The 144,179-nt window shown below is 40.9% G+C and overlaps 1 protein-coding gene and 1 pseudogene across 5 annotated transcripts; one reads left to right on the forward strand and one right to left on the reverse strand.

Moving 5' to 3' along the window:
- The first annotated feature begins 27,583 nt into the window (after positions 1-27,583).
- Positions 27,584-91,150, forward strand: LOC126355812 (cyclin-L1). 5 transcript variants are annotated; one of them, XM_050006249.1, is made up of 10 exons: positions 27,584-27,942; positions 30,511-30,695; positions 76,378-76,498; positions 76,596-76,660; positions 76,766-76,970; positions 80,749-80,924; positions 81,079-81,183; positions 82,563-82,664; positions 86,143-86,280; positions 90,874-91,150. In XM_050006249.1, exons 1-10 carry the CDS (start codon positions 27,724-27,726, stop codon positions 91,013-91,015), a joined length of 1,458 nt encoding a protein of 485 aa, XP_049862206.1. In that variant the 5' UTR covers positions 27,584-27,723; the 3' UTR covers positions 91,016-91,150. The 5 variants fall into 5 exon arrangements, with proteins under 5 accessions (XP_049862206.1, XP_049862208.1, XP_049862207.1 ...); XM_050006250.1 differs by having other exon boundaries at positions 27,597-27,942; positions 82,569-82,664; XM_050006251.1 differs by lacking the exon at positions 86,143-86,280 and having other exon boundaries at positions 27,596-27,942.
- A 32,540-nt stretch (positions 91,151-123,690) lies between these two features.
- LOC126357175 (U6 spliceosomal RNA) lies at positions 123,691-123,784 on the reverse strand (annotated as a pseudogene).
- Between the last annotated feature and the right edge of the window lie 20,395 nt (positions 123,785-144,179).

A 144,179-nucleotide genomic window follows, 5' to 3' on the forward strand; every position in this document is an offset into this window, starting at 1 on the left:
CTTCTTGCACTCTTCCACTGTCTTTGATTTTTAATGTAAACGTAAACTCAGGATGACTTGGCTGTCCCGAACATAAGGGAATTCTAGCAATTACTCCAAGCTCATGCAGTTCTCAAGTGAAAGCCCGCTAGTAGCTTCAACATTTAGCGCCTCAGCAATGCGTCATTTACCTTTCGATGTGTACGTCGGCGGTAGCCGACTGCTGCGTGCGACATGTCTTGTAGCTGTCAACCTAATAACATTATGCTGGCCTCTGACTGCATTTAACCAGGCCAAAACTTCCCTAAATTTCCATGAAGCGGATGACTGCATGTGTCCCTAGGCTAAGACAAAATGGCTCTATACACTCGCCCAGGCTGAGCAACATACATAATATTGCCCTCAAAGTTCTTGCAAGAAAGTTAGCTAGAACGACTCGTCTCGTTTTCTCCACTTTGGAGGTCTACGAGGGATTCAGCACAAGTATGACTGAAACAGAGCCCAGTGAACCAAAAATGTCCACAGAAAAATCTCTCTCTGCATCACCACAGGGTCTTAAGCGCCACGTGCAATACTCGAGGCCTTTCAAGAGAAGTGAGCTTCAATTATCCAACTGCAATTGCCTCTCTTGTCATGAACGTCCTCCGCCGTACGACAGCATTGCCTCGCACCAACACTGGAATCGGCCAATGGGAGTGCTCGGTACATTCCGTCCTTGCTTGTTCGAGTCAATCAAAGCTTTCCTAGCAAACTTCTGTGTCGCAATAACGTCGCCTTCTCCCTCCTTCCTCTGGATCAATCAGCGTCCATGTTTTTATTATTGCGTTTAAGTTCAACGCTCGGTGTCTTTATATGTGAAGCCCGCGCGCTGTTCACGACAGGGATATACGATCCGAGTGTTTACTAAAACTGTGACAAAGAGGGTTTTTTCCACCTGCCTTAGAAATGTGCAGAGGCGAGGGCCCCGAGCACATCTACATCTACATGGATACTCTGCAAAATCACATTTAAGTGCCTGACAGAGGGTTCTCCGAACCACGTTCACAATTCCCTATCTTCCAGTCTCGTATAGCGCGCGGAAGGAACGAACACCTATATCTTTCCGTACTAGCTCTGATTTCCCTATTTTATCGTGGTGATCGTTTCTCCCTATGTAGGTCGGTGTAAACAAAATATTTTCGCATTCGTGGGACAAAGTTGGTGAATGGAATTTCGTGAGAAGATTCCGTCGCAACGAAAAAAAGTCTTTGTTTTAATGATGTCCACCCCAAAACCTGTATCATTTCAGTGACACTCTCTCCTATATTTCGCGATAATGCAAAACCTGCAGCCCTACTTTGAACTTTTTCGATATACTCCGTCACTCCTATCTGGTAAGGATCCCACAGCGTGCAGCACTATTCTAAAAGAGAGCGGACAAGCGGAGTGTAGGCAGTCTCCTTAGTAGGTCTGTTACATTTTCTAAGTATCCTGCCAATAAAACGCAGTAGGCTATTTAGGTTTTTATATTGGTAACGCCACGTAACGCTCTGTATGAAAATCATTGACTGTGCTGTGTGCAGTCTGAGGCTAGATTGCACTGTTGTCTGCCCTTGTAGTGTTGGGCAGTTGGCGTAGCGTTGCGCAGTTGGAGGTGAGCCGCCAGCAGTGGTGAATGTGGGGACAGAAATGGCGGAGTTTTGAAATTTGTAAGACTGGATGCCATGCACTGCTATATATATTATGACTTTTGAACACTATTAAGGTAAATACATTGTTTGTTCTCTATCAAAATCTTTCATTTGCTAACTATGCCTGTCAGTAGTTAGTGCCTTCAGTAGTTTGAATATTTTATTTAGCTGGCAGTAGTGGCGCTCGCTGTATTGCAGTAGTTCGAGTAACGAAGATTTTTGTGAGGTAAGTGATTTGTGAAAGGTGTAGGTTAATGTTAGACAGGGCCATTCTTTTGTAAGGATTATTAAAAGTCAGATTGCGTTGCGCTAAAAATATTGTGTGTCAGTTTAGTGTTGATCAGAATAAGTAAAGAGATTAATGTCTGAGTACGTTCAGTTTTGCTCAGCTGTTTGAAAATCAAATAATGTAAGAGATTTATCAGCAACAATTCACAAATTTTTCCAAGGGGACGTTTCAGTTATCCTTCCCCACAACATTTTCTATGTGTTCCTTCCAATTTAAATTGTTCGTAATTGTAATTTCTAGGTATTTAGTTGAATTTATGGCCTTTAGATTTGACTGATTTATCGTGTAACCAAAGTTTAACGGATTCCTTTTACCACTCTTGTGGATGGCCTTACACTTTCCGTTATTTAAAGTCAACTGTCAATTTTCGCACCATTCCGACAACTTTTCTAAATCGCTTTGCAATTTGTTTTGATCTTGTGATGACTTTATTAGTCGATAAACGACAACGTCATGTGCAAGCAACCTAAGACGGCTGCTAAGATTGTCTCCCAAATCGTTTATATAGATAAGTAATAGCAAAGGGCCTATTACACTACCTTGAGCAACGCCAGAAATCACTTCTGTTTTACTCGATGACTTTCTGTCAATTACTACGAACTGTGACCTCTCTGACAGGAAATCACAAATCCAGTGACGATATTCCATAAGCACGCAATTTCAGAATCCGCTTGTGTGGTACACTGTCAAAAGCCTCCCGGAAATCCAGAAATATGAAATCGATCTGAAATCCCTTGTCAATAGCACTCAACATTTAATGCCAATAAAGAGCTAATTGTGTTTCACAAGAACGATGTTTTCTAAACCCATGTTGACTGTGTGTCAATAGATCGTTTTCTTCGAGGTAATTCATGATGTTCGAACACAATATATGTTCCAAAATACTGTTGCATATCGACGTTAGTGATATGGGCCTGTAATTAAGTGGATTACTCCAACTTTTCTTGAATATTGGTGTGACCTGTGTAGCTTTCCAGTCTTTGGGTAAAGATCTTTCGTCGAGCGAACGGTTGTATATGATTGTTAAGTATGGAGCTAATGTATCAACATGCTCTGGAAGGAACCTAACCTGAATACAGTCTGTACCAGAAGACTTGCTTTTATTAAGTGATTTAAGTTTCTTCACTACTCCGAGGATATTTACTTCTACGTTATTCAGGTTGGCAACTGTTCTCGATTCGAATTTTGTAATATTTACATCGTCTTCTTTTGTGAAGGCATTTCGGAAGACTGTGTTTAGTAACTCTGCTTTGGCAGCACTGTCTTCGATAGTATCTCCATTCCTATCGCGCAGAGAAAGCATTGGTTGTTTCTTGCCGGTAACATACTTCACATACGACCAGATTCTCTTTGGATTTTCTGTCAGGATTCGAGACAAAGTTTCGTTGTGGAAACTGTTATAAGCATCTCTCATTGAAGTCCATGCTAAATTTCGAGCTTTTGTAAAAGATCGTCAATCTTGGGGATTTTGCGTCTGTTTAAATTTGGCATGTTTGTTTCGTTGTTTCTGCAACTGTGTTCTGACCCGTTTTGTACCAATGAGGACCAGCTCCGTCGTTTGTTACTTTATTTGGTATACATCTCTCAATTGCTGCCGATACTATTTCTTTGAATTAAGCCACACCTGGTCTACACTCATATTATTAATTTGGAAGGAGTGGAGATTGTCTCTCAGGAAGTCGTCTTAAATTGGCTCACCGCTGTAAGGGTCGGTTTGTTGTGCCTTGCCAATGCTTCCTAAAGTGGATTTTCGTGTCGCGCTTTTGCGTGCTAACCTGAGCGACTGGCCCCTTTAACTTCAGATCCACGTCGCTATAAAAATATATGCATTTTTCTTCATGCAATTGGAAAGGGACTATTAATAGTGAGTACACTAAAGACGCTTATGTGCCCATTGCTCATTGCACTCCTCATAAAGCAAATTACATCCAAAGTATGGCATCTGCCGTAGCAATCGAATCGGTTTTCGTGGAGAATCACATGTGAGGTGGTAAAATATCTGCCACGTTACAGTGTGTAATCGGCGGACACAGTTCAAGGCACTGTCCGCAGCTCGTGGTCGTGCGGCAGCGTTGTCGCTTCCCACGCCCGGGTTCGATTCCCGGCGGGGTCAGGGATTTTCTCTGCCTCGTGATGGTTGGGTGTTGTGTGATGTCCTTAGGTTAGTTAGGTTTAAGTAGTTCTAAGTTCTCGGGGACTGATGAGCATAGATGTTAAGTCGCATAGTGCTCAGAGCCATTTGAACCATTTAGTTCAAGGCACTAGTTGAAAGTTACCTATGTAACAGCTTCCAGAGTGAAACACCCCCAATTAAAATTCCTGTATTAGGTTATTTACCGAAGCCGCCAAATAGTTAATTATTATGATTATATGACCGTGTGCTTAATGGATGAAGGCTATGGGTTTTTCTGCTGTGGTTTCGGGGATATTTCAACCGAGTGCGGCTGTTTTACAACTGAATTGTGGAATGACTGAAAGTTTGTCAATTATTAAGGACCATAAAGGTTGCGATGTACAAACTGATACATATTTCCTACTAACACACAAATTCTGAGGTAGTTTCCACCTTCGCCTTACACATCTAATTACGATTATATCCTTATTAGTTGCTGATTTAAGGTATTTCGTCACACGCAATGATGATGGATAACATCCACAACAATCCTCACTGCAATCCACGGTTGTTGCTGGCCGACGCGGTTGACGCGAAACACGAAATTCGGCAATTGTCACTTTTGGTGTTATATCACTCGCGAATCGGTATCATTGAGGGTCAACCCCACGACGTGCTCACTCGTCATACTGCGGTGAATTTTACTCGACCACCGTTCTTGCCCGTCTTTTCCGCACTACTTTTCACTCGACTCTCTCCAGTACTACTCGCACTCAACACTCGTCTCACTGCCTCCTGCAGCTCTCGACAATCGACCCCGTCTGCTAGCGACCTGGGCGTCGGATACTAGCATCTATGTTCGTGGGATCACGGATCCCTTACAAGAGGCAATGAAACTTTCATTTTCAGTATTTCAAATAATTACTGGCCAAACTTAAAAATTTTAACTGCCGTCGAAATCTACTCATTAAGAGACATAATCTTACGTTAAGTGTTTAACATAGTAAGATAAATATTACCGTTTTAAACTACATATTTGTCTTAAGGTGGTGTAACTCACCACATGCGAATATCCAGACTTCAGACTGAGGGCACTTAGCACTTCCAGCAAACTTTTCACATAATTTCAAATCGTTACGAAACTTTTTATTGCTGTCAGGCCTGCAAAGTGATGAAAGGATAAAGTTTATCGATTACTGCTGCATCAGGTACTACGTTTTAATTTATTACGTCTTTGCCGCTGTCTCTATTCGAAACTCTTTTGCACACAGTATCCACACATACCATTGAATGTACCTGAATGTATACAGGGTCAACGTTAATAAAACAGACAAACTGCAGGGACGGATTCCCGATTGGAAATGTAGCGAAAAAGGTGCTATGAACATGTGTCCGGAAACGCATCGTTATCACAGTAGATGGTGCTGTCGAATGACAGTTCCTCTGAGGACATGGCGCATGTTCCCTGTATCTTGCAGGCTTTGTGATCGATGTAGCATACTGTAAGAAGCAGACTGGTCCAATGTTCGTGCCAGGATAAAGCTGAGATGATGTTTGTGTACGGCGAAGCATATGGAAACGCTGGCGAGGCAGCACGTCTATAGCACGACCGTAGCAGCAGCGCGGTTCGAAACTGAATCGCCTAGAACCGCTCGGTCACAACGACGTGCCGTAGACAGTTATCAATCAGCCATCATTTGTGTTGTAGCGCCTAGCAATAGCATTGGGCGGCTGCATAAACAGACAGCTTCCAAGTCCAGCGCAAGGATGGACGGCTGTACGGCGATGGCCAAACGCCAAATAAAAAAATATAAAGGAATGTCGAGCGTCCAGCGCTCACTCGGGCTCAGCGTAAACAGCCACGTAAACAGCCAGGCCTGCAAGCTAACGCCGTGAAGTCTTCTGCAGTTCTCAGCGCATAAGCCGCACTTATACCCATCACGAAGCGCGACTCGTTTTTCATACGGCGAGAGCGGATATGTTCAAGCGGTATGCCTACAGAAGAAGAAGACTCTCTCTCCTAGTAAGCGCCTACAGAAATCATATTTTGCTGCATATGTTGTGTACTGTGAACCAAACAGACCTTCTAGTTTGGATGAGAAGTGTGGTAGTTCGCAATTAAAGAAATCAGTAGCCTCTTCTTGGGTGCAGTGCCACTCTAGGAAACTATTAGATACGGATCCTCAGTTTCGTCGCTCAGTCTTAACACTTGTGATCTTGGTAAGCCCAAGCTGCAGAAACTACACAGTACGTTTGCAGCAAATAACGGACAAGACATTCAAGTACTCGGCTCTTGCAGCCTTCCTCCCGTATACCAGAATTTGCGAACGACTGTGATATTTCAGATTTTGCGATCACGGAACAGAGTAAACGTATTTGGCCTTCATTTGTTTTGATTCGTTTGGGTTCCGTGTAGTAGACTGTGTTGTCAGTTATTCCCTTTGCTTCGAAGGATAGTGTTGCTCAGTGACGTGCTGAATTCAAATACTTGTTTGTTATTGCCTTGGGCAAAGCTTCTAATTTTGTTGCGTATGTGACTACGAAAGACAACGCACTGTCTCGCTTCTTCACGGCCTTCACCGTACCCCGCACAGTGCTAGGGACAGCTGACATGTTACATCCGCTTCATTCTGAATGCAGCTCAGATTGCTGTACCGTTGTCCCGCCTTCGGCGCAAGAATGTACCTTTTGTGTGGTCCCCAAAATGTAACATTGCTTTTCGACAACTCAAAGACACTTTACTCAGTGATCGTTGTTTACTTCATTCTGATCCTTCCAAACCTGTAGTCTTAGTAGTGGAGCCGGCCGCTGATGGTCTCGCGGTTCTAGGTGCTCAGTCCGGAACCGCGAGACTGCTGCGGTCGCAGGTTCGAATCCTGCCTCGGGCATGGTTGTGTGTGATGTCCTTAGGTTAGTTAGATTTTATTAGTTCTAAGTTCTAGGCGACTGATGACCTCAGAAGTTAAGTCGCATAGTGCTCAGAGCCATTTGAACCATCTTAGTAGTGGGTGCCGTTCAATATGACACTGGTGCTGTACTCTCACATAGTATTCGTTCTGCTGACAGATCAGTAGCCTTCGCATCCAAATTGCTTAACAAAGCTCAGACCAATTATTCACAAATAGAGGAGGAGGCTCTTGCCATCATCTATTGAGTGATTAAATTTTATCATAATTCACCGACCACAAGGCTTTGCAGTCACTTGTCAACCTAGGCAAGACCATTCCACATCGCACAGAGCAGAAATTACAAAGTTGGGCTCTCATCTTATTGTGCGACAAATATGAGATTGAGAGGTTCCATGGCCTCTTTTGCATGTCTCCTCTCATTTGCATCAATTTTATTGATGTTCTATGTCAATGCACGGCAATAACAGACCGAATAAGGTTATTTTAATGAGAGTATTTGTACTGAGAGCCCAAAAACTACTTTTCACTTGATTCCCATGCATGTTGGTTTAGTTCCTTGGGTGACTTTTGCGAGGCAAGCATCGGAGGACGCGGCACACGGCGTTTACGGTTGGGGCTGCTCTTCCCTGAATTTCTGAGGGGTTCGTACAGTAGGCTTAGGCGCCTGGCGGAGCGACCGACGGCGGTCGAGTTTCGCCTGTTGTGTGATGGGCGAAACGACCTGCGAGACGTCTGAGTGTCGCCACAGTTTCTGTGTTTACCGTTCCGGCGCGTCCGGAACGAAGATTCCTGGCACCGACTGACTGCATTGTCCTCTCGATTCTGAGAATACTTGTGGACTGTGCCCTGCTGTGTGCGACCGTCTGGCGCCGGTTGGCCGGTGGTCTAGGCAGGTTGTTTTCAATGCCGGTCAAACGGCAAGTTCAGTGCCCTCAGCTGAATAGCAGAGGCATGATTGCTCAAACTGAGGCTAGTTGACGCCGTAAAGCCCTGCTCGAAATTGGAGGGAATGGTCTCTATTGGCGCGAATGATGTTCTGAGACAGTGTGGCGGAATTTTGGAATCACAACTGGATGCTGATTCGCAGTTTTTCGAGGAGAGTAGGTCCAAAATGGTTCAAATGGCTGTGAGCACTATGGGACTTAACATCTGAGGTCATCAGTCCCCTAGAACTTAGAACTACTTAAGCCTAACTAACCTAAGGACATCACACACATTCATGCCCGAGGCAGGATTCGAACCTGCGACCGTAGCGGTCATCCGCTCGGCCACCCCGGCCGGCCGAGGAGAGTAGCGAGTAGAGCAATGTTGACTTCGCTCTTGCGTTGCGCGGGCAGAGTGATTCGGGATCTGTTCTTCCTCGGAGTCGGACGGTCTTGCGATTTGGTCGCTAGTTTTCGGAAGAACTGGGAATTCTCGGACAGCCTTCATGGCCAAGGGTTGACTCAGAGCTGCTGCACGGCAGAAGTCGGCGCCTACTTCATCAGGACGCTGCCTACCGACGACGTGCTGCAGATTTCTGTACTTGTACAGTATTTTGCGGCTCTGGCATTTTAGCACCTTATCAATTTTATACTGAATCCCTCAGTGGCACGCGCGCTCGCTTTGCTACAAGACCACCTTGCTTGTTTCTCCATGTGATCCCATTTGACCTCTCACTACTAATTGTGATACTGCTATATAGTCAGATGATTAACATATGATTCATTAGGACCTCCAGCCATTATCGTAGATATATTGCATCACAGAGACTAGGAGCCCCTTGTTCTCAAGCCAACTCTTATTCTCATAATATTTCAGTATACCCTGTCCTTTAACCCACTGTTTGTGTCGATAATCATGTACATTTATGTTGTGATGTACAATAAATCTCCTTGTAATATTTAATCCGCATATCATTTCGTAGCTATATGCAGAATCCCATTAATGTTGTTTATTATGATGAAGTTCCCTTTTTTGACCAGATTATGATTTTTATTAAATAATTGTGAGTGTGCGCTCCTTATTTTACCAACCAGCAGGGTCCACCATCATTTTCTTCCGTTACCGTTGCGTACATAATCAATTAGGTGGTATGTAAGGAGGAGGTCGAGTGCATGTCCAGTTGTCATGCAAAATTTGTCTGAATTAGAGAGGTACAAACTCTTCTCCAACCCGGCAACTCGCAGATAATGCACAGACGCACATCCAAGCATGTCAATGAAGACATGCTTTCGCGTTTTCCCTTGAGATCAGATGTGGATTGTGATACATCAGAAGCATTTGTTACTACATTGATGCACAGAATTCAGACACACTGGACCAATTTCAGTTAGATCACTGGAAGATCGCCCTGTCCACGGCAGCGAATCTCGACACAATGATTCTGTTGCACTACATCTGCACTGGCTGGCTTTGCACTGTGAAAGAAATTGTTGTCCCAGTCGTCCGTCGATACTTAGGTCGTTGACATGAGTTGTCTGAGCTACAAGGTGTCCTATTACAAAGCACTGACTCTGAACAATCATGTGCGGTGATTCCAAAGGTTCTCCTCAGACATGTTCTTAATTTGCTTCATCAGGGTCACTAGGGTATGTTTCGCACCAAACAATTAGCTCATTGACATTGCACATGGTTTGGCAGGGAATCGCAAACAGAGAAGATTACAGCTCAGTTACCAGATTATCTACCAGCCCAGGTGATGCAGCCTGCATCCCTTCTGGCTACCTGGGCTCTGGCATCGCGAGCACCTGGCCCTGAACCGATGGGACTAGACCCTACATCTCATCCGTTGCCAAGCGGGCAGCAGTCCACTGGTGTTGGTCCCCCTCAATCCACGGCTGGTCAGGGGCCACCGCACCAAGACAACATTGTAGTTCGACCACCAGAAGGCCCCGCACCTTCACTGGATGCAGGGGCGCGTCTCCATCTCATTTCTCGGCTGGCGTCCCAGGATGGTCTCGAGGCGGATGCTAGGGCACGGACAGAAGCTCAGCACCAGCCACAGCTTCAGCTCCTGACTCCTCATCGCTTTCTGCATCTAACACTCCTCCCCTGTCCTTGCAGCAATCGTCACTACGCAAAGGTCGTGAGCTGGCACCTCGAAGATTCCTGCCATCAGTGAAGAAATTCCAGGTCTCCGGACAAAGAAGACTGCCGAGGCAGTGTTATAAGCGGTGGTCACCTGGGCACCAGTCTTCACTTCAAGACTGGTGCTGGTCGAGATTACTTCTAGTTGCTAGTTGGTGCCAAAACTTAGACCGAGATGCTGATAGTTAACACTACCAGCAAAATTCAGTGTACTTCTACGCACAGCGTTCGATTTACTCGGGACAGTCACAATGGAAACATTCCATTCACGCTCAGTAGTAACATCACATGACGGCCAGATGACTGGGCTGCGCAAGAAGATTCTCGGACTTTTTTCCACGTCACAACTTTACCTGGGGAGCTCGTCCCCCATCGCTCTCCAAACTCATGTGCCATCACATCTGCGGCGTAGCTGCTGTGGAGCATTTATTCAACTGGGACCTCACTCAAAGCACTGATGTGGCTCGTGATAATCCAGTGCATCCTGCAGAACTACGGCATTTTTGACGACAGCTCCAAGCTTGCTGCTCTCTTGAGTCATATACAGGGACTGCGTTGACATCATCAGTGATATCACACACACACCCCAGCTAATGACAAATCTTACTTGACAAAGGCAGCGTTGCTCCACTGGCTAGCCGTGAGACGTAGGCAACAACTAAGTCAAGTTATTTGCAATGGACGATTGGACACTAAGACGCTCTTCCAGCTTTGGAAGCACCTCCACACATTAACTGACTCGACACAGAAACCGTGCTGTGGGTTCTGTGGCTCATCAAGCTGCTGCTACAAATACAAACGGCCAAGATTTCACACAAGACCGAAACCATGCAATTGAATTACACTACTGGCCATTAAAATTTTACACCACGAAGATAACGTGCTAAAGACGCGAAATTTAACCGGCAGTAAGAAGTTGCTGTGGTATGCAAATGATTAGCTTTTCAGAGCAATCACATAAGGTTGCCGCCGGTGGCGACACCTACAACGTGCTGACATGAGGAAAGTTTCCAACCGATTTCTCATACAGCAGTTGACCGGCGTTGCCTGGTGAAACGTTGTTGTGATGCCTCATGTAAGGAGGACAAATGCGTACCATCACGTTTCCGACTTTGTTATAGATCGGATTGTAGCCTATCGCGATGGCGGTTTATCGTATCGCGACATTGCTACTCGCGTTGGTCGAGATCCAATGACTGTCAGCAGAATATGGAATCAGTGGGTTCAGGAGGGTAACACGGAACGTCGTGCTGGGTCCCAACGGCCTCGTATCACTAGCAGTCGAGATGACAGGAATCTTATCCCAATGGCTGTAACGGATCGTGCAGCCACGGCTCGATCCCTGAGTCAACAGATGGGGACGTTAGCAAGACAACAACCATCTGCACCAACAGTTCAACGACGTTTGCAGCAGCGTGGACTATCAGCTTGGAGACCATGGTTGCGGTTACCCATGACGCTGCATCACAGACAGTAGCGCCTGCGATGGTGTACTCAACGACGAACCTGGGTGCACGAATGGCAAAACGTAATTTTTTCGAATGAATCCAGGTTATGTTTACAGCATCATGATGGTCGCATCCGTGTTTGGCGACATCGCGGTGAACGCACATTGGTAGCGTGTATTCGTCATCGCCGTACTGGCGTATAACGCAGCGTGATGGTATGGGGGTGCCATTGGTTACACGTCTCGGTCACCTCTTGTTCGGATTGACGGCACTTTGAACAGTGGACGCTACATTTCAGATATGTTACGACCCGTGGTTCTAGCGTTCATTCGATCCCTGCGAAACCCTACATTTCAGCAGGATAGTGCCCGACCGCAGGTCCTGTACGGGCCTTTCTGGATACAGAAAGTGTTCGACTGCTGCCCTGGCCAGTACATTCTCCAGATCTCTCAGCAATTGAAAACCTCTGGTCAATGGCGGCCGAGCAACTGGCTCGTCACAATACGCCAGTCACTACTCTTGATGTTGAGGCTGCATGGGCAGCTGCACTGTACACGTCATCCAAGCTCTGTTCAACTCAATGCCCAGGCGTATCAAGGCCGTTATTACGGGCAGAGGTGGTTGTTCTGGGTACTGATTTCTCGGGATCTATGGTCCGATATTGCGTGAAAATGTAATCACATGTCAGTTTTAGTATAATATATTTGTCCAATGAATACCCATTAATCATCTGCATTTCTTCTTGGTGTAGCAATTTTAATGGCCAGTAGTTTAATTTTGGTCGACAAGCTTTTGGCTGTGTTACATCACCGACAGTACATGGATTTCCCAGACAGGAATGACAGCCAGCAGTACAGCTGAGAATCATGCCACGTCATGGGGCTGCGGGCAGCCTAACCGACCTGACTGTTCACGGACGCTACCGAGGATGATGCAGCTAGCAACCGCCGTGAGAACGGTGACCTACAACCAGTCAAAACAAATATTCCTCTGGCCTTCGACAACATTCTACGCCTAGTAAGCCGGTCTGACCCTGCCAGTGTTGGTTACATGCACATTCCAGTGACAAATCACGCAACTCCTTGCCACCATGCAATCATTCAAAGTTGAAACACTATCTGCAATAGGCGCCCTGGATCGTAGCACTGGTCCAAGTCACTTATAATCGCTGTACGTGGCCCAAACTAATTTCGCCCCAATTCCAGGCGAGAGCTTCTATGTACTGGATCGCTCGACCAGCCAATTCCTTTTCATCGACACTGATTCATAAGTGAGGAGAACCCATCATGAGGACCCTCCAACAGAGTGGAGTATCCGACTTACTGCTGCTAATTATTCCCTATTACGATTAACGGAACACTCGAACGGTCGACCTGGGAATTCGTTACACGTTTCCATGGCAATTTTTGGTCGCAGACATCACAGAACCTGTCCTGCCGGTAGACTTTCTTCGCCACTTCCATCTCTCTCCGGCTCTGATACATCAGATCCTCACACACCACAAGGTGCCCCACCCGTCGACAGATACCAACCAGCAGGCATCAAACTCTTACACTGCTCACAGTAGCCACCTGCAGCTGCTCCATGACTGCCCTGCAATGGAATCAGAGCCATGACAGATCACGCAGCGCTATGAAAAATTCAGAAAAGTGGTAATCAGTCTACACAAAGAGAAACACGAACATTAGCAAGTGCTTCAGTGTTCAGTGTTTTAGATGGTAGAAAAGCTTACTTCCAGATTTATATGGACAAGGAAGACATACCGAAGGCAGCGCTCATAACCCCATTTGGGCTTATGAATATCTGTTCATGCCCTACAGCCTGAAAAATTTGGGCAAACTTGGCATCTTTTCGTAGAAAATATACTCTTCGAGTTCTCCATCTGCTTTGCATTTCTTGACAATATTTTAGTCTTTTCCAATTCCCTGATGAACATGAGGAACATCTCACGATCATTTTCGCAGCATTAAAAACACTTCGGTGTTGTTATAGTGACGGCGAACTGCGAAAATCCAGAGTGACATTTTTTGGCCATTCTAATAGTAATGACGGTGTCCGACCAATTAGACGACGCACGAAACTCATCAGCCAGCTGCCACAGCCCCAGAACTACCACGAACAACTCCGATTCCCCGCCACGGTGGAAATGTGCGGCACTTACCCCTTGCGGTTGCCATTAGGCTCCATTGACGAATGCACTGTGCACTGCATATGGCAAAAGGAATCTTATATGGATGCTGAAAATGCAACAAATGTTTAATCAGTTTAAAGACAGCCTACCCCATGCTACGACGTTGGCAGACCAGCTGCAACAGTTCCCCTATCAATCATATCAGACACGAGCGATACGGCAATCAGAGCAGTGCTTCAGCAGAGTATACCAGTAGCAGGCATGCAGCAGCCGCTGCAAATCCGTTATACAGAAATTATTTGGGCCTCAGTGCTAGTGGTCAGCATACAATAGGGAATGTTGACAGTACATGCAACGGTGCGTCATTTCAAAGATAACTTATAGGGCAGAGAACTTACCGTTTATAGTGATCACCTGTCACTAGCGGATTCTACTTCTCGTTCGCCTTTGCTTGGACCGGGAGGCACTCGTGCGTTCGGTCGCCGTTTTTGTGTAGATTCTTCGCCGCTGAGTCATGACGCAGCGTTGCCCAGGGTGCACCATCGGGGAGGTGATCTACACTTCGCTGAAGGAAGAGATCTCCACCTTCTGTACGATCCAAAAGACCGAGCGACCTTTTCATCAGCAGCATGGGGATCACAAACAACACCTGACCTGACATTCGTTACAACGGGAGCAACAGGAGACGTGCTCCAAGCGCAAAGAAGGGTATTACCAAAGTTCCCTAAAAGCCAACACCGACCTGTGATCGTCGAAGTGGGACTGTCAATTCCTGTCATACAAAGCCCTCCAATCCCAAGATGGAATCTAAAACATGTTGACTGGGAGACATTTCGGACGCTTACAGAGAGAACAGTGAACCGTATTCCACCTATACCAGAGAACCATGAGCGGTTCACTACTCTGATATATAAATCTGCACTGAAAAGCATCCCACGCGGTGCGAGGAAAGAATACACTCCGTGCTGGACGCGAGAGTGTGAATCATTATTGGAAGAATACCAGGAGACAGAAAACTATGAGGTCGCGGAACAACTAGTTCAAACAATGAACGAAGAACGCAGGTGTAGATGGATGGAAACGATGGAGAGCATAGATTTCACCCATTCTAGCCGCAAGAGCTGGAGTCTGCTAAGAAGATTAGGAGGAGCTACAACCCTACACAGACCACAGAAGAGAATGACACCCACCCAGATAGCGCTGCACATAAAACAAACCTCGAAAATCCATCTAAGAACATCTGGAAAGAAGGACTTCGATCATATGATAAAAGAGGTAATGAAGAACAAACAAGAGAACACAGATCTGATAAAAGATGTAGAGTTTCAAGAGATCAATAACGCACTGAAAGGAGTGAAAGCTGGCAAAGCAGCAGGAGTAGATGGAATCCTACAAGAATTCCTTAAAAATCTAGGACCAGCAGGAAGAAACTGGCTAGCAAAACTCTTCTCTCAGTGCATCAAGCAGAACAAACTACCTTCTATATGGAAAGAAGCCAAGGTAGTTGCTGTTCTGAAACCAGGGAAGACTGGAGAAAACCCCAAACATTTTAGACCAATTTCTCTTTTATGCACTGTATATAAATTATTTGAGAGAATTCTGATGACCAGACTCTCCCCATATATAGAACCCTCCCTGCCAAAGGAGCAAGCAGGTTTTAGGTCTAAAAGAAATTGTTGTGATCAAGTCCTTGCCCTCACAACCTTTATCGAAAAGGGTTATCAGGATAAGAAGAAAACTGGCGTTGTCCTTTTGGATCTAACCTCAGCATACGATACAGTGTGGAGGGATGGCCTACTTTATAAACTGATGGAAAAAACTCAGAGCAGCCAGACCTATAATCTTATGAAGAACATTCTAACTGGAAGAAAAATTAGAGGTACTCTTAATGGCAGAACCAGCAGATGCGTAGCGCTCAACAACGGACTCCCACAGGGCTCGGTACTGGCCCCCTTATTGTTTAACTTGTACACTGCGGATATCCCAGAAACAGCGTCCCGTAAGTTTATATACGCGGACGATATGGCAATAGCTTATCAAAGCAAATATTTGGAAACAATAGAGCGGAAATTGAACGAAGACCTAAACCTGCTGCACCTATACTACACCAAATGGCATCTCCAACCAAATCCAGACAAGACAGTAAGTGTAAACATGCATCTCAATAACAGAGCAGCCAAGAGAAAGCTGAACATCTGCATGAATAACCAGACCATTAGACATGAAGACAATCCTCGGTACCTTGGAGTGAAGCTCGACCGATCCCTAACGTACAGAGCCCATCTAGAGGACACAAAACAAAAACTGAAAACTAGAAATGCCATTCTAGCTAAACTCACCGGAACCACTTGGGGATGTGATGCAAATACCTTGAGAACTTCTGCCTTGGCACTGGTATACAGCGTGGCCGAGTATTGTGCACTGTATGGGCCAGAAGTGTGCATGTATCAAAAATCGATATCCAGCTTAGAGAAACAATGAGAATAATATCAGGAGCACTTAAACCTACCCCTATAGATTGGCTACCCGTACTGTCCAACATAGCACCACCTGAAATCAGAAGAAATCAGCTGCTGTCAAGAGAATATAGCAAAATACTGGTAAATCCAAACCTACCCATACATCAGGACCTGACACCAAAAAACCACCTGAGATCGAGGTCACCTCTATGGCAAATAGGTGAAGAGGTGTTTCCCTTCGACCCAGAAAATGAATGGAAAAGTTTATGGAGTAGAAGCGCAGTAAAGAACAAAAAACTAGTTACTGACCCAAGCATACAAATAGAGGGCTTTAAGCTTCCCAGAAGAGTGTGGACTACGCTGAACCGTGTGAGGACGGGTGTCGGAAGATGCAGGGAGATGATGACAACATGGGGCCTCGCGAACGACCCTCAGTGCGAATGTGGACTCAATCAATCAATGGCCCACTTGATCGAGTGTACTGTGCATGGTTTTAATGGTGAACTGGAGGATATACATAATCTCACGGACAATGCCATTGAATGGGTAAAAAATATAAGTCATATAGTATAAAATTTTGTATTTTGTATTATGTAATTAGGTAAAGCTGAATGTCTCATTTTTAATGTTGTAATGTTCAAATTTAATATTTCGCCTTGTAAATGCCGATCGAGTAAATAAATAAAATACTAGCGGATTCCATTCGTAATGCATCGAAAGACTGCTGCCCACAGTGTTTTCCACACTTGCATTGTATGGCACAATTTACGACCGACGTCTAGAACCTCCATGGGACAGACATCATTGTTACAGACTATCTCTCCCAGATAAACGTTCTCTCTGTGGATATCGAATACAATGAGCTAGCCAAAGCACAACAGTAGACGAACAAATACGCAATTTCGTAGATAAAACCATGACTGTGTCGAAAATAGTACGCCGCAATGTGACTGGCTCCTCTTTGCAAGTTTTGTGCGCCGAGTCACAAAACCGCATGAGATCCCCCCCCCACTCAACATGTGGAAGGCTGTTTTTGACTGACTACACGGTCTGTCACACCCAGGAGTGTATCGCACAACTGAACTAATAATTGAATAAAAGTCTCTCGGTGTACATGCTGCGTCAATTCAGGATGAAACTTCAAGCTTTTGACCACTACCTCCATGGTCGTCGTCAGGGCTAAAACTGATTGTCGTGAACTGCTTTTTTTTTTCTTTATTGTGATTTCATTCCCCTGCCCCAGATGGGCAGGGGAGGGCTGTCAGCGGCACAATCCGCCGCTCTTCAGCCGAGTGACACTACAACTAAAACAAGAATAAAATGATACATACATAAGGAGATAAGAAAGGGAACATAAAACAGAGTTAGGGGAGAAAATGGAGGTAAAATATACACTGACATGGAGACGTTCATGGGCGACAGTTAAAAAAAGTCACCAGAAAGTTAAAAAACACAATTGGCGATTCTTAAAACACAGAGAAGACACTGAATGCGCAGGCACAGGTTAAAAGTCGGCCACAGTAGTAAAAACACTCTGGTACAACACACTTAAAACCCACTTGGAGCACACACGACAAACAATAAAACTGCCAGGTGGGACCTGCTGAGGGAAAAGGTCAGAGAGTATGGAAAAGGAGGGGAGAGCAAGGGGCAGCTGGGATAGTGAACTGGCGAGGCTCCCACTTTTATACGCAAAGGACGGCTTCTGATTGGCTGGAATATGTGATAGCAACAGTGATGTGGCACGTAGTGATGTGGTGCCCTCTGCTTCCATAGATGTAGTTTCTATCCCGTGTTGCTTGCAGCGCCATCCCTTGAATTAGGAGGTAAAGTGCGGGAAGTTTTCCTCTGAGATTTTTCTTTATCCAGTGCACTCTTCTAGGTGTTGCTAAGTGCATAACCGTTGTCTCTGTTACAGTTATTATCGCTAAGTCTAATTTCCACTGCTTCCTGGATCACAGAGTCCCAGTAATTCGATATGTGGGCTGTTTCTCTCGTTTCTTCAAATAAAATCTTGTGCTTGTTAAGCAGGCTATGCTGAGCCAGCGCTGATTTTTCAAATACCTGTATTTCAGGTGGCGCTGGTGTTCGATGCAGCGGTCGGCAACGGTTCTCACAGACTGGCCCACGTAATTCTTGCCGCATTCGCAAGGAATGTTATAAATTCCCGGCACTCGTTAGCCGAGACTATCTTTGACTGGTCTCAACATTTCCTTAATTTTCCTAGGTGGTCGGAAAACTGGTTTTATTCCTTGCCTCTTTAGGACTCTGCCTAACCTGCTTGTTGTAGCACCGCAAAATCGAAGCCGTGCTATGTGTTGGTCCTCTTCTTGTTTATGGACAGCATTGTGTCTTACTTTCTTGGACAATACTGATTTAATTTCACCGGCAGAATAACCATTCCTCTTGAAAACACTCATCAAATGGTTAATCTCGGGGCCGAGGTGGTCCTTGTCGGAAATAGTCCTGGCTCTGTGTACTAAAGTATTTAGCATAGCTCTCTTCTGAGACTGATGATGGAAGCTATGGCTATGCAGATATAAGTCTGTATGGGTTGGCTTCCTTGTGCACAGAATGGCCCAGTGGTCCATCCGGCTTTCGCCCCACCAACACATCTAAAAAAGATAACTTCCCTTCTTTCTCTACCTCCAATGTAAATTTTATGTTTCGATGTACACCATTTATATGTTCGACGAACTGTTGCAGCGTGTCATTGCCATGTGGCCAGATTAAAAAGGTGTCGTCGACGTATCTATAGAAGCATGATGGGCAGAGGTGAGCACTGCTCAATGCTCGTTCTTCAAAATCCTCCATGAAAAAATTCGCTATTGCTGGTGATAGTGGCGAACCCATGACTGTTCCACCCGTCATTTCATAATAATTTCCACTGTATAAAAAGTAAGTGGTCGTCAAGGTGTGCCGGAACAACTTCAAAATTTCTGAGGAAAAATGAGCAGCCAACAGTTGTAATGTGCCATCCACAGGAACTTTGGTGAACGCAGAAACCACGTCGAGGCTGACCATGATATCATTTGGGTCTATCTTCATCTGTTTTATGATATCAACAAACATCTTAGAATTCTTAATATGATGTGGGCAGTGACCAACTATAGGCTCCAACAGTTTAGTTAAGTGTTTTGCAAGCCTGTACATAGGAGAGTCAATAGCGCTAACAATCGGTTTCAACGGGACGTTCTCCTTATGAACCTTTGGCAAACCGTACAATCTTGGTGGCCTGGGTGTTCTTGGCCGTAAGTTCTTCACCAGTTCGTCGGAGAGGCCAGAGTTTTTTAGTAGCTCCCTTGTCTTCCTGCTGAGTGCCAATGTGGGATCCCGTCTGAGAATCAGATATGTGCTATCTTCCAGTAACAATCCAACTTTCTTGTGGTAATCTGTAGCATTGAGGATTACCGTGGCGTTCCCCTTGTCAGCAGGTAAAACAACTAGATCTTCATACTTCTGCAACAATTTCAGTCCTTGTCTTTCCTCTCTGCTGATGTTTGACTTAGGCGGCGTGGATGTCGCTAAAATCCGGCTAGAAGCAAACCTCACGTCATGCGCTGCTTCTTGAGGAATATGACGAACTGCTTGTTCCACTCCACTAATAATAAACTAATAATTGACCGTTTCGTATAGCCAAAAGTCAAACGAGACTGAAAAAATTGGGCCCAAACTTGTACAGCTTGCCACTGCTATAAGATAGGGTGGTTAGTTTGTGATACCTAAGGGCCGCTTTGAACATGTTCACCGTGACCTAGTAGCACCCCTCCCAGGATATGGAGGCTTCTGATACATCCTCTATGCACCTGACACAGTCACCCACTGGGTCAAAGTCGTACCTGCGTCTGACATCACGGCAGAAACTACGGCAAGAGCATTTGTACAGTTACGAGTCTCACGTTTCGGGTGCGCTGCCTCCATCACGACCGACCAAGGTCGTCAATTCGAGTAAGCATTATTTACCGACCTCTGTAATCTTTGCGGTGTCCAGCGCTTCTGCATCACAGCGTATCACTTTCAAAGCAGTGGGTTAATAGAGCGCTGGCACAACACAATAAAAACAGCACTCATGTGTCACAGTGGCGAGTGGAAGAATTCTTGCTGTGCGTACTTTTAGGCGTTCGTTCTGTGTATAAGAAAGACCACCAGGCCTCATTATTGGAAATCCTCTACGGTGAGCCACTCACCTGGCCAACTGTCTTACGACACAACAGCTGACAGATGAGAAACTACTTACCCTAGTCCACAGAGTTAAACAGCACGTCTCAGAATGCCACCTCTGCAGGCACACGGCTCACCTACATTTTTTGTACATTCATCTCTAAAAGACTGTGACTCCGCCATGTTGTTTGATTGATACGATTTGATCTGCTTTGCAGGCACCATATCAGGCACCCACAGAGCCATAAAACGCAGAGACAGCATCTTCAACATTTTCTTCCATGGGAAACTGACCACTATTACAGTGAACCGTCTTAAACTTTCATGGGTACTGAGGGATACCAGCAGCACAACCAACGAAGGTACAGCACACACACATGGCAGTTCTCATGGGTCTCGAGACCAAGGCCGCACATCTGACACATAGAAAGAAAGCAACACTTTCGAACCGAAACCCAATGTGCAGCAGTTTCAACCAGAAGACTTTACAATGAAACTGGTCGACAACTTCGTCGTCGTCGAAGGATGCCACAGGGAATGGCAGGTCGATGACAGCTTCCTCTCCAGACAATTCACTCACAATTACAACTTCCCCATAACGCGAACTGACAATGATCATCTCATGATTGTCAGATGATGGAATCCTTACACTCACTGTTACTAAGAAGCAGCATCCACTCACGTGCACAGATGTGGAGGTTGGAAGACCCGTGACTATGACTCCCCCACCCCTTTTGCCTAACCCCACCCTCGCCCTATCTTCCTCCAAGGAAGACTCATGCAACGGCCGAGCCCAGCGATTTCCTTCCCACCTTGTACAATAGCATGTGTATTGAAAGAGGGATGAGGATAACTATGTTACACTCTCTTTCACCCTCTCGCCAAGAAACGGTGCAGCCGTGCCCTGTGTAGCAGCCAACTACAGTACAGGTGGTTAAGCACAGCTGTACAAAGGTTGCAAGATCAATAGCACCTCTGACGACCTCCCCACCTCCCCCTCCCCTCATGACCAAAGTACTCCGCACTCTGCGTCTACTCCACCATCAATAACCACAGCAAGGGAGAAGGAGACTCCCTGGTCAGCGGTGAGAGCGCCTCTGAGAAAAATATTTTTTGTTGAGTCAGTTCGCTCTGAACTATAGTTGTACGGGCAGGGGCTTTTGTTGGTATCACAAGGCATGCAGGGGCTTTTGTTGGTATTGCGAGGCCAGTAATGATGTGTGTATATCTACATTAGCTGTCTTAGTTATTTCGCTTCGAATGTTCCTACCCAGATCCACCACACAAGTCCATTGATCTGGAGTTTGCTGCTGTTTATTTTTAACAAAGTAGAAAACTCAGTGCTTTTTAGTAATTTTATGAGTTTCACAATTTTTAGGGGCTTTATTTTTGAAATGAAACACTCACTTTGCTGTGTCTTGAATGTACTGTAGAAGTGGTGTTTCGTCTGTGCAATCTGTAGCTGGAGTCTGCTCAAATAAATAATATTTATCATGTCTTTCTTGCGAAACCCAGTGTTCATGAAAAGCATTGGTTTGTTTTCCATTACAAACAAAACTATTTTTAAGCGGAATTTTGCGACTCCAGTTCCAAGTATTAGTCTAGTGTGATATTCGTTTAATCGATATGTGTTTACAGGGACAGTAAAACACGAATAATAACCAGTACATCAGCAACGATGGCACCATCCTGGCCCGTGCTGACCGCCGTGCAGCAGTGCTGCCCATTCGCTGCTGGTGTACGGGATATTTTTCGTGTTTTGGTATCTTTTATTTCTACTCCGTGGATTTTAACACCTACTCCGAATTTTTCTTTTGTTTCCTTTACTGCTTGCTCAATATACAGATTGAATAACATCGGGGAGAGGCTACAACCCTGTCTTACTCCCTTCCCGACCACTGCTTCCCTTTCATGTCCCTCAACTCCTATAACTGCCATCTGGTTTCTGTACAAATTGTAAATAGCCTTTCGCTCCCTGTATTTTACCCCTGCCACCTTTAGAATTTGAAAGAGAGTATTCCAGTCAACATTGTCAATAGCTTTCTCTAAGTCTACAAATTCTAGAAACGTAGGTTTGCCTTTCCTTAATCTTTCTTCTAAGATAAGTCTTAGGGTCAGTAGAGCCTCACGTGTTCCAGTGTTTCTACGGAATCCAAACTGATCTTCCCTGAGGCCAGCTTCTACTAGTTTTTCCATTTGTCTGTAAAGAATTCGTGTTAGTATTTTGCAGCTGTGGCTTATTAAACTGATTGTTTGGTAATTTTCACATCAGTCAACACCTGCTTTCTTTGGGATTGGAATTATTATATTCTTCTTTAAGTCTGAGGGTATTTCGCCTGTTTCAAACATCTTGCTCACCAGATAGTAGAGTTTTGTCGGGACTGGCTCTCCCAAGGCCGTCAGTAGTTCCAATGGAATGTTGTCTACTCCGGGGGCCTTGTTTCAACTCAGGTCTTTCAGTGCTCTGTCAAACTCTCCATGCAATATCATATCTCCCATTTCATCTTCATCTACATCCTCTTCCATTTCCATAATATTGTCCTGAAGTGCATCGCCCTTGTATAGGCCCTCTATATACTCCGTCCACCTTTCTGCTTTCCCTTCTTTGCTTAGAACTGGGTTTCCATCTGAGCTCTTGATATTCATACTAGTGGTCCTCTTATCTCCAAAGGTGTCTCTAATTTTCCTGTAGGCAGTATCTATCGTACCCCTAGTGAGATAAGCCTCTACATCCTTACATTTGTCATCTAGCCATCCCTGCTTAGCCATTTTGTACTTCCTGTCGATCTCATTTTTGAGACGTTTGTATTCCTTTTTGCCTGCTTCATTTACCGCATTTTTATATTTTCTCCTTTCATCAATTAAATTCAATATTTCTTCTGTTGCCCAAGGATTTCTAGCAGCCCTCGTCTTTTTACCTACTTGATCCTCTGCTGCCTGTGAATACTTCATCCCTCAAAGCTACCCATTCTTCTTCTACTGTATTTCTTTCCCCCATTCCTGTCAGTTGTTCCCTTATGCTCTCCCTGAAACTCTGTACAACCTCTGGTTCTCTAAGTTTATCCTGGTCCCATCTCCTTAATTTCCCACATTTTTGCAGTTTCTTCAGTTTTAATCTACAGGTCATAACCAATAGATTGTGGTCAGAGTCCAAATCTGCCCCTGGAAAAGTCTTACAATTTAAAACCTGTTTCCTAAATCTCTGTCTTACCATTATATAGTCTATCTGATACCTTTTAGTATCTCCAGGGTTCTTCCATGTATACAACCTTCTTTCATGATTCTTAAACCAAGTGTTAGCTATGATTCTCCAGGGTTCTTCCATGTATACAACCTTCTTTCATGATTCTTAAACCAAGTGTTAGCTATGATTAAGTTGTTCTCTGTGCAAAATTCTACCAGGCGGCATCTTCTCATCTCTTAGCCCCAATTCATATACACCTACTATGTTTCTTTCTCTCCCTTTTCCTACACTCGAATTCCAGTCACCCATGACTATTAACTTTTCGTCTCCCTTCACTATCTGAATAATTTCTTTTATTTCATCATACATTTCTTCAATTTCTTCGTCATCTGCAGAGCTAGTTGGCATATAAACTTGTACTACTGTAGTAGGTGTAGGCTTCGTATCTATCTTGGCCACAATAATGCTTACCCGCATTCCTATTTTCCTATTCATTATTAAACTGACTCCTGCATTACCCCTATTTGATTTTGTGTCTATAACCTTGTAGTCACCTGGCCAGAAGTTTTGTACCTCCTGCCACCGAACTTCACTTATTCCCACTATATCTAACTTTAACCTATCCATTTTCCCTTTTTAAATTTTCTAACCTACCTGCCCGATTAAGGGATCTGATATTCCACGTTCCGATCCGTAGAACGCCAGTTTTCTTTCTCCTGATAACGACATCCTCAGAGTAGTCCCCGCCCGGAGATCCAAATGGGGGACTATTTTACCTCCGGAATATTTTACCCAAGAGGACGCCATCAACATTTAATCATACAGTAAAGCTGCATGCACTCGGGAAAAATTACGGCCGTAGTTTCCCCTTGCTTTCAGCCGTTCGCAGTACCAGCACAACAAAGCCGTTTTGGTTATTGTTACAAGGCCAGATCACTCAATCATCCAGATTTGCCCTTGCAACTACTGAAAAGGCTGCTGCCCCTTTTCAGGAACCACACGTTTGTCTGGCCTCTCAACAGATACTCCTCTGTTGTGGTTGCACCTATGGTACGGCTATCTGTATTGCTGAGGCACTCAAGCCTCCCCAGCAACGGCAAGGTCCATGGTTCATGGGGGGGGGGGGTGTACGTGTACGAGGTACGAGGTTGCCAGAGACAATTTTCAGTGCACAAATGTGACAGTATTTAGGCCGACTACTGCCTAGGCCCCTACATGTTACATCCTCAAATCAAGGGGCCAATATACAGATTTTATGTGCAAGAGGACCTGTAGATGTTACTGGAATTGTATCCCCATGTATTACAGAGGATGTGGTTCCAGCAGCCCGACCAATTTTACAGACCCAGTGTGTGCATCATTAACCATACTTACGGCAGATGGGGTGTCGACTGGAGAGGACCTGTAGCTTGGCCTCCAAGGTCCCCGGACCTCGCCGTTTTATACATCTTTCTCTGGAGATAGCCCAGCACGCAAACCAAAGTATTTTCTACTCCAGTGGCCTCGGAGGAGGAATTATTTGCAAGATTTTTGTCGCAGACACACATGTGTAACACACGCACCTCATGGCCTTGGGGTGAAGTTAAATGTACACATTTTGAACATTCGCTGTAGCATTGATAACGACATTAAAGGAATGAAACACGTTTAAAATTGTTTCATTCTCAATAACAGCCACTGATTCACCAGGAACCTGCACAGTGATTCAGTACTTGACATCTGGTTGTGTAACAAAGTATGTTTGTTTTTTCTCCATTATCATATCCGTCAGTCTGGACATTGAATTTTTATATACCCTACATGCATATATGACCCTTTTTTTTAGCAACAGCAAAGATTCTGGTTTCGGGAGGGTAGGCTGAGTTCACGTAACTTTTTTTCGCCATTCTGTCTACAGGTTCTCTGCCGTAAACGAAGGTGTTTTCGTTAATCTGTTACAAAACCAACTACGAGGGTCGGTCAAAAAGTAATGCCTCCCATTTTTTTTCTACTTAAAAAATTAAGTTAAGTGAAAAATTTGAATTTGGCGCCATTCCTCAAACCTTCTTCTGCAATCCACTGCAGTAGTAACTTTCTGTGTCAACAGGTGGCAGCACAGCAGAAGTTTGTAAGATGGCCGACATCGATGTTCGTTTGAGACAGCGTTGTATGATTGAATTCTTGAATGCAGAAGGTGAAACGCCCATATGCATTCATGAAAGACTGAAGAAGGTGTATGGTGTTGTGACAGTGGATGTCAGCACTGTTAGACGATGGGTTCGTCGTTGTAAGGAAGCTGAAGGGCAAACACCGTTGACTGACGAAAAACGGAGCGGCAGGCCGGTGAGTGCAGTGACTCCACACAACATTCAGCAAGTTGATGACATCATTCGTGGTGACCGTCGGGTGACTGCAGATGAAGTGTGTCGCATTATTTCTCTTAGTAAAGGCAGTGTGATCACGATTATTAAACAATTGGGGTACTCAAAAGTTTGTGCACGGTGGGTTCCAAGAATGTTAACCGATCAGAATAAAGAGGCAAGGGAAACAATAGCCTCCCAACACTTGCAGCGCTTCCGTTTGGAGGGAGATGAGTTTCTGAAAAAAATTGTGACCGGGTACGAAACATGGGTGCATTTTTTTGAACCCGAATCAAAGAGGCAGTCAATGGAGTGGCGTCACACAAGCTCGCCGAGGAAGAAAAAATTCAAAACTGTGCGATCGGCAGGGAAAGTTATGGCAACAGTTTTCTGGGATACAGAGGGTGTGATTCTGGTTGATTTTTTGGAGCAGGGATGCACAATAAATTCTGTTCAATACGTCACAACCCTCAAAAAACTTAAAGCACGTCTTCAGCGAGTTCGCCCAACAAAATCAATGGCAGATGTTCTTCTTTTGCATGACAATGCAAGACCACACACCAGTCGTCACACCTCTGACGAGATTGTCAAAATTGGATGGGAAGTTTTGCCTCATCCCCCATACAGCCCTGACCTGGCACCATCAGACTTCCATCTGTTCGGGCCACTAAAAGAAGCTCGTCGTGGGATTCATTTTGAAGATGAGGAGGCCGTCAAAACATCCGTGCGTCAATGGCTTAGGAAGCAGAGCTGTGATTTTTACCGTGCTGGGATACATGCCCTTGTTCAAAGAATGACCAAAACTGTAGAGATGGGCGGAGATTACATTGAAAAATGACAAAATGATCGTCAATGTTGTGGTTTTCAACCTATGTAATTGCATTTAAATTTCCTGACAATTAAACGTAGAAAAAAAAATAGGAGGCATTACTTTTTGACTGACCCTCGTACAATAGCGAGAAAAGTTTCGAGACTGTTAAGACTGAAAGCAACGATCCAAGAAATCTTTTTTTTTTTTAAAAAAAAAAAGAAAATAATTAACAAGCGTAGTTCTGCTAGGGAGGGGTTGGCACTGCAGCCCCATAGCACACACCACCCGTGGATTTTCTTCTGACCTACGGTGAAACAAAGTGTTAACTGAATCCTGACTGTCACTTTTTACTCTCTCATTACCAGAGACCTGTGATATCCCTGCTTGTTGTGATTTTTTGTTCCTATTTGTGTCGTGTCATTTTTTTATGTTCCACGTGAATTCTTATTTTATTGCTGTTGCCTGCTAATTTTTTGTGCATTATATCTCCGATCAGGCGAGTACACAGAAATCATACACAGTTCTCGTAAGAAAATCTGGAAGTTACCGCCAGACTGGTAGTCCTGTTTAATAGCAGTTTGCTTACGAACTTACGAAGTATGAATGCAAACTATGGAACAAAAAGACCTTGATGTGAAAATGTGTCGTTATTTTGCAACTGAAGTAACAGTGCGATCTCTTACCTACGACCAACAACTAGAGATGAGATGAAACGCAGACGTCGGCCAGAAAAACGAATAATTATTAAGTCCACTGAAGATGAATGTAAAATACGAAACACGTCTCGAGCAAATTAAAGAGATTGTAGCGAGGGAAACGGTGGATGCATTTGTAAAACCAATATTTTTGTACTTACTGTGGATGAAGGCAATGCAGCCGAACCTGCTTTGAGAAGTTCATCAACATCCAAAGAAAATTAATAAGGCAATACACGCTTGAAATCAAAAATAACGTAATTCAATACTACTTTCGTCCTTTCTGGGTGTTTGATGCTGTTAACATTTATCTCTGACGACACTTTAGTTCGGTTGGTAGACCTGTTGTCGATAGAGGTCACGCGAATGAGTGGAAGTGGATCTGAAATGTGCAATGGTCGGACATTTTGTTTTATTACGAAGGTTGTAATTTATTTGTGATACTTTGTTTTAAAGTACAAAAACAATGGGTACACCAAAACAGGATAGTGCTACCGTTTCGAATTCAGTGAAAAAACCGTACGGTAAAATAGTTTTAACTCTGAAGAACTGTTTATTACCCGACGAGAAACTCGTGCCAACCCCCTCTCAGTTGGATGGACTTGATGCTGAAACAGAAACTGATTTGAGGATATTAGGCTGTGAATTAATACAGACAGCGGGGATTTTGCTCAAACTACCTCAAGTGAGTATTGTTTTTACTACATTATAACATTATTTCTTCTTAATGTATCATAGTTTTGGTTCATCCTTGCAACGACCTTGTTTTGCGAATGGCTTGGACGTAAATCTTCATACGAATGTGTTGTACATTTCTTCTTATAGTGTTGTAAATCTTGTAAGCTATGTGAAAAGGGTAGATGTTGGCTGACCAGCACAATTTGAAATTATCGCTCTTGTGGTGAGACGACGGCTCTGTGCATTTAAAATAATAGGAAACCTGTTGGTTTCGATAATAAACGTTGCAATTTTCCTGTTTTTTGTTGTATGCCAAATGTTTAATGTTGCCCAAAATGTGAATTCCGTAAAGGTAAAAAAATCTGAACGACGTCTGTAATAGAACTTGTCAGCGCCAATTTGTACTTTTACGTAGTCCATTTTATCGACAGCGTTATTGTAACGTCTTACGAAGTATTAAATTTTTCATAGCAGTGTGATAAGTAGACTAGGCCTTAATGTTATTTCACCGTTGCACGAATTTATTGCTCCACGCAGTACTTGCCTAAAATTGTAATGGTGACGCAAATGTGTTTACGAAATGTTCCATTTGAGTTAATAAAAATTCATGAAACTTTCGGACTATTACAATGAACATGTATCTGTGAAAACGGAGATAACACAGTGGTAAAGAACACTTTGAATTATTTTTTATGATCAGTATTGGCAGTAGATAGTAGTTATTATGAAGCAACTACAATGGTGCACACAGCATTCACTTTACTGACTTTTTTGCAATGCTAAAAAAAAACATAGGCTGTGTTCCGTTTCTGTTGGATAGCCAACAGGAGTGAAAGTGGTCCACCCCCTAATTATTCTCTGTGGTGACATGACTGATCTGAAGGTAGGCCTAGCCAAAGTTTGTTAGCTTAGAAGGAGATAATTCGGTAAAAGTTACATATAGGGCACACTTAGCGTTTGGCACAGTTTGTATGTCATAGTCATCAAAATACTTGTCAGGTACTTGTGCACTGTGCAATACAATGTTTCTGAGTGTGCTTTGTAATTTTAGCTTTTATAATGAAAGCTGTATTAAATCTGGTGCGACTGAAAACATCTGGCTACACACAGTTCAAGCATTATTTTGGATCCACATTTGTTGTCTTTGCCAACTCTTAACAAAATTGTTGGTAGTAATTTGATACATTGCTCTAGCTGCCCAATGTCTTCATATGTGTAGTGACTGAAAAATTTGCATCTTATAGAATTCATCCCTGCAGTGTAATTTTGTCACATATTACATAATAAATAAAGTGCAGCCATAGGAAAATTAAGTGGGATGCTACTAATTACTACCAGGATTTTTTTCCAGTTTGCTTTATTTTTTGCTCTTCCTGTGGTGGTTGTGATGTAATAGAAGAGTGAAAGGCTTGTCAATTTGTGTGTTGAGGATAAAGTTATCTCCAGTTTGTAAGAATTTAATAACTAGGGCTTACTTAATGCAATATCAGATCAGTGAGAAAACATAGCCTAAACTTCTGGAGATTGTGTAGCGCTTGTTTGTTTGTCCACAGAATATTTAGTACAGTAGTATTGGTTATGCGAGAAACATGCATAAATAATTTGTATGCATAAAACATTAACATAATAGGATATCATAAGAGGAGGATAAGGCAGAGAATCAGCCATGGCCTAATCAAAGGAGCCATCCCAGCATTCACCGAAGTGTGGCTTGAAAATCTGTTTCTGTTCCTTTAAAGAAATGTCTGACCTTTACAATCCTTTAAAAGCAGTTTGTGAGAAATTACTTCCTCATTTTAACAGATTTCCCTTTGTCAGTTACTTCCGAGCAAGTTTTCATTCACCTTTTAAAAAATGCAGAAATTTAGAAGCCGTTGCAAAGCAAATAGCTTTCTGTTTTCTGTGAAGTATTACATTCAATTGTGAACAAGTTGGTAAATACTTTTATTTTATTTATTTATTTCCTTTAATATTAAGCCCTGCGTCTTGTTAGTGGTCAACAGTGTCTTAATACTGGTGCATAACTAATGGAAAAGAATTATGGAAGATTGTTTTTGGACAAATATACATTGTAATCACTGGAAATACAAATAATGTTTTTATGAGTGTAATTGTAAATTCCACTGAACTGCGCTAGTGTGTTTGTTTTCTTGATTTGTCAAGAGTGTTTCTTTAAAAATGCTTGGGAATGAATTATTGGTAACTTTAATACTGTAAGAAATTTAAACCATTTACCACAGAAGTTATTTGTTAATGTTTTTGCATGCATGACAGTAATCGTAAAGTTTTCCACCAAGCAAGCAGATGAAGCCGTTTTTTTCCATTACTAAGTCTGTTGTTCTTTTACACCTGCTATTTGGGTGGCTACTCTACTTAGTATTTGAAAGCAAGTTGATATTATTATTTTTGTCAGCCTCAGTCTTTAATACTTTTCTTCTGTTTTATTTGTTTCTCTTCCCTGTGTTATACAGCAAACAGTTGGTGTTTAAAGCTTTTTTTCTGTAACCAGAGCAAAGGTTTCAATTGTGCTGTTCAACTGTTCACAGAAAATGATCACTTTGTACTTGCTTTCTAGGTAGCAATGGCTACAGGACAAGTTCTGTTTCAACGATTTTATTATTCAACTTCTTTTGTACGCCATGCAATGGAAACTACTGCTATGGGCTGCATTTGCCTAGCATCCAAAATAGAGGAAGCTCCAAGGAGAATACGTGATGTGATTAATGTATTCCATCACATCAAACAAGTAAAGGGGCAGAAGTAAGTATTTTTCACTCTTTTGGTAATATATTAAAGCATATTTTCAACATTGTGCAATGTGTGCTTTTAGTTTCTGCCCTTGATTGGGGCAAATATTTTTAAAAGGGTTGGTGTGACTGGATGTAAAATGGTGCTTTATATTCCCAGGACCCCAAGCACCTGTGGAATTTTAACGAGATTGCATTGAAACAAAAGGCCAAACACTTTAGAGTGAGTAATTGCTTCTACACTTGCATCATTAATTATTTTGTTACATGTGCACTTAAATGCACATGTTAGTGATGCAGTTAGTTGAAAATAACTATTATGACAGATCATTATTAATAAAAACAAAGTGGAGCCCTGAGAACAAATGAGATTGATTTTTATCTCATTAATTGGCACAGATTGTGTATTATAACTTTCAATTTTCTTATTTTCTTCAGAAGAGGATGTACAGATCATAATAAAGTAATTCTTTGATCGGGTAAGTACTGTTTCCTTTTCGTACATAAGTGAGTGAAGTGTACACTTCGGAAAGTGTTGTCCGTTTAGTGTAGTTACAAAGTTCAAATATTAGCAGTTTGCAGTTTGATTAGTAGAGTGGTACTAGTGAAAAAGCTATAGCAAAACATGTTTAGGCCAAGTGATTCTGGCAAATGTTATTCTTTTCTTTTGGATGATATTTATGGTTACCCATTTTCTTGATGCCAAAAATGGTCAGGATGTTTATTTTTAATTAATCTGACTTTTGAGTTGTCATATCCTTGTTGATAACAAGGATAATTTGAGTTGGGTTCATTTAACACAAAAATGAAATGATTTCATCATTTAAAAAATGAAATTGTGCTGCTAGTCATAATTTTGTATGAAACTTCCTGGCAGATTAAAACTGTGTGCCCGATCGAGACTCGAACTCGGGACCTTTGCCTTTCGCGGCGCAGAGTGAAAATCTCATTCTGGATAATTCTGTATCTTTAATCTTTTCAGCCTGCCTTTTAATAACTTGAAAAATTCGGGTTTTAAGATGATTTAATGAAAACTCTCACAGTTCAAATGGGATAGTGCTTTTTTCTGTTAGAGGATGTCATCTATTCACAATGATAGCTGGCTTTGTTCTGTTACAGAATACCTTCTAATTTTGTATGTTTCCAAATCATTGCAGATCAGTGTCAATAATTCCTAACAATAGCCCTTGAACCATATTTTGCCCATAATTAGTAATCATTTATCTTCAGTGAATGGGGCTGTTCTGTCAGTGTCACAATACTTTTCAGGAAGTGGTCCTTTGGTTTAGAATGGTCTTGGCAACATAAAGATAAGTAGATGTTTTGTAGCTGAATGAAACTAGTTATTATGGTAATACTGTGACATTAAACTGTAGTCAAGTACAGTGTCTCACGAAAGACACGTGGGAGGGGTCTACAGGTCACACAGATTGGTCGCCGCCCACCACTGCACTCGGCTTTTGGACACCAATCTGCAGGTGGTCGGCAGCACACGTGGTTTCTCCGAGTTAAGTGTAAATCTTGTTGCCATTTTACCAACTTAAGCTTACCTTTATTTACAGTATGTGCCCAAAATGATATCTCTCTGTGGTAAGAGCAGCCTGACATCTCCTGAACACATTAGCAAACACTTTACAAATTACAACTGCTGAAATCTGGGATGTAACTAGCCAAACACTGCCTTCCAACTCTTCAAGTGTGGGAGGGTTGCTTGCATACATCTCGTGTTTCAACATTCCCGTAGATCTGGAGAATGAGGCGGCCAGTCAACTATCCTAACATCCAAAACATTTTGTATTGCTGTCACAGACGATGTGTGGTCTTGTATTTCCTGCATGAAATAAACCATACAACTTTTCGTTAGGTGTTAGTGCTCAGTAAAAAGGCTGCAGTGTATTGTTCACACACCTGTGAGAGTGTATTGTTTTGTGGAAAAAGATTGGTCCAATAATTCACCTTGCACTAATTGCACACCACACTCCTGTTTTTATGTTATGCAGAAGTTGTTGATATTATTCGTGGGTATTTTAGGAGCTCCAATGTTAATTGTTCTGAGAATTTACATACCCTGACAAATGGAGCCATCCTTCATCTGGAAAAAAAGGCATCTTAGGGTCAACTTCCCCATTGTGCACAGACTGTAACAGCCAGTTCCAGTAACGACATCGAGCAACAGTATCTCAGTTTCTCAGTTGATGCACTGCTGTATATTGTATGGTTTCAATTTCAGTTTGTGCACAGCTCTGTGAGCAGATGCTCATGGCTAGAAATTGGCTTATATGCATTTGCATATTTGATTCCTTTTCACTGGTTATTGCATATTTTAACTAAAAATAAGTGACAATGCATGTTTTCGCTCTATGTGTACAATATTTAAAAAAAATTGATGGGCGGTCTCTAGCTGGATCTAGTTTTGATGTCTCACAGATTGACCGCTACCTAGAACTGCGTGCAGTCACTAACCGGGAGGCAACTGCCTAGTGAAATCATTAAAGAAGAGGAACAGGCAGACAGAGTGCCACTGTGTGCAGCGCACCCCCAGTTAATCCCCTTCGCTGTCACACCGTACGTGTCAGCAACAATTAAATCAAACTATGCAGGCTTCTAGTCACTTGTCCATTGTTTCACTTAGCTTTTTATTTACTTGTACACAGTTGAATGTGTTTATGATGTAGTGTGTAACGTGTTGGCCACCCGAAAAAGGAAACATCATTTCGTGGATAGCTGATCGCCCTGGAACATTAACATGACGGAATTGTTTCATATTGTCAAGTTTGCAAGAGAAAGGATCGCACAAAAAAAAAGTTTCGAATATATCAACACATCAAGACAAGTCTTCATATCGAAGGAATGCAGAAGAAACGACCATGACGACGACTTCTGACAACAGCAAGTTGCAGTAGCAGGGATTTGTCCAAAGTTAACAAAAATAGTCGGTCTAACATGGACCTGTGTGAAGACTTCATTGCATGCAAAATTCCTTCTTACAAACCCTATCCTCAGAGGCTTTCTGCGCAAATATTGCTTAAATCAAAATATACCACATAAGTCAACATTGCATAAAAATAATGTACGACAATTTACATAAATGTTCTGGAGGAAATATGCTGTGAACTCAAGGACAGCATTATCTGGATTTCAGATGACGAAACTACTAGACACTTGTGGTTGTTACATTGCAAATTTAATTGTTGGTGCGTTAAAAAAAAAGAGCCTCCTCCTTCCTATTTACCGGCCTGCGGAGAACTTGGAAAAAGTTAATCGTTCTATGATCGCCAGATTTGTGGATGGAGGTATCAGAAAAAGATTTCCAGAATCTTCTGAAGAGGAAAGGGTGTTTGTGTTCATTTTAGATGCTGCTCCCTGTATGATCAAAGCAGGAAAAGCCCTCCAAGTATTTTATAGCAGTTTGATTCATGTGACATGCTTTGTTCATGGTGTACATTGTCATACTGAAGTAGTACATTCCACTTTTGTGAATGTGAATAAACTGATTTAATCCACAAAGAAAGTGTCTCTAAAGGCTCCTGCTCGTACCAAGACCTACAAAGACAAACTACCAAATGTGCCTTTACCTCCAGAACCAGTGGTAACTCATTGGGGTACACGGGTAAAAGCTGTGTTATTTTACAATGAACATTTCAAGGCCATTAGAGGGTAGTAAATGACTTCGATAGTGCAGAGGCTTTGGTATTTTGCCAGTGCAAGGAAGTTTTTAATGATTCCAGTATTAAAAAAGACATTTCTGTGATTGGTACTCATTTTTCCCACATCTGCAAGTATTATAAAGCTTGAAACTAAAGGTTTGGCATTAAGGGAATCTATTCAGTTAATGAATAAAATTATTCTAATTAACTCCTCATTACTGGAGGTATTCTTAAGAAAACTAAAAAAAAAGTTTGAAAACATTTTAAGCAATAAACCACATTTTGAACCCTTGTGCCATATTGATAGTTTTGTTAATGGGATGGGTAAACTTTTACCAGAAACAATAAGTGCCAACATAGCACCCAAATTCAAATATTGCCCAGTTACCTCATTTGATGTAGAATGGTCCTTTTGTGCTTATAGAAATGTTTAGAGTGATCGAAGACACGGTCTTACTACCGTACATTTGGGAAAATACTCGGTTGTTTATGTTTACAGTAGTAGGAAAACATAAAATAATCCGTAAATGATGTTTTGGTCCAGTAGTATTAATTAATATTAGATAATACTGTAAAAAAAATTCATGATTATATGTTGTTTTTGAGCGTGCCCCTCTGGATGCGACATATCTTGAAATTGGTACTGTGCGAATTGCGACTCACTCGCATCACATCTGATTATTACGAACAACAATAGCAAAGAAGGAACAATTCTTGAAACACGGTATGTTTCTCCATTTTGCAAACTTTTAGAAAATAATCCCAGAAAGGCCCCCTACGTAACCTCTGCCAGGAAGTATTCAGAAAATATCAGTTTTCTAAATGTACTGATTTTATGCGTGGCCGGCGCCCTTCCTCATAATTGATATGAACAGGTTGGACTTAGAGACATAATGTACCTAGTAACTACCATGTTTTTCGTATTATTTGATCTTGCCTATTTTGACACTTTTCTTGCATTTTTAAGAATTTTTGATGCATATTTAAAGGTTTTTATGATTCATATAATTCGGTCTCTACTCATAACATCAGACTGCAGTGCCAAGTGGCACAGAGATTTTCTCAAACTTCTTTCCAATGCCTGCCCTATCTCATATAATTTATTTTCAGGTGAAACACTAGGTTCTCGATGCCTTTGGTTGTGTAACACAGATCCAGTCTCTTGAAATTTCTTAACTAATCTGCGTACCGCCAAATCATTGGGAAAATGCACACTGGGAAATACTCGTATGAATTCAAGCTGACATTCCACATGATTCTGTTTTTGCATAGTTCAGCACACGAAACACTTGTTGATCCTTGGTGTGTACCACACCAAATTCAAACTTGACACGAAACTCTAAACATCCGAACATTTTTCACACAGTAAAGAAGACATGCACGCCGTGTTTCTGTCTTGAGGACGAGGCCCAGGGACAGCCCCAGACTCGGTGCAGTTGCAATAATGATGCCTAGCAACAATATTTGAAGCAATTTAACTTGGCAAAAGGCAACTTAAAAGAAAAACCGGTACACTCAGTGTATGGGGGTGTGCGTTGAGTATTGGCATCTGAGAGAACCAGCAGAAACAGCAGCAGCACCCGGCAAATGCACTGCGTGCCCCGTGGATCCCTCCCGGGCATGTTTTAATGAGACACCATCTATAGCGTATTAAGATCTTTCATGTAGTGTGAACAGGGGCAACAAGTATATGAGAACGTGGGACAACAGTAATGTTAAAAGGATAGGCTACTGCTCAGCATATAGAGAAACCATTAATTTGAAGACAAGCGCAAAGAAAAGGGCTGCTAAAAGTATAAAATTTTGAGCCAATAGTACTCTCGAATTTAAACACGCACACAAAATTCACACAGCTCACACACATGGCCACCATATCTGGGCTCTTGGGTGGGGGTGTTTTGTGCATTTTGCTGACAATTTATTAACCCTAAGTTGGCCTATCCTTAATTATCCATTATTCTTCCACAACAGACTAGATACTGTTACCAGTTTGATAGTTGTGGAAATAGTTTTTCCCTTTTTTGTGTTTGGATAGTTGGGAAGTTTGTGAGAAATTTTTATGCTAGAGTGCAAATTAAGAAACCCTGGGAAGTAGAAGTTCAGCTCTTTTTGCATCTATTTTTTTGTCCTTTTTCTGATTTGGAAAATACGATTTCCCCCTTCCAGTAAAACTCTCTTTTGGGATTATTGTTTTGCACCTATAAGGTTGAACCATTTTGACATCATAGTATCATGTTTAGAAACTGTTAGTTTAGCAAAACAGATTTCCTGGCACTATTTAAAATTATTTATATTGGCGTGTTTAAAAAATTAGGATTTTTTAATCATGATGTGGATGATTGTGTAAAAGCTAGCAGGGGACTGTTCATGAATATTCTGTAGATATATCTTGGTGGTGTATGATGTGAGTTGATCATGGGATCTTGATTGTGGGGAAAGTTAACAAGAAGCATTGATATTAGGGGCACTGCTTTCATATGTTTCGCAAAATTAGGTGTGATGGGAATGCATGTGTAGTGTGTGTCAACATGTGGTTGCAAGTATGCAGTGTGAGAAAACCAGATGGGTGACATTTTAGAGCAGTGAGTTGAAGCATTTGTGCCATTTATTTACACAATTACTGAATGAAAGCACAGTGTATTTGGTATAACAGCAGTTGTAATCCAATAAGTTCATAATGTATTGGCTATAGCAATAAAAATAAGTTCATGGTACAGTACATGATTTACTGCTGAAACTTCTCAGTAACTGTAGCCAGCCTATTCACTTTCTTCAACAATGTGCAGTTAAACTATATCCTTCCATTGTAATGCAGATCTCTAGCTACATTGCAGAATAGTGTGCCACGACAACATGCACTCCAAAAAGAGAGAACAGTTGGAAAGCTGTGGAAATTTAAGGCAGTCATTTAGGACTAAACATAACCTGTGATGAATATCATTCTGTTGCTGCTTTTCTTATCTGTTATTAGTTTTCTAAACTTATCATGTGGGCCTATAGTAATTTTCAGCTATCATAATTTTAGAAATTTATATCTTCATTTTGATCACGCAACTTTTCTTACTTGCGGCAAGTAAAACTGTCAACCTGACAGTGATCTTGGGCTTTGTTACATATCAGTCAGTCACCATAACTTGAATTTTGTGCTCAGATTTATTGCCTTAGGTAGCCCACATCTGAAGTATCATTTCACAACCTAGAAATGGCATACAAAGCATCACATTTAAATCATGACTGACTTTAGTTGCAGAAATCTTGCATTATAATTAGATTTTCTATTGGTTTGAAAGTATTAATATAGCATTGGCTTCATGTTCCAGTAGTTGAATTGGTAATACTAATTTTGTTGCCAAACTGGCCAGTATCAGTAATGTTCGAACAAAGTCAATATTTGCCATGAGGCATTGGTAAAAGATACTTGTCGATTGTTCCCTTCCACAGTTTTCCTTCCACAGACTTGTGACAATTTCCATCTAATAAGAAAACTTCGAGGAATTGGTTATAACAAATAATTATCGAGGAATTGGTTATAACAAATAATTAGTTTTAAACTTTCTAGAAAAAGTAAAAGAGGCTTAGCACTTCACTAAATTAGCTGTTAAGACTTTTTTTTTTGAGGGGTACCAATCTGGCTAAAGAAAGCACTCTGCATTTTAAATCTAGTTCTTGGGGTGCTAATTCCTGGAATTACCACTTCCCTATGCAAAGTAAACTAATAACAGTTACGAACTGTGAACTCCTAGAAGGATGCAGCAACTTTCACACGAATCATGTAAAGAGAAAAGCCAGTTGAGCCAGATTATCGTTATGCAAGTATTTATTGTGCATGTTACTTCGTATATTTAAGGTATTTAAAATACAGCTTTTATCATTTAATACAGAGGTGAGTCTCATCCAAGTTGTGGGCGAACTGAACAGCTTTGATGGTAGTGTATTGTACCATTAATAAGAAATAATTGTCGTATCTTTTGAAAATAAAGATGCTGGAAAATTTCCTCGTTCTTCATTATGTGCTTTCAATAACTCAATGCTCCAACTATTCGGTAAATCATTACCTTTACTCCTTAAAATATTTTACTTTTCAACAGGACTCTACATACCCCTACGGGTATGAGTTATTGAAAGCACATAATGAAGAATGAGGAAATTTTCCAGCAATTCCCTGGACGGACACACACACACACACACACACACACACACACAATTCATTTTGTTTATGTGCCTTTTGATGGCTCAACACCTATACTATTTGATGAGTTATTGCCTATACTAATTCAATTACACATATAATAAATGTGACATCTCAGGTTTTCTTGGTGTTATTGATTCATGGTGTACCGCCTTGGTTTCTGCTGAGTTGTTTCCAGGAAACATCAATTCGGCAGAACACCTGGACGCACACCCTGATTGAATAAATGTTCATTCATTGTTATGTGTCTTCCTTCCACTTGGCAGTTTTTCACACTACTATTAGTTTTTTGTTGTTGTTATTAGAAGTGAATTGGTCTTTTGTTTTGTGTGTGTGGGGGGGGGGTATGTCATTTGTAAAGTGTCTTGGATCTCTTCGCTACTTTTAAAATTGTTTACTGCCTAGTTATGCCATGCACACATTGCACAATGTTAGGCATAATCGCTAATATTTATCTTATTTTTCAGTGATTTATTTTTGTATTTTAACTGTAACTGGTTAAAAGAATGATACAGTATAAATAATAATCTTCTGTTGCCTGTGAGCATATCACTACTGTTTTTAGCTTTGATATGGACCGTCGTGGGTGAAATACAAATAGTGGAAGGAACAGAGGAGCCACACACTGTATAATTGAGGCATTGAGTGGTTGATAGACATACAAGCAAGACTGAAAATGTTGCTGAGCTTTCAAACAATGTCAGCAGTGCCATTACAGTTTAGTCATCTGTAACAGTGCAGAATGTTGTTGTGTATGTGTACTCTCTTTAGTTAATATTGAAGGACATTCCCTGAAAACTCAGCAAAGTTTTTGTCTTGTTTCTGTGCCTGTCGACTACTCAGCACAACTATATGGTGGGTGGTAATATTTACTCTTTCCCTTTAGGCATTTAATAAATGCTCCAACAGATTAACCTTCTGTTATTGGCATTTTGATGTTGATGTGTCATTTGTTTACTTACTTTTTGTGGTCAAGTGTATGGTATTTGATGTCACCATACTTGCAAACTGGAGACCATAAGAGTGCAGTACTTTATTTCTATTTACTTCACAATGAAAAAAAGAAATAAGGACATTAAAGTACATTAAATAACTATTCAAAATGTATATGGTTTTTTGGCATGTTACATACGGTGCAATGTGTTTTAATGTACAAAAGAAGTATCTGTTTCACAGATTTGAGAATGGTGTGTTTGTCAGTATATTCACAAATATATACTCACATTCAAAGTACACAGGACCATTTATCAGTTAGTTTCGTGTTAAACAGTCCCAATTGCAGTGTGTAATTAATACTTCAGGACTATGTAGGTAGTTGTTTGACTTAAAACCAAGCTGACTGCAAGACAGATTGTGGATACCAAATTTTTACATTTGGGAGCTAGAGTACAGAAGAAATACTTGAAAGGCTATGGAAATAAAATGAAGAGTCAGTAACAAGCAAAGTCAAGATGGATGGAAGACATGAGAAAATCAGCGTTCTGCTTCATTCCTCTTATTCTCGTAGCTGTGAATCAATTTTGCCTAGCTGTGTGAATTTGAAGTTTGGTATCTACTTTCTGTTATTGGCAGCTATGTTACATTTGCTGTATCCATTATGGTCTCCATGTTTAAATCACAATAGTTTGTTAGGTCATGGATATTATTCTTATTTCAAACATTCTTTTACTTGTGGGTAAGAGAGTAATTTTGTTAGATCAATGAAACCAACTGTAACCACATTACTAGTTAAGAACACAAAAGAATCTAAGCTGTGTATTTTTAGCTGTTGTTTCAGTGTGGTAGCTGATGTTTCATAATGTGGTTGATCAGTATGAATCCAAAGAATGCTGATAGTTGTTGTTTTCAGGACATAATCATTTCTTAGTTCACACAGTTTTTTACAGAACTTCTAAACTAGTTCAGATAAATAATTTTAACATGACATTGAATAATAGCTTTAGATCCATTTGACATTGCTGAACGCGAAGAAATAAACATAACCTTTACCTTCTGGTTTGTTATGAGATAACAAAATTAATGACAGCGCCACCAGTGGACCAACTGACATTTGCTGTAATAGACATTTTGTATTTGACTTAGATAATTTAATGTAATATGTATCCGTATTAGAACATAATGTATTAGATGAACACACATTGACATTGTAAAATCTCCTTGCTACGAAATGCTGAAATATTGCAGAGATATGAAGTTAATTTTTTCTTCTGTGATGTAGTATATCTGATAACGCAGAATTATTTCCTTTCATTTTTCCATCTGCCTCCTATTTCTCATATTACTAATTTACTGTTGGTGAAATTATCCATGCATGACTTATCCCAAGAAAGGAAAAACAAATTGGTACAAACTGTTGTCTTCTTTATAAAGATGTATAGTCCAGTGACTGTACTTACACAGTGAATTTTCAAGTAGTTGTATTCAGAAAGAATATACACAAACATTGTTGAAATCTCTCATGATGATGTCAATCTTTGGATGTTAAAGTGAAACTGTCATGTCTATACAAAGACACCACTTCTTCTTTTGACTTCATCCCAGACCCTGGTTATTGATGGATTTAACATTGTCAGAGTTGGGGAGAGTGCCTGAATGCCCTTCCTATCACCACTCCTTTATCTGCGTGACTGAATATCTATCCCAACTGTCTGCATGTTATATTGTGTGAGAACATTAAATGTTTGCAAATTGTGTAAGTGAAGCAGATTTTGAATACCAGTTCAGTATTCACCTATTCAGCTGTGAGAAAAAAAACTTTAAAACCACATCCAGACTGACGGGCACTGTGGTCCTAATCATTAGTCCTTCTGGCAATTTGAACCCGGTTTCAGTGCACCTGTTCAAACCTCGGAAGCGGTGTGATAATGCATGGCTATCTACACAGGTGTCTGCACAAACATCAGTTTCCTGAAGTTTGTTGGAATTTCATCTGGAATTTGTGCCTATTTTTATGTAATAAATAGTTGAAGAGTTTAACTCTACATTTAAAGTGTGCAGTGTCTTTAATTGGTTTATGGTCATTTGAATATTGATGATGACGACCTCTGTGAGGAGCTACGGGAGCTGATAAATTACGGAAAATACTGTTAGAAGATGATAGAGGGATTTTAATTCAGAGTGACAGAATGGTAAAAGTAATGAAGAATGATTATTCAGTGAAACACTTCAGTTCTTGTATCAGAAATTTCATTTGTTATTCTAATTTGCTGGGGAAATGCAGTGGTTGTTTTTAACATATTCTTCCAGAAATAAAAATGGATTTGAAGGGACAAAATGAAACTAAAAATTTTATAGTCTATATCTTAACAGATAATAAAGAAATTGTACTGGATGTGATGGTCTTAAACCACATACAAACTTTTAAACTTAAAATGCAGAGTAAAACAATTACCAAGCTAGAAAGAAATTCCTTGTAAAATTTTTACAACCCCCCCCCCCCCCCCCCACTGCCCCTTGCTCCCTCCCTCCCCTTTATCCCATTGGCAGTCTCTTGATGCCTCAGGATGTGCTCTATCAGCTGGTCCCTTCTTTTACTCAAGTTCTGCTATACATTTTTCTTCCAGATAAATTCAGTACCTTCTCAGCTGTCTGATCTACCCATCCAGTTTTTTGACTTCATAGTATAATACTACATTTCAAAAGCTTCTGTTCTCTACTTGTCAGAATAGCGTGTAAGTGTTCCACATGCGTACAAGGCTATGCCACAAAAAGGCTTTCTAACACCTAAATTTCATGTTCTCAAAATTCACCTTTTACAGAAACAGTGTTCTTACTTTCGCAGTTTTTCTTCTGTACTGAGTATAATCACTTCTTTTGCTGCCCAAGTAGCAAAATCCATTCTAATTGAATTTCCTCAGAATCACCTATTTTAATTTGAATTTTTCTATTACCTTTGTTCTACTGTTGAAGAAGATCATCTTGTATCATCCTTTCAAGCTATTATTCATTCCATCCAACTGCTCTTCCAAGTCCTTTGCTGTTTCACACACAACTGCAATAGGGGTACTCACACACTCCTCCTAACTGATTGATTTGGGGTGACCCATGCAGACCTGTGCACAAGTGCGTCTGTGTGAACGTAGTTTCATTAAAGAGGCAAGTGTGCAGTTAAGCTGCTGGTCAGATGAACACTATACCTCCTACATGCTCACCAGCATGTTCAGACCTATGTGCCTGGTGTGTGGTGTTCTCACACAGATTGTGTGCTCCGTCAAGGATTCTTCTGTCGGTTGCCTACAGTACAGTACAAGATAGGATTGTTGTGCATTCTTTCACAGATTTTTGCCAGAAACTAAGCACATGACACTTGTCATGGTGAATTCCCATTTTTTGGATCAACAACTTTTTGGCAGGCTCTATAAAATGCACAAAGAGCATCAGTGCTTGTGGAAAGTGAGATCCAAATATTGTATAAATAAAAATTGAAAGACTGAAGATTATGATAGATTGTGTTGTACAAACCAGGACTCTGTCGAGGGAGGTGGTTGAGGGAGGGGGGAGAGTACAAAGCTTACAGCGCTTATTTAGAAAGGAATTGAAGGAAGTTTGTGACAGTAAGCTTAGCGGCAGACTTCCTGATTCCATTTATGTACGAACTTCGTGGTACTACGACTTTCTTTTATTTACTGTAGATCAAAAGCTGCCAAGGTTTGCTAAAAGCTTCAACTACAGAGAATAATTTGTGTGACAAAAATACGTGTTAAAGTCGGGTTACTATCAGCCCTGTCCCATGCTTCAATACTCTTTTTCTCCTTTATCTCCTTCATCTGCAAGGTTTCTCACTTGTGTTCCAGATTAAGACAATACTTCCCTTAACACATTTTACATCCAATATGGTAATTGTGACAGTAGGATAGTAACAGTGGCAGTTCATTTATCTCATTCTTGACCAGTGATGTCACTAAATAATGTACATGGCTGTCCATTTGAGTTTTCTCCAAGTTATTTTCAGGAGTTTTATAAATAAGATTTTCCTCTGCAGAAATGCTCTTCCTCATCACAGTATGTTCCAGTTGATTTTGTCCTCAACGATGTATCAAGTTTTCCACTGTCCATTCTTTAACCATTTTGGTCGTCATCTCGCATCACAGTAATCAAAGAAGTATGATTGTGATGGTATTTTATTCTTCACAATTTAGAGACGAAGCCTGAGTATAGGTCAGACTGCGATTTTCTCGACGTGAAATATTTCGAAAGAAACATTAGCGAACAGTGAATGAGTGGGTCAGTATAATTGCTTTGATGTAATTTCATGACTGTACTTAATAGGTTTCATAGTTTTGTGTAAGTCTACTACAAATAAGTCACGTTTGTTGCGAGAGCAAAGAATTTTGGAAGTTCAAGAGAGCAGTTGCTCAATAATTTTTCTTTGGGAGAATAATTGTACTTTGTTGTTATTTTAAAATTTGTAATCTGTCAAAGGACTGAATCTATCAAATTAATGAAAAATAAATTTTCAAAGCTTAGTCCTTTTTTAGTATGTATTACTCGTGAAGACATATGAATTACATATCAGCCAGTAACGCCTCAAGTAGTGGCATAAAAAATTGTTACCTAGGCCCATCATTCTTGTAAGTGGCTGGACTCCAAAGTGTTCAATCAAAACCATGTTTTCTTTGATTTGTGTTCATGTTGATAGCTGCTGCACCTAGTGATGTATTAGTAATGATGATGTCTGATCTGCTTTCTCATGTAATACAGCTGCAAGTAATGTGCTTGCCGCACACAAGCCACGTGAGATATTAAAACTGAAGAAACTCCATACCTCACATTTGCACACATATCTGCGAGTAGATTTTACAATTTACATGCAGATGCATGTGTGTGGCACTTCTGAACACAGACTTGCACATGGGTAAGAACGTATGTCTAAATGTCACTACATGGACCTGGGCACCATGGTTCTATGCGGATGAAGATGTGCCCCACTCAGTTGCATGTTTAAAACTGTACGTATGAGGGCTGCTAACGTCATCAGAATACCTTGAGAGTTTTAATTTGTTCCCTCTGAACTTTATTTCCCTATCTAACTTTTCTCTTGGTTTCCTCTGTAGCTTGCTCGATGTGAAGATTGAATAACAATGGGAATAAGCTACAACTGTCTCATTCCCTTCTCAGATACTGTTTCTCTTTTGTATCCTTTGACTCTTAACTGCAGTCTTTGATTTCTGTGTTTTATTCCTCCTACCTCCAGAATTTCAAAGAGTGCATTCCTGTTAACATTGCTTTTCTTCAGCCCATTATCATGTTGTTGTGGTCTTCAGTCCTGAGACTGGTTTGATGCAGCTCTCCATGGTACTCTATCCTGTGCAACCCGCTTCATCTCCCAGTACCTACTGCAGCCTACATCCTTGTGAATCTGCTTAGTGTATTCATCTCTTGGTCTCCCTCTACGATTTTTACCCTCCACGCTGTCCTCCAATACTAAATTTGCGATCCCTTGATACCTCAGAACATATCCTACCAACTGATCCCTTCTTCTAGTCAAGTTGTGCCACAAACTCCTCTTCTCCCCAATCCTATTCAATACTTCCTCATTAGTTGTGTGATCTACCCATCTAATCTTCGCATTCTTCTGTAGCACCACAATTCGAAAGCTTCTATTCTCTTCGTCCATGTTTCACTTCCATACATGGTTACACTCCATACAAACACTTTCAGAAATGGCTTCGTGACACTTAAATCAATTCTCTTCTTCAGAAACACTTTCCTTGCCATTGCCAGTCCACATTTTATATCCTCTCTACTTCGACCATCATCAGTTATTTTGCTCCCCAAATAGCAAAACTCCTTTACTAGTTTAAGTGTCTCATTTCCTAATCTAATTCCCTCAGCATCACCTGATTTAATTCGACTACATTCCATTATCCTTGTTTTGATATTGTTGATGTTCATCTTATACCCTCTTTTCAAGACACTGTCCAATCTGTTCAACTGCTCTTCCAAGTCCTTTGCTATCTCTGACAGAATTACAATGTCATTGGCGAACGTCAAAGTTTTTATTTCTTCTCCATGGATTTTAATACCTACTCCGAACTTTTCTTTTCTTTCATTTCCTTTACTGCTTGCTCAATATACAGATTGAATAGCATCGGGGAGAGGCTACAACCCTGTCTCACTCTGTTCCCAACCACTGCTTCCCTTTCATGTCCCTCGACTCTTATAACTGCCATCTGGTTTCTGTACAAATTGTAAATAGCCTTTCGCTCCCTGTATTTTACCCCTGCTACCGTCAGAATTTGAAAGAGAGTATTCCAATCAACATTGTCAAAAGCTTTCTCTAAGTCTACAAATGCTAGAAATGTAGATTTGCCTTTCCTTAATCTTTCTTCTAAGATAAGTCGGAGGGTCAGTATTTCCTCACGTGTTCCAGTGTTTCTACGGAATCCAAACTGATCTTCCCCGAGGTCGGCTTCTATCAGTTTTTGCATTCGTCTGTAAACGATTTGCATTAGTATTTTGCAGCTGTGACTCATTAAACTGATAGTTTAGTAATTTTCACATCTGTCAACACCTGCTTTCTTTGGGATTGGAATTATTGTATTCTTCTTGAAGTCTTAGGGTATTTCGCCTGTCTCATACATCTTGCTCACCAGATGGTAGAGTTTTACTGGCTCTCCCAAGGCCGTCAGTAGGTCTAATGGAATGTGGTCTACTCCTGGAGCCTTGTTTCAACTTTGGTCCCATTTCATCTTCATCTACATCCTCTTCCATTTCTATAACATTGCCCTCAAGAACATCGCCCCTGTATAGACCCTCTATATACTCCTTCTACCTTTCTGCTTTCCCTTATTTCCTTAGAACTTGGTTTTCATCTGAGTTCTTGATATTCATGCAAGTGGTTCTCTTTTCTCCAATGGCCTCTTTAATTTTCCTGTAGGCAGTATCTATCATACCCCTAGTGAGATAAGCCTCTGCATCCTTACACTTGTCCTCTTGCCATCCCTGCTTAGCCATTTTCCACTTCCTGTCAGTTTCATTTTTGAGACGTTTGTATTCCTTTTTGTCTGCTTCACTTGCTGCATTTTTGTATTTTCGCCTTTCATCAATTAAATTCAGGATCTCTTCTGTTACCCAAGGATTTCTACTAGCCCTCGTATTTTTACCTACTTGAACCTCTGCTGCCTTCACTATTTCATTCCTCAAAGCTTCCCGTTTTGTACTACTATATTTCTTTCCCCCGTTCCTGTCAACTTTCATAGATAAGTCATATGATCAGTATTGTCTCATGTTTTTCTCCATTTCTGTAGAACTATAATTGATTTAGGTTTTTCTAGTCTCCTGTAACACATTCATGCCAGTATTAACCATGACTGAATAACCCAATGGTTCAGTAATTTTCACACCTGTCAGCACCTGCCTCTTTGGAATTATTATTACATTTATGAGAGGTTATTTTGCCTGTCTCATGTATCATGGATGTCAGGTGAAGTGGTATGTTCTGTCAAGGATCTCAGAAGTTCTCAGGGAATGTCATCTAACCCACGTGTCTTGTTTTGACTTTGTCACGTTCTTTTTGCAGTATCACATCTCCCATCTCATCTTCATGTGCTTCTCCTTCTCTTTTTAGAATCTTCCATTTTCTCTATAATATTGCCGTGAAGTTCCATTTCCCTCTTATAGCCCTTCTTCATATTCCCTCTTCTTTTCTGCCTGCATTTTTAGCGTAATATGGGATTACCATTTAAGCTCTTAATATTCAAGCAGCTTCTTCTTTTCCCTCAAAAGGTTTCTCTAATTTTCCTATTGGCTGCATCTGTCTTCACCTTAGCCATGCATGTTTCCACAGTCCAGCATTTCTGCTTTCCATTTTGCATGTGTCAGTCTCATTCTTTATATGACACTATTTGCCTTTGCCCGATTAATTTGCTGAGATTTTACATTTTCTTTTGCAAATAAAATTTGGTATACACTCGAAGAAAAAATATGCTCCGTGAAGGAATTACCCAGTTGGGACAGAAATGGTTAACATGATGTACATGTACAGACAAACAAATGATTATAATTGGATGATTTAATCAAGAGAGAGAGCTTCACAAATTGAGTGTGTCAGTAATGTGTTGGACCACCTCTTGCCCTCATGCAAAGCATTTATTTGGCTTTGCAATGATTGATAAAGGTAGGGTTTGTCAAGTGCAAAGACAAGCAGCAGCAGAAACTCCTGTCATTTGCAGGCGGGCATTATGTCTCTGAAATGTAAAGCCAGGATGGCTTGCTATGAAGGGCTACAAAATGGGGTGTAGAATATCCTCAACCTTTCACTGTGCCATAAGGATGCCATGAATGAAGACAACCAAAGAGATCCTTCTGTGAAAATAAATGTCATTCCAGACCATTACTTCTGGTTATCTGGCTGTATGGTGTGTGATAATTGGATAAGTGTCCTGTAGCTGTTTAGGGCATCTCCACACATATTCACTAGTCATCGGGACTCAGTTCATAGCAGTACCTTATAACTGAAGACATTTCATATCCTCCCAATGATATTCCAGACCTAAGATGTGTCTGGAGACACCCAGGACAGCGATGGAATACCAACCACTCATACGGCCCAACAACCCGGAGTGACAGTCTGGGGTGCCATTTCATTTCATCTATGGCACTGTTGACAGCATAGTCACAATAATCTATGCTTTATTTTGTTGTGTTTCTGGACAAACAATCCTGATCTTACATGCTGTGAGAAATCCCTGCCTGCACATTGCAAGAGTTTCAACTGCTTGTCTTCATGCCTGCCAAACCCTACATTGGTCAGCAAGGTTGCTGGATCTCTCCCAGTTAAGAATGTTTAGAGCACTATGTGCAGGGCCCTGCAGTCAGCTTGGGATTTTGACAATCTAAAGCATCAGTTGAACAAAATCTGGCATGATATGCCTGTGGAGGACACTCAACAACTCCACATTAGTCATTGCCAAACTGAATAGCTGCTTGCATAAGGGGCAAAGGTGGTCCATCACATTATTGACCTGCTCAATTTGTGAAGCACTTTCTCTTGAATAAATCATCCAATTTTACTGAAACTGTGATCATTTGTATCTCTTTTGCAAACAACAAAATATATTGCATACATGAAGAAACCAGAGGGAGGAAATTCTGTAAGAGAGCAAGGCAGTAGTTAAAGAGAAGGGGAGAGTTTCAAGCAACCATTAATAGGAACATGATAGGTACGCCGAATTGAAGAAAACTGTTTGATGATAGGAGAATTTGATCAGAGAAACAGTTAGAAACAATTTAAGTATGACTAAAATGAAACTTGTGGATTAATGGAGACCTCTCCCCGAAAAGCAGGAATGTTGAGCTGTCAATAGGCACACAAAAAAGAAAGAAAACCTGCTATCTTTGGGAGTTATCCTTTGCTAAGCTAAAAACACACACACAGACCTAAGCCACTATGTGATTCAGCTGGACTTTTGCTCTAGCTTGTCAAAAGTTATATCCCAGTCCTTTCCTTTAATCTTTGCTACAGATTTAAACATCCAGTTATAGTGGACCCTGTATTGGCTATGAACAAAGGAACAGCTTGGTGTTCATACATACATATCACTTAATATAGGGCGATGTGTTGAACATTGATCTTAGCTTTCAGTATAAAAGTTACTTGTGGAGATCACAAATTTATACACTGGTATGGCCAGTTTTTATTATCCTGCTCATATCATTGTATGCATTTGTGATGTAGACAAATAAAACTTTTTGTATTTTGTGACTGCAATACTATGAAATGTATAGATTGATACTCAAGATATAGAAACATATAGTTTCAGACGCACAACAAAAAGACAGTAATACATTTGCACTTTTAGCCAAAAGACCTATGTCTAGAGTAGAAAAAATACACATTCATGCAAGCACAAGTCAGATATACATTACCACTGTCTCTTTCCACTGAGGTCAGACTGCAAGCAACTGCGCCTGATGGGATAAGCAATCAGTGCGTGGTGGGGAAAGGAGGAAACTGGGTTGGGGAGGGGGAGGGTTTAGTGTTGCCTGTGGGAGCATGGAGGTACTTGATGGGGTGGGGCTGCTAGATGCAATTGGGAGGTTTGAGATTTGGGGGGGGGGGGGTGCGGGAAAGGAGAGTAGTAGAGGAGGGGGAAAGGCTAGTGGTTGCATTCGTGTGGGAACAGGGAAGGGGATATTGTGGATGAAGGACGGGGAATAACAAAGGTTGAGGCCAGGGGTTCACGGGAACACAAGATATACTGCAAGGAGTGTTCCCACCTGTGCAATTCAGAAAAATATGGTATTTGTATGAGAGATCCAGGTGGCTCAGGCTGTGACACAGTCTCTGAAGTGAAGCACATTGTGTCGGGCAGCATGTTCAGCAACTGGATGGTCCAGCTGCCTCTTAACGACTGTTTGTCAGTGGCCAAAAGCAGCACAGTGGTTGCGCTTAGTTTGTAAGTAAAGTGACTGTAGCTCTGCCTTTGGTAGGATAGGTGATCCTTGTGACCGAACTTGGGCAGGTAATGGTGGAAGGATGTTCGGGACTGGTCTTGAACCATGGTGTATATCAGGGATATGAGTTACAAGGCAAGGGGGTTGGGAGCAGGGATGGAGTAGCGATGGACAAGGATATTGTATATGTTCAGTGGGTGGCAGAATACCACTGTGGGAAGGGTAGTGAGTAGGATGTCCCTCATTGAACAGGGCATTTGCTCCAGTCCTGAGTGGTACTGAGTAATGATGGGAGTGCTCCTTTGTGGATGGATGGTGGGAGATGGTAGGTGACTTTAGAGACAAGGCATGAGAGATATGTTTCTGTACAACGTTGGTAGGGTAACTTCGGTCTGTGAAGGCCTCAGTGAGACACTGTATATTTAGAGATGGACAGATGTGGTGGGCATGTGAGTGGCTAGGCAATGTGAAGGGGACTACTTAGTTTGGAAGAGGTGACAGCTATTACAGTGGAGGAATCGCTGGCGTTTGGTAGGTTTGTTATTGCTGGAGGTACTGATACAGCAGATGTCTTTAAAGTGGAGATCAGCATCAAGGAAGGTGGCATGTTGGGTTGAGAAGGGCCAAGTTAAGCAAATAGAGTGGTTGGGTTGATGGACTTTGGAAGCATGTAGAAAGTAGGAGTGCAGGGAGCATTTGGGGAGGGAGTGAAAGAGAGGGGAGAGGTTCTGGGATGGGGCTGAGTATTTGAGGAGAGATGGGAAATCGTTTGATTTCTGGAATGGAGTCACTGTGGCATGGTTTGGAGGTCAGTGAATCTGACAGCTGGCGAAATCCTTCCGCCAGGTAATTGCAGCTGTTCTAAATCAAAGTGGCGGAACCTTTGTTGGTAGGTAGTACTATAAGGTCAGGATCAGTTTTTAGGGGATGGGTTGCAGTTCTTCCTGTGAATTTTAAGGTTTTCTTCCATGTAGAGGGATTTTGTGAATGATTTTGAGGCAAGGTTTGCAGTTAATAAATTCTGTAACATTAACAGGAGATGATTTGGAGACAGTGGGTTTGCATCAGGGTTGGATGGAGGAGTGAACAGTCAAGTAGGGTTCAACATTGCTTTGGGTTGTCGGTGGCAAAAGTGTCTTCACTGTAGGGGCAGGAGAAGGGTTCCTTAAAGGAATCCAACATAATTGAATTTGAGAGAGGGACAAAAGGTACAAAGCTTTTGGAAAGGACTGATAATTTCTGTGGGACTTCACACTAGGAAGTCCCTTCCATACCACCTAGCCATTTGCACCCATCGCATCTGTAGTGGTGAGCTGTGTGTGTCCAGATATATCAAGGGTTTCATTTAGGCCCTTACAGACCAAACTTATGCTCTCAGTCTTGTACAGAAACAGATCTCAAATGCCATATTACTCCAGTCACCTACCATCTCCCACATTCCAACCATGTGGCCACAAAGAAGCATTCACTTTGTGACTTAGTGCCACACAGGATTGGAGCAACTGAATCAGCGCCATGGTTTTGATTACCTCTCATCATCCCCTGAAATGTCGAATGCCCTACCACTATCATCCCCACAGTGGTATTCTGCCGCCCTCCAAACCTGTGCCACCCCTGCTCCCAAGCCCTCGCTTCATGCTCCGTATCCCTGTAATAGACTTGAATGAAAGGCCCGTTCCATACATCCACCTTATAAAGATGACTTACATGTGTTTGGAGGGGGGGGGGGGGAGAGAGAGAGAGAGAGAGAGAGAGAGAGAGAGAGAGAGAGGGGGGGGGGGGGTGGAGGTTTATTTTTGATTGAGATTTTTACTTTGTCGTAACTGGTACCTTAATTTTGGTTGCTGTCTCCTTGAATGATCAGCTTCTGCACCAGTAGTTGACGTATTGCAATTTGGAGGAAGTTATTGTTCTTTAAGGTTTAAAACACGACTCTGTTAGTTACTTGGTCATATTGCAGATAGCTTTGAGCCCAAGTTTTCGTACCTTTTCATGCCTAAGGGACTACTCTTGTAAGTAAGAAAGATCAAACAGCAATCTGCTTTTCGTGAAAAAAGGAGATTGCTTGACACACAAATTCCTTCAAACTATGCTTCCTGCTACAGCAAAATTGGTCAGTGGAGTTCAGCACCACACTATTGTACAAGAACATAATCCAGTTACTGTAATTAAGAAATTATGAGAGGTTGTTACTTATTGAATGAAAACTACAGGGAATGCATTTCTTTTCGTGTATTTTAGTGAACTTTGTACCCTTATAATTCTGTCGATTGATAGACGGCAATGACAATGAAGTTCACCTGCTTTTCCAGAAACAAGATATTTCTATTCTTCGCTACCAGAAAATTTGTATACATAAATGTTTGGCAACTCTTACGCATACCTCACTCGGTTTTATCACTAAAATATCAATTTTCATTAAATGTAACAATACGTTCTGAGCAACGGCCTAGCAACATGTCCTTTTTCCACAAGATACAGATTAACAGTCTTTTTTTAATAAAATCAATTGTCTTTTTAGAGTCCATACTCAAAGATTCTCTAATACTATCATTGAGGGGATTGTGCGCTAAAGAGTTCCTTGCTGTCCAGCTGCGCTTCACTTCAAGTACTTTTTGAATCACATTTACATTAATGGTATTTACATACATTACTGAGCTTCTCAGAATAAAATCAGGCACAAATTAGTTAAAAACAGTGAGGCACACACAGCATTACAACCTGCCACCATCTATTCCAGTTCGGTCAGTCATCACCAATCTCATCAAAGGCAGAGATATCTGTGAAAGCAGTTGCGTGATAAACTAAGCTGTAACCACTGTGCTGCTCTCAGTGTCGGTATAACAAGCAACAAGCTGTCTGTAAACATGAATGGCCACCAACAAACGGTGGTTAAGAGACAGGTGGCCCATCCAGTTGCTGAACATGATGCTCAACACAGTGTGCTTCGCTTCAGTGACTATTACAGCCTGAGTCATGTGGATCCTTCATATAAATGCCAGCTTTTCTGAATTGCACAGGTGGAAACTCTCCCTGCAATATATCCTGCAGTCTCTAACCCCCCCCCCCCCCCCCCCCCTCCCCCTGGCCTGAACCTTCGCTTGTCCCTGTTCTTTACCCGCCAGTCCCCTTCCTTGCTCCCCGTCGTGCAATACACAGCCTTTTATTCCCATCCCCCGACATGTCCCTTCATGCTCCCAGAAGCAGCACTACTACCTCCCCTATTGCTACCCCCGCTATTCCTGCCCCTTCCCCACCACAGCCTCCTCTTTGTCCCCACCACCCACAGATTGCATCTCACATCAGGTGCATTGGCAAGAAACAGTGGATTTGTGTGTGTGTGTGTGTGTGTGTGTGTGTGTGTGTGTGTGTGTGTGTGTGTGTTTTTTACTTTAGAAGAAGGCATTTTCGCTGAAAGCTCAAATGTATGGTAGTCTTTTTGTTATGCCAGTCTGCAATTTAATATGTCGTCCTTATTGTAGGAGGAGCAATCTGTCCTTTTCATAATGTTGCCATCATTCCATTGTGGTTCTCCATTTCCCGATTTTGTACTTTATCATTAACATATCATTGCCTGAGGTGTAAAAAGAGGTAATAAACAGAAAAAACCCTTATGAACAACTGAAAACTGGATTAGTCACCTGACATTTAACCGCTGACCCACTCTTATGTTAGGGCACATTAATTACATATTCCTTAAAGTGTGCACTAAAATAAACAATAAAAGTTGGATGTGGCTACACACTCCTCAAAGTGCACATCAGTGGAGCCTGTTGCACACACTTAGAGCAAGGTATAGAGGTGTTGAGCACTTAAAGGAAATCAGTTATTTTTGCTTTCTCTGTGGCTGCTGCGTTACATGCCATAGCAGTGAAAACATTTTAAGAAGAAAACAGTTGTTATGGCTGAAAATATAGATGAACAGGCAGGGAAGAGGGGAAACATGACATTTCTTTGAAAATAATTTCTCTTAGGGGACGAATACTCAGTTTGAAATTGTCAGTGAGCAAGGATAATTATCAATTACTATTGGGCGTTGTACAACAGAAATTAACATAAGACCCTGTGATGAGAAAAGCAGTTGCTTTTTCTTAGAAGTTACTGGCTAGTCAAAGATTCCGTGGAACTGGTGAATGCGAGTTCACCAAAACGTGCTTTTAGTACATAAACATCGTCAGTGCCAGTAACACTTCTCTTCGAGGTGTCAGTGATTTCTCTTTTTTGACAATACTGTGAGTTCACAGGTTTTTCTTTTTTTAATTTCATCCCTTGTTATGTTTCCTACATTATTGTAATTTGAAGTATACTTTTTTTAAATGCTGTCTCACACATTTTCTTGTTATAATCTTTACTTCTGCTGTCAAGACAGGGTTTCTGTTCATATTGTTCAGTTAAGACGTGCTCATGTTCTTTGCACCAAGTGGCTTCAAATGTGATACAAGCTACACAGGAGGCCAGCGAGTATTATGTGAACTCTGAGCACATCTCATAACACTGCTTTATTAGGTTGCTAAAATCGACTGATAATTTGTTGTGAAAATTTTATTTGCTTTTGCATTTCAAGCTGTGATTGTCAGGAAATATAATTTTTAACAGGAAGTTAAGTGTTGATTTAGCAACTTAATAGTGTAGTGATGTAAAATATGCTCAGATTTTGCAATAAGTCATATTCCGCCTTCTCAAAATGACTTTGTCAATGTGCTGCAGGAGCTGTGAAGTGAGCAGCTGCAGCTACCATCACCACATGAAAGCAGCTTCTGTTGGCAACATTTGTATGTCATTGCTGGCACTTTGTCACAGATGTAGACTTTGCTTTGGTTGGGTGCATTGTGCAACAGCTGGGTGAGGTAGCTAATTTTTACAGTAGACACAACTCTGCAGACTCTTGTATGTGCGAAAAGGAATGTGTAAATGGACACTTGGACACCACATTTCATCAAATGTGATAACAGGGTAAATAACTGAGAGAAAATTTTAAAAATATTCTGAGATATTTGTAAGTTGTTTTATAGTTCAAGGTAAACCTGAAGCACAGATTGTTAATAAGGGAATAATACCAGATGAGATGTACAGAACAATTTAAGAGATTAAAACAAGGAAGGCAATGAAAGATGATAATGCAATAGAAATGATTAAAGTTGACATCCATGAAAAACAAAAGGAACTTTCAAAATTGTTTACAGAATGACTGTGGAAGAAAATAGTACCCCATAACTTCTACACGTCTGTGTGATAAGAGCAAAATGAGATTATAATTATCGACATATCAGCGTTCTCTGTGTTACAGGTTATTTACTAAAACGGGCCCAAATGGCTAGAGAAACATATGTTAATAAGGTAAAGGGAGAAACTGGCATTAGAATGGCTATAGTAAAATGAACCACATGCTTATTGTGAATGAAATTATAAAGTTGAGGAAGAAGTATGAATTACCATTTTGTATGAGATTCGTAGAGGATGAGAGAGCGTTTTACTCAGTTTTAAGAATAGTTGCACTTGCAGCTCTTGAAAAAGAAGGCATCATTTCAGCTTATGTTAATAATCTGAATGTTAGAACTTCAGCTCTCATTAGACTTCATCAGAATAGTGATAAACTGAGGGTGGGGCCAAGCAAGGATTCCACATCACCAAATTTGCAACTTTTCTGGAGTAAGTCTTTAGATTCCTAAACTGAGCAAAATGAGAAGTAAATGCAAATGGGATATACGTGTATCATGTACATTAACTTCTGGCTTTGAAAGTGGACCTGATAATTAGTTATAATAAAACAAAAGTAACATTTGACAGCTCAGAAACAAAATTGTAAAAATTAACAATTTAGTTAGAGAACCAGTTGAAGATTCTTTTCTTATTTAGCAGTGGCTAGATGTACAGCAAAATAAATAGTTAAAACAAGATGATGACTTGGAGTGCTGTTGCCAAACAAATTAGTTTTTTCTCCTGACAAGAAAAGACAGAGACAATGACATGACTGAGAGGCCTTTTGAAAATGTGAAGAAGCAACACGTGTGTGTATAGATAGCTAAGGACTGTAATACGTGGGACGGGTTTGGAGAAGATCTTTATGCAGGAATTCATATCAAATGGCAGATGTTGGGATATATTGAAGGTTATGTGAAGAAGTCATGATGCTGAGGGTGTATGCAAAGATATAAAACAGTCGATGTGCTACAAGGAAAGAAAATTTTTGCTAACTGAAATACAGATTCAGGTCAGACTAATAAAACATGGAGACTTTAATGTGATTTACAAAGAAGCCAGGTTGAAATTGACCCCATAGAAATGTGTCAACTTTGGTAACATTGTAGCAGAATGTGGAAATCTTCATATAAAAATATTCTTATTGATTACATAAACTTATATTCAGTTATGGGCAGTTCGAATATAAGGGGATAAATAGCAACATCTATGTTGCTATGTTGTTTCTCACTTATTGTTCATCTTCTGCAGGCACATTTAGCTTTATATTACATCTTTTTCCTGTAATTTTTGGCAGTGCCCTCATGAGGAAATGTCTTTATAGCTCTCAGCAGTCTCACTGTTACTGTTTGAAATATTTTTACTTTAAAATATGAAGTTACTGCTCTTTTGTCTTCTAATAGTTGGCTCAAATGTGTAATGTGCTTTGGAAGTTGTCTCATCTTGCCAGCCCAGTACATTTCAACAGTGCAGAAACGTAATTAAAATTGCCTTTAATGATTTGCTCTTCAGACATAAAGTATTCAGATTATAAGATATTGTAATATAAACTGCACTAAATTTGTCTCTTTCATAGTAATGTACAAATGTGGTGCAATTTTCTGTTGCCAAGTGCTACAAGTTGTAAAACAGTGAAATTTGCATAGTTTGTGTCCACTTTCCTCCCCTTCGTTAATTTACACTGTTTAGTTAAGAGATGATCTGAAGGGTTTGAAACTCCCTCATGCACATTGCAAGCATTTAGTTGTAAACCTTGGGGGTGTAATTGTCATTGTAGTGTCGGTTGTCTCTTCAGTACACCATCCATGAAAGAATGTAGCTGCACATGACACCAGTGTTCAGTGGATTTCCACACACAGCACAGTTACATGTGAACAGATGTGAAATCAGTGGATATGTAATCCTCTGCATCACTTTCAAAATTACAATATTTCTGTAAAATTTAATTCCAGAGTAATTCCTTAACTGCCTTTTTTCATAAGAAATATCTCTGCATATTTCGCCATTTGGTTGCATTGTAAACATACTTCAGTGCATCATAACATCTTATTTTGTTGTTACAGAATTGTGTTTGCACACTCATAATGCCATTATTTTGTTAATGTTAGTGTAGACTTACCTCAGTCAACACTTAATGAATTATTATAATAGTTGTAGTATTTAATCAATATTTGTTTAAATCTCTAATTAGTTTAGTGATCATTCATATAGCAGATGACCCCAAATAATATGGCAATAACATTTTCCAGTCTTTTTTTACTGTGTATTAATGTATCATATGTTTTCTGTAAAGAAATACTTTAAATTCTAGCAGTTAGGTGTCTTAAAAGTATAAGAGCCTTCATATTTCATGTTTGGATATTGGTATTTTCATAAAAAATGTAAAACAAAGGCAATGAGAGGAGAGAAAAGTGTTGTGGGGTGATTTGATTTAAAGCTTTCATCCATGATATTATTGTCAGACAAATTTCATTCCTTTGTTATGGCACTGTGGTACATAAAATGATTTCAAGAGTAATTGTGTTCAAAGTGAGGTACAATGAAATGATTGTAAGGTTATTGTTAATTTTTTTAGGATTGGAAAATACCAATATCTTAAAAGTAATGTAATTTCTATGTGAAGTATGAATTGCCTTGGGTTCTTTCTTCACAATCAGTTATTTCCCCTTTCATCATACCAGAAACAGTGGTGCCAATCACATACTGTAGGTTTAATAATTTGTGATGCATTAAGTATTGCTTGTAATTAATAGCAGAATTTTCACTGAATCTACGTAGTGAAAGATATTGTCCCACATTATTTCCTTCCTGCTACTAGATCAAATTACTGATTTTACTATCATCAATTTTATTCGGACAAATTTTCCCTCATTTTTTTTATTTTTATTTGGAAGGAAGAAATCTTATACCAGTAGACCTCTTGTATTTGAGTGGTTGGCACAACTGGTTATGTAGATGGGAAGGGAGGGGGGACCACTAAAAGCCGCAAGAACCATACCTTTGCTCAGAGTGTTTTTGTACTTCGTTTCCACAGATGTTGGTCTGCTGGTGAGTTGGCGCGCCCACCCCAGGTAGCGGGGGTGTTTGGCTAGGGCCACGCCTGCTGGCTCTTCAGTTCTGCACCCCCAGTGGTCCACAACGAGAGAATCAAGCGCTCTGCTAATCTTAATCTCTCGATCTTTCTCTCTCAATCTACATCTAATATTGTTTTGTTGATTTACAAAAAATAAACACTACAAATTCTAAATCTCCAGGCAACTTGATAGATGGAGTTGGGCAATCAGGTTTGTAATGGTGTGTGTATTTATTGTTAATGTTTCCAGTGGCTATCTCATCTGCTAAGATAATTTTATGTGTGTACGTTTTGGAGATGGGTAAGAGGAATAACGTAAAATGTTGTGGGCGGTAGTAAAATATTTGACTGTACTCTCTGAATTAATTTATTCCTCTCACTACACATTTCAGAACATGTCTTAAGTCTTCATGTATCTGTTCACAAGACTAAGACAACATAACTATATGGTTCTCAATAAAGAATCATTTAGGATATAAAAGAACCACTAGCATGTAATTGAAATTTTTAGGTTACAAGCTTGAATGTACTGCCAAGGTATGTTTCTACTGGCAGTATTTTTGAACTTGCCATAAGTAGATCATTTAAGTCAATAACAATAACAAAACGTCTTTCAAACAAAATAGAAATTGCAATCGCAATCTTAGAAATATGAATCTTCAACATTCCATATGGACTGCTGTAGATTTGTGTGTCTAAGGTTTTGATTTCTATTTTATTAGCTTCTGTATGGTTAACTTTTAAATTGCTGTTTCTTAAAAAGTTTTGTGATTATCATTGTCTTGAATTATGTATCTGTTTTGCAGGCTCAAAGTACACACTTCAGCATTGCATTCTTGCAACCATAGGTGACCTTTTTAAATCCGAATTGATTCTTGATTGGCAAATAGTTATGTGGTCTTCATTTTTGTGAATAGACACCTGAAGTTGTATTACGAAACATGTAGTGGAAGGACTAAATCAATTCAGTGCAAAGATTGAACATTTTGGTGCTCGTTACCCAGGTTACTGTAGCTATTACCATTCCATCTACGGAGATGGACAAGTGTGTGATTAAAATGTGTTGACTACTCATACCAAACAAGAATAATTACATGTGCAAATAATAGCATTTTAATTGAAGTTTGCTATAGAAACATGTGAATAGCACCTATTGCCTTGTGTGACTAGCAGTATCTGGAGGAGGACTGTATAAATGATTTCTTCAGTTGAACACAGGTGTATAGTCAAAATCATCCATAAACTGAGGATTGAGAGGTTAAGAAAATCAAATGATGAAAGCTTGGCTTGTGAAAGTCATTAATATGATAGTGGCCACCTACAGTAAATACTGTGCAAATATCAAAACATAACTGACTACTAATCCATGTAATGAGTGATGTTGTAACACTCAGTGTTTTAAATGGATAGGTTTAGTTGTGTCATCTTCAGAAATTCCAAAGAAAAGTATTCTTTAAAGTTAAGATATGGCTAACACAAAATTTACTTGCTTGCAGTGTCACTGGACTTTTATCTGTTCTCTATTTACTTCAAACAATTGAAGTTCCAGGTGTGCATATCAAGAACTTAGGAAATGGCAGGTTGCTACTTACTGTAAAGAAGACACGTCAAGTTCCAGACAGGCACAATTAAGACACGAACATACAGCTTTCGGTCACAGTCATAAGTTACACACACACACACACACACACACACACACACACACACACACAAGCAAGCAAACATTATGCACACACGACTGCCAATTCCACCATCTCGGGCTGGAATGCAGTGTCGTGTGGGGTGCAAGCAGCAATCTGGAGGGGGCAGGGAAGGGATGGTGTACGGGTGGGGAGAGAGACGAATGCAGTCTGGTGGAGTGTGCAGGGACTAGAATGTCAACAGGTGAAGAGTTGGGAGGCAGGGAGGTAACGAGAAAAGAAGGCGAGCAGGGAAAGACAGGCAGATGCATTGGCATAGGGCTGCAAATAAACAGGGTGGGAGATGAGATTGGGGGTAGAGGGGTTGGGAACTGTTGGGTGGTGAGTTTGGGGACAGTATGTTACCATAGATTGAGACTGGGATAATTACAGGACTGGAGAATGTGTTGTACCCATCTGCACAGTTAAGAAAAGGTGTTATTGGAGGGAAGAATCCAGATGGTTCAGGTGGTGAAGCAGCCATTAAATCAAATGTGTTGTGTTCAACTACATGTTGTACTACTTTGCTCTTAGCCACAGTTTGGTGGTGGTCGTTCATTCTAGTGGACAGTTGATTGGTAATCATACCAATATAAAAAGATGGCTGCTTTCACAGGTGGCCCATCCCCTGATGGGGTAGGATAAACCTGTGACAGGACTTGAATAGGAAGTGCTGATTGGGTGGATTGGGCAGGTTTTGCACCTGGATCTTCCTAAAGGATTTGATCTTCATGGCAAGAGGTTGGCATTGGGAGTGGCATAGGGATGGGCTGGGATGATGTGGATGTCCCCTTCCCTCCTAAAGTGCTGTTCCGCTGCCCACCCAATCTCCAAGACATCATAGTCCATCCCTATGCCACTCCCAATCCTTGACACAAGGATCATGTTCTTGTGGAAGACCCAGGTGCAAAACCTTCCCAATCCAGCCACCCTGCACTTCCTGTTCCAGTCCTGTCACAGGTTTATCCTACTCTATTGGGGGCCAGGTCATTTGTGAAAGCAGCCATGTCATTTACCAGCCATGCTGCAATCATTGCATAGCTTTTTATATTGGTAATGGCTACCAATCAGTTATCCACCAGGATGAACAGCTACTGCCAAACTGTGGCCAAGAGTAAAGTAGACCACCTTGTGGCACAGCATGCAGCTGAAAACAACATAATTGATTTCAGTGGCTGCTTCACTACCTAAGCCATCTGAATCCTTCCCTCCACCAACAGATTTTCTGAACTGCACAGATGGGAGTTAACTTTACAACACATTCTCCACTCCTGTAATTATCCTGGCCTCAAACTACGGAAGATGATGCCCCCACACCCTCCATCCAACAGCCTCCAATTCCTCTATCCCCATTCTCGTCACCCACCCAGTTTATTTGCAGCTGTCTGCCAATGAATCCACCTGTCTTTCCTTGCTCCTCTCTTTTTGTGCTCCTTTTTTCTCCACGTCCTTGCCTCTCAACCCCGTGACTGTCTCTGTTGACATCCTAATCCCTGCACACTCCACCAGACAGCATTCGTCTCTCTCCCCACCATCCCCTTTCCATGCCCTCCAGATTGTTCCTTCCATCCCTCGTGGTGTTGCATTCTGACCCGAGATGCTGGAGTTGGTGGTTGTGTGCACATGCGGTGTGAATGGTCTGTGTCTTTTTTTTTTTAATTGATGAAGGCTGTTACTGAAAGCTATATGTAAGTGTCTCTTAATTGTGCCTGTCTGCAACTTAACATGTCTTCTTAATGGTAAGTAGTATTCTAGTTACTTTTTGAATAAGTGAAAGGTTGAAAATTTTCTTTCTGATTTCTGATAACCAAAATATTTGTCTCCTTTAGTGCAAAAATAATAATAACTGTGGAGTGCATTTGATTTGAGAACTAATTCAGTCACAGTTGCACATTTCTGTTATGTAATAAGAGAGATTTTCTAAGATTTGCAGTTTCAGAAATTGCAATGACACTTTTTTTTTTTTTTTTAGATTTGAAAGAATATCTGTTACAGCACATTTTTCTCTCCAGATGAGTAATTTTGATTCCAAAGTCCGGTTGTTCCCTAGTGAAATAATTCAATGGTTATGTTATCCAGATAGGAGTTTTCACTGTTCTCCTTAAATCACTCTAGAATGTCAAGACACAGAATATTTTCTTCTGTATCCTTGTCCAGTGGATGAACTTATGCTTCATCCCTTGACAACCTGTTATTCTTTGGAAACCCTAATCATCTTGCTTCCATGTCCTGCTCTACAGCAATGATGAGCTGTTTTATCACTTTATATTCTTTACTTGTTCCTCACTTCGAGAAGTGATGCTGTATCTTTTTATTCTTTCAGTAAAGTACTTGCTGAATTTTTCGTATCACAGAACAAAAAGAAGTAACTGAAAGAAGATTAACATAACATGGTTGGCAAAATATTAAATACAGAAGCTAGGTTTACGTGACACTGGGCCTAAGCAATATATGAAATTCAGAGTAATAATAATGAGAGTTCTGGAAGAGTATAAATAGTTTAAGAGTAAAGGAGGCCACTCACCGAATGGCAGTAGCATTTGGTTTCCGAGAGAAGATCTAATGGAGAATTTATCTTCAGTAACTATGTATATCTTTGAACAAGGGAAGGAATACTTGTTCTTATTGAATTATTTATTATCTTCCCATTCCACCTGCTCATCACAGTGGTTTTAAGCATACATTTGGCTCTCTCTTATCTTAATGTTCTTAGTGCTTCTTCCAGTCAGTATTGTCACTTTATGACTCGACATTTTATTCTGGTAATTGTGAGATGTAATAAAGGAAAATATTGTCATAGTGTGTTCTCAGCAGATGTAAATATCACACACACACACACACACACACACACACACACACACACACACACACACACACAATTTGCAGAAGCGTCATTGTTGTATGATAGCAGGGAAGTTAAGAATTACGTTAATGTTATGTCAAAAGTGCACATTATCATCAGTTCATGAAGTTATATTGAATATTACTATGCTCTGTATTACCCAGGTCGCTATGAAATGACATTTGATGTTTTGCCCACTACACCTGTGGTTTTGTATTTGGTTTGTGTTATAGTTAGAAACTGCCATAACATTTGGAATATTTCTATTAAAAGTGCATATCTTGAGTGAGGTTATGGTAAAATCTTGTACATTACTTTGATGGCCCTCCTCCTCTTTCCTAGTACATGGAGGAAAATCAAATACTAGAATTAAAATAGGAAGTTAGGAGCTGTAGTGTGTTTTATTCATTTTGCTTCCTGGCAATTTCTTGAGAGCAACATGGCTTTATCTAGGAACTTTGTGATCTTTAATGTGTGTGGGTGATCAATAGATATTCAACAAGAATGTTTTGTTCTCTTATTTTGATAACCCATTATAGAAAATGGGCATTCCAATTTTGACATTTGTTTGTGTGCACATGATGTTAAATCATCAGTAGCTGTGCACATGATGTTAAATCATCAGTAGCATAACAAAAATAATTATAATATAGATGTTAATGCTTGCTACTCTGTCAGTGAGAAGTTGCCTGGTGATTAGGTTTGTAGTGATGCTTCATTATGCTTGATCCAATGTAAGAAAAGGATCTCAATTTAATAATCTGAATCATTCAAGAATGGTTAGTTCATCTCTGCTGCTTTTATGTGATATTTAGTCTGTAATATTGTAAGGAAAAAAGGTGGCAGAGAATTTCAGCATGAAGCTTAATCATTAAATTTATGATGTTGAAATAAGTTTATGTAGTTGTGCCAACAGGTTGAATGTAAGTAAGTCTGCTGCAAGATAATGATCTTCATAAAGTTAATGCATGATAATGTTTATTGAATGCACATAATGCACTGTACATACCAAGTACAGCTCACAGTGTGATCAATAATAAAATTTTGTGATCTCATGTTAATGATTTTGAAAACTTAATATGAACTTCATTTACGATGCATGTATAATTTAATGTTAATTGTTCTTTTTCTGTATAGTCACTAGTGTGTGTCTATAAAGGAGCGAGAACGAAATAGGTGCATACGCACTTCGATGCTTTTAAATCACACTCGATTCTTTAAAAGCTAATATTTGACAGTTTTGATATGAAAACTGATTTTCTGGTGTTATTTAATGAATACTTACAGCAATGAAAACAATCAATTATTGACCAATTTAACTGAATAGATAAAAAATCTACTCACCAAGTGGCGGCAGAACACACACGAAAGATGGTTGTAATTGACAGAAGGGGAAGGAAGAGGGGTGAAGGAAAAGGACTGGAGACGTGTAGGAAAAGGGTAGATTTTGGGAAAATCACCCAGAACTTAGAGTTGGGGAGACTTGCCGTATGGGATGAGAAGGAAAGACTGATTGTTGGGGACCGCTTCGGACGAGGTTTTAAAACCTGAGAACTCCCTTGACCTTCTGCTCTGGACGACTTTTCTGAAATGTACCCCTTTTCCTAGACCTCTCCAGTCCCTTTGCTTCACCTCTCGTCCTTCCCCTTCAACCCTTCTGCCTGAAGAAGCTTGCCAATTACAGTCATCTTTTATGTGTGTGTTCTGCTGCTGCTTGGTGGGTAGATTTTTTATCTATCCATTTAATTAATGAATACTTGAGGACTGTTGTAATCCCACTATATCTTTTCTTCTTCATTTTGTTTCATCCATCTCTTTTACAAACATTTTAGTTTCATTAGAGATCCATTTGAAATAAACATTTTTCATAGCCGTAAGTTTCACTATATTTTTAATTTTTCAGTCATTTAATTATGATTTGGTTACTGTAGCTCTTTTGAAACATAGTTCTTCCCTGCTTTCCTCTTTTATGCGTTCTGGTTCGACATTCTTTTATTTCTTATTCATTGTATTGCAGATCAGTGTTTGATCTTTCCAAATTACTGTTCATACTCTGCACATTGTATTAATGCTCATCTAATACCTTCTAATAATTTTCTTTGTGCATTATCCAGTTTACTGTATAATATAACTCTCTCTGTGTGGATTATTAACAATGCCTCAGATGTTTTCATTACACTTTCATTCTGTGGCATAATATTTGAGTTGCTGCTTCAGGCAAAAGCATATCATTATCTTCAGATATTATTTAGTGTATTCACAAAATACACAGAATTTTTAAAAAAGTTAGGTTGTCGATTTCAGATGAAGTTGTTTGACAGTTTGCAAAATGGGAATCCTACAGTTCTCACAAAAGTTGGGCAAAAATTTTAAGAACAATATTAAGTCTTGTTTTTTAGTACTTCTCTACACCAACCTTCCACCTTACAACAACAAAGCTTCTAATTTAGTGAATTTATTACAACCAGCTAATTTTTTTAGAGTAAAATGAACCACTGTGGCAGATGAGTAGAGCACTCTTACAATTCCACCAACCACTTTCCCAGGTTATTTAGTGTATTGTCTGTTCACGATTATTTTCCATAGTACATTCAGATTTTCATAGAGGGAGGGGGGGGGGGGGGAGGGAATTGGTGGAGCTGCAGAAGACTGAGAATAAGTATTCCATGGCATTAATAGAAAGTTTGGAAAAGTAGACTTCAAACTGCTCAGACATCTTATTTTTATATTGTTACTAGAACAGGAATATGATGATACTAGGAAACATTATTATTAGGAATGAAGTATCTGGTCAGCTTCTATAATGTTTGACATGCAGTTATTAAACATCATAGCCAGCTGAATTCATTTTAAAAGCTTTATAAATATGAGAGGAAACATGAAATCACTGAACATGTATTTAATGTAATCTTAACAATTATGGCACACGCGTGGTGTATGCTCATTGTTCATACGAGTAAAGCTTCATACACCTCTCACAAGTTTGTGGTTTCTGAGAGCTCACATTTCTTTTGTATTTGAACAAATTTCAAATATAGTTAATTGGGTACCATGAAATAATTTCCCAGAAATCAAAAAATCAGTGAATTAGTTTTAATGCATCTATAGAAGAGAACACACTGTAATAGAGTATGTGAAATAGACAAATTTGCAATGGGGAGGCAGATTGTATGGTGTAGGGGAAAAAAATGTTATTGCATCTTGTTTATAACCCCTTGAAAATACTCTTCACAGAGCTGATGCCAGTTTAGTTTTTAAATTGGAGCGTCAAAAGTGTGGCACATTTCTGCATTTTTTGTTGCCAATTGTGGTTAGTATTTAGTGTGGTCTCATGTAACTGCTTGATTGTGTTCAATAGCTTGCTTAAATTTTGCGTGAAAGTGCCAAGAACATAAGTGTCTCAGGTGATTGGAGTATCTACTGTTCACACTGCTTGCCATGTAGGAAAATCTAATTATTCACTGAAGTAGTCCAGCTTCACATTGTCTAATTTTGACCTTCTGAATCAGTGCATTGTCTTTCCCATTGAAACTGCCAATCTTTTATTTGATTTATTTTCGTCTTAACCTATGCAACAAATACTTTTCAGTTGATGTACTACACTTGCAGGCCTAACTACTTCTATTGTAGACTGAGCCATCGATCGACCCATACCAGTTTTGGATGGATATCATGAAGTATCTATGGCCAGATGACATGTCTGGCATAGATTATTTACACAAACCTTCCTTGTAAATCAGTCGGTGTTTTAACCAAAACTGTAACAAAATTCTTATAGTGGGTCCCAAGATTAGCCTTAAGATACAGATAGTAAACTGTGTAAGTAGACTTAAAATTAATAATAGGTATAGGAGTTACATTTTCACACTGACCAGATGTAACCTTATTTATGTAAAGCATTTTGGTACATAGTGCATAGAATTTCACCTAATAATTAGGACTGACAACAAGAAACATTGGAAACAAAGGGCAGTGTATCAATTTTTTCCTGTCTCAAGCGTCACATTCACCTTATGTGAACATGATTAGGATATTTTGTATTCATTGAATTAATTTTTCCGGAGGTACGGGGAGAGGGGGGGGGGGTTGTCTTTGACATAGTTGTCATACTTTTGGTATTGCTTTTTTATTTTGGCATCATAAAACCAATCTTTCATTTTGTTATCAATTGCAACAATGGTTACAGTACACATGTGAAAAGAAATTAATGTAACCGCTTCATTCGCAGATATAACAATGGATACTCTGGGTTGGAATGTCAACAATATAAGGAAAAGAATAGACTGCTATTCAGTGTAGAGATGACCCATCAAGTTGCAGACAGGCACAATGAAAAGAATGTTACACTTTGTAGCTTTTTGTCAAAGCCTTCTTCAGCAAAGGAAAACCACAAATAGATTAACTCAAGCAATCGCACCTCATGCACAAATGACAACTGTCACCAGTGGCTCTGATCGGAATGTGACTGTTTCATTTCAAATGCTTTACCATGACTGTTATTGACATGAAATGAAACAATAAGTTTACTTTTACCAGTCATTGTTTAATTATCTCCATGACACGTTTCAAAGGTTTAAACCTTCATCATCAGGCGGATTTACATTTGTTAGTATGACATTTGTGTGTGTGTGTGTGTGTGTGTGTGTGTGTGTGTGTGTGTGTGTCGTGTTATGATTTTTTGGTGAAACTTGTGGCACTGTTTAGTGGAGAAATAAAACACCATTTCAGAGCATAGTTTTGGGTTTCTTTTTACAAAAAAATTAAACATTTAATTTTTTGTCAAGAGAAACCTAAAACCATACTTTGAAATAGTGTTTCGTTTCTCTGCTAGACAGTGCCACAAGTTCCTCCAAAAAATCGTAACACAACACACACACAAATGTCATACTAACAAATGTAAATCCACCTGATGACAGAGGTTTAAACCTTTGAAACGTGTCGTGGAGATAAACAAACAGTGACTGGTAACAGTAAACTTGTTGTTTCATTTAATGCCTGTTTCACGTCAAGTAGTAGTGAGTGCTAGTGCGTTGTCCATTTTGAGGTCTCCTGCAGAGAGTTGTTCAGATTTCAAGATGTCAGGTGCATAAAATATTATTCTAAGATGACACCACTCTCTGATTAGAAAAAGGTCCTGTTTGTTTGTTTGTTTGTTTGTTTGTGTGTGTGTGTGTGTGTGTGTGTGTGTGTGCGCGTGTGCGCGTGCGTGCGCGCGTGTGCGCGTGCGTGCGCGCGTGTGCGCGTGCGTGCGCGCGTGTGCGCGTGCGTGCGCGCGTGTGCGCGTGCGTGCGCGCGTGTGCGCGTGCGTGCGCGTGCGTGCGCGCGTGTGCGTGCGCGCGTGTGCGCGTGTGCGTGCGCGCGTGTGCGCGTGCGTGCGCGCGTGTGCGCGTGCGCGTGCGTGCGCGCGTGTGCGCGTGTGCGTGTGCGCGTGCGTGCGCGCGTGTGCGCGTGTGCGCGTGTGCGCACGTGTGCGCGTGCGTGCGCACGTGTGCGCGTGCGTGCGCACGTGTGTGTGCGCGCGCGTGGAACGCACTGCATGCGTGCATTACATTGGAAATGTAATGCTGGAATGGTTGATATGTATACACTACATTTTATAAAATTTAGTCAGTTGTGTAATTTTTCTAAATCAAACATGGCGGAAGATACGAGAGCAAGTCGGTAAGTAAAGGCAATTTTTTTCCTACCTCATAAGTGGACATGACTGATTCAACAATAGCATGCCTTATCTTAATCACACTTTTTTTTTTTAATAGCTGTGTTGCTTCAGTGAGTAGCTCTATTCATGGTGATTTCAGAACAATTTTTTAATAGTTCCCCATGATGGAAGTGATTAAATTTATTTATGGGGAAGGAACTACAGCTTAGAAACATATTCACATATGCGACTGCAGTATGGTGATAGCTGTTTTAGTGAATGAAAAATTTATGGGTAGCTGAAATGCTTTAATTATGGACATATGTGTGTATTGCAATGAAAAGTGTTCAAGCTGGTTAGCATTTTGAAAACATAGGACCAGTGAAGCAACTGAGTGAAAGCTACAACTGTCCATTAATTTCTAAACAGTCACAGAGTTGTGCTTGTTGGGAACCATGTCAACTGACACTCACACAGGAACATACGGAAATATTGAAATTATCAAAGACGGAAGAGGAGACTTCCTCAGTCACATAGTAACTGTTGGTGAGATGTGGCTCCATCGCTATAAACCACAGAGTAAGATTTCATCTTCACCTACAGAAAAAAATTATGAAAAGCCATGTTTCTGTAAGATTGTTGATAATGACAGCATTTTGTTATGTAAATGGCCCATTGCTGAGTACTTACTCTGCTAGGGGCAAACAGTGAAAATTGACAGCTACAGTGAGATGTAAAACCCACAACTGGAACAAAGACTTTCAAAAGTTGTAATTTTGATTCTGCTTCAGCTTGAGAAATAATAAAGTGCATATAAAATTATGATTTTACGCTGCTGAAACAAGACCTTACACTACTGACCTAGCTGTAATCGATTTTCACCTTTTTGGTCCAGCGTGAGATCACCTGTGTGAATCCATATGTTTGTCAGATGACGTGGTTGTGGAAGCAGTACATAAGTGGTTGTGCACAGTGCCACAAAGCTGCTTCTAGGCTATAATTAGTGTCTTTCAAGGGATGGGCAAAATACATAGTGGTTGGGGAGATTGTGTTGAGAAGTTCTGTTGGTTGCAATTTCTTTTTCCAATAAAAAATTTCTTTTCAAAAAATTGTCTTTACTTTTTGACTTAATCTTTACTTTAATAAATTTCATGCATTTGAACGCGCTCTCCCTTTATGAAACTTCTGATGATTGATACCAGTTGATGATTGTGGAAGAACAGAGAGGAAAACATGCTTCAAGAAGGAGAAGGAATTTCAAAGTCAGTCGCAAATGTGCTTTCTATTGCAGATGTAGATTTCAGCTATTGAGTAACAATCTTCAGTGCATGAAGACCAACTCATACAGACTCGTCAAGCTTGTGACAGCACGTTACTATAAGACTCCAAAAGGTACATAGACAGATTGAATTACAGTCTGTCTTTGTACCTGTTATTAGTAACGTGTTATCACAATCTTGACAAGTGCACGTGACTCGATTTTAACATACTGAAGCTAGCTACTCAGTTGCTGAAATGAAGGTCTGCAATAAAATACAGATCAGATTTGCAGCTGATTGCTGAATTCCTTTTTTATTATTATTATTATTATTATTATTATTATTATTATTATTATTATTATAATAAATATACCACAGTTGCTGTGCACAACTGTTCTGATGTAATCAAACTTGGTGAAAAAGTACTTCATTGTAACTCGTATAACAAAAGTGGTTTTTCATAATGCAGCTGACAAGTAGTTAAATATGAACTGATTTTATAAATATTATATCGTTGTTAAATATACTTTTTAGATTCTCCTGTTGAGCCTCCTTTACCGCAATCATTGTTTTATGATCTCCTACTACTTATCACGGATGTATTGTAGATACAAATGGTTTGATATGTGGTAAAGTTTATAGGCACTTAACGACTTACTTCAACCAGCAGTAGTGAATCCTGTATGTTGTAAGAAGTATTGCCATCCCAAACAGTATTAACCAAAAAGCCGTATTCCAGTCTTATCACTACCTCCACATTTTCACCTGTTTGTGCCAGTGCTTGTAACTATCTGTTGTCACAGAAACATTTGTATTTATTTAAACTATGAGTAGTTCTCATTTAACCAATCACATTTGATTCATCTGTACTGTTGTGGGGTGTTAATTTCGAAATTTAGGTTTTCAGATTAAGTTTGATTCGACATTTGCTTTAAACCCTTTTGTAAATTATATTTAAAACTGTACACATTGAAGACTGATCTTTAAGGGAAGTTTCTGACTCTTTAATTGTCCTATCTCAGTAACATTTTGATTTCTACATTATTTCTGTTGTGTTGACGTAGCCGGCAGGAGTGGCCGTGCGGTTCTAGGCGCTACAGTCTGGAACCGAGAGACCGCTACGGTCGGAGGTTCGAACCCTGCCTCGGGCATGGGTGTGTGTGATGTCCGTAGGTTAGTTAGGTTTAATTAGTTTTTAGTTCTAAGCGACTGATGGCCTCAGAAATTAAGTCGCATAGTGCTCAGAGCCATTTTTTAGCCTCAATTACTCATTAGTAAGATAATAGCATGCATACTCACGAGACTAAACCATGGAATATTTGTATCTGTTGGGTTGAACTTCACATTTCCTCAACTTACTGAAGAAGGCAGCTATTTTACAGAAGAATTTACTGGAAATTATTGTCTGTAACATGTCTTTTTGGTTGCTGTACTGCCCCTCTGCAATGGGATGCTTCAAAGCAAATTAAATCATGTTATTCTGAAGTAGATGTGAAAAATTCCTTGCCCTCAAGCTAGGTGATCGGTACTTAGACTTTTTGTGCTTACTACATTGCTAGAATTTTTTTGTTTGATATCCAGGTGAACCCGATTTCAGTGTGATACTACTGTGATGACTGGAATGACAAATTCCTCACATTTCAGAAATATGATATGTGAACTTCTGAAAAAGGTTGTATTGAAAGTTGTAAAATCAACATGATAATTATAATCCATTTGCTTTCCATTGAATGTGCCTTACAATTTAGGAACTTCTATGTTGCAGTTTGTCACATTCAGGTTTCTTGCTTCAGTGTAATAGATCAGATAAAGAATAATGTATAGGATATAAGGGGAACCTGTTACTGTCTTTCTGTTATGTATCTGATAAATAGTAATGTGAAGTGGAAAAAGGGAACCTGTCACGTTTGCGACTTCACACTAGTCATATGCACAGGTGTATGATTTCCAGGTATTTTGTGTGTAATATAAAGTGGACCCTAAAAAGTTTAATAAAAAGTAAAGGAATTTGAAACTAATTTGCTTATGGAGATTGTAACATTGCAAAAAGGGATTCAGCTTATTAGCAGAGGCTGGCGAGACATTTCCTTTAGTTACTTGATGCCATTTGTTATGGTATTCAAATCAGTTTGCATATCCATTTCATTACCGTTGCTATAAAGTACCTTGAGACCTAACAGCTGTAGTTACCAGAGAGTGACCACTTATCTGTGTCACCCTGGTAATTGTTAAACATGTGAATTTTGTGATGAATCACCTTCCTGCATTAAGATGCACGATTATGTTGCATGAATATGCCACACTGTTACTCAATGTACTGCTTCATCCTGCCATTGTTTATATTTGATAACTAACCTTTTTGAACATCTCTTAAAAGTGCAAAATTTGACTTTTCTCCCATATTGCAGAGAATGCTATTCTATTTTTGGCAAAAATTATGTACTGAAAAATGCTTTTGAATATTGGAGTACAGCATCTCCTTGCCTTTTCCTATTCCACTGCCCTTGTTACTTACACTCAGAATCTTACCGTGAGTGTTGTTTACAGTCTATTGCAGCAGCTACAATGAATTGTCAGATATTCCTGTAAAAGCATGGCCATTTGCACAATAGCATGTTCCAAACACCTCAGATGAACTTAAATCCATGGAATGCAGCATTCTCATGAAACATCAGCATATCAGCTATTTTTTATAAGTTACATACTTTTGTTCTTCTGCCGTATTCCACATCCTCTAGAATCACTATACTGGTGTCTATGGTACCAACTGTGTATCTAATTGTATCTGGGTCCCCTTCAACTCTCATAATTTCCACGAGTACTTTACACACATATAATCATAGGTATATATAACTTTTTAAGGTGATTGAGATACATTGTTACTTAAGAAATATTTCTATAAACCCGTTATTTTGTCAAAGTGTTGGCATGAGGTTTCACTAAGTTGTTATAGAAATGTTAATGAAAATCCCAATACTAACGCAAGAACTAAGTGATCAGTACACATTCTTTTATTAAACAGTGTACATTTGCTTTCAGTGTATCACGCAAAGAGCAGCACATAAACTGTTGTGACATGCTACTTACATGTTTCAGTGACAATTACCAGTGTTCAGAACAGAAGAAATGGGGTAGTACATATTGGTGTATATACAGTGTGTGCATAAAGTCCGGGAACAATTATTTATTGATTTTTTTATTTTATTTTATTTATTTATTTATTTTTTTTTTTTTTTACGAAATTCAATATGTGGTCATGCGTGACCTGGCAGATGTCAATATGGTAATCAAATTCTTGCCATACCCGTACTAGATGCATTGTCGACTGTGGCAGTAGCTTTCCGTATTCTCTCCTAGAGCTCCGCTACATCACATGGTAGAGGCGGTACATACATCTTTAATGTGTCCCTACAGAAAAAAGTCACACGGGATGAGATCTGGTGATCGGGGAGGCCATTTCACATGAAACAGCTTGCTCTGCACCTGAACTCGCCATGTTTGTGACTAGCGCTGACTATCGGCAAATTTCCATACTACACTGTGGCATTATACGGGGGGGGGGGGGGGGGAATAAAAAAAAACACAAAAAAAACCTTTAAGATTTCTTGTCAAAATGACATATATATGATATCTGTACAGTGTTTGGTTCTTGTGCAATAAATAATTAGAAGTGTTCCCAGACTTTATGTACACCCTGTATATGCAGACTGAAGTGACGAATGAAAATTTATACTATGCCTGGGATTCAAACATGGGTCACCTGCTCGCTGGGCAGATACACTCTAACCACTTTTCTACCCTGGCCGAGTAGCTTTGCACGATTGCACAGGATTGCACAGACTAGCCCAGACTTGATCTTAATTCCCATTTATGCCTCGGCCAGCTTCGTATTCCCGCGAAACTCGAACAGCATTGCAGAGGCTCTCCAGCTATATTGGAAAAGCACATCAGCATTGAACAAAACAGAGGATCCTGCCTGAAATCCAGTTCTAGGTACTTTGATCAAATAAAACAATATGGTTCCTGAGGCTTTACCATGTGTTAAACATTTATGATATATATGCAGACCAAAGTGACGTCCCTTCAGTCTGCATATGTACATCACAGGTATTTGACACTTGGTACTGTCTGTGGAACCATGTGGTTTTATTTGAGTATGTACTGACTCCATACAGGAATTTTTAATTATTGCTGGTATTGGTTAGGTGGTAAAACACTGGACTTTTGTTGGGAGAACCACAATAAACTATTGTTCAGCCATCAGGATCTAGGTTTCCCATGACTTTGACAAATCGTCTTAGCCAGTTATCAGGATTTCTTTGTAAAGTACACAAGTGATTCACTAAGTAAATATGAGCTTGTGCTCCCTCTCTGTGAGCTCCATTTCTTTTTGATCACGGCAGCCAACCTGTTAAACAAAAACACTATTGAATTACCAGTAACAAAATTTGTCAAATGTTCATGAATATAGAAATATATGAAATAATTGTATGATAAGCATTCTAAGGGGAAAAAAAAACCATAACCTTGGTTCAATTAGAAGAGGGATAAGTATTGTGAGAAACAATGTTAATTCACGAAAATCTTAATCTTCTCCCACTCAGAGTCATGTAAAGGTTTTGCTGTTACTGCAGCAGTTCAATGATCTTATCTCATTGGGAGTTTTTAAAAGGAAAAAAAAGTACCACTGTGTACCCAGAAAAGAATGTAGGTGAATCAGTCTAATGTTACAGGAAGATGTTCAAACAGTAAGGATGTAGTCTGTTTTGCTTTTAGTATCATTACAAAGTACATATTTTCATCATAATCATATAATGCATGTTGTGCACTAACTTTTGTTTCATTTCAACATAGCGTCACATAAGTGGACTACTAGAGAGATTGCAAGTGGGCCAGATCAAATTCATCATCGTCTTAGTTATTATACGGTTAAGATAAAGTGGCATTATGATACTCTTAACTGTGTACTCATTGACTGTTCAAACACTTTGCTGCCATTATTGTTCAAAAATGTCACAGAAACTGATTACGGTGTGTGATGTAATGAAAATAATGAATTTTTAGTCGATCCCTTCGTCATTTTATGGAAATTGTGGCTCTTTGAAACAAAATAACTGATCTGTTGGTAAGTATACATTATAGGTCAAACCATGTTTGTGGAAGACATAATGTGCAAATGTAAGCCACAGAAATGAAATGTTTGTATGTTTTCTTCCCCCCACCCCACCCCACCCTTTTCCCCCTCAAACTTGCTCTTCCTCCTTTTGCCGTCTTTTTCTCTACATTTTTTATCACATTTGAAAACATATTTAACTATAAGAAGTGTTATAAGTTGTTAACTTTTTGTGTGTTTACATATTTCTATTAGCTTTATATCTCACATTGTCTTGCAGTGGATTTCTATTTAAACCTGTTGGCTTGGTTATTGTTTCCCCAGAACAATAATGGGTTTGAATGTCACATTCTGCAAATTAGTTGCTATGTGCAATGAAAAGGGCACTAAAAGTCTACAAAAGAAGGCCACAGTGTACATCAGAATGTATGTATTTGTTACTTAAGACCAATGTAAGGAAAGATCTACATGAAAATGTATTGCCCTGTTTAACAATTTCTCTGTTGTTGAGATTCCTTCTGAGAATTTTGCTAATTATTTTTTAAAAAAAAATACTTTGAGTCTACATGTAAGTTTGTGTTAATTACTTCAAATTGCAAAATGTAGTTTTAGCAGTAATTCCATTTACGGGGAAATTATTTTGGTAAGTATTGAGGGCTAACCTTTTATCCACAGCTAGTTTCCAATAGATTCCACAGAGTACAGTGAATATTCTGAATGAACATGAAAGTTCCTTTTTGGAAAATGGAAATCAGTTTGTGTATAGTGCAAAACCAGGTAACAAAGGTGCGGTGCGTGTGATGGTTTGTGTGAAAGGTATGTAGAACTAGGTATGTTGTGAAACTTAAACATAAGCTGTTGACATTTAAGAGAAACATTGACTTGTGAAGTTTTGACTGTTTCCCAGTCAGAAACTGATGCATCGCTGTGAAGTTTTGACTTTCTCAATCAGAAGCGGATTTATGGGAGTGAATTTTCAACTTTTCCCACATCAGATGCTGATTTATTGATGGATGTGATGCAGTACTTCACTGGCATACTTTTGGAGGTGCTTCAAGAAAAGTTGTCTGTGTGTTCAACAATGAAGAAAGAAGAAATTCAGTGGAAGTGTGCAGCAGTTATAACAAAACTTAAGACTTGGTAAGGTGTTGGCTGAGAGGAATACTATTGTCAGTAAAGTACTGTTTGTGTACAGAAGGAAACATGCTAGGGGACTTGCTCTGGATTTTCAAAGAGAATTGTGCAAAGCACCTTGTGGATGGAAACTGTTCTGTTTATTAATTTTTAGTTCTGACGCTGTTTTGTAAGTTAATTACTGTCCTTGGTGTCGCTGTCACACTAAAGTTAATGGTATAAAGCCTATTGTTTCAAGCAAAAGAAAAGATTTTGTTGGGTTATAGGTTATGTGTAAGTATTTAAGATTTGGCATTTACACATCATTAAAGTCCTATGCCAGTTAATGATGATTAATCACTGTTCTGTTTACAGCACATTTGAAGCATTTCATCAAACTACACAATGTGTGTGTTACAACCTACTACAGACCAGAAGAAGTGTTCATGTTATTTTGGAGAAAATAATTTTTTGTTCAACTATTGCTGTCATGCTATAGTTTGGAATATTTATTGCTTAGAGTTTGGTTGCTTTTGTATGTTACAGGACTATCCAGCCAATGATACTGGACCAGAATTATATAGCTCTCAAAACTCAGGTCATTAAGGCAGAAAGGAGAGTGTTAAAAGAGCTTGGTTTCTGTGTTCATGTAAAACATCCTCACAAGGTTAGAAAGTGCTAGTAAAAGTTTAAAATTTTCAATATTATTATTGGTATATTTCATCATTAAATGTATAAATAATGAAATATTTTTCTGCTTTCAGTTAATAGTAATGTACCTGCAAGTTCTGTGCTTCGAGAAACACCAAACTCTCATGCAGTTGGCATGGTAAGAATATCTTGTCACACATTTTCATAGAGTTATATTAATCTATTATTAAATTTGTTACTGTTACAGAATACTAAAAAGGATCACACCATTGTTTCTTTGCAGGAATTACATGAACGATTCTTTGCGGACTGATGTCTTTGTACGGTATCAGCCAGAGACAGTTGCTTGTGCTTGCATTTACCTAACATCCCGTCGACTAGGTATTCCACTTCCAAAATCCCCAGCCTGGTACAGCCTGTTCCGTGTTGAAGAAAAAGACATTCAAGATGTGTGTATGCGCATTTTACGCCTCTATGCCCGCAAGAAGGTATAAACAAAACGAAAATAGATGACCAGTAGTATAAATTGATATCGATTTACCTCTGCTTTTTATTAAACTTTGCTTCAGTTACATTTACGCAGTTTTATGTGGTGATATATGGTGTTATACCCAGCTCAGAATTACAAAGTGATTGGTAGCGGGTAGCGTACAGGACAGCTACCAATTAACAAGCAATCAGAGAACAATCATGGTCACACCTCCTATTATGCTCATTGTTTTAATATTGCTCTGCTAATCAGGTACCAGTTGCCATAGTTTGTTGCAGACACCGCTTATGAGCGGTAATATAACAGTGGTGTTGCTTTTTCTATGTATGATGAGTATTCTACTCAACAGACTGCCCTAAACTAGTTGTGCAAGTGTACAGAGGAGTGTTAGGACTTTTTCCACCTTCTAAGTAAGCCCAATACTATATGTTGATAGACATTGTGTTTCCAGTATGGAAATGCCCGCCTGTTGGTGGCACAGTTACATTGTTTACACAGACAGATATTAACCAACATCGCCCCCTCCAGTGCTCTACTATCAATCACTTTGTTATTTTGATTGAAGTATAGTTCTTGCAACTTCCTAAAAATTTTATTTATTCTTTGTACTTGATTTTTGTCACTAAGATGGCCATTTTGTGTCTACATGTTTGATTCTGTGCCACCTATTTGACAGTCAGACTTCCTCTATTTAATTGTACAATTTTTAGGTGTCTTGGGAGGTCTTTTATCATGTGAATTAGTTTTTGCCTGTTTATTACATTGAGTTTCCATATCCCACTGGGGCGTAGTGTGAGAAAAGCTTTTTTCCCCAAGAACACAGTCACAAACATGCAAGGTGTGTGAGAAAATGAGAGAAATTTTTTTACCAAACAACAATATTGTTGCTTTCAAAGTAGTTTCCTTCTGCAGCTATACACTGGCAGAGTAGTTGTTGCCAGTCTCGGTAGCAGCACTGAAAGGCTTCAAACGAGAGGGCACATAAAATGTCAGTCACATCCTTTCAAATGTTCTCCAGAATCCCAAGACATCCTTTTGAGACATTTTTCAGTTTTGGGAAAAGAAAAAAGTCACAAGGACTCAGATCAGGTAAATGGGGGGAAGAGGTTGTGGAACAACAGGAATGCCTTTTGAGGTCAAAAATTGATGGAAGTGGGAACAACTTCTTTATGCTTGGTACATCTACTACCAAAAAACCCAAATCTGTATTGTTTTGACTAGCTCATTCGGGCTTTTTATTTCAGTGTACCACTCCTCACTTTATTGCTTTGTCTCAGGATCGTAACCAAAAATCGAGGATTCTTTGTCTGTGATTATATGACCTTGCCACTAGAGGTCATTGGAAATCCTTTCAATATAAGTGCACTTGCTACTTGGAATGTACTGCTCAGTTGTGAGGTTTTATGGCACAATTTTTTTACAAAACTTTGACAAAAGTTTAATGTATGCTGAAAATCTTCCTAACATCAGTTGTATCTCAAAAGAGAAAGCCTAATGCATTCAACATCTTAGTTGGTTTTTGAAGTTGAAGGTCCCCCTCAGTGAGGTTCATTTTTAAACATGTTCTCAGCCTTCCAGAAATGATTTGTGCCAGTGAAAAACTTGTCTCTTGATACAGAATATTTCCCGTAGACCTGTTTCAGTTTTTCAAAAGGACACACTCAAGTACGTTCCAAGCTCAACACAAATCTTGATTACATAACATTGCTCTAAATTCTGCTATTCCATTTTTGTAACACAAAAAGCACAACTTCACTGATTGCACACTCAGGAATCACATGATGGCTGTATGGAGCTGAAAAGCAGACTATCTGGAAGGGATGAACACACCAATCTACACAAGTAGAACAACACAGTGTTGCCAGATTGCTCAGTGTTGTTTGTCTCATTACTTTTTTTGCACACCTCATACATTAATTATAAATCCTTGGATAAAGTGACAGCATTGTAGTGTGCAAGTCCCTTTGAAGTGTCATAGTCTGGGGCTTTCAATGGTCTGCTGCTCCTATTTCTTATTAGCTCGCAGAGAACAGATAATTCAACATGCAGTTAAAGTATTCAACAAAGACAAGTGTTGCTCCAGCAGTTGTGGGAACAAAACTTGATCGTATGTCAAGGTGCAGCCATATGCAGGTCAGGTACAAGTTTATGCATGCTGTAATTAAGTAGTTAATCATCGAAACAACAAAAGAAAATATCTTCACTGAAAGTGGTGATGACTTGATGTTATCAATGAGATTATTAACAAGCATAAGAAAACAATGTGACTACTGTCTATAAAATACAAAACAGTGGATATGACTCAAAAGTACTGTCAGTGATAGATGGAACTCTGTGTAAATGGGCTTCTGCAAAGTTTGTGTTCTAAGGTTGTCAGTTTTTTCTGAGTACCAGTGCATTCAAATGTGGAATCTGGCCATATCTCTGTACATTGTAGGCTATATGCTGTAATCAGTACAATTGAGAGTGCCCCTTTTGTCTGTAAGGCGATACAACGAGGACACTGAGATGTTGAATTCACTATATGGAAAGAAGGGCAGCATGAATGGTTGCAGGTTTATTTGACTTGGGGGGAGAGCATCACGGTGATACTGAAAAACTGAACTGGCAAATGCTTAAAGGTAGACAAAAACTTCCTAAAGACAACTTTTAGTTATGAATCTCGGGATATACTACAGTTACTATGTATTGCCCCTATAGGGATTGCAAAGTCAAGTTTAGACCTATCACAGTGCACATAGGAGCAATTAAGCAATTATTATTCCCACATTCCACATATAAAAAGGAAAAAGGTGTTCTAATTATGGGTACAATAGAAAATACCCTCTGTCGTGCACTGTGGAGTGTGGTTAGCAGAGCATGACTGTAGATGCAGGCATTACTTATGACAAATGGTGGGGTTATTTTTTAACCCCAGCTACTTTCATGCCTCATTCTTCTTCATTTGATATAGTTAATCTCAGGGAAGGATCATACTGAGATTGCTTATCTGCAGAAGCGCCTCATATTATAAGTGACTGTATCTTATATATTCGTGATGCAACTCCATTGTTTTGTTGTTCCACCCAGTAGAGAGTGCACAAGAACAATGTTGACATAGTCCTGTTGTCACGAAATGTGGCAGCCAGAAGTTTAGCTTGAGATTTTCATGATACCATATGGAAGTTAATGTTAAAAAGTTGAAGTAGTAGTTAACGGTTTACTGTACCCTCAGTTTCTGTAGGTGCTTGTGTTCACTGCTGTAGTAAACAAGAGCCTTCATGGCAACAGTTATCGTTGATGGTTGGCGTTGTTCTAGAGGACATAGCACTTGTGTTGTAAAAAGAAACACAACTTGAGATAAATATTGTCTTGTGTGATTGTTTATTCAGACTAATGCCCATGCAGCCTGTTCATTTAATGCAGTGAGTAGTGACTGCTAATGAAATGCAGTAACATGAATTATTAGTTTTAGACCAAAATACTGTTTTGAACTTTCTACATGTAATCAGCTAAGTGTTCTCAGCAGAAGAGGAGAATCAAATGTCAACAGCTCTACAGGTTAAAAATAGTAGCTTGATAATTCACAGGGGAGGCTAAGGGATAAGAACAGGCAATTGTAACATAACTGGATGACATTGATCACAGAAATTATGTTATGAAATTCGTTTGTGTGCTTATATTGTGTATAATGTTTTACTGTGTTAATATTTGAGAAATATTTTATCCATGTATTTTCAAAAGTCATCTGATAAATTACAAAATTGTTGATTATAATTGAAGATACTTAATTGCAGCCAAATTCTGAAGAGTTGGAGAGGCGTGTGGAGGAGCTTAGGAAACAGTACCAAGAAGCGCGATTAAAAGCTCGAGGTACAAATAGTACAGGTACTGGAGGTGGTGCAGGGAGCAATAGCCCTGGCTCACCTTCACGAGCTCGACATACTTCTCCACGATGGGGTGGCTTTATCAGGTATATTTTGATTGAAATACTTTATTTCTATACATCTGTCAGCTGAATCACTGACAACAATTTCAAACACATGTAAAATATAATGTTATTTGTGTGACACAAGTACAGCTGTACATTTTTGTGGCTCTTTCCATTTTATTTCATTTATTTACAGCCGAAATAATCACAACTCTGAAAAACACAGGAGTCGAAGTAGAACAAGATCTCCAAGCCATAGCCCACCACCTTCAAAGCACAGCAAAAAGTCCAAAAAAACAAGGTGAGTCAAAATTGAACATCATCTAAATTTAGATGATGTTTACCTCGTATGAACAGTATCCATCTATTATAAGTTCTCTGACTATGGCATTAATATAGGGTTACTTGCTCTGACTTTATTTACAGAAAATAGGCTCTGTTATAATATGTTGGTTAGCATATGTTTTCAATTAGTTTCTCTGAAAAGCCTTGTTTTACAATGAGCTTGAGCGAGTGAAATCTTAAGGTGTTTTTTTTTTTTTAAATACTAAAATTGAATGTTGCACGGTCCAGGTGTGTGTTTGGTTTTGGGGATACATTACAAACCTGGAAAATTTGGAGGTTGTTCAAACATTGAGCCAGGCTTTTTAGTGAGAAACAGGACGACATGGCTACTGAATTTGCTATAGTGTTGTTGTATTGCAAAATAAAAAAATTAAAAAAATATGAAAAGCTGATGAGGTCAAGGGAAACTAATTGGTTTGAAATAAGGAAGTGTTTCAGTACTGCAAATTTATTATTCTGACTGGATGTACAAATTCTGTTTGAATGATGCCTCTACTGTTAGCTGACAATGAGGCAATGTGTGTTTCTTGTAGTTTTGAGACCATGAGAGCTGCAGTATGCGTCCTGGCATTGTCGTGAAGGAAGATGGTCTCTTGAATCACACTTTTGTGATGATTATTTTCCAGCTCCATTAAATTAATCTGGCCTGTTAGGCCTATGCAATTTCTGATACTCTCACCTGTCGATCATGTTAAAGAATGTCTCTAACTGCACAAATGTTTTCATTTGTAGTGCTGGTTTAAGGATTATGATCATGTTCCTGATTTTCCATTTGTTGTTGCCCTTCCTTGAAGTATTTGTTTCAGAGGCGCGCGCGCGAGACTTTGACAGTGTGTGGTCCCCAAACTGTGTAGTTAATCTCTGAAAAATTTCCATCTCTCGAACTTTTGCAAGAGTAATAAATTTCATAATTATGTGTTGCACAGTGGAGGGGTGCAACTTTTGCTCAGACAGAATGAGTGCTAGTGACGAATTGTTTGGGAATGTAGAAGGCTGGTTCTCCCCACTCCTAAGGACTTCACCCTAGCACAATAGAAGCGTAGGCTCAGCTCTAACAACTTCGGGAACAAAGTTCCTGTTTATATTTGATTTACCCTCGTACTCGCATCTTTGATGCTAGTAGTCTGAGTTGTTGGCTGACCATTAAGTTTCCGTCATTTTCTCTCTTTTGGCCCTAAAAACAAATATTATGTCTGATAACTTGTGTGTGTGTGTGTGGGGGGGGGGGGGGGGGGGGTGAGAGAGAGAGAGAGAGAGAGAGAGAGAGAGAGAGAGAGAGAGAGTGCTAAATAAATGTTATATTGCTTGAACTGCAGGGTTTTGTGTTTATTCCAGCCGCAGTAATCACAGTTCAGACAAACACAGGAGCAGAAGCCGTACGAGATCTCCCAGTCATTCACCACCACCAGTGAAACATAAAAAGTCAAAAGCCAGCAGGTAGGGGACACATTAAGTACATAATCAGAATTTAAGTGTTTTAATGTTAAGTACCTTACATTGGAATGTGTAAAAAAAGTTTACTTGCGTAGTGGCGGCAGAACAGACATCAAGGTTTAGAAATTTGCAAGGTTTCAGAGCCAGTGGCTCCTCCTGACAGAAGGGTCGAGTTGCCCTTCTGCCAGAGAAGGAAGCCACTGGCTCTGAAAGCTTGCATATTTCTTTACCTTTGTATGTTTTTTCTCCTCCTGCTGCTTGGTGAGATAGGATTTTATTCATCCATTTACATTACACAGGGTGTTTAAAAAAGAACGACCTGATTTCAAAACTCTCTATTTATTGATAAAAACATACTACTAACATAGGATAAATTGCAAAATACTAAAAAAAACCTCTAATAGTTTTAGGTATGCTATTACAAATGCTCTGTGTGTTCACCACCACCAGCATGAACATCATTTAGAAGATAGCTAAATTTGTCATAAACTCTTCACAATCTGATTTTACAGAAGTTATGGTGGCTGTTATTCTGTTCTCCACTTCTTCTATGTCATGAGATAAAAGGGGGTGAATGTGCTTTCCTTCACATATTCCCCCAAGAAAAAAATCTCACAGGGTCATGGCCTGGCAATCTTGGGAGGCAAGAATGCAAGGCAGTGTCTCAGGGTCCCGTGCGCCCTATCCCAGCATTGAGGTGGCGTGTCATTGAAAAATTAATGTATGTTGTTTTGCCTATGTGGTGGAGCTCCACCCTGTTGTAAATTTAAATCATCGGAGCCCTCCTGAAGTTGTGGAGAAAGCCAGTTCTGTAACATTTGAAGGTATCTCATTCCAATTACTGTGTTTTCCTCAAAAAAGCAAGGATGTACACTTGTTCATGAGAATGGCACAAGAAACCTTCACTTCAGGTGCCTCTCCTACCTGAATTTTGTGAGGATTACGGAGTCCCCATATGTGCATGCTATGTCAGTTCACTTAGTGCTAACATTAAATGTTGCTTCATCACTGAAAATTAGCCATGGTAAAAATTTATTGTCTTCCATGTCCTCTGGCAGAGCATTGATGAAGTCAACCCATTTCTTTTTATCACAAACCCAAAGTGCTTGCAGTAATTGTAGTCTGTATGGTTTATAGACCAAATGATGCCTTAACCCTCACCACAATCATATGAGGCCCTGGCAGTTCTCTGCTTGCGAGGGGAGTAGACTTCTGTGGAGTCTGCTCAAATGTTTCCCGAGTTCTTTCCACCATGTCATCAGAAGTGTGAGCTCAAACTGGACTCTTACCTTTACACAGGCATCCAGTCTCTTCAGATTGGCGATACCAACAATGAATGTTTTTTTTTGGGGGGGGGGGGGGAATCAATGCCAACTAGTAGCTCACTGGACTGAAATCACTGACTCACTCTTTCCAAATTATAGTGCACAAAATACCTTCTTTTGAGTGGAAACTATCTTACTTGTGATTGCAAACTTGGAAGATGCATTGACTGAGATCTAGGGACTATTTTCTAAACTCTAGGCCACGCCCACTCAAAGAACACTTATTTACTTGCGCCGGTAGTCCCATGTTTGGTAATAATTACTGTCCAAAATTGGATCACTATTTTTGAAACACCTGGATTTTCAAAGATTGATTCTATATCAAGAGGCAGAGGATTTTGTTTTCTTTATAGTGCATTGTAAAAGATTAATAATTAATCAACTGTTGCATCAAAGAAAACTGAAAGGAAACAAGTGCCACTCAGCGACATCGTGCAGTCTGTCAGTCAGTGAGAAGCTCTTTCAGTAGGAACTTGAGCAAATTGGGAGAAACTTCAGTAGGACTTAGGACACATTGATACAGCCCATTTGTGTGTAACCCTGTATGTACTTTGCATTGAAGATTATACCTGGCAAATGTTGATGTGCATAAATACTGTATATTACCATTTATTCAGGGTGATGTGGGGAACAAGATGCATGAGTAATTGAGATATTTTCAAGCGCGTGTTCTGAACGGTGGCTAGTGGATGGGTAATAGCAGGAGCAGGAGCAGCATCAGTGGCAAACATCTGTATGCACCCAGACACTGCTCAGTGGAGTCATCTTCCGCTGCTGATGGTCCCCGTATGTGCGTCATTTGTGCCCCCCCCCCCCCCACCTCACCCTTATATATATATGGGTGGATGGTCCGCCCACAAATAATTGGGAATACAGTGTATAATTAAATTTGCCATTTATTAAAAACAATGGCGTTTTTAAGAGGAATATGAACTTAAGTCGGTGTTGAGACCTCCATTTATAGTTTGCTTCAAAATTAAAATTCAAGCATTTGAGGATCATTACCAGATCGAAAATGAACTTGTATCTTATGATGACAGGTTTCCAGAAGGTTGACTTTTTACTTCTGTTTAATATTACTTATTTTGTGAGACCAGGAACTCAATGGTTGCAGTCATGGAGTATTGTATATACTTACCTTGATGAGATCGGGTTTAGAACTCACGTGCCAGGAAAGTAAGTTCTGTTGGTCAATTGAGGTGACACAAAATGTAAACTTTCATGTATGTATATTGAAGTTTGTTCTAACATCATTACCATTTGTTTGTTAAAACAACGAAGTTATAATTGGTCTTTCTCATCTTGGATATCCATTGAAAGAAATAAAATATTCAGGTACAAAAACGTGTGAGAATCTGACGAGGTGGGTTATGACTTTATGTATATGAGAAGTGTTTACCACCAGTCTCAAATGAGCTGTTGTACTGCAGTGACTGTGTCAGCCGATCATTGTCAAAGATAAAAATGCTACCATCTGTGCTCCACAACACTTCTTTGAATTGCACTTAGTACATATTCTCAGCCCTAAAACACCACACACTGTAGTAGATTGAGTCATCAGAATTTGTGCTGGTGTGTGCATCTACTTCAGGGAATGCTGAGTGTGTTTCAAGGGGAGTCAGTTTCATGTTGCAGTGACTGAAAAATGTTGAAAAGTGCACAGATAGAAGTCTCATAGTGAACTGTTGATCCTTGTGCAGTTAATCTTCCAGAGGATGGACTAACTTACTTTTATGTTTCTCACAATGGACATTGTTCTGTCCGTCATTGGATTTCCTTATTGATGAAGCATTTATGATCTGTTCGCTAAACTCCTATTCTCATGTATTTTTGAGCAGTTATTGAAAAAGCAGTAAGAATTAGATGCCACATTACTTCCAGAATTACCAGTTTCTCTCTAGCTTTATTTAGAAACCACATTTTAGTTATTAATTTCCATTTGCATATTACTGAACTTAATCAGTTTTTTTATTATTATCCTTAGGGAATCAAAATGTGTTAAAATTTTAATAAGAACCAGTTAGCAATAAACCATTTTTCTTTTTTCACTTCTTTGAATTACAGGATATAAGCTATCAGAATTGTGGGGAAATTGTTGACTCAGAAAATTACGCTGTTTCGCTGATTTACAAAAAATACTTTTCCTTCCGTTGCAGGACACGATCTCTATCCCGATCAAGATCTCGGTCTCGGTCGCGTTCCCATGAGAGGAAGAATCGTAAGTGGACAAAAAGTCGGCGCAGCTACTCTCGTTCTCCAAGTCTTTCACCACACAAGTCACGAAAAGCAACCAGGTAATAGATTTATAATACTCCCATTTCTATATTAATGTACAAACCATGCATAATAGTTCAGCATTACCATTTATTCTGGCCTCAAGTGCATAACAGTTAACCAAGCAGAATGTGGTACCATTTCTGTATAATCAAAGAACTTGCTGCTCTTTCACGTGTACTGTATTGTGTTGATTTTCATGGAAAAAGTGCACAAGGATCAATTAACGTCTTAATTTGGGGCAATTCCACATAAAAAAGTATTCCCTCCAAGTTCGTAACTTTTTGTGCAACAGTCTTTTACGGGGTGAGACAGCTAAGTCATAACACCCCTTGTATCTCCCCAACCGCAATAGTTACAAATATGCCATTTGGACAGTGAATTGCATGGACGGGGCTACTTGACTGCATCACATTTCATGTTTGTGCTATTTTTGATTACAGAGCGTAACATGATGGGCTTGAAAAGACTGTTTCAAATATGTGTAAATCATAATATTTAGGTGAAGGTTTTTGAGACACAGATATGTTCTTGTATCATGTTCGTCCTTCGAAGCGGTTTTGTCCAATGCAATCTTTCCTGTTGACACTGAGGAACTTAACATGGAAGGCGTTGTTTTCCTGCCTCTCAATAATGCCGCAAGGTGATGCACTAGGTATCTGGAGAGAAGGGTATACATGTGCTGGTGGGGTAATGAGACATTGCATTTCCATCGTAGTTTCTTGGAACAGACATGTGCACCAACGAAGAAAAGTTAGATATGCTTCTAGTGTAGGGTGAAAGCAGAAGAAATGCTGTTGGAGCAATAAAGCGATATGGAGGGCTGTATCCTGATTGGGAGCGTCCTAGACGTCAGCTTCGTGCACATACTTCCAAGAAACTACGTGAATCGGGATATGGAACACCATGCAGAGGACAAGGCAGAAAACTGCAACTGGCGAGGTATATGAAGAGGGCGTTCTAGTATTTGCACATAACCACCCTACTGCTTCGTCGCGACATATCGCCTCGGAATGTGGTATAAGTCAGAGAAGTGATCTACACTTATTGCACCCGCATAGATTTCATCTGTTTCACCTTTCATACATCAAGCACACTCCGGTGTGGATTTTGAACGGCGCCAGTAATTTTGCCGGTTTGCTCTGCAGTGCCTACAAGATGATCCAACGTTTTTTCAACAGGTGCTTTCTACTGATGAAGCGACTTTCACCAACCACGATAATGTGAATTTGCATAATATGCCTCGCAGCCGTTAACAAATCATTCAAACAGCGACTACAAATGTGCATTGCAGCAGAGGGGAAGCATTTTGAGCATATGCTTCAGTAAAGTTTTATGTCATGTACAGTATGTATTTTGCATCTTTGAGTGTATTTGCTTCATATTGTGATCAATAGTAAATATTTTCAGATAAAAAAAAACAAATACATACAAAATAATACATAATAATAAGGGCCTCCTCATTTATATTTGTATTTCTATTTCTGTTACTTAAAACATATTAACATCTTGTAGTATTTTAATACTGTATGTTGTCTCCTATTTTGGTATCACAGGTGTCAAATAACTGAATAATATTTGCGCAACATCCTCAGTTAATTTTTGCACAAAATATCGCAGTATGTATTACTATTGTCAGGTAAATGGGCGTGTTTGTGTAAGGATCGACTCGCAACGTTTACTGTGTACTCTACACAACAGGAAAGGTCACATTGGACTATTTACCTATTCGTTTTTATTTTTTTTAGCCCATCATGTTACGCAAAAATTTAACATAGGGTTCCATAAAAAAAAAGATAGCCTCATATCTCTGTAATAAAAAATATCACAAACATGAATTGTGATGTATTCGAGTAGCCCCTCTCCCTGCAATTCACTGTCCAAACGGCACCTTTGTATCTATTACGGTTGGGGAGATACGAAGGGTGTTATGACTTCAGCTGCGTCACTCTGTATACGTAAACAGTTGTTACAGAGTGAGGTGGTGCAGTAATAAGGTACTGGATATGTATTCGGGAGGACAGTAGTTCAAATTCTCTATTAGCCGTGTAGATGTAATTTTTCCATGATTTCCCTAAATTGGAATGGGGGTAAGAAATGAAAGAGGAAGCCGCCTGGTAGAATTTTGCACAGAGCATAACTTAATCATAGCTAACACTTGGTTCAAGAATCAAGAAAGAATCTTGTATACATGGAAGAGTCCTCAAGATACTGGAAGGTTTCAGATTATATAATGGTAAGACAGAGATTTATGAAACAGGTTTTAAATTGTTAGACATTTCCAGTGACAGATATGGACTCTGACCACAATCTATTGGTTGTGAACTGTAGATTAAAACTGAAGAAACTGCAAAAAGGTGGGAATTTAAGGAGATGGGAACTGGATAAACCGATTAAACCAGAGGTTGTACATAGTTCAGGGAGAGCGTAAGGGAACAAATGGCAGGAATGGGGGAAAGAAATACAGTAGAAGAAGAATGGGTAGGTTTGAGGGATGAGGTAGTGAAGGCAGCAGAGGATCAAATAGGTAAAAAGACGAGGGCTAGTAGAAATCCTTGGGTAACAGAAGAAATATTGAATTTAATTAATAAAAGGAGGAAATATAAACATGCAGTAAATGAAGCAGACAAAAAGGAATACAAATGTCTCAAAAATGAGATCGACAGGAAGTGGAAAATGGCTAAGCAGGCATAGCTAGAGGACAAATGTAAGGATGTAGAGGCATATATCACTAGGACAAGATAGATACTGCCAACAGGAAAAATAGAGAGACCTTTGGAGAAAAGAGAACCACTTGTATGAGTATTAAGAGCTCAGATGGAAACCCAGTTCTAAGCAAAGAAGGGAAAGCAAAAATATTGAAGGAGTATATAGAGGTTCTATACAAGGGCGATGGATTTGAGGAAAATATTATGGAAATGGGAGAGGATGTAGATGAAGATGAAATGGGAGATACGATACTGCATGAAGAGTTTGGCAGAGCACCGAAAGGTCTAAGTCGAAACAAGACCCCAGGAGTAGACAAAATTCCATTAGAACTACTTATAGCCTTGGGAGTCCCAGTCCTGACAAAACTTTACTCTGGTGAGCAAAATGTATGAGCCAGGCGAAATACCCTCAGACTTCAAGAAGAATATAATAATTCCAATCCCAAAGAAAGCTGGTGTTGGCAGATGTGAAAATTACGAACTATCAGTTGAATAGTCACGGCTACAAATTCCTGACACAAAATCTTAACAGATGAATGGAAAAACTGGTAGAAGCCAACCTCGGGGAAGATCATTTTGGATTCTGTAGAAATGTTGAAACATGGGGATTAAGGAAAGGCAAACCTACGTTTCTAGCATTTGTAGACTTGGAGAAAGCTTTTGACAATGCTGACCGGAATATTCTCTTTTAAATTCTGAAGGTGGCAGGGGTAAAATACAGGGAGCAAAAGGCTATTTACAATTTGTACAGAAACCAGATAGCAGTTAAGAGAGTTGAGGGGCATGAAAGGGAAGCAGTGGTTGGGAAGGGAGAGACCGGATTGTAGCCTATCCTCGATGTTATTCAGTCTGTATATTGAGCAAGCATTAAAGGAAACAAAAGAAAAATTGAGAGTAGGGATTAAAATCCATGGAAAAGAAATGAAAACTTTGAGGTCTGCCGATGATATTGTAATTCTGCCAGAGACAGCAAAGGACCTGCAGTTGAACGATATGGCTGTATCTTGAAAGGAGGGTATAATATGAACATCAACAAAAGCAAAATGAGGATAATGGAATATAGTGGAATTAAATTGGGTGATGCTGAGGGAATTGCATTAGGGTGTGAGACACTTAAAGTAGTAAATGAGTTTTGCTATTTGGGGAGCAAAATAACTGATGATGGTCGAAGTAGAGAGGATATAAAATGTATACTGGCAATGGCGAGGAAAGTGTTTCTGAAGAAGAGAAATTTAACATCGAGTATAGATTTAAATGTCAGGAAGACCTTTCTGAAAGTATTTGTGTGGAGTGTAGCCATTTATGGAAGTGAAGCGAGGATGATAAATAGTTTAGACAGGAATAGTATATAACCTTTCAAAATGTGGTGCTACAGAAGAATGCTGAAGATTAGATGGATAGATCAGATAACTAATGAGGAGGTATTGAATAGAATTGGGGAGAAGAGAAATTTGTGGCACAACTTGACTAGCAGAAGGGATCAGTTTCTAGGACATGTCCTGAGGCATCAAGGGATCACCAATTTAGTATTGGAAGGCAGCATGGAGGAGACCAAGAGATGAATACGCTAAATAGATCCAGATGGATGTAGGTTGCAGTAGGTACTGGGTGATGAAGCAGCTAGCACAGTATATAGTAGCGTGGAGAGCTGCATCAAGCCAGTCTCTGGACTGAATACCACATACAACAACAGCAACAATGACATAGTAGTGTGTAACTCTCCGTTTTGCCCAGGAGATAGCAGCAGAGAGGTCTGACACTGGCTTGATAGGAAGACAAAAGAGGATGGGTTCAGTTCAGTATTTACAAATTTGTTTTGATTTAGATTATGATAAAGCTAATCTAACTGATACACTATCACATATTATCTATTCATAAGGAACTTAATGATAGTATTTGTTGCAGGGAGAAGACGAGGCATCGTTCACGTTCTCGAAGCCATGAAAGTCGTCGTGGTGAAAATTATGACAGGTATTATTCTAGTGGAAAATCACGCAGTAGACATTCATCGCGTGGTGTTGAAGATCGGCCAAAGGAGCGTCGATAGCAAAGACAATGTGCACAGTTGTCTGATACTTGACTGCCTATTTCTGGACACTATGAAGTGCGACGTGATACTTTTTTTAATATTTTGTGTGAAAATTGTAAATTTCTTGTACATTAAAATTTATATTTATAGTAATTTTTCGTTTGGATCTACCCTTCACTATTGCTAACACTTGGTTTAAGAACAATGAAAGAAAGCTGTATATGTGGAAGAGCTACTATAAGATTTCAACTTGATGTATAGGGTCTTTCATATAATACACAATTTAAAAAATGCAATAATTAATTCAAAAATACATCATAATAATACATTCCCATTTAAGTATGGAAAATTATATCAGGCATATGTCCACCTCCACTGTCTTAGCAGGCAGTTACTTGCTCTATGAAGTTTGTGATGACCCTCCCACGGACGTGTGTCTTGTGGTCATTAATGACATGTTAAGTTAAAGAACGGTTTGTGGTGTGTTCTGGTAGACCTTGGAATTCACACAACTCCATAAAAAAAAATCACATGGAGTATGGTCACAAGATCTGGGAAGCCATTCCAGGTCGCCATGAAGTGAGATTACAGACAGAGGGAATTTTTCATGGACTAGAGTTATTGTCTAGCAGGATGTGCGACATGTAGCCCAGTCCTGCTGAAACCACTTACTGCCTGTATCACCTTAATCCAGAGCAGGCCAGAAATTGTTTCTGACCATTTCACTGTTAACATTTGCTGCATTATCTAATGTTGAAATTTTCAAAAAAGAAGAGGCCATTCAAGCCACCTGCCTATAAGCCACACCAAACTGTGGTTCACAGTGGATACACGTGGCTGTCGTCGTTTCTTGGCTCATCCTAGGGTTTTCTTGGCCCCATATACAGCAATTTTGTCGGTTAATGAGCCCACACAGATGAAAATATGTCACTGAAGATTATTCTTCTTCAAAAATTGTTGTCCTCTTCTTGTTTTGTGAAAATCTACTTTTTGAAATTTTTCTGTTTCGAATAATTTATAGGTTTAAGATTCCTTAGTCAGCCAAATCTTGTACGGGTGTATATGAAGATCCTTTTTCAAATTTCTTTGAGGCTCACAGCACACTATCCTGCACCAATGCAATGTTTTGTTCCGTATGAAGTGTATGGTTTTATCCATGCGGTTTTATCGTTGCAATGGACCCGCTTTCCTTGATTACGTTATCAATCTCGGATCTCTCAATGCTGTAGGAGCATTATTACGTGCAAAGATCCCTCCAAAGTCTACAAACATTCTCAGCGTAGCATTTGCCAGTTCTGTGATGGGTTTTCACGATAAGATATCCCTCCTTTGTGAACTGCTCAATGGCAACATAGTATGGAATACGTAAACAACTACTGATCAAGTAATTAGAATAACAATTGATATTAAAAGTAATTAATACAGTGCTGTAAACTTGAAAGCAAAATTTTACCACCCTTTTTAAAAATTGTGTACTATATGAAAGACCCTTTATAAGGGCAAGACATTTTCCTTCCCTATCCTTGACACAATAGAAGCTTGTGCTCCTTATGTAATGACCTTGATGTCAACGGGATGTTAAACCCATTCATCATCCTCTCCTCTTTTCATTTGTCACCGTCACTGTCAGTCACATGGTGCTCAGGTGGCCTGCTTGTCTGTTGCATATCAATTCTGAAGGCAGTAACTGTTCTCAGTTTAGAGGCGAACAGTGTTTGTATTATTCATTCTATAATACAACCAGGTCCCCACAGATGAGCACATGCTTCTGTTGAACAGCTTCAACCATATGAATGGGAGCATACTGGTCTTGCGGGAAGTTGAACAGATGTAAGTGTTGACTGCAGAGTGGAATAGTGGCCCGTTATTTTCAGTGATGAAAATAAGTGCTTTCTGTATACAAGTGATGGAATACTCGTATATGGCATAGACCTGGTGAATTTTGGAATGCATTTGTCCTTGACACTCAGGTCCCACACCAGGCTTCCATGGCATGGAGGGCAATCAGTTTACAAATTACAGTCACATTTGGTGTTTCTGTAGGACAAAGTAACCAGTGCCCGCTACACTGCACAGGCTGTTATCCCATTCACTTGCTGGTTCTTCAACAGGAAGGTGACATGCTGTTTCAGCAGAATGATGCACATCCACATATGGCTCCTCCAGCACATTGTGCTCTTCAGGGTGTACAATTGCCCTGCCCAGCAAGACCACCAGATCTATCAGCTGATCATATATGGGACATGATGAAGTGGAAACTGATTCATTCTCCACGATCTGTAAGGACCATTGTCAAACTGCAACAAAAGACGCTAGATGCTTGGGACAATCTACTGCTGGATTCCATTCGACACCTTTATCATCATTTACATACAAGAATACATGCCTGCATTGCCACCAGAGAGGCATACATTGTGAACTTATTGGGTACCCTTTACTGTGATGTGTGTTTCATTTGGTCTGAATTTATCATATGCTATTATAGTTACGAACTGCATCATGGCATCTCTTGTCCATAAAATGATCTTATCCTTGCGGGTGTTGCATTTCTTTCCTGGCAGTGTAGAACATGTACAGAAACAAGACTCCAGTTACAAGAGTTGAGCGGCATGAAAGGGAAGAAGTGCTTCAGAAGGGATGAGACAAGATTTTAGCCCATGCCTCTTGTATATCACTACTGATTAGGTGTGACAGTTCAGATCTGTCCTTTTTTTCATAGTTTTCTTGCAACAATAATGTCATTGTAATGAAACCCACTCTGGCCCATATAATCTAGAAGTGTATCAATGCATGTAAATCTTGCTTCCAGTATGTGCAACTGAAGCAAGCAGTTCAAGAAGCGACAAAATGCATGAGAGAGAGTATCAGTGATAATGTCTGGGAGCAGCACAACCACGACCCATCTGCCGATGCAGTTGATAATATAAGTATGTATTTTCAACCATCTAAGGTGAAAGTGGACCATTGAAGTCGAGATAAAAGTGTTGAAACTGTCCTTTGGGGATGTTGAATTGACCCAGTGGAGGTTGTGCATGGCATCAAACTTTACAACATTGACATGGTAAGCATGTGCACGTCCAGGAGCAACAGCCTGACTTAACCCCTATCCAAATGAGGCATTCAGTGACAAGGTGAGTAGCAGCCTGTAGGCCTGGATGAGGGAAGTCTGAACTGCCGAGAAGACTGTGGTACAGTGAGGCTGGAACAGGGGGTGGAGGGTACATAGCGTAGGTCACAAAGCATCAAGGAAACAGCATGGCTCGCTAGTCAGTGTGGTAGCATCATCTTGTTGCAAATGGCAGATATCCAGATTAGCTTGTTAAAGGCACACCAGTTCGTCCAAGTGCAAAAGTGAAGAGAGGGTGTGTACAAGCAACATGTAATCGGTGATGACATTATCTGTTCCTTTCATTCGACAGACATCAGTGGTATACTGGCAAATGAGGTACATGCTATGAAAGTAGCTGGCTGTCAACTCATTAGCAGGATTACGGATGGCATCCACAAGTATTTTGTGATAATTACAGATCGGCCTTCTATGTCCTCATGAAAGTGACGGACCACCTTGTATATCGCAAATAATGCCATGTCAAAGATGAACCAATTACACTCACTTTCAGAAAAAATTAGAACACCCTGAATGATTAGAGATAGGACATTGATATTCACAGGAAATGCACATTAGTATGTTCTGCAGACATTATTAGCATTCCAGTCACCTCAGTTCAGCCCTGTTGCCTAAGAGGCACAGGGTCCACCATAGGCCCTGATAACTTGTTCCATGCGTGATGGCACAGATAGTACAGCTACCCATACTGCATTCACTTGGTTCCAAAGTTCATCTGTGGTGGCCAGCATTGGCCCACAGTGCTGCACCTGTTGTTTCACCATATCCCACACATTTTTGATTGGCGACAAGTCTGGTGATCTGACGGACCAGGGCAAAACATTGACATTCTGTGACACCAAGAAGGCATGTGTTCACGCAGTAACGTGATCTGCATTGGCTTGCTGAAAGGTGACGTCTGGGGTGTTGTACAGAAAGGTTATGGCTACGGGTTGCAGGATGTCATTATGTAGCCCACACTGGTCACTGTGTCCTGGACATGCACCAACTGTGATTTATGGTTGTACCCAATAGCACCCCACACCATAAAGCCTCTAGTTGGCATTGTATGTCTTTTGCAAATGCAGTCACTCTGATGCTGTTTCCCCTGTCTGTGGCAAACCAGAATGTGGCCATTATTTTCAAACAAACAGAACCTGGATTCATCCGAAAACACTATCCGATGTTATTCCTGCCCACAGTGACGTCGTTCCATACATCATTGCCATCTAGCATGTTTCTGCACATATTTGTCAAAAGTACGTGGAGAAGTGGCCAATGTGCATGTAACCAATGCCATAATAAATGGCCACAGACTATCACCTCTGATAGTGTACGATGTGTTATACTGTTGCACCAGGGCTGAGAAGAGAATGCAGATCTATCCTGCAATTCCATTAGGAGGAGGTATCGATCTGACCCTTCTTGTCATGTTCTGCGGCCTTCTGTGAAACATCTACACACACTCGTTGCACTACCAAAACACTTTGTCCTGCATGAGGAGCAATTTCCCAGATGGATACATCACATTCTCTCATGCCATTAATGTGCCCTCTTTCAAAGTCACTAATTTGATGGAATGGTTTGCGCATACATCTGCGAGGCACCCTGCAAGTCTGGGTCCATTACCTTCAGTTTATAGTGACAATGAGAGCTGCATGCACATTTTACTGGTGGATGGTGTTGCAAGTCAGGGTATTGTGGTGCATTGTGAAAGTGCACATGTCCTGTGTACAGTTCCTGCCAAGGTGGCTGTAACCTGGAGAGGTTAGAGTTCACATTCACATCTGATGCGAGCTTGTAGGTACACACGAGTGCGGAATTTGTATACGCCGAAAGGTAGGAGTGTCACTATCAAAAACACTGTCCGTGCACCCACAGCGGAATCCAAGTCATAAAACTGGTGCCTGTCCATTGTGCAGGATTTGGCATGAAAATGCAAATGTGTCACACACAAACACTGTCCAACGGAATACATCAGTGGTCACTAATGTGGCTGTTCCTGTTCCCATGGCGAACTGATGGAGAAAGATCACCAAGACGAGCCAATGTACAGAGAAATCACTGTTATTGAAGTTAGCACATTACAATAGGTGGCATAACATACATATAAAGTGCTGGTTGAAACCAGACTGAGTCAAAGATAATCATGAAGTCCATCATAGCAGTCATTGTTACAGTCAATCTTTACATGTTCGATGATGGTAGGCACCACAAACCCATTTGAGCTTGGAACATACATGCCGCTAATAATTCCGGTGCATTTTGTCAGCCACTGAAAAGACAAAGGATGGTGTACGTAAATTTCAGGCAGTCTCTTGTAACGGAACTACTGTAAACTCTCGGGGAAAGTTTGCAATGTAGGATTTTATTTTGAAGATTGCATCAAATTACACCACACTGAAAGTTAAGTGATGTTTTAATTGTAATCACTCGGAACTATATAACCACCTACCTAACAGCTGGTATGACAACCTGCCACGGTGCATTATCTTGTTGAAAAATGCAACTGCCGAGGGAAACATGATTGTCATATGTGAATATTCCCCAGAGCATAATGGAGTCCACGCCAGCTTGTCTCCGTCCCACCGTACATGTGTCAAGGAGCTGTCCCCCTGGAAGACAATGGAGTCGCGCCCTCCATTAGCATGATGAAGAAAGTGTCGGTATTCATCCTATGCAATGGTGTGCCACTGTGCCTACACTCAGTGCTGATGGTCAAGTGCCCATTTTTGTCACGGTTAACATTGGCACGTGCATCTTTCGTCGGCTGTGGAGGCCTATCGTTACGACTCTTCGGTGCACTGTGTGTACAGACACAATTGTAAACTGCGCAGCAATGAGGTCTGATGTCAGTTCTGGACAGTTTGCAGCCTGTCCTGTTCCACCAGTCAGCCCAGCCTGCAATATCCAGTATCAGTAATGAGGGGTGGCTGCCCAACCTCATGATGTCTGGATAGTGTTTCACCTTGGTTCCGCCAGGTGTTGAAGACACTCACCAGAGCACTCCTCAAACACCTGACAAGTAATGCAGTTTCTGAAATGCTTGTACCAACTTTGGGGCCATCACACTCTGTTCTCGGTCAGACAGATTGGTTGTGCACCTTCCCTACTCTATACATGGAAAGCAAGCTCACTGATACTACATGCACAACGTGCGTGTCTGACTAGCTGATGCTGTTATCACCTGGATGGGTTTATATCGGTAGCTGGTCAGTGGTCATAAGTTCTAGCCGATCAGTGTACTTTTAGTATTTCTTGAAAATTTAATTGTTCTTTTGACAAATAATATCTACACTGGAGGAGTTTAAATAAAGCTCTACGTTTCTGTGCCTGCTCTCCACCAAATCTACTGCTCATAAACTAGACATAAGAATGGAAACTACCAAATTGGAAGGTTTAGCATTTAAAAAGTATGACTTAAGTGAATATTTTGTTGTTCTGTGCACGCACTGCATTCGATTGCTTTTGAGCGAAAAATCTGTTCTCTGTAAATTACAAGCTTATGTTATACACTACCCTATTTGCTAAATAATCTTCATTACATCTCACGTCAGTAAAAAGATACCACTTGCTGAATAGCAGAGGCTTCGACTCATTGACTGGCATAAAAAAAAGAAATATTTTTCCATCAGTCTCATTTTCATTTGATTGCCCCTTACATATTAAGAAACTTGGTGGACCTAAAACAGGACCATAAGCCACACCCCTGTCCCACTACTCTACAGAACCCCAATTAGATTCAAATCTCGTTCCTAGCTTAAGATAGAGGGCAGCCTCCCATTTGCCAGCTATTTCACAATGCTCCGATTTGTGTAAAAGTGCAGCATGCTGTGCACAGTCAAATGAGTCCATTGTTCGCAACTCATTGTTTAGCCCTTGAAAGTGGCTCTTAAACAGAACAAAATTATTTTAAATGCAGAATTTAAGTAAGACGTATAAATGGTAAAAGCTTTTGCCTTTTGCATTTATTGTTGAGGATTTTTTTCTTTTTCATTCATCATGTGGTGTTCAACACATTGCCACGTGCTCAGTGTTAGATGTCCCACCAGCAGACCATGGCAGGCCAAGCACATGCCCTTACACATGAGGCTGTGTGGTAGCGTCATGGCAGACAACATGTCAAAGTCATTTATAGTGTGTCCTCCCTCACTGAAGAAGTAGTTTATAAAACAATATATGAATCATACAAGTGTTATTGTCTTGGATGCTGGGATAGCTTTGACAACCATGTACATTATTTTCTTGTTGTTTCTTTTGTTGACAGTCACTGATAGCAAACTTGCTGATTTAAATCTTATCTGGTTCACATACCTGTAATTTTCGAGCAACCTAGGCCTACTGTTTGGTGTATGGCAGTGTAAACCATTTCACACTGTGGATGACAAGTCAGCTTTACTGTATTAGTATGGTGTCAGGCAGCTGTTGGGACTACATCATTAATAAAAATGTAGGTAGCTGAATGCAAACCTTGAACTTACGGATGTATCTGCAAAACTAGACCAGACTATCTTCCAGCTTAAGTTTTTGTATTTAATCTGATTTACTGACGGACATGGAGTTTTACTCCCAGTGGTTTCGATTGTTTTCTTCATTGTGTAGAATCTTACTTGGGTGTCTTCTCTCAAATATACGTTGCAGCTTGCAAGGCACAGATTTAGCTTGCTGGCTTACTCATGTTACCTATATTTGCTGCCGGAATGCTCTACCCAGCCTTTAGTAAGTCCAACTGTTGATTTGAAGATATTTATCAGATTTTTCGCTATGACGGTTGAACATTTTATCTCACAGCCTGTTAAGGTTATGCCACCTACATTACGTGGTTTTGTCAGTTGATCTCTGGTTACCTGAAACAACACAACTTTCCAAATAAACCAGCCTATGGACTTTTTGATTTGTGTGATGTATTTTCTATTGACAAGTATAATGTGTGCAACATAACACAATTTGGATAGGGCCAGTATGTTTACACATTCACTCGTCTGCATCAGGGCGCCTTTTACTTTTTCTACTAATCCTTTGGAACTGACATCAATTAACTCATTTTTTGTTTTTCTCAATTTCGCTCCAGCACTTCCATTTCAACACTTCAGAGAAGGATGTGGCATGGGATGAGTACTTCCATTTAGCTAGAAGAGCTTTGTTGTTTATCGTTGCCCCTGCAGCTTATTTACAATAGACCATTACTTCTGATACTTTTGCAGTATCTTAGGATTCTGTAATTATAATGGAAACGTCATCGGCGTGGGCGTTCACGATGAATTGTTGTGTAACGGTAAATAACCTGGCATGGAAGTGCTGATTGTATGATTAAATGGTTCTAAACAAACACCAAACAGTATCATTGATATGGGGCAGCCCTGTTGGGCAGAACTTTGGACTGTGTGAACACACACAACTTTTGACAACAGTATGTTTGATGTTAGATCTCCTGAAGGCTTTTACCATTGATGCGTCGTTAACTGACTTTTAGGTATAACAATGTCGTGGTTCATCAGTGTTTGAACCTATAGAACAGTTCATCATGAGAGAGAACTTTGCGATAAATCTTCAATGCACTGTTTTCTGGGAATGGCATACTGTCATAAACATGGAGCTATAATACCTGATATACAGCGAAATTCAATATGGCGTCCTCAAAGTTCTGCACCTGTCGACTGCTATCGAGTTTCATAGTCGGATCAAGCGACATTTCATTTTTACATCACTTCAAACCAAGCTCTGAATGTGTCTCTAGCTTCTCCCCACACAACTTACTCTAACCTGGCTCGCCGCCATTTTCAGCAACTTAGGTTGGCGGCATCCTTTTCGGTAGTTATCTGAACTACTTTGCCAGCAACACATTAAAGAAACAAAATCTTTGAGAGTTTGTCTTGCACATTTGATATCATTTGTTATGTTGCGTTTAGCCATTTACTTATACCAGTCTTCAAAAATATTTCATGAACCTTATAATTATTGTAAGCTGTATTTTCCTTACATCATGTCCAGTGTGCACACAGTGCCACCAGGTGTCATTCATTCTCATGGTGAACAGTTCACGATGGATGAGATCTTTCATGGACTACAGTCACTATAAAGAATCTTTAAAAAAAATCGCGTGCTGCACAATAGCTGTAAAACAGAGCATGTAGAGAAACTAAACGAAACATGTTTGATTGTCTAAAGTGAAATGCTTTCAATGATTAGCAGATTATTATTAAAAGACCCCAGAAACCCTTCGAAGCTCTAATGACACACAAACCAAAACAAGGGGAGAAATGCTAATCTCCGTTTTCAAATGTTCCTTTACGGAGTTTCAGAGGTTGTGCTCTATATTAATTCTCGTATCACTACAGAGTTGAACGATACAGGCATTAGTGGCTTTAGTGCACAGTGGTATTGAGAAACAGCTGAAATCGCTAGGATTAAACATGACTCTAGGGCCCAATGGAATCCCAGTCAGACACTACATAATCTGCAGCTGAGTTAACTCCCATTAGAACCATCGTACATCGTAGATTCCCCGAATGAAAAACTGTACTCAGAGGCTGGAAGAAAACACAGGTCACACATATGTACAAGAAGAGTAGTAGAAGCGACCAACAAAATAGAACTGCCATCCCTCTGCTGCAGGTTCTTAGATCAGATTCTACACTCAAACGTAAAGAGGTAGCGGTATCTTGGCAAACGCAGGTACTACATCCAAGAGATAAAGCGATTTATAATTAATTAATTTGTTGTTATATTTCAAAGATGAAACTGTACATTATACCTGTTTCACTTACAAACATCCATTACATATATATATCTGTGAACACTCAATATTTTCGATCTTCGACATAAAGAAGAACCAACCGTGCGGTCAGAGGCGCCTTATCACGGTCTTCGCGGCTCCTCCGTCGGAGGTTCGAGTCCTGCCTCGGGCATGGGCGTGTGTGTGTTGTCTTTAGCGTCAGTTACTTTAAGTTACATCAAATAGTGTGTAGGCTTATGGACCGATGACCTCAGCAGTTTGATCCCATAAGATCTTACCACAAATTTCCAATTAAAGAATAACCAAGGCATATATAGCCTCCTGTCCGCGATAATGTAAGGGCACCCTTTCTTGTTATATGTAATTACGACAGTAATAATGATCATCTATTAATGCATTTATATTTTATTTCATAACCATAGAATAGAGGTCTTGTTACTAATGCTACGTCCAGAAACTCTTCTCTCTTTCAGTTTCTAATAACGCTGTGAAGCGATTTGTTTGATGATGTGTCGATATGCACGCCATCCGCTCCGCGCGCCATTATACGCAGATCTGCATTCCGTAAATCGAAACTTGCAGTGTAAATTTCTTGTCACAAGGTCCGATCAAAGTTTTCTGATAATGCAAAACTTTTTTCGCATTATATTCAGAGGCGGATTTACATGTGGGCCCACTAGATAAGGGCTTAGGGGCGGCATCTTTATTCCGTTGAATGAAAAAATATGAAAAATATTACTGATTTCTCTCTCTCCAAGATTTGGGATGATTCAGAGTGCAAACGTGGCTGCACTGGATTGTTTTAGAAGTTAAAAAATGTGTTTTTTTCCATTTCAGTTTCTCATCAGTATAGACATTTAAAAATTTCGTCACCATGCATTACATTTGTCACTGGTGCATGATCTCTAGATGTGCAGAACTGAATTGTTGCGTCTTTTTGGAAGTGATGGCGGGGCCGTATTCAGGAAACCTCTCAATAATACTTAGAGAACACCTTTCACCATTTCTTCCATTGTTGTACATTTGTTTGAACTGATTATAACATTAATGTCTTCTTCAGCGAGAACTAATTCTTCATCTTGTATTTTAGAGGGAAGATTGTTTATACAGGTTGCAACAAGAAGGTATGACAAACTTTCAGGAAGCATTCCCCTCACCTAGTGGAAGACATGGATCTCCAAACTTTATTTTCATGTTAGAGATCATTTTATACTTTCCTTCATGATGGCATTAATGATGGTAAACACACAGGAAGAGAACGTATCAGTACAATACGAAACACTTTCCTAAATGAAATGTTCAAAATGCCCTCGGTTAGCAAGGATACATGTACGAACCCACCATCGCATTGAATCCCTGTTGCGCTGATGCAGCGATGGAGAATTGCGTATTGACAGCCTTCCACAATATGGGAATCAAGACTCTGTACCTCTTTCCTCTTTCATTGGGTATTCTGTATACAAGAGCTCTCAAATGCCTCCACAAATAAAATTCTAGTTAATTTAGCTCGGGAAAGCGTGGAAGCCAAGGAATTGGTCCACCTGTTTCTCCCTAAGAGGACGATCAAATGGCTTAAACGCCCTCCTGTCAGGACACCGTTGTTCTGGACGTCTCTCCCGATACAAACGTTGAGCACCACGGCCATTACCATTTGCTCATTCGTACAGGGAATGGGCATTTGCCAGATCCGCATTTGAGTACACTTCCATTGCCCTGCACTAGAAACAAGTCTCTGATGCTATGTGCTTCATGCTAGTAGAGGAATGAAGTTAGTCACATGTCAATACAAGCAATTAAGTGAGTCACATGTCAACATTACCTTCGTTCTATTAGAACAACAAACATTGGCAGTGAACCAGGAGTAACAACTTACTACACATTCTAACCGAACGTAACCAAGAGGGTATTTTGAACATTTCGTGTAAATGAACGTTTCATGTAATCTGGTATATTCTGTTTCTGTGTGTTACCCATGATTACTGTGATTATGACGAGAAACAGAAAACGAGCTCTAACATGCGTTTCAGGACCCATGTCCATATAGAACATTTTATTCATCTTCGTGTGAGAAATACATCCTGAAAGTTTGACCATACCACTTTGATACACCTTGTGAATCAATAATGGAAGTAGGATTGAGCCTTGTGAAATCCCATAAGTGATTTCTCCCCAGCCAGAACACTCCTCTCCTGGTTACATTGGTTGGAATTAAGTTGTAAAGTGCAACTTACTGCATTCATTTTGTTAGATATGACATTATCCATTGACTGGCTATATCATCAGTTCCATAAATCCTATATTTATTTAGGAGGAACTTGTACATATCACACCCCAACATGACGTGACATAAGTTGAAAAATGACAGTTATTAGTTTACGTCGCTGAAAAGTATGTTTGAAGCACCCCCAACGCACACAAAAAACGACACATCTCTTATCTCGCAATTTGTCTGCTTGAGGGCAGTTGTGTCAGTTTGGTTACAGCCTAATTCATGATGCGCTACGGCAAGAGCAATCACGTCAGCGTTGCTACTGGCAGGTACACATGGGTCATTCAAGAAGAGAGGCACATCCTGAGTTGTTACACTTTTCATGTATAACGTAAGTTGAATGTAATTTTGACGTAACTGATTGTTCGTCCGTTATACAGTGTCTCTATCTCACATTACAATGTCTTTCAGACATGCACGCATGTCTGAAGAACATTGTAGTGTAAGATACAGACATTGTAATAATCAGTGATATAGATGGCTCGATGGCTAAAATGACGAAGAAAAGAAAAAAAAAAAAAACGGTTTGTTCGTACCTGTGCGGCAAAGTGCGAGCGTAAGTGTCATGGACAACGTGACATAAAATTACCTCTAAGTGTGGAAGAGTGACCCAGGAATTTCTTTTGTGAAAATCACATACAAACAAACAGAATATGAGTAAATTATCGTCACCAATACCAGAAGAAAATAACTGTTAGCTTTGCAATGCAATGCTTTGCAGCGTACAAGAAAAACGGAAATTTGTGCTGTAAAGAAAACTTTTATTACATCTCTTTTCTCGACGAAATATGTTACAACTTTATATAAGTTCATTTATGATTCTATGTTTTTGTATATTGTGTTTGTTAAATTGTTCCTTCTCGATATTATTTATTAAATTATATTAGTTTTATTAGTTTTCATAAATTACAAATTTACAATTTACTTAAGTATTAATTTAGGTTATATTAGTACTTTGTGGTTCATGGTGTGGGTTCCTGTAGTCATGTCCTAGTTCATGAACCACGGGCAATGTATGAGTGGCCAAGTAAGTGGTCCCGACAGTCGGGATACCAGTTACTTTGGAATAAGGCTGGGCATCTCGGACATATTCTGAGTCGTGGTCACCTTTGTGCTCATATGGCAAAGACTACCAAATCCACCGGTTAGTCCCTCAACCGTTAGGGGTAAAACTCAATGGGACTCGGGGCAAGTAAGGCTAGCAACCTGCTTCCCCGATACTTTAAATATGATGCTGGCAACAATCAGAGCAAAATGCCTCGGACCTTTTGAGGTAACGGAGTCCCACCTCTAACTGACAAACCAGGGACTCCTAAGATACGACTTGGCAAACAAATGGTAATGAGATGGGGAGCTATTAATATCAATGGGGGCTACCCTGGGAAGAAGGTAGAGGAAGAAGGTAGAGCTGGCAGAGGCTGCAAGTAAGATGGGGCTGGACGTTTTAGCTGTTAGTGACATTCGGGTCAGGGGTGAGAAAGAAGAGGAAGTAGGAGAATACAAGGTCTACCTGTCAGGAGTCAAAGCAGGAATAGCACAATGGGGTGTAGGGATTTACATCAGGAAAGAAATAAAAACCGAGCGTAGTTGCCTAGCCAAACAGATAATTGCAGCATCCAAGAAGAAATCTTGGGAAGACTTTGGAAAGAGGTTGGAGACTACGGGTCAAGCTGCTGGAAAACCATTCTGGAGTGTAATTAGCAGTCTTCGAAAGGGAGGTAAGAAGGAAAAGACAAGTATTTTGGATAGGTCAGGAAAACTGCTGGTGAATCCTGTGGATGCCTTGGGCAGACGGAGGGAATATTTTGAAGAGTTGCTCAATGTAGGTGAAAATACGATCAGCAATGTTTCAGATTTCGAGGTAGAATGGGATAGGAATGAGGATGGAAATAAAATCACATTTGAGGAAGTGGAGAAAATGGTCAATAGATTGCAGTGCAATAAAGCAGCTGGGGTGGATGAAATTAAGTTGGAACTCATCGAATACAGTGGAACGTCGGGTCTTAAATAGCTACACAGGATAATTGAAATGGGCTGGGAGTCGGGACAGGTTCCACCAGACTGGACAAAAGCAGTAATCACACCAATCTTTAAACATGGAAACAGAAAAGATTGTAACAACTACAGAGGTCTCTCTTTAATCAGCGTTGTGGGTAAAATCTTCTGAGGTATTGTTGAAAGGAAAGTGCGAGTATTAGTTGAGGACCAATTGGATGAAAAACAGTGTGGGTTTAGGCCTCTTAGAGGTTGTCAGGACCAGATCTTTAGCTTACGGCAAATAATGGAGAAGTGTTATAAGTGGAACAGGGAATTGTATCTATGCTTTATAGATCTAGAAAAAGGCATATGACCGGGTTCCTAGGAGGAAGTTATTGTCTGTTCTACGAGATTATGGAATAGGAGGCAAACTTTTGCAAGCAATTAAAGGTCTTTACATGATAGTCAGGCAGCAGTTAGAGTTGACGGTAAATTGAGTTCATGGTTCAGAGTAGTTTCTGGGGTAAGACAAGGCTGCAACCTGTCTCCACTGTTGTTCATATTATTTATGGATCATATGTTGAAAACAATAGACTGGCTGGGTGAGATCAAGATATGTGAACACAAAATAAGCAGTCTTGCATATGAGGATGACTTAGTTGTGATGGCAGATTCGATTGAAAGTTTGCAAAGTAATATTTCAGAGCTAGATCAGAAATGTAAGGACTATGGTATGAAGATTAGCATCTCCAAAACGAAAGTAATGTCAGTGGGAAAGAAATATAAACGGATTCAGTGCCAAATGGGAGGAACAAAGTTAGAACAGGTGGACAGTTTCAAGTACTTAGGATGCATATTCTCACAGGATGGCAACATAGTGAAAGAACTGGAAGTGAGGTGTAGCAAAGCTAATGGAGTGAGCGCTCAGCTACGATCTACTCTCTTCTGCAAGAAGCAAGTGAGTACCAAGACTAAGTTATCTGTGCACCGTTCAATCTTTCGACCAACTTTGTTGTATGGGAGCGAAAGCTGGGTGGATTCAGGTTACGTTATCAACAAGGTTGAGGCTACGGATATGAAAGTAGCTAGGATGATTGCAGGTACTAGTAGATGGGAACAATGGCAGGAGGGTGTCCACAATGAGGAAATCAAAGAAAAACTGGGAATGAACTCTATAGATGTAGCAGTCAGGATGAACAGGCTTAGATGGTGGGGTCATGTTACACGCATGGGAGAAGCAAGGTTACCCAAGAGACTCATGGGTTCAGCAGTAGAGGGTAGGAGGAGTCGGGTCAGACCGAGGAGAAGGTACCTGGATTCGGTTAAGAATGATTTTGAAGTAGTAGGTTTAACATCAGAAGAGGCACCAATGTTAGCACTGAATAGGGGATCATGGAGGAATTTTATAAGGGGGCTATGCTTCAGACTGAACGCTGAAAGGCATAATCAGTCTTAAATGATGAAGAACATCGATTAGGAACAATTTAACGAACACAATATACAAAAACATAGAATCATAAATGGACTTATATAATGTTGTAACATATTTTGCGGAGAAAACAGATTTAATAAAGAGTTTTTTTAACAGCACAAATTTCAGTTTCTCTTGTACGCTGCAAAGAATGCATTGCAAAGATATCAATTATATATATAATTTGGAAAGGAAAAGAGGCAAAAGTATTGAATGAGGAGTCATAACAAAAACAAACAAAAAGTTTTAGAAAAGGAAGAGAAGTGACACAGTTGAAATAAATAATTAAAAATTACTCGGTAACACCTCACATTCGATGGGAATGGAGCTATATGTCATCCATATTACTGTTGTATGGAATATAGTGGAATTTACTGTCGAAAATACCAATTGAGGAGCGCCGGAACAAAAACCGATATGTCCGCATTTGCTGTTAATACAGAAAGTAACAAATAGTGATCTCTAAATGGCTCCACAAGCTATAAAAAGAAGACACACACCATAAAACGCTTGAGTTGCGCTGAGAATTATTTTGTGGCAGCACGTATTACTCCGGTATCTCCCCCCTACAGCTCAAACACGCGAATACAGCAAAACTGGATATATCGGGTTTTGTTCCGACGCTCCTCAATTCGAAACTTAAAGGAAGCTTATAGTATTTCAGTATAAGTTTTATAGAATTCTTTAAGTCGAAATTCTTCCAATGCATATGTGGCATACAGCAAACCAATACTTAACAGTATAGATTAAAAACAGTCTTGGTTTCAATTTTATTTTTTTATTTTTCAACGACGCGTTTCGCCTTATTTAGGCATCTTCAGGTTATCTACATAGAAAACAGAGAACAAATACATCTATTTAAGAATCTGCACCACGCGATCGCGATTCTTAAGTAGATGTATTTGTTTTACATCTACATAACTACTCTGCAATTCACATTTAAGTGCTTGGCAGAGGGTTCATCGAACCACAATCATACTATCTCTCTACTATTCCACTCCCGAACAGTGAGCGGGAAAAACGAACACCTAAACCTTTCTGTTCGAGCTCTGATTTCTCTTATTTCATTTTGATGATCATTCCTACCTATGTAGGTTGGGCTCAACAAAATATTTTCGCATTCGGAAGAGAAAGTTGGTGACTGAAATTTCGTAAAAAGGTCTCGCCGCGACGAAAAACGTCTATGCTGTAATGACTTCCATCCCAACTCGTGTATCATATCTGCCACACTCTCTCCCCTATAACACGATAATACAAAACGAGCTGCACTTCTTTGCACCCTCTCGATGTCCTCCGTCAATCCCACCTGGTAAGGATCCCACACCGCGCAGCAATATTCTAACAGAGGACGAACGAGTGTAGTGTAAGCTGTCTCTTTAGTGGACTTGTTGCATCTTCTAAGTGTCCTGCCAATGAAACGCAACCTTTGGCTCGCCTTCCCGACAATATTATCTATGTGGTCCTTCCAACTGAAGTTGTTCGTAATTTTAACACCCAGGTACTTAGTTGAATTGACAGCCTTGAGAATTGTACTATTTATCGAGTAATCGAATTCCAACGGATTTCTTTTGGAACTCATGTGGATCATCTCACACTTTTCGTTATTTAGCGTCAACTGCCACCTGACACACCATACAGCAATCTTTTCTAAATCGCTTTGCAGCTGATACTGGTCTTCGGATGACCTTACTAGACGGTAAATTACAGCATCATCTGCGAACAGTCTAAGAGAACTGCTCAGATTGTCACCCAGGTCATTTATATAGATCAGGAACAGTAAAGGTCCCAGGTCGCTTCCCTGGGGAACACCTGGTATCACTTCAGTTTTACTCGATGATTTGCCGTCTATTACTACGAACTGCGACCTTCCTGACAGGAAATCACGAATCCAGTCGCACAACTGAGACGATACCCCATAGCTCCGCAGCTTGATTAGAAGTCGCTTGTGAGGAACGGTGTCAAAAGCTTTCCGGAAATCTAGAAATACGGAATCAACTTGAGATCCCCTGTCGATAGCGGCCATTACTTCGTGCGAATAAAGAGCTAACTGCGTTGCACAAGAGCGATGTTTTCTGAAGCCATGCTGATTACGTGTCAATAGATCGTTCCCTTCGAGGTGATTCATAATGTTTGAATACAGTATATGCTCCAAAACCCTACTGCAAACCGACGTCAGTGATATAGGTCTGTAGTTAAATGGATTACTCCTACTACCCTTCTTGAACACTGGTGCGACCTGCGCAATTTTCCAATCTGTAGGAACAGATCTATCGGTGAGCGAGCGGTTGTATATGAGTGCTAAGTAGGGAGCTATAGTATCAGCGTAATCTGAAAGGAACCTAATCGGTATACAATCTGGACCTGAAGACTTGCCCGTATCAAGCGATTTGAGTTGCTTCGCAACCCCTAAGGTATCTACTTCTAAGAAACTCATGCTAGCAGATGTTCGTGTTTCAAATTCTGGAATATTCCATTCATCTTCCCTGGTGAGGGAATTTCGGAAAACTGCGTTCAATAACTCCGCTTTAGCGGCACAGTCGTCGATAACAGTACCATCGGCACTGCGCAGCGAAGGTATTGACTGCGTCTTGCCGCTTGTATACTTTACATACGACCAGAATTTCTTCGGATTTTCTACCAAATTTCGAGACAATGTTTCGTTGTGGAACCTATTAAAGGCATCTCGCATCGAAGTACGTGCCAAATTTCGCGCGTCTGTAAATTTTAGCCCATCTTCGGGATTTCGCGTTCTTCTGAACTTCGCATGCTTTTTCCGTTGCCTCTGCAACAGCGTTCGGACCTTTTTTGTGTACCACGTGGGATCCGTTCCATCTCTTACCAATTTATGAGGTATGAATATCTCAATTGCTGTTGCTACTATACCTCTGAATTTGAGCCACATCTCGTCTACATTCGCATAGTCAGTTCGGAAGGAATGGAAATTGTCTTTTAGGAAGGCTTCTAGTGGCACTTTATCCGCTTTTTTAAATAAAATTATTTTGCGTTTGTTTCTGATGGATTTGGAAGAAATGGTATTGAGCCTAGCTACAATGACCTTGTGATCACTAATCCCTGTATCAGTCATGATGCTCTCTATCAGCTCTGGATTGTTTGTGGCTAAGAGGTCAAGTGTGTTTTCGCAACCATTTACAATTCTCGTGGGTTCGTGGACTAACTGCTCGAAATAATTTTCGGAGAAAGCATTTAGGACAATCTCGGAAGACGTTTTCTGCGTACCACCGGTTTTGAACAAGTTTTCTATGTAGATAACCTGAAGATACCTAAATAAGGCGAAACGCGTCGTTGAAAAATAAAAAAATAAAATTGCAAACAAGACTCTTTTTACAATGAAATGAACACCCTTAGCTGCTTATAGGCGTTGACATACGTCAACGGAGACTGATGAAAATGAGTGCCGCGATCGGGACTCGAACCCGAGATCTCCTGCTGACATGGCAGACGCTTTATCCATCTGAGCCACCGAGGACAGAGGATAGCGCGACTGCAGGGATTTATCTCTGGCACGCCTCCCGCGAAACCCTCATTCTCAACGTATTGTCCCGCACTACATTCTTAGTGGCCCCGCCCATTATACTCCATTACTCGCAGCGCGTTGTCGGTTCCCGTAAGAGTTCGGGCACTGTTTGTGCTTTCGCACAGAAGAAGAAGATGGTCAAGTGGCCGGTGAGCCTTAACTGAGATGGTATCTGTTATTTCGGACATGTCCGAAAGAACAAATACTATCGGTGACCATGCAGCTCCTTAGAATGAAATTACAATGAAATGAACAACCTTAGTTGCTTACAGGCGTTGACATACGTCAACGGGGACAGATGAAAATATGTGCCCCGACCGGGACTCGAACCTGGCTAAGGGTGTTCATTTCATTGTAATTTCATTCTAACGAGCTGCATGGTCACTGATGGTATCTGTTCTTTGGGACGTGTCCGAAAGAACAGACACCATCTTACAAGGGAACCTCCCCATCGCACCCCCCTGAGATTTAGTTATAAGTTGTCACAGTGTATAGGCCTTGAAAACCTGAACACAGATCAATCGAGAAAACAGGAAGAAGTTGTGTGGAACTAAGAAAAAATAAGCAAAATATACAAACTGAATAGTCCATGTGGAAGATAAGCAACATCTAGGATCGTGTGAGCTCAGGTTAGCGTGAGCAGCTGTGGAACATGAAGTCGAAAATAAAGAAAATAAATTTTTCACTCGAGAGAGGACTTCAACCAAGGACTTTTCATTCTGCAAGTACTCACGTTAACCACTGGACCACGGCACTCCTGAGGTTACACTGTCGTCGACGTTGCCTATCTTGCACATGGACTACTCAGTTTGTATGTTTTGCTTATTTTTTTCATAGTTCCACACAACTTCTTCTTGTTTTCTCGATTGATCTGTGTTCAGGTTTTCAAGGCCTATCCACTGTGCCAACTTATCACTAAATATGAGGGGGGTGCGATGGGGAGGTTCCCTTGTTAGTATATATAAGACTGTTTTTAACCAATATCTTTAAGTCGAGTTTTCGCAAGTATTGCATTTTTGAACTGTGTCACTGCTTTCGCTGGGGTGCGATATTAGTGGAAGCTGAAGTTGAAGACGCGGGGCGCTCTTGGTGAACAGCCGGTGGGCGATGCGGCTTCTGTTAGGGCCCTCGGCGCTCGGACTGTGGAGTGAGTGGCGTCGTACGACGCGACGCGAAGTAGCGGCTGCGTGGGCGTCGGTAGGCGGCAGCTGCAGCGCAGGGCGTGGCGCGTGGCGAGACCTTGGCGGCGCGTGCGTTGTGTGTAGCTGGCGCCACGGACGGCCGGCTGGTCACACGCCAGGCGCTGCAGCCGTCTCCCGTGCAACAGCCGTCCATTCAGTGGCGCTGACCCACAACTGCACTTCTACAGCAACAACTTCCTGTATCACCCACAGTCTGTCAAGACTGTGTATCTACACTACAGGCCATTAACATTGTTACACCAAGAAGAAATGCAGATGATAAACGGGTATTCATTGGACAGATATATTATACTAGAACTGACACGTGATTACATTTTCACGCAGTTTGGGTGCATAGATCCTGAGAAATCAGCACCCAGAACAACCACCTCTGGCCGTAATAACGGCATTGATACGCATGGGCATTGAGTCAAACAGAGCTTGGATGGCGTGTACAGGTACAGCTGCCCATGCAGCTTCAACACGATACCACAGTTCGTCAAGAGTAGTGACTGGCGTATTGTGACGAGCCAGTTGCTCGGCCACCATTGATCACACGTTTTCAGTTGGTGAGAGATCCGGAGAATGTGCTGGCCAGGGCAGCAGTCGAACATTTTCTGTATCCAGAAACGCCCGTATAGGATCTGCAACATGCGGTCGTGCATTATCCTACTGAAATGTAGGGTTTCGCAGGGATCGAATGAAGGGTAGAGCCACGGGTCGTAACACATCTGAAATGTAATGTCCACTGTTCAAAGTGCTGTCAATCCGAACAAGATGTCACCGAGATATGTAACCAATGGCACACCATACCATCACGCCGGGTGATACGCCAGTATGGCGATGACAAATACACGCCTCCAATGTGCGTTCACCGCGATGTCGCCAAACACGGATGCGGCCGTCATGATGCTGTAGACAGAACCTGGATTCATTCGAAAAAATGACGTTTTGCCATTCGTGAACCCAGGTTCGTCGTTGAGTACACCATCGCAGGCGCTCCTGTCTGTGATGCAGCGTCAAGCGTAACTACAGCCGTGGTCTCCGAGGTGATAGTCCTTGTTGCTGCAAACATCGTCGAACTGTTCGTGCAGATGGCTGTTGCCTTGCAAACGTTCCCATCTGGTGACTCAGGGATCGAGACGTGGCTGCACGATGCGTTTTAGCCATGCGCATAAGATGCCTGTCATCTCGACTGCTAGTGATACGAGGCCGTTGGGATCCAGCAAGGCGTTCCATATCACCTTCCTGAACCCACCGATTCCATACTCTGCTAACAGTAATTGGTTCTCGACCAACGCCAGCAGCAATGTCCCGATACGATAAACCGCAATCGCGATAGGCTACAATCCGACCTTTATCAAAGTCGGAAACGTGATGGTACGCATTTCTCCTCCTTACAAGAGACATCACATCAACGTTTCACCAGGCAACGCCGGTCAACTACTATTTCTGTATGAGAAATCGGTTGGAAACTTTCCTCATGTCAGCTCGTTGTAGATGTCACCACCGGCGCTAACCTTGTGTGAAAGCTCTGAAAACCTAATCATTTGCATATCACAGCATCTTTTTCCTGTCGGTTAAATTTCGCGTCTGTAGCACGTGGTATTCGTGGTGTAGCAATTTTAATGGCCAGTAGTGTATTTTAATTTAATGATTACAATGCATTTTAGTATGAAAGAATCATTTCAACTCGCCAGTAAGTGTATTTAGGTCCTCCAGTTATTAATATATGCTGTTAGCAAGACTTATTGCTGCTCTGTCCTAGACATGTAGAGCATCACCGCATACTTCTTTCTTTTCTAGACAGTAACATCCAGAGGCAACCCTCTTATGCACTGTTGAATTTATTTATATGAGAGGTACTTTTTTAAAACTACGTATATTTTCCGATAAGAACAAAAATACTGAAAATATATTTTTTGTCAGTATTCCATATACTTGTACTACTTTTCTATATAATTTCCGTTGTTTTTCAAAAAAATGGTTCAAATGGCTCTGAGCACTATGGGACTCAACTGCTGTGATTATCAGTCCCCTAGAACTTAGAACCACTTAAACCTAACTAACGTAAGGACATCACACACATCTACGCCCGAGGCAGGATTCGAACCTGCGACCGTAGCAGTCCCGCGGTTCCGGACTGCAGCGCCTAGAACCGCACGGCCACCGTTGTTTTTCAAGCTGTTGTTATGCCTTTTTAAAAGAAGTCATAGTCGCCCCTGAATATATAATTATTTATTTTCGGTATTGCAATTTTGGCCTTAAAGGCCATTACCAATTGTGGTTTAACTAATATCAAACTTCAAGAATCGTCTGATATTGTGGACGCGCCATCACTATATCTCAGCCTTCTTACAACGTTACCATCTATAACATAATTCTCAACAAGTCACTGTACTGTCACACTGTTTATACGAAAATTTGTCATATCGGTTACCAATTTCTTGAACTCAGACGTCAAAGAAATCTCCCGCCTGTGAAGAAACCCAATCGATGGCTGCACTTCTATGTCATCGCTGAGCTGTTCACCACCAAGTATCGAAACAAGTATCATTGCGAGACAGGCCTGGACTGTAAGGTGGATGATCCAGTTGTTCCATCCAAATGACATTATCGGATTGTGTGCAAAAACATGTGGCTTTGCATTCTGATTGAGGAACAACATTGTGGAAGGCATAGGCCACTTCTTGAACATTATAAAATTCTACAGATCTGCACACAAACGATACGGTTGCAACTGGCGTCTAATCGCGCCCAAAGCAGGCTGGGAGTAGATGCACATGTAGCCATCGCGCCCCATTCTCACTCTCATTCACAAACGGATCTCATTTAAAAAATATTTCTGGGGTGATATTCCACAGTTACCACATTAATTCCTACAGTGCCTTAGTTAATCCATAATTTAACAAGCAAGTGCGGGAGAAAATTGATGTAATTCTATTAAAGGAGTTACTACTGAGAAAGTCAATACATAATAAGCCTACACTTACACGAAACTCCAGACCTGGCGTTTGGAGCGCTTTCGATACAGCTCCACAGTTTAGCTTAATGAATGAAATATGAGGTTTTGAAATATCGAACCTGCTTTCCGACTGGACTCTGGATTTCTCAGTATACAGGATTGAACGTGTCGTTCTTAACTTGACGAAATCATCAAATGTGAAAATATCCCCAGGAGTACCCCAAAGAAATGTTATGAGACCGTTACTTTTCGCGATATATTACATAACTGATCTGGTGGGTAACGTCGGGAGCTTCGTGAAGCTGTTTGCGGATGCTGCTGTCGTATTCAGGAAAATTACAACGCTAGAAAACCGAAGAGAACTGGAAAAAAAGCTTACAGATGTTCGACACTTGATGCTGGGTTCGTCACTTGAACATCAACATAAATATGGAGGGAGCACGTTGAAGACTTCAGCAGTAGCTCTTGTTTACAGCGTGACGGAATATTGTTCGCCAGTCTGAATCAAAAGTACACAAGCAGCTGAAGTGGACGTTCAACTGAAGGAAACAATGCGAATGATCTCTGGAACACTCACGAGGCGCTCGATGTGTCTGGCTCACCATCCTGGCAAACATAGAGCCCCTGCAATTAGGCAACTACAGTTTTCCACAAGAGCACACAAAAGATCCTAGACAACCTAGAACTCCCTATACAACAAAACCTAGTACCTACAAACAGATTTAAGGCCGAATAAAATGGTCTCGGATTTCCAGCGGCGTCAATTACTTAAAACTACACGATCTTTCGGCCAAGCACTCCTTAGCCATTGTCCAGAGGTATGACTGCCAGTGGGCTGTTGGTGCGCCCTTATATACGCTAGCTGCCAACTGTGACGTCACTGGAGCTCGTGACATTGCCGTATATGGGCACGTTTTGAGTCGGCGTTCGATGTGCCCTCTTCAACCTCGCGATCGCTGGATCCCACGCAGCGCTGAGCTGCAAGCCCTATTCAGGGTCTTTGCGGTAATTTTTATTTCAGTAGCTTCCTTTATTAAACGGTCCCAGAAGCCGTTAGTGCAAACCACGACAGAGGTATCGTCAGATTTCTCTGGATAGCGTAGGCGATAATACCTCTCGTGTTCTTCCCTGCGTTGTTCCACGGTGCGCACTGCTTGTCCGATGTACTCCTGGCCACACTCACAAGATATTTCGTAAACACCAGGTGTTCTGAGACCTACTGCCTCTTTAACTGGTCTCAGTAATTGACGGATTTTCGTTGGAGACCTGAAGATTGATTTGATCTTGTGTCTTTTCAACAGGCGGCTTATCTTGCCCGACACAGAGCCACAGAATGGCAGCAAAGCAAGTTTCTTTTCCTGCTCTTCGTCGGTGGTCTTATTCTAATATTTCCCAGAAATCACTTCCTTCACTTGATGGGCGCTGTAGCCGTTATTCCTGAAAACCTTGCGTAGGTGGCTCAGTTCATGGGACAGGTTATCGTCGCCTGATAGTACTGTCGCACGATGCACCAATGTTTGTAATACTGTGCAGGTGCAGGTCTGTGTGGCTGGGTTTTCTGTAGACGCTGTGGCCGAGGCACCCACGCTGTGGCCAAGGCACCCATTTCGTTTACGGTGGACAAGGACCTCGAGGAAGTGCAATGCATTATCTTTTTCCAGCTTCATGGTGAACCGGATATTACTGTTTATGCCACTGAGTTGTTCGAAAAATTCATCTAGTGTCTCGCTTCCGTGTGGTCAAATGACGAACGTGTCGTCAACGTATCGAAAGAAACACTTCGGGTTCAATGGCGCAGTGTCTATGGCAGTATCCTCAAAATTCTCCATGTATAACTTTGCAACAGCTCGTGTAGTTTTAAGCAACTGACGTGGTTGGAAACCCGAGAACATTTTATTCAATGTTATCGCCGTGAGACTCTGCATTCATACAGACTTAAATCCGGCTGTAAGTGAACATAAGAACCAAAATTTGCTGGACGATCCCCATAAGATGATCGACAGATTCGTAACTCAGCCCACGTTCAGTTACGGTATTGGCGTGAAAATTCCAGCCTTCTTCGCCGATGAATATCAGCCACTGTGGGTGCATCAACCAGGCGCCAGCTGTGGAGACCCGTACGCAGCAACGTTCGCTGTAGGGTTCATTGAGGAGACACTGTCGGTAGCCCCGTGGTTCCTGGGGGCGATCAGTTATCCAATATTTACACGTCTGTTCACCCGCACACGTCTCTGCAGCCGTCCTTCACCCCTGTCATCCATGGCCCGTCGTCTACCACAGTTGTGTCTGTGACGGTTTTGGACAGCGCGATTTTGCCGTGCGCGGCATACTTTAACCATGGTGGCACGCGAACTGTTTGTAAGTCATAGCTATTTCGGAAATGCTTCCACTCTTAGAGCGACAGCCAATGATCGTGCTCTCTTGGACGTCAGATAAGTGGCTCCGTTTCAGAATTACGACGACTCCAAGTGCACACCGCGTGCCCCAGGCACGCTTTATAAACCTTTCACCGCTAGTGCTGCCTCCTGTTGTCGGTGAGTGGTTACTGCATGTTGACGTCGAACATAGGCGGTGGTCACGTTAATGTGACTGGACCGTGTAATTTTTGCAATATATGCTAGACGTCATGCATTTAACCGATAATTGCCTGTCAAAGACTATAACAGGCAGCTAGGGCCGTTATTAGGGCGGAAACAAAGCGACAGCCGACCCATTGCTTTGACTATGCAGTTTGACGATAGGACTATTCACTAGCTCTGACTCCAATAAATCGCAGTTCTTACTTAGAACAGGGCGCAAATTTTGTGATTATTATCTCAACTGCAGTGGTCGGCTTGCACATTATAATGCAGTTCATCGTAAGTTATTATAGTCAAGTAAACTTCCATTCTCGACTCCAAACAATCTAACTCCCATGAATGAAACTGTGTGTCGTATTAGATTGGTACATAAGTTCGTAGCGTTTTTCCGTAAGTTTAATAAACACTACAAATACACATAACAGAGGCTCTAATCTTGAATAATTTGTCCTCCCTCACTGGTATTTACAACAGTACACAGCTCGTAGTCTCGCGGTAGCGTTCTCGCTTCCGGAGCACGGTGTCCTGGATTCGATTCCCGGCGGGGTCAGGGATTTTCACCTGCCTCGAGATGACTGGGTGGTGGTGTGTCGTCTTCATCATTCATCCCCATTACGGTCGGAGGAAGGCAATGGCAAACCACCTCCGCTAGGACCTTGCCTAGGTGCGGGTCTCCCGCATCGTTCCCTATGCTCGGTGATTGAGTATGGGACTTCATCAACACTATTTACAACGCTCTGCCAACGCTGGGGTAGCTTTTCGATTATGCGACTGCAGAAATCACGTGGTTTTGTTGTGAAGAACTCGTCAAGCCATGTTGGGAACGCATTTTCATCTGGAAAGGAAATTCCTTGAAAGCTGTTCGACAGAGAGAGGAAAAGATGAAAACCTAAGGATGCAAGGTCGAGTGCAGAGGTGGGTGCGGAATGACCTCCCAATACAACTCCTGTGTAGTGTTTTTTGTCAGTCTAGCAGGATGCGTGTGGGTATTATCTTAGAGTAGAATCACTTCACGCAGTCTTCCTCGTCGTTGTTCTTGAACTGCGTCTGCAAGACGTCTCAGTTGTTGACAATAAATGTCCTGAGTGATGGTTACATCTCGGGGAAATACTTCGTAGTACACCAAACCGTCGCTGTTCCACCAGAAGCATAAAATTATCTTCCGTGGCGCGTAGCTTTTCACTAGGATTTGCTGCTTTGTTTGGGCTCACCCATCAAAAACAAACAAAAAAAAAAATAAAAAATAAAACAAATGGTTCAAATGGCTCTGAGCACTATGGGACTTAACTTCTGAGGTCATCAGTCCCCTAGAGCTTAGAACTACTTAAACCTAACTAACCTAAGCACATCACACACATCCATGCCCGAGGCAGGAATCGAACCTGCGACCGTAGCGGTCGCGCAGTTCCATACTGTAGCGCCTAGAACCGCTCGGCCACTCCGGCCGGCGCTTCTTTCATCTTCGCGGTCATTACGCGAGGTGTAAGTTACAGCTATCATCAACCTGAAAACAAAAGTTCTCTTCTAGAGTGGAAGGAGGAAGGGAGATTAGAATTTAATGTCCCGTTGACAACGAGGTCATTAGAGACGAAGCATAAGCTCGGTTTAAGAAAAGACGGGGATGGAAATCGATCGTGCATTTATCAAGTGAACCACCCGGCGGCTTAACTTGGGGCAATAGCACAAGGTCTCGTCATCAGGCATTAGGTAAACACCTCATCCCCTTCACTGACAAATCCTGACGATGAAACTTTCATTCAGTACCTAGATTAAAACTGGCTACTCTTGGTTTGGACAGCACCACGCTATTACGATTACTGTATTTGTAGTACTGTTTTTGTCATGTATTTTGTAGCTGGACCTACTGGAAGACCGACCCCTTCACCCTCAACATATTACCCTCCTTAAAACGAGAAAACTATTTTCTTGAGTGCCTTATCCAATGGCAATATCACCTCACCATACACGCCGCAAGTGTTTATGGCTGCCTCCGCTAGTGTCGCCCCACTACAGAAGAATTAAAAAAAAAAAAAAAAAGTTGTTCAAATGGCTCTGAGCACTATGGGACTCAACATCTTAGGTCATAAGTCCCCTAGAACTTAGAACTACTTAAACCTAACTAACCTAAGGACATCACAAACATCCATGCCCGAGGCAGGATTCGAACCTGCGAACCGTAGCAGTCCCGCGGTTCCAGAAGAATACAGGTATATCGGAAATGTTCCGATTTCTTCTCTTGGCATTCCATTTTCTAGCTTCCACAGTTTCACTCAGTATCTTTAGGTGACAAGATGGCAACATGTAAACTCAAATAGCAACAGCAAACCACAAATAAAAAACGACAGTCGATATATAAACCCCTAGCAACCGGAATGCTAACATGCAAAACAAAAACGCTGCGAACTTATGCACAAACATAATACAGTGATATAATTTTGCAGGTAACTTCAGTCGCATATGTGGATACTGTCTGCAAAATGCATTGCGAATGGAGTTAGTGGTAAAGAAGTAATAAATTAAGACGTCGTACCTCATGTTGCAGTTTTACTCCATGTACAACGAAATGCAGAAGCCGATGAACTTCTTTCCTTTAATAATTTTGTGGGAGAGAGCGGGGCGGTGTAAGGGAAGAAGATTTCCTAAAAGTTTGAAATTATGTGTATAGTTCGTTGGAATTCTTTACTATTTAAAACAGTCTTGATCACGATTTATTTATCAAGGTGACCGGTTTCGACCACTACTGTGGTCATCTGACCATTGAGTAGGAACCTCTTTCTGTGGGAGTAGTGAATCTCCCACAGAAAGAGATTCCTACTCAATGGCCTGAAGATGATCACAGTAGTGGTCGAAACCGGTCACCTTGATAAATAAATCGTGATCAAGACTGTTTTTAATAGTAAATATTTGTAAGACATTGATCACTGCCTTTCCGTAATGTATTCGTTGGAATTCGCTAAGTGCTCTCATTTTCAAATTGGGGATGAACAAAGTCCGGATATTTGCATGCCGTGAGTTATACCGGGCAGCGGCCTTGCCGCAGTGGATACATCGGTTCCCGTCATATCACCGAAGTTAAGCGCCGTCGGGCGTGGCGGGCACTTTAATGGGTGACCATCCGGGCCACCATGCGCTGTTGCGATTTGTCGGGTTGCACACAGCCTCGTGATGCCAATTGAGGAGCTACTCGACCGAATAGTAGCGGCTCCGGTCGAAGAAAACCATCATAACGACTGGGAGACCGGTGTGCTGACCACACGACCCCCCCCCCCCCCGCCCCCCAAAATCCGCATCCTCACTGAGGATGACACGGCGGTCGGATGGTCCCGATGGGCCACTTGTGGCCAGAAGACGGAGTGCAGTGCTTTGTGAGTTACACTGTCTCCAGATATATATAGAGTTTCTAACTGTAATACCTGGCGTATTGTATTAAACATTAACATAAGATCATAGCTGTTAATGAGCAGGTTATGACAGCACTTTAAATTTTTAAATTCGATCGGTAGCCGTATGAAACGTTGAAAATATAATTTTTGTTGCCCCCGGAAGTCGTTAGATAGGCAACCTGCTAGTAGAATAGCGCTCCCTTTTAGCTGTTAGTAGTACATACGGGCCTCGGTAGCGAATTAATGACGGATGTGGGCTGTTGTTGACGCTTCGGCTTAATCAGTTATCAGGGGAAACCGTGACTGGGCTTTTAGAACAATGGAAATTGATTGCCTGATCCGCTTCCTGTGTGAAAACGGAAATGGGTATGTTACGATATGCCGCCTTCAAGGAAAACACGTGCACAGTAAATTATTACAAGACCGCACTCATTGGCAGTGCTATATCGTGAGGAAAATTGACATCGGTCTCAGTTGCACTGCTCAATACTCCTTAAAAGCTATGGACAACGTCGCTTGTGTTGTTGATCACCCCAAGCGATGTCTACCTTACTGGACATGGAGTTTCAAGGCAGCTGTCCATGCCGCAGGGCTGGAATCGTATTGCAGTTGTTTCAATAATACGATGTATGCGACTTTAAGTCCTGCCCCCAATGTCTCCGGATAGTATTTATATCCATATCCACATCCACTTTCGTAACCAATGGGCTGCAGAATGGAAGATCATTTGGAAACCGTCCCCTTGTCTGTGGCTAAACCAGTCCTCCGAGATAAGCTTTCTTCCAGAGATATTATTTCAGCAAAATAAGCAGGAGAACTTCTGTGATATTTGCAGACTAAGAGACAGGTGTTGGCTGAAGTGAATCTGTCAGGATGGTTTCTGAGTCGTGCCAAGGTAGGACATTTGGTGATATCTATGACCTCGAAAGCCAGGTTCCAGTTTCGTGTCACAGTCCGTCATTAAGCTTAAAACCATTGCACATTGAAGCCTTCATTGTTGAAAGTTGGGATACGCGGCAACATACGGCTCACGAATCACCTCCTTGAATACTACAGCGATTGCACGAACTATACAGGAACTAACCACACAATGTAGGTCTTCGCAGTCGGAGTTTACTACAGTTAAAATTTCGGGACTGCGAGGACGCGATCGATGTATAAAACTATTCTTTAGCGTTTCGTCTATTACTGCGGAAGACATCTTCGGAGGCAACTGCTGTTTTACCTCCGAAGTTGTCTGCTGCAGTCGGGGATGAAACGTCATAGAATAGTTTTATCCAGGATGTTGTAGAGGAGACTTAGAAGTTAATGTTTTGATGAGGAACTCATAACCGGGAATGTACAGCTTGCTTGCACAATAATTTTGAAGATCGGATTACTTTCAAACTCTCCCTCCACAGCAAGCACACAGCGAAGACAATGAGCGGTGACCTGTGTGCTCTACAGGAGCCCATGGTTTCCGAGTACTGATCGTCGGGTTCTCTTCTATGTGACGAAGGACGTCCATTCGGAAAGTTGCGGACGTACCAGTTTCTCGCAGCCGTTGCTGTAGTCGACGAAAATACACTCCTGGAAATGGAAAAAAGAACACATTGACACCGGTGTGCCAGACCCACCATACTTGCTCCGGACACTGCGAGAGGGCTGTACAAGCAATGATCACACGCACGGCACAGCGGACACTCCAGGAACCGCGGTGTTGGCAGTCGAATGGCGCTAGCTGCGCAGCATTTGTGCACCGCCGCCGTCAGTGTCAGCCAGTTTGCCGTGGCATACGGAGCTCGATCGCAGTCTTTAACACTGGTAGCATGCCGCAACATCGTGGACGTGAACTGTATGTGCAGTTGACGGACTTTGAGCGAGGGCGAATAGTGGGCATGCGGGAGGCCAGGTGGACGTACCGCCATATTGCTCAACACGTGGGACGTGAGGTCTCCACAGTACATCGATGTTGTCGCCAGTGGTCGGCGGAAGGTGCACGTGCCCGTCGACCTGGGACCGGACCGCAGCGACGCACGGATGCATGCCAAGACCGTAGGATCCTACGCAGTGCCGTAGGGGACCGCACCGCCACTTCCCAGAAAATTAGGGACACTGTTGCTCCTGGGGTATCGGCGAGGACCATTCGCAACCGTCTCCATGAAGCTGGGCTACGGTCCCGCACACCGTTAGGCCGTCTTCCGCTCACGCCCCAACATCGTGCAGCCCGCCTCCAGTGGTGTCGCGACAGGCGTGAATGGAGGGACGAATGGAGACGTGTCGTCTTCAGCGATGAGAGTCGCTTCTGCCTTGGTGCCAATGATGGTCGTATGCGTGTTTGGCGCCGTGCAGGTGAGCGCCACAATCAGGACTGCATACGACCGAGGCACACAGGGCCAACACCCGGCATCATGGTGTGGGGAGCGATCTCCTACACTGGCCGTACACCTCTGGTGATCGTCGAGGGGACACTGAATAGTGCACGGTACATCCAAACCGTCATCGAACCCATCGTTCTACCATTCCTAGACCGGCAAGGGAACTTGCTGTTCCAACAGGACAATGCACGTCCGCATGTATCCCGTGCCACCCAACGTGCTCTAGAAGGTGTAAGTCAACTACCCTGGCCAGCAAGATCTCTGGATCTGTCTCCCATTGAGCATGTTTGGGACTGGATGAAGCGTCGTCTCACGCGGTCTGCACGTCCAGCACGAACGCTGGTCCAACTGAGGCGCCAGGTGGAAATGGCATGGCAAGCCGTTCCACAGGACTACATACAGCATCTCTACGATCGTCTCCATGGGAGAATAGCAGCCTGCGTTGCTGCGAAAGGTGGATATACACTGTACTAGTGCCGACATTGTGCATACTCTGTTGCCTGTGTCTACGTGCCTCTGGTTCTGTCAGTGTGATCATGTGATGTATCTGACCCCAGGAATGTGTCAATAAAGTTTCCCCTTCCTGGGACAATGAATTCACGGTGTTCTTATTTCAATTTCCAGGAGTGTAGTATGCGACGTCGTAACAACAGGGACTTAACTAAGAGGCCTTCTTCTCAGTTCGTGCGCGTATCGCGAAGTGATTCGATCTTTCAACTTGTTTTGTATTCAAACAGTATGTTTCAAGACTTAGTAAATAAAAATGTCGTGTGACTAGGGCCTCCCGTCGGGTAGACCGTTCGCCGGGTGCAAGTCTTTCGATTTAACGCCACTTCGGCGATGTGCGCGTCGATGGGGATGAAATGATGATGATTAGGACAACACAACACCCAGTCCCTGAGCCAAGAAAATCTCCTACCCAGCCGGGAATCGAACCCGGGCCCTTAGGATTGACATTCAGTCGCGTTGACCACTTTTTTTTGGTTCTATATTGTCCGTTGAATTTGTTCGTGCCGGACGTCCGATGACACTCGTTCAGGTTGTTCGTTGATCCGTTTTCAGTTTTTTTTTTCCAGAGGGTAGCTAAACCATCTGACCGAACACGCTGAGCTACCGTGCCGGCGATATTTATATAAAAATGTGGGACGCTTCACGATTTTGCGTGTCATCCATGCTAATCTTCTCTGTGTTGTTCCAATTTTAGTATATGTACCGCCGAAGCGAGTACACCACTCAGCTACCGGGCGCGGACTCCAGATTTGGTTTCTCTATGAAAACTTTGTCTAACTAGGCCCCCTACAATCATGGCACAGGAATTGTGAAACACATGAAGCAAAATTTTAAAGAAGACTTGAGAAATTTGGCACTCTGTAAGTAATTTTGGGCAACAAATTAGAACTAACTCAACACGCATGCAATTCTTTCAATTCACCACTTTCATCATATGTACCAACGGTGTGTTCGTATAAAAATAAAATGGTTGTCGGGCTAAACTTCACAAGAACTTTCAACATTTTATACTCTTTTAAATTTTATTTGCAACTTGGCGCGGGCCGCTGTGGCCGAGCGGTTCTAGGCGCTTTAGTCTGCAACCGCGCTGCTGCTACGGTTGGAGGTTCGAATCATGCCTCGGGCATAGATGTGCGGGATGTCCTTAGGTTAGTTACGTTTAAGTAGTTCTAAGTCTAGGGGAGAGACGACCTCAAATGTTAAGTCCCATAGTGCTCAGAGCCATTTGAACTATTTTCGTAACTTGGCCTGCCGAAAACATTTTTATTTTCTTATAATGGAGCGGCAATGCAGCTTTGGTGGAAGTTTTTTGTATTACGTTGTGCAATAGTTGTCGACGGTGTGCTGAAGGAAACAAATACTCTTTTGCTATTCCAATGTTGTCAGACGTAGGTGACAGAAAATTAAAACAGCTATCATGTTTTGATTACTTTCCTTCCATAGTATGTTACGATGTAGCATTTATGGCTTGGGCCTGAAGCCGAAGATGGTTGTCATGAATTTATAGACATGTATATGATGACTTTTTAACATTATTAAGGTAAATACATTGTTTGTTCTCTAAAAAAATGGAAATTTGTAAAGATGGTTGTCATGAGATATCTTTACAAATTTCCTTTCTGGTGGACACACGACCAGATCGTCGGCTTATAGTAACCTCTCCAAACTCTGGCATTTGTCTCTCCACATCCACCACTGGCGGCTCACCTCCAACTGCCCAACGCTAAGCACTGTTCACATCCAACTGCCCAACACTACACAATCGAATATTCCAACAGTGAGTCCAACTACGCACTGCAGTCAGTGATTTTCATACAGAGCGCTACGTGACGTTACCAACATAAAAACCTAAATAGCCTACTTACAAGTTGAAGTTATCCAAGCCAAAAGAATGTACAGCACTGAGAAGACGTGGTCATATGTCAATGTAACTTCGTACATATAAACACCATCGGCGGATATATAAATGGTTACAGTTACGGTTTTCTGTGTCTGGCAGAACAGCAACCAGAGTGCATTAGTGTAGTTTGCTGTTAGGCCTGATAGGGTACGTAAAGGGCGTGAGCAGCGTCAGGTGATCGCTGTGAACGACACGGAGATGCGGTATACTGGTGTTAGACAGCGTTATCAGCACCTCACAGAGTTACAAAGGGGCCTCATTGTGGGAGTCTTTTGGTCAGATGGTTGATCGTGCAACATCCAAGATTGTGGGGCATTCAAGTGTGACAGTGGTCCGATGTTGGGATGGGTAGGAACTCGAGTGCGGCACGTATCCGTCGTCGGGGTTCTGGTTGACCACATCAGAGGTCCACCATACTGTGCATGAACAGTAAACACGTTCCAACCCCTTCATATATGTGCCAGCTATGTGAGTAAAAGTTACCATCAATCTGCTACGTTCTGTGTCACCCCGCGCCATTGGTTGGAGACCAGCGGCCGGACTGGAGAATTACCGTCCCAAGTATAGGCTGCTGTTAATCCCAAAACACAAATGGCTGCGTTTGGAGTGGCGCCTGCCCCTGCATGCTGATGAATGGCGTCGCACTGTGTTCACCGACGAAGCGCAGTTCTGCGCTACGCCCGGATGACTATCGCCGCCCAGTTTGGCGGCGACCTGAGATGAGGGTTGTAATGGTCACCTAGTCGTAGATATTTACGGAGCTTGTTAGCACTTGATGTTAGGTTGGCACCATTAAAATGCATTGTAGTAATCGCTGCTGCTTGCTGGATCGCTGCTGTGTCTCGATGTTGATGCTGGCTCTAAATATGGTTGTCTATGGGTAAAAAGATGAAGTTCCGTATTTTTGATATGCTTTTGATGATAAATAACAAGCGAAACCCACAAATATTTCAACTTCAAATATTTATTACTCTGGTGGCCATCTTAATTCCACTGCCCACCAAAGACAATGACACAACACAAAGTAGTACTTCTTTTACATGTTCTTTGCATTGTTTATCCACCTCGAACAATAACACACACAGTACACACTTTACCAAAGTGACATTCCGACTGCGCCCCCGGCCCTTCTTGCTGTTTGTATTTATAACATTGTCAAAGAACTACTAAAAACAGATATAGTTTATAAGTCACATGTACATCTGTTATCATAATTTGTGCAGAAAAGTTATTAATTTACATCGAGTGACATAGTTTAACATGCTATTAAAATGACAAATATATTTGTTGACTTGACTGAATAATTCCTTGTTACAAAAAGTCCGTTTTTTAGAAGTTTGTCAATTGACTTCTCTAATTTGCATAAATAAGTAAATAACATGAATTATTAAGAATTACATTGGTTTTCGTCTAAAATAGGATTGATTACGTGAATACTGAGTGAAAACGCTCCTACTGAACAAATAGGTTTCACTGGGTGATTTTTTTTTTTAAGATATCCAAAATACTTAAGTTGGCCACTATTTTTCGTACTTCATATTAATTATTTAAGATGAACTTAGTGTTTTTACATGATGACATTTGCTGTATCAGTGATCAAGTGATATTAACTTTTGTTTGGGTCAGTTATTCAGTATAATTTAATGGGCTGACTGTTTATGGAGTCATGTTATGCAATCATTGTTAACATACACAATAACATTTCTATAATACTAAATACTCGTTAAACAGGTTGAATTTGGAGGGTATCTCATACTTCGGTAAAGTAAAGCCTTTAATATGTTCCGTTACAGGGTCCGGTCTTCAAACGTGTTGGAGAGGGGCAGTGGCGTAACTCCCGGCATCGTGGTGCGCGGAACCACCGTGTATGACACCAGGACACGACTGGTTGTGATGGAGGGAGCTCTGACGGTACGTCGCAGGCGGCATGTGTCCTCATTTGTTGGTTCCAGTGTGACAGTATCGTCGTGTCCGCTTCCGGTAGCTGAGTGGTCAGCGCGACAGAATGTCAATCCTAATGGCCTGCCCTTCAGAAAGCGACACGTTAGGCTGCACTACGTGGCGAACCCCGGCCACAGCCAACAGAATATACTGGGCCCTCAGGGGGAAGCCGGCAAAAAACAAAACTGAAAACAAACTCCCGCAATACAATTGGAAACAAATATGGGAAAATGTCTCAGAAGCCATGTTGCCTAAATATGCAAAGGAGACATGGTACAAAATAGTTAACAAAACGGTACCAACCAACCAAAGACTGGCGGAGGTAAAACTCGTCGTAAGTAACAAGTGTGACGTATGTGGCACCCTCGAGCACCATTTCACCTGCAGGAAAGCCACCAACATCTGGGAAGCGTGCCAGCAGATGGTGGCCCACATCAGCAGAACGGCGCCGGGAAGCATCACAGTGGAAGCAATCACCGCCCGAGACTGCAACCCATTTCCACGACTGACGACTCTCTGGATCCTCGCCATGACGGCATTCGCCATTGTAGCGAGGAGGCAGACCGACCAGCTGGCCTTCCTGATGGACCTCTGGGAGGAGAACAAGACGGCCCAGCAGCACAGGCGCTACCGCGAGAACTTCAGAAGCCTCCTGCAGATTCCACTGCAGACAGCGATCGCCAGAGTCCTCCCCAGCCTGTGACCCTCAGCACCTCCACCAGCCACGTCACCGCACTCATCACAAGGAAGAAAGTGTGCAGTGAAAGTGAATAAGTGCAACAAAAAAGATAAAGTGTTTTCTCCTCTCGCCTCAAATAGTGAAGTATAGTATTCTAAACTGTTTCTTCTTAGTGAAGTCAGTGATACAAAGTGCTCCACATTAAACCTGTGTCATGCTCACAGCCAAATCAGTGTCAAAGGTATGCCCGATAGTACTAACAGTGCTTTTTTTCATTATTTGTACTACATTGTCTAGGATACAAGCACTGCTAGTGAAAAGTGCCAACTACTCATAATTTTTTTTTAAAATGACCTTTACTATGTGCCCTATAAAATTTATATTGTTTACCCACACTTCCCTCTCTGCTTCTCTTATATAATATGACAATTTTTCTTTCTTCTTCAATTATGTATAATCTGTAGTATAGGTAAAAAAAAATTTTCCACTTCTGCTCCATCTGTTATGCTGATGTATTCCCTCATACTGTCCCACCTAACAGTGCTAACTAGAGGAAGAGATCAAAACCAGCTTGCACAATATGCCTGTGGCGTCACAAGTGCATGACATACAGAAACATGAACTCAAAATCAGTGTGTCGAAGCTACATATAAAATATTATGCCTGTCCTCCAATGTTTTACCCAAAAAAAGACGTCAAATCGCCATGTAAAAGGGTTCAAGGAACAACAATGAGAGAAAAACGAAAAAGAAAAGAAGATACAAACGAAAACCTATAAAACGATAGTAACGTTAACCAACTCTAAGAATGTAACAGGTTAATAGAAAGAAATGTTTTTAAATGTATCTTTGTTAATAATTTAAATAAATATATATGGTTATATAAAAAAACAAGGTTCGATTCCCGGCTGGGTCGGAGATTTTCTCCCCTCAGGGACTGGGTGCTGTGTTGTCTTAAGCATCATCATTTCATCCCCATCAACGCGGAAGTCGCCGAAGTGGCGTCAAATCGAAAGACTTACACCTTGCGAACGGTCTATCCTACGAGAGGCCCTAGTCACACGACATTTATTTTTAGTATGCCACTGGCGGTTGCACTTTTCCGTAGGTCAATTTTCATCCACACATAGCTCTTGTCTCTATGAACTGTCTGCTTGATGCCGAGGTACTTCCGTAGCTAACAAGAGCCTCAGAGCTGCCTCCGATGGAACGTGTGCGGGGACCGGCTCAGACGCCAACTCTGTTCCAGTGGTAGCATCCTGGATGCCGAGGACCAGTCGCGACAGTTGTGGTCAAGTTTTGCCACAGGAGAGAATACAATGACGTTACGACGCCCTTCCCAACCGAATCAGTTCATGCACCAGGCCGTGGTGCGTGCAACGTCATACTGATAAGTGGACTCACACTGCCACATTCTTTCTAAATTTGAGTCGATTTTGTAATCACTGAAATAATGTCACATACACTCTAACCAGTCAAGTTTTATTCTGTTTCCTCCTCCTCTTCTGGATGCTTCACTTTTTTTGTGCATTTGAAATAATTCACTCATGGACTTTGGAATGTGTGTGTGTGTGTGTGTGTGTGTGTGTGTGTGTGTGTGTGTGTGTGTGTGTGCACTTGTGTCACACAACTGAATTGACATACTTACGTAATGCTTGAATGTAGGAATGATTTTATCAGCGTAAGTCCCTTCTATGATGATACACTATGAATTTTTCAAAATATTTTACCCTCAGCGTAAGACTTCCTGTAATAACATAATCTAAGTCTACATCTATATCTTCATGGATACTCTGAAAGTCACATTTGAGTGTCTGGCAGAGAGTTCATCGAACCACCTTTACAATTCTCTATTATTCCAATCTCGTATAGCGCGCAAAAGAAAATGAACACCTGTATCTTTCCGCGCGAGCTCTGATTTCCCTTATTTTATTATGGTGATCCTTTCTCCTTATATATGATGGCGTCACAAAATATTTCCGCTCTCCGATGAGAAATTTGATGAATGGGATTTCGTGAGGAGATTCCGCCGCAACGAACAACGCCTGTCTTTTAATGATGCCCACCCCAAGTCCTGTATCATTTCAGTGACACTCTCTCCCCTATTTCGCAATAACACATAACTTGCTGCCCTTATTTGAACTTTTTCGATGTACTCCGTCAGTCATATCTGGTAAGGATCCAACATCCCCCCCCCCCCCCCCCCCCAGCAGTATTCTAAAAGAGAACGGCCAAGCGTAGTGTAGGCAGTCTCTTTAGTAGATCAGTTACATTTTCGAAGTGCTCTGCCAACAAAACGCAGTCTTTGGTTAGCCTTCCACACAACACTTTCTATGTGTTCTTTCCAATTTAAGTTGTTCCTAATTGTAATTCCTAGGTATTTAGTTGAAATTACGACCTTTAGATTATCGTATAACCGAAATTTAACGGATTCCATTTGGCACTCATGTGGATGACTTCACACTTTTCGTTATTTAGGATCAATTGCCAATTTCCGCACCATACAGATACCTTTTCTAAATCGTTTGGCAATTTATTTTGATCTTCTGATGATTTTATTAGTCGATGAACGACAGCGTCATCTGCAAATAACCTATGACTGCTGCTAAATTGTATCCCAAATCGTTTAAATAGATAAGGAAAAGCAAAAGGCCGATAACACTACTTTGGGGAACGCCAGAAATCACTTCTGTTTTACTCGATGACTTTTCGTCAATTACTACGAACTGTGTCCTCTCTGACAGGAAATCACGAATCCACGACTGTGACGATATTCCATAAGCACACAATTTCGTTACAAGCCGCTTGTGTGGTACAGTGTCAAAAGCCTTCCGGAAATCGAGAAATACGGAATCAAAAATGGCTCGGACCACTATAGGACTTAACTTCTGAGGTCATCAGTCCCCTAGAACTTAGAACTACTTCAACCTAACTAACCTAAGGACATCACACACATCCATGCCCGAGGCAGGATTCGAACCTGCGACCGTAGCGGTCTCGCGGTTGCAGACTGTAGCGCCTAGAACCGCTCGGCCACTCCGGCCGGCAAATACGGAATCGGTCTGAAATTCCTTGTCAATGGCACTCAACACGTCGTTCGTGTAAAGAGCTAATTGTGTTTCTTAGGAACAATGTTTTCTAAATCCGTTTTGACGTTGTGCCAATAGATCGTTTTCTTCGAGGTAATTCATAATGTTCGAACACAATGTATGTTCCAAAATCCTGCTGCATATCGACGTTAATGATACGTGGCTGTAATGTAATGGATTACTCCTACTACCTTTCTTGATTACTGGCGTGCCCTGTACAACTTTCCAGTCTTTGGATACGGATCTTTCGGAGAGCGAAATATTATTAAAGACAGTTATATTTTTTAAAAAGGTGGCTCAGTGAGTAAGTGCCAGACTACAAATCCATAGGTTTGAGGTTCGAATCCCTCTTTCTGAAATGATTTGTGTACCTGAAAACTGTCTATTTGCACCATGGTTCGAATTCAAGTTAAACTGTAGCTCCCCTATGGCTTCCTCGATAAGCCAAGGCAAAGGGCGAAGGATGACAAACACTAAACGCCTCCATAAGCTTAGTAAAGCACTGTATTCAAACACGGCAGTGGGCTGACGACAGCTTTACCTTTTGCATAAATCTACTCTTAGGGAAGGCAGGTAGTATAGATTCATTCGAAGAATGATAAGGAAGTGTAATTCATCTACGAACACGGCCTACTCATCCTACCTATTCAAGAGTATTTTTCGTTTTGTGGGATGTTTACTAAATTATATTCATGCATGTTTTCGTTGAGAGAAGCAATAATAAAAACATCATGTCTAACAGAAACGTTTAGGCCTGCCTTTAAATTTCGAGAGTGGACATTCCCAGACAGGGCAACCAGCTCACCATTTCCTCCCACATAAACTCCTTGTAACGACCAAGAGGGTAAAATAAGAGAGATCAGAGGTTACAGGAAGGCGTCCTCGCGGCATAAAATTATGTCTTGTATGTATGTATTACGTGAGACCTGGAAACGTTGTTACGTGGGCTGATTGTCGCAAATCTCATTTCTCAGTCGCTGCCGCTGCTTTGCGGTCTAAACTCAAACTACACTACACACGCAATATGAGTAGTGTGTACTGATAGTCTAGTTCCTGGTTACATTTTTCTGGATTTTACTTGTGTTTTGTGGGTATGCAGTTGTAAGTGTTCATTTGTTGATGTACGTAATTGTCATTATTCACTATTTATTCAATGAAGGCTACAGCTCAGCTATTATCTATTTTTTATAACAAATGCTTAATGTTATTCTGTATCAAACTTTAGGTTAGGCTCAAAATCTATTTTTTCAGCTGGTTTTTGTCTCAAAACCCTGTTTAGTATAGCCTGTCTCACAAATCACAGGTAGATCGTCACATGTGACAGCCTACCTCGGTGCGATACTTTAGCAGTTTCTTCGCTTGATCGGATGAAGACGGAGAGAAGCCATAATAAAAGAGAAACCGAGGTGACTTTGCTTCAGAAAGCATGTTTGCAGCAATGGGAAAGGTAAAAACAGAGGGATCATCAATTGGGTTATCGAACTTTAGCGAGAGATCTTGAGACAAATCCCTGAAATGAAATGAGAAGATAATTCGACCTCCCACCACAATCGGTTAGTTTCTCACTACAGTCTGATGACGACGAGAAGGAATTAAAACAATGTGTTCTTCTAAGTGTCGACGTTTAAGAAATCAAAAGCTTTGGTATATGATTTTTGCATGGCAAACTCTGGTAAACATTGTAAGTTCCACCAACGTGAGTAAGTCATCTCTTGTACTAAGGCCTTTACCCACGGCTGGGGATATGAAAAAATAGAGATTGAAATAACTCTCAAAAAAGAGATGCAGTAATTTTAATTGATTCACCAGTAAAAGAAAGTTTGAAGAACTAGCTACAGCGTACGTAAAAAAAAACCCTCAATGAAACGTCTGTTTAGAAAAGCAGTTAATAAAACGAGAATTCGGAAAAAATAATAATGGAAGTAAAAAGCAGAAAGATAGAAAATCTCAATTAGTGAAGAAGAGGACGACGACCATTTTTGTTTATTTGTAGTTAGGTATTTTCTCACAGTTAAGCTACGGAAAATGTATGTAAGAAGGAGGAACACGTATTTTGTATTCCAGGGACAAATAACTTTTATACATGTCAAAAAATCAGAGCACTGAAAGACCTGGGTCGAAACAAGGCCCCCGGAGTAGACAACATTCCATTGGAACTAGTGATGCCCTTGGGAGAGTCAGTCCTGTCAAAACTCTACCATCTGGTGAGCGAAATGTATGAAACAGGCGAAATACCCTCAGACTTCAAGAAGAATATAATAATTCCAATCCCAAAGAAAGCAGGTGTCGACAAATGTGAAAATTACCGAACAATCAGTTTAATAAGGCACAGCTGCAAAATACTAACACGACTTCTTTACAGACGAATGAAAAAACTAGTAGAAGCCGCCCTCGGGGAAGATCAGTTTGGATTCCGTAGAAACACTGGAACACGTGAGGCAATACTGACCTTACGACTTATCTTAGAAGAAAGATTAAGGAAAGGCAAACCTACGTTTCTAGCATTTGTAGACTTAGAGAAAGCTTTTGACAATGTTGACTGGAATACTCTCTTTCAAATTCTAAAGGTGGCAGGGGTAAAATACAGAGAGCGAAAGGCTATTTGCAATTTGTACAGAAACCAGATGGCAGTTATAAGAGTCGAGGGACATGAAAGGGAAGCAGTGGTTGGGAAGGGAGTAAGACAGGGTTGTAGCCTCTCCCCAATGTCATTCAATCTGTATAATGAGCAAGCAGTAAAGGAAACCAAAGAAAAATTCGGAGTAGGTATTAAAATCCATGGGGAAGAAATAAAAACTTTGAGGTTCGCCGATGACATTGTAATTCTGTCAGAGACAGCAAAGGAGTTGGAAGAGCAGTTCAATGGAATGGACAGTGTCTTGAAAGGAGGATATAACATGAACATCAACAAAAGCAAAACGAGGATAATGGAATGTAGTCGAATTAAGTCGGGTGATGCTGAGGGAATTAGATTAGGAAATGAGACACTTAAAGTAGTAAAGGAATTTTGCTATTTGGGGAGCGAAATAACTGATGATGGTCGAAGTAGAGAGGATACAAATGTAGACTGGATTCAGAAGGATGTAGGTTGCAACAAGTACTGGCAGATGAAGCAGCTTGCACAGGATAGAGTGGCGTGGAGAGCTGCATCAAACCAGTCTCAGGACTGAAGACCACAACAACTACAGAGGCAGCATGGCTGACTATTTGTGGAGGGGACTTCCAAAGAATTGTTTAGTTCGTGCCACGCCGACTCGTTGCACTATTTCGGGCAGAAGGAAGTCCTGTATGATGTTAGGAGGTATACCGTGACTTTTGTCACCTCTATTATAAGGCAAACGGCCTATGGTTGGTTGTGTAAAATGGCCAATGGTTAAAAAAAGAAATGAAACTGATGTAAGCGTTTGAAACGTGATATTGCAAGAGACGGTTGAAGATCAGGTGGACTTCTAGAATCATGAATGAACGTGGACTGCTGAAAGTAAAAAAGAAAAATGCCTAATCAAGAATACGATGAACCGATGACACAATATTGTTGGGTACATGTTAAATAAGCCGTTATTGAAAACTCTAATTGAAGGGATGAAGGAAGGAAACAGTCGCAGCAGCAGGATTAGATATAGGTAGGTAACAGCACACCGTTGACGACGCAGAACACAGCAGTAATGCTGAACAGAGGAGCTGGCAAGCGTCAGGGCTGGAAGGTGTCAGGGTTGATGACCGAACGAACACGATTTTTTTAAAAGTCATCACGCTTCTTATCGGGTTGGTGCAGCCCGTCACGAATTCATCTCCTGCGCCAAACTCTTCATTTCAGAGCAACACCTGCACCCTACGTCCTCAATTATTTGTTGGATGTGTTCCAATCTCTGTCTTCCCCTACAGTTTTAACCCTGTACAATTCACTGTGGTACGCCTACTATGGAGGTTAGTCCCTGATACCTTGATGTCATACTATCCAGTTTCATCTTCTTGTCAGTGTTGTCCATATGTCCCTTTCTTCGACAATTCTGGAGAGAACCTCCTCATTGCCTATTTTATTAGTCCACATGATTCTCAACATTCTTCTGCAGCGACACATCTCACAGGGGGAAGGCCTCAGACACGACCAACCGATTCGGCTCAAATTTGGCACGTCGCTTCTGTACAACCTAAAACGAAGGAATCTAAAATATTTTGGGTCAACACCCCCGCAATTTTGAGAAAATCACCCGTAAAGGTTATGATGAGAAATCGACTCAAAATTGGCGGGATCGATAGATAATGGTATATATAGCATTTTTCATCATCATCAGGTATAGGGCAATTTTCTCAAAATTGCGGGAATGTTGACCCAAAATATCTTAGATTCCTTCGTTTTACGTTGTACACAAGCGACCTGCCAAATTTGAGCCGAATCGGTTGGCCGTGTCTTAGGCCTTCCCCTTGTCAGGTGCTTGGATTCTCTTCTGTTCTAATTTTCCCACTGTCCATGGTTCACTATGCAATTCTGTGGTCCAAACGTACATTGTTAGAAATTTGTTCCCTGAATTGAGGCCCGTGTTTGACTTCTCTTGGCCAGGAATGCCCTCCTTGCCCCTGCTGGTCTGCATTTCTGATGTCCTCCTTACTCTGTCCGTCACGGGTTATTTCGCTTCCAAGGTAGCAGAATTCCTTAATTTCGTTGACTTCGTGATCACCGATTTTGATGTCAAGTTTCTCGCTGTTCTCATTTCTAGTACGTCTCGTTACTTCTGTCTTTTTCCGGTTCATTCTCAATCCATATTCTGTTCTCAATACACTGTTCACTCATTTCAACAGATCCTTTAATTTTTCTTAACGTTCACTGAGGATAGAACGTTATAGCGTGTATCACTGATACCTTTCCACACTGAATTTTAATTCGATTCCTGGATTTTTCTTTTATTTCTGTCATTGCTTCTTCGATGTAGAAATTGAACAGATAGGTGATAGATCGTAGCCCTATCTTACTCCCTTTTTAATCCGAGCACTTCGATCTTGGTCTCACAGTCTTCTTGCTTGATTCTTGTACATGTTATAAATCACCCATCTTTCTCAATAGCTTACTCCTACTTTTATTACAATTTCGAACATCTTTCACCATTTCACATTTTCGAAGGCTTTTTCTAGGCCGACGAATCCTATGAGCGTATATTGATTTTTTTAAAGAGCTTGAAATCTTCACTGTAGCCTCGCAATATATACCGGGTGATCAAAAAGTCAGTATAAATTTGAAAACTTAATAGACCACAAAATAATGTAGATAGAGAGGTACAAATTGACACACATGGTTGGAATGTTATGGGGTTTTATTAGAACAAAAGAAAAAAACAAAGTATTGCTAGGTGCGTGAAAGATCTCTTGCACGCGTCGTTTGGAGATGAACGTGTGCTCAGTCGCCACTTTCGTCATGCTTGGCCTGGTCCCCAGGCCTCAGTCCGTTCGACTATTGGCTTTGGGATTACCTGAAGTCGCAAGTGTATCGTGATCGACCGACATCTCTAGGGATGCTGAAAGACAACATTGTCCGTGATTTATTCAGTTTTCAAATTTATACTGACTTTTTGATCATCCGGTGAATTCACTTCTGAAATTTGTTATTAACAATCCGAACGAATTCAAAAGTAATAGCAGTGTACATGGCTACAGCACTAGGAGAAAGGATGATCTTCACTACTCAAGGTTAAATCTAACTTTGGCTCAGAAGGGGGTAAATTATGCTCCCACAAAAGTCTTTGGTCACTTACCTAATAGCATCAAAAGTCAGACAGATAGCCACATAGCATTTAAAAGGAAATTAAAAGAATTTCTTAATGGCAACTCCTCCTGCTCATTAGATGAATTTTTGGATACAGTAAGTGGGTAATTTCCCAACACCCACAAAAAAATTGAGTGTCATGTAACATTTTGTGTAATGCAATATCTTGTGTAGACACCTTTTTTTAACCTGACACGTTCCACATCATTACGAAGTGTCGTCTTCATGATCTATGGAGCAAGTACTAATCTAATCTAATCTTCTTCAGCCCACTTCCATTATCAAACGTAACGGCAGAGCTGCCTCGCTGGTACCTTTACTTTTTCTAAAGCCAAACAGATAGTCATCTAATAGATCCCCAAATTTCTTTTACATTTCTCCGTACATTATTCTTATCAGTTTGAAAAATTGTTTAAATGGCTCTGAGCACTATGGGACTTAACTTCTAAGGTAATCAGTCCCCTAGAACTTAGAACTACTTAAACCTAACTAACCTAAGGACATCACACACATCCATGCCCGAGGCAGGATTCGAACCTGCGACCGTAGCGGTCGCGCGGTTCCAGACTGTAGCGCCTAGAACCGCTCGGCCACCCCGGCCGGCATTCTTATCAGTTTCTCGTATACATGAAATATTAAGCTGGCTCTGTGATATCTTTCACATCTTTCTACCCTTGCAATCATTAGAACTGTGCGAGTGATATTTTTCCGGAAGTTTGATGGTGCGTCGCCGTTCTCATGAATTTTACACAAACAGATTTATTGGAAAAAAGATGCATCTTTCTCGGAATATGCATGTAGTCTGTGGACAGACTTCCAGCCATTGCCATTTGGTTACCTGTGTGTGACTTACATTTCTGTTTGTTACTGACTGAAATAAGGACAATCTCAATTCTTGTTATTCACTGTAACAGCGAAATTAAAAGCAAACCTCTAAATGGGGTAAATTGAACTGCTGAACGCCGAATAACTGCTATTGTGATAGATAGTGATTTGATAAATATTGATATACTCTCTCGCAGAAACTTTTAAAGCTAAGAGAATGTAAAGCTTCCACGTAGCCTATCAGGCGTGAAGAAGAATTTGTTGCCGCCCGAATACGAAGCCGGAAACTACCCGGGAATGGTATTCAGTGACAATAATACAAGCCAAACAGATAGTCATCTCATAGATCCCCAAATTTCTTTTATATTTCTCCGTACATTATTCTTATCAGTTTGAAAAATCATTTAAATGGCTCTGAGCACTATGGGACTTAACTTCTAAGGTCATCAGTCCCCTAGAACTTAGAACTACTTAAACCTAACTAACCTAAGGACATCACACACATCCATGCTCGAGGCAGACTGTAGCGCCTAGAACCTCTCGGCCACCCTGGCTTGCATTCCTATCAGTATCTCGTATACATGAAGTATTAAGCTGGCTCTGTGATATCTTTCACACCTTTCTACCATTGCAATCATTAGAACTGTGCGGGTGATATTTTTCCGGAAGTTTGATGGTACGTCGCCGTTCTCATAATTTTACACAAACAGATTTATTGGAAAAAAGATGCATCTTTCTCGCAATATGCATGTAGTCTGTGGTTAGACTTCCAGCCATTTCCATTTGGTTGCCTGTGTGTGAATTACATTTCTGTTTGTTACTGACTGAAATAAGGACAATCTCAATTCTTGTTATTCATTGTAATAGCGAAATTAAAAGCAAACCTCTAAATGGAGTAAACTGAACTGTTGAACGTCGAATGACTCCTATTAGGACAGATAATGATTCGATAAATATTGATATACTCTCTCAAAGATGCTTTCAAAGATAAGTGAATGTAAAGCTTCCACGTAGCCTATCAGGCACGAAGAAGAATTTGTTGCCGTCCGAATACGAAGCCGGAAACTACCCGGGAATGGTATTCAGTGACAATAATACACGTTTCACAAGTGTGTCGTGCAGTGATCTTCCGAACCTTGAAGTGGATCGCCTGGCCCATTACCGCGCTATCTCGTCACGTGACAATCACCTGCTGACGCCCCCCTCGGGCACTAGCGACGCTCCACCCGTGAAACTGAAACCTTGGGGAATGTCGAAACGCCACGTGTTGGGACAAATTACTCTACTTATTTCCATCATGCTGGATGACATCTACATCTACATGTATACTCTGCAAAACACTTTTAAGTACGTGGCAGAGGGTTCATTGAGCCACTTTCACAATAATACTCTTTTATTCCAATCTCGTACAGCGCGCGGAAAAAACGAACACCTATATCTCTCCGTGCTCGCTCTGATTTCCATTGTTTTCTTAAAATTATCGTCTCTGCCTACATAGGTCGGCGTCGTCAACAAAATATTTCAGCATTCGGAGGATAAAATTGGAGATCGAAATTTCGTGAGAAGATTCTGCCACAACGCAAAACGCCTTTGTTTTAATGATGTTCACTCCAAATCCTGTATAATTTCAGTGACACTCACTCCCCAGTTTCGCGATCATACAAAATTGCTGCCCTTCTTTGTACTTTCTCGACCTACCTGGGTAAGGATCCCACACCGCGCAGTAGTATTCTAACGAAACTTTGCCTCGAAACCTGGCAGAAAATCCAAAGAGATTCTGGTCGTATGTGAAGTATCTTAGCGGCAAGAAACAATCAGTGCCTTCTCTGCACGATAGCAATGGAGACACTACGCTTGTCCGTCCTCTTTTCGAATACTGCTGCGTGTTGTGGGATCCTTACCAGATAGGACACGCGGAGTACATAGAAAAAGTTCAAAGAAAGGCAGCACGTTTTGTATTATCGCGAAATATGGGAGAGAGTGTCACAGAAATGATACAGGATTTGGGCTGGACAACATTAAAAGAAAGGCATTTTTTGTTGCGACGGAATCTTCTCACGAAATTCCAATCACCAACTTTCTCCTCCGAATGCGAAAATATTTTGTTGTCACCTACCTACATAGAGAGGAACGATCACCAAGATAAAATAAGGGATATCAGAGCTCGTACAGAAAGATATAGGTGTTCATTCTTTACGCAAGATTGGAATAATAGAGAATTGTGAAGGTGGTTCGATGAACACTCTGGCAGGCACTTAAATGTGATTCGCAGAGTATCCATGTAGATGAAGATGAAATGTAGGACGGACAAACGTAGTGTAGACAGTCTCTTTAGTAGATCTGTTACATTTTCTAAGTGTCCTGCCAATAAAACGCAGTCTTTGGTTAGTCTACCACACACTACATTTCCTATGTATGCTTTCCAATTTAAGTTGTCGTAATTGTGTTTCCTAGGTATTTAGTTAAATTTACGGCCTTTTGATTTGACTGATTCATCGTGTAATCGACGTTTAACGGATTGCTTTTAGCACTCATGTGGATGACCTCACATTTTTTGTTATTTAGGGTCAATTGCCTATTCTTGCACCAAACAGATACCTTTTAAAAATCGTTTTACAATTTGTTTTGACGTTCTGATAACTTTATTAGTCGATGAAAGACAGCATCATCTACAAACAACCTAAAGTGGCTGCTCAGACTATCTCCTAAATTGTTTATATGGATAAAGAACAGCAAAAGGCCTATAACATTACCTTAGGGAATGCCAGAAATCACTTCTGTTTTACTCGATGACTTTCTCCCAGTTACTACTACCTCTCTGACAGGAAGTCACGAATCCAGTCACACAACTGAGACAATATTCCATAAGCACGCAATTTCGTTACATGCCGCTTGTGTGGTACCGTGTCAAAAGCCTTCTGGAAATCTAGAAATACGGAATCGATTTGAAATCCCTTCTCAATAGCTCTCAACACTTCGTGTGAGTAAAGGGCTAGTGTTGTTTCACAAGAACGATGTTTTCGAAATCCGTATTCAAAAAAATGGCTCTGAGCACTATGGGACTCAACTGCTGTGGTCATCAGTCCCCTAGAACTTAGAACTACTTAAACCTAACTAACCTAAGGACATCACACACATCCATGCCCGAGGCAGGATTCGAACCTGCGACCGTAGCAGTCCCACGGTTCCGGACTGCGCGCCTAGAACCGCGAGACCACCGCGGCCGGCAAATCCGTATTGATTGTGTGTCAGTAGACCATTCTCTTCGCGATAATGCATAATGTTCGAATACAATATATGTTCCAAAATCCTGCTGAAAATCGATTTTAATGTCAATAGGCAGCTGCTTACAATGATTCAATTATAATACCAAATCGTCAAAGATGCACAGAAACTTGTTTTCATTTAAATACACAAGGTCCGAAACTGGTCACCGTTTAAATCTAAACAAACGTCTGAGCAACTTTGTCAGTTTTGTAATTTTACGGATCGATTAATCTGCTGCAGTCACCGGTGCGCGTGTACATCCTAAAGGCTGCATCTTAATACGACTGTCAACGTGTGGTGCGGTGTGAGCTTTGAAGTACTGTGCTGAAGTAATATCTTAATAGTAGTAGTAGTAGATTTATTCGTCCGTAGCTCTCATTTTACAAGGATATAGGACATGTCAAGATATTTACCAATTTAAAATAAGCTAATTCGCATACACATACATTTACAGACTTCTAGTTAGAGATAATCATTAGATTTACTTCTGGTATACAATACTTCTTTTACAAATAACTTATTAAATAATGTAATGCTATACTGTTCACTCGTATCTCACTATCAGTCACTGCACACACTATACACACGTTGTTTTATAACACTTCACTTACTACACACACAAACACACACACACTGGTGATTTCTGGGCCATTTTCTGTACCACAACTTCCTGAAAACCTGAGATAGCATCCCTCTATAATGAGCGAGATGTTGTCTCAGAAAGAGGAAGAGGTGTTAGTATCGTGCAATGCATAACTTGGGGGTACATTTTTCTAGAAAAGGAAAAAAGAAAGAAAAAACATAGTGCGAAGGTGTTATGTGGTATGTAGGATGTTTTATAATCATTATTATTATTTATTTGTATAACATTTTTTTAACAAACCCCTACTCTGTTTTATCTAAGTAACCCTTCAATGTAAAAAATGTATTGCGCAACAGGTACTTTTTAGCTGTTTAAATAAGTGTATTTTTGAAATTTCTTTTATATATTTTGGTAATTTATTGTACAGTTTTATTCCTAGGTAGAAAATGCCGCTTTGAGTTTTATGCTTATTTTTTCTTGGCAAATGTAAGTTGAGCATAGCTCTTGTTCCATGGTCATGGATAGAACTGTTTGTGCTGTAATTTCCAATGTCATTTTTGACACGTACAACTGACTGGTAAATGTATTCACACGGAACAGTTAAATCCTAAAGCATAGTGACGCGATGTGATGTAATCCTGTCGATTTCCCCGCTGCTTTGTCAATTTATGATCGACTACCGATTTTCTCTATTTCGCGAGTTCCAAGCAACTCTCAAAATTGTTTCACATTACAGCCCTTTAGGCAGTCTGTGCTGCAGCGGCTGCTTGGTTTGGTTTTGTCTCAGCCATGGACATTTCCGTCAGATATGTCCATGTTTCCATTACTTGTAACAATGCCACAACAATCTTCATGAATGTTCCCCTGATGTAAGGGAAATCTGGGAAAAATGTCAATCCAGGAGCTCCTGAAATAGGGCTGTCCAAACACTGGGAAACTATCTGAAACGAATTACACTTCTCTTATTAGAGAAACTCAACTCACCACCTAAATGCTGTTGAAAATGACGGCATTCTATCCAGCGGGGTCATAACCGAATCTCCTAGGAATCCAGCAGATCCCTGCCATTGTCTCAATGTATCAAAAATTCCATGCCCCCTGCTATTGTCTAAAAGCCGGATCGGCTACATTACTGCCATCAAAAACTTTCCCCTACCGATTCGGAGATGATAACGAGATGATTTAATTGGTTCATGTGTCACCAAAAACTGTGTTGTGTTGACAAATTAGACAAATTTATGAGACCAGTAAAGAACTATTACCAGTGCCAGTTGTTTTGTAATCCTAGAACTGTTTGATTCCCAAAAACTGAGGAATGATCTGGCCAGGTTGTTTTCAAGAGGATAATGCAACACCGTTCTCCGGCTTGGAATTGTTGAACGTACTTAACGAGAAGGTCTACTTATGATGGATTGGTAGATGTATTGTACGCTATTGTACGCCTATCTCGAAATACACATCTTATATCTTTGCCACTTTTTTGTTCATATCCAAAAAATACATTTTCTATTCCCTTAACTTTAAAATGAGGGCAACTACAGCCGAAATTCTGTACGTTGAATAATAAGTCTTCCGCTCACGCTATAAAAGGCTTTTAATGAAAGGTCGCGATTGGTTTCATATTCCTAAAATGCATCAGGTGATCTGTACATTGGAGGAATAACATATTTATTCTTCAGAAAATCACTTTTTAGAAGTTATTGTTGTTGTGGTTTTCAGTCCTGAGACTGGTTTGATGCAGCTCTCCATGCTACTCTATCCCGTGCAAGCTTCTTCATCTCCCAGTACCTACCGCAACCTACATCCTTATGAATCTGCTTAGTGTATTCATCTCTTGGTCTTCCTCTACGATATTTACCCTCCACGCTGCCCTCCAATACTAAATTGGTGATCCCTTGATACCTCAGAACATGTCCCACCAACCGATCCCTTCTTCTAATCAAGTTGTGCCACAAACTTCTCTTCTCCCCAATCCTATTCAATACTTCCTCATTAGTTATGTGATCTACCCATTTATTCTTCTGTAGCACCACATTTCAAAAGCTTCTATTCTCTTCTCGTCCAAACTATTTATCGTCCATGCTTCACTTCCATACATGGCTACACTCCATACAAATACTTTCAAAAATGGCTTCCTGACACTTAAATCTATATTCGATGTTAACAAATTTCTCTTCTTCAGAAACGCTTTATTGCCATTGATAGTCTACATTTTATATCCTCTCTACTTCGACCATCATCAGTTATTTTGCTCGCCAAATAGCAAAACTCCTTAACTACTTTAAGTGTCTCATTTCCTAATCTAATTCCCTCAGCATCACCCGACGTAATTCGACTACATTCCATTATCGTCGTTTTGCTTTTGTTGATGTTCATCTTATATCCTCCTTCAAGACACTATCCATTTCGTTCAACTGCTCTTCCAAGTCCTTTGCTGTCTCTGACAGAATTACAATGTCATCGGCGAACCTCAAACTTTTCATTTCTTCTCCGTGGATTTTAATACCTACTCCAAATTTTTCTTTTGTTTCCTTTACTGCTTGCTCAATATACACATTGAGTAACATCAGGGAGAGGCTCACTCCCTTTCCAACCACTGCTTCCCTTTCATGACCCTCGACTCTTATAACTGCCATCTGGTTTCTGTACAAATTGTAAATAGCCTTTCGTTCCCTGTATTTTACCCCTGCCACCTTCAGAATTTGAAAGAGAGTATTCCAGTCAACATTGTCAAAAGCTTTCTCTAAGTTTACAAATGCTAGAAACGTAGGTTTGCCCTTCCTGAATCTAGCTTAAAAGATAAGTCGTAGGGTCAGTATTGCCTCACGTGTTCCAACATTTCTACGGAATCCAAACTGATCTTCCCCGAGGTCGGCTTCTACTAGTTTTTCCATTCGCCTGTAAAGAATTCGTGTTAGTATTTTGCAGCTGTGACTTATTAAACTGATAGTTCGATAATTTTCACATATGTTAGCACCTGCTATCTTTGGGATTGTAATTATTATATTCTTCTTGAAGTCTGAGGGTATTTCGCCTGTTTCATACACCTTGCTCACCAGATGGTAGAGTTTT

Source organism: Schistocerca gregaria, chromosome 3, assembly GCF_023897955.1.
Source record: "Schistocerca gregaria isolate iqSchGreg1 chromosome 3, iqSchGreg1.2, whole genome shotgun sequence".
Lineage (NCBI taxonomy): Eukaryota > Metazoa > Arthropoda > Insecta > Orthoptera > Acrididae > Schistocerca > Schistocerca gregaria.

Excerpts from the sequence above, each read along its gene's own strand:
- LOC126355812 (XM_050006249.1), top strand. The coding sequence starts at position 27,724 with ATGGGTACACCAAAACAGGATAGTGCTACCGTTTCGAATTCAGTGAAA. Across the intron at positions 76,661-76,765 it reads ACTCTCATGCAGTTGGCATG|GAATTACATGAACGATTCTT; the intron begins GTAAGAATATCT and ends GTTTCTTTGCAG. Across the intron at positions 81,184-82,562 it reads AAAAAGTCCAAAAAAACAAG|CCGCAGTAATCACAGTTCAG; the intron begins GTGAGTCAAAAT and ends TGTTTATTCCAG.